The 109,945-nt window shown below is 46.5% G+C and overlaps 1 protein-coding gene across 5 annotated transcripts; it reads right to left on the reverse strand.

The window, feature by feature from the left end:
* Nucleotides 1-330: 330 nt before the first annotated feature.
* On the reverse strand, nt 331-95,861 carry KANK4 (KN motif and ankyrin repeat domains 4). 5 transcript variants are annotated; one of them, XM_072128512.1, is made up of 10 exons: nt 95,784-95,861; nt 51,252-51,327; nt 46,437-48,110; nt 42,733-42,844; nt 42,174-42,371; nt 24,584-24,671; nt 18,636-18,855; nt 11,608-11,750; nt 8,024-8,224; nt 331-4,921 (listed from the first exon to the last, which is right to left on the reverse strand). In XM_072128512.1, the coding sequence occupies exons 2-10, from the start codon at nt 51,265-51,267 to the stop codon at nt 4,793-4,795; spliced, it is 2,781 nt and encodes a 926-aa protein (XP_071984613.1). In that variant the 5' UTR covers nt 51,268-51,327; nt 95,784-95,861; the 3' UTR covers nt 331-4,792. The 5 variants fall into 5 exon arrangements, with proteins under 5 accessions (XP_071984613.1, XP_071984609.1, XP_071984611.1 ...); XM_072128508.1 differs by lacking the exon at nt 95,784-95,861 and adding an exon at nt 83,959-84,148; XM_072128510.1 differs by lacking the exon at nt 95,784-95,861 and adding an exon at nt 83,402-83,632.
* Nucleotides 95,862-109,945: the final 14,084 nt, after the last annotated feature.

Consider the following 109,945-nt stretch of genomic DNA (forward strand, 5'->3'; position numbering starts at 1 on the left):
ATCCTGTATTATACTCCAGAGCTGCACTCACTATTCTGCTGCTGGTGCAGTCACTGTGTACATACATGACATTACTTATCCTGTACTGATCCTGAGTTACATCCTGTATTATATCCCAGAGCTGCACTCACTATTCTGCTGGTGCAGTCACTGTGTACATACATGACATTACTTATCCTGTACTGATCCTGAGTTACATCCTGTATTATACCCCAGAGCTGCACTCACTATTCTGCTACTGGTGCAGTCACTATGTACATACATGACATTACTTATCCTGTATTGATCCTGAGTTACATCCTGTATTATACTCCAGAGCTGCACTCACTATTCTGCTGCTGGTGCAGTCACTGTGTACATACATGACATTACTTATCCTGTACTGATCCTGAGTTACATCCTGTATTATACCCCAGAGCTGCACTCACTATTCTGCTGGTGCAGTCACTGTGTACATACATGACATTACTTATCCTGTACTGATCCTGAGTTACATCCTGTATGATACCCCACAGCTGCACTCACTATTCTGCTGGTGCAGTCACTGTGTACATACGATACAATTCTGTATTATACCCTGCATCCTGTATAGAATAGTGAGTGCAGCTCTGTAGTATAATACAAGATGTAACTCTGGACTAGTACAGGATTATGTATGTAGATTACTGGACATGCCCTCTAAGCAGCGATGCCCTCCAGTACATGGTAGATGTAGCACATTTATTGCTATCCCTTGTACTCCTGGCGGGTGGCGCCACTGCTCTCAGAATCTATTTCCGTCCATCTATAATAAGACTGGAGACGTGTGATGGTGAGTATCTCCCGATGTATCTCCCAGTTGTAATGTGCGATGACCGGAAGGATCCAGCAGAACATCTGCACAGGATAAATTCTGTTATTTCTAAGTTTGTGGAAAATTCTTCATTATTTGCCTCCCCGGGGTGTAAACACATTCTATGGTTACTTAAAGGGATAGTCCAGGATTAGAAAAACATGAATGCTTTCATCCATAAATAGCACCACCCTTGTCTAGAGGCTGGGTTTGGTATTGCATCAGCTGTGATACCACACACATTCTATATGCATGAGGTGCTGTGGAGTCTAAGGGGCGGGCTTAAACCTGACTGAGTCTGTGGGGTGGAGCTTGTAGACTCAGTGACTACCCAAACCACGGGCGGGGTCTGTGGGGGAGACAGATCCCTTTAATAATGTAGTCTGAGGTGGAAAGATACAATTAGAGGGAATTACAATGTATGGAATGTGCCGATAACATTTTGTGCTATAGTAGGACTACAAGTCCCAGCTGTTTAACCCTGTAGAATACAGATCTGGGCTAGACGGACCCGAGACAATCCTGCTACATCTATTCTGTGCGTCTCCTCATCTGTCACATGTATCAGTCCTTATGGTGCAGGTCTCAACACAGAGGGCGGAGCCAGGATTCAGGTGAAGGTCCAAGAGGTGGGACTCCCACCAATCAGACACTTATGGCATATCCCCGGGACTTCCCCTTTAACTATTAGGAAGTAAACCTTTTTTGCCCCTGGTGCTGGGCCTGGTCAGGGAACTTGTGTTATTTTCTGTACAGTTGTGCTTTACAGGAATATAAAAATAGTCATATCCAGCAGTGTATTATATACACATCAACATTACTCCTGCCCTATAGGAGAAGACAGTGATTATAGCCTGCAATTTATAATATTATATATGTGACATCACAAAGTGACATCATGCTGTGCTCTGACATCATCACACAGTCTCTTACAGGTCCCCACGTAACTGCACCCAAGAGGGCACATATAGAAGGACACATTCACCACTTACATCATGCACCATATCCTCTGCCCAAACTTCACATATTGTGCAAAAGTGTATAAATGTTGTGCTATTCATCTATGTAGAACCACTAAAAATCTTTGCTGTAAAAATCCCTGTAAGTAATATGGAGGCATAGTGACTGTATGCGAGGAGCTCCCCCTAGTGGTGGTGTATAATGTGTATGTAGTGATCTCCTCCTAGTGGTGGTGTATAATCTGTATGTAGTGATCTCCCCCTAGTGGTGGTGTATAATCTGTATGTAGTGATCTCCCCCTAGTGGTGGTGTATAATGTGTATGTAGTGAGCTCCCCCAAGTGGTGGTGTATAATGTGTATGTAGTGAGCTCCTCCTAGTGGTGGTGTATAATCTGTATGTAGTGATCTCCCCCTAGTGGTGGTGTATAATGTGTATGTAGTGATCTCCCCCTAGTGGTGGTGTATAGTCTGTATGTAGTGATCTCCTCCTAGTGGTAGTGTATAATCTGTATGTAGTGATCTCCTCCTAGTGGTGGTGTATAATCTGTATGTAGTGATCTCCCCCTAGTGGTGGTGTATAATCTGTATGTAGTGATCTCCCCCTAATGGTGGTGTATAATCTGTATGTAGTGATCTCCCCCTAATGGTGGTGTATAATGTGTATGTAGTGATCTCCTCCTAGTGGTGGTGTATAATGTGTATGTAGTGATCTCCTCCTAGTGGTGATGTATAATGTGTATGTAGTGGTCTCCCCCTAGTGGTGATGTATAATGTGTATGTAGTGATCTCCTCCTAGTGGTGGTGTATAATGTGTATGTAGTGATCTCCTCCCCGTGGTGGTGTATAATCTGTATGTAGTGACCTCCCCCTAGTGGTGGTGTATAATGTGTATGTAGTGATCTCCTCCTAGTGGTGATGTATAATGTGTATGTAGTGATCTCCTCCTAGTGGTGGCTGTATAATCCGTACGCAGTGATCTCCTCCTAGTGGTGGCTGTATAATCCGTACGCAGTGATCTCCCCCTAGTGGTGGCTGTATAATCCGTACGCAGTGATCTCCCCCTAGTGGTGGCTGTATAATCCGTACGCAGTGATCTCCCCCTAGTGGTGGCTGTATAATCCGTACGCAGTGAGCTCCCCCTAGTGGTGGCTGTATAATCCGTACGCAGTGAGCTCCCCCTAGTGGTGGCTGTATAATCCGTACGCAGTGAGCTCCCCCTAGTGGTGGCTGTATAATCCGTAGGCAGTGAGCTCCCCCTAGTGGTGGCTGTATAATCCGTAGGCAGTGAGCTCCCCCTAGTGGTGGCTGTATAATCCGTAGGCAGTGAGCTCCCCCTAGTGGTGGCTGTATAATCCGTAGGCAGTGAGCTCCCCCTAGTGGTGGCTGTATAATCCGTAGGCAGTGAGCTCCCCCTAGTGGTGGCTGTATAATCCGTAGGCAGTGAGCTCCCCCTAGTGGTGGCTGTATAATCCGTAGGCAGTGAGCTCCCCCTAGTGGTGGCTGTATAATCCGTAGGCAGTGAGCTCCCCCTAGTGGTGGCTGTATAATCCGTAGGCAGTGAGCTCCCCCTAGTGGTGGCTGTATAATCCGTAGGCAGTGAGCTCCCCCTAGTGGTGGCTGTATAATCCGTAGGCAGTGAGCTCCCCCTAGTGGTGGCTGTATAATCCGTAGGCAGTGAGCTCCCCCTAGTGGTGGCTGTATAATCCGTACGCAGTGAGCTCCCCCTAGTGGTGGCTGTATAATCCGTACGCAGTGAGCTCCCCCTAGTGGTGGCTGTATAATCCGTACGCAGTGAGCTCCCCCTAGTGGTGGCTGTATAATCCGTACGCAGTGAGCTCCCCCTAGTGGTGGCTGTATAATCCGTACGCAGTGAGCTCCCCCTAGTGGTGGCTGTATAATCCGTACGCAGTGAGCTCCCCCTAGTGGTGGCTGTATAATCCGTACGCAGTGAGCTCCCCCTAGTGGTGGCTGTATAATCCGTACGCAGTGAGCTCCCCCTAGTGGTGGCTGTATAATCCGTACGCAGTGAGCTCCCCCTAGTGGTGGCTGTATAATCCGTACGCAGTGAGCTCCTCCTAGTGGTGGTGTATAATGTGTACGTAGTGATCTCCCCCTAGTGGTGGTGTATAATGTGTACGTAGTGAGCTCCTCCTAGTGGTGGTGTATAATGTGTATGTAGTGATCTCCTCCTAGTGGTGGTGTATAATCTGTATGTAGTGAGCTCCTCCTAGTGGTGGTGTATAATGTGTATGTAGTGAGCTCCTCCTAGTGGTGGTGTATAATCTGTATGTAGTGAGCTCCTCCTAGTGGTGGTGTATAATCTGTATACAGTGAGCTTCCCCTAGTGGTGGTGTATAATCTGCATACAGTGAGCTCCCTCTAGTGGTGGTGTATAATCTGTATACAGTGAGCTCCCCCTAGTGGTGATGTATAATCTGTATACAGTGAGCTCCCTCTAGTGGTGGTGTATAATCTGTATACAGTGAGCTCCCTCTAGTGGTGATGTATAATCTGTATGTAGTGAGCTCCCCCTAGTGGTGGTGTATAATGTGTATGTAGTGATCTCCCCCTAGTGGTGGTGTATAATGTGTATACAGTGAGCTCCCTCTAGTGGTAGTGTATAATCTGTATACAGTGAGCTCCCTCTAGTGGTGGTGTATAATCTGTATGCAGTGAGCTCCCTCTAGTGGTGATGTGCTATCTGGCAATGTCTGTACATGTATTACCAATATGGCGCATGCTCACGGCAGCTCCGGCCCCAATGCAAACGTTAGTAACAAATATATAAAACATGCAAAACCTGGAGAGCAAAATGTACAAAAAAAAAAAATTGATGCCTGTGAAGTTTTCTACAATAATTCCCTCGGTATAAGGATCCGATTCCTGGCAGGAGTCCAGGGCGCGGCGCAGGACGTATAGACATATTTGGAATAGTTGAGTGCAGACAATGCTGTGGATGGAGGATGACATGAATGCGTCCTTTGTCCTCCGTCACTTGTTTACAATGAGCCTCCTTCTCCGGAGTCAGTGTCGGGGCAGGGCTGCCGCTGCGCTGTGTGGGCTTGTAGAAGTTCTGCAATCTCACTGTGGGCGGCTTCCAGCACAATAGACAAAGCAGAGTTACCCGCCTGTACCAAAAAAAACACAAAAATCCGGGTTACGTATAAAGGTAAGTCATAGGAAGGTGAGAACTCGCCTGAACCCGATACACGGAGGAGGTGACCTGCGAGATGTAGCAGAGCTGAGTGCGTACTGAGGTCAGACTGACAGATGTCATAAATCACGTCAATCTCATTTACATAAGGTCAAATTTTGTTGCTACGTGCGGAATATTCATTATGATTCGTTATGTTTCTCCTCAACCCTGAGCAGAAGGCACAAGGACAATCTCTGAGTCATCGATATCCATCATCTGCTTATATTTGTCATCCATGGCCTCCTTCCGTCTAAAATCTACTTTTATAATTATACTAATGAGCTGAATGTCCTGGGTGTTGTTACCAGAGCCCCTCCATGCTGTAGCTTCACAAGCTGTTACACTGCTCTCTGCTTCCGTAGCACTTTTCCCTCACTCTGTTTGCTGTAATCTCACACAATGAGAGGGGAGAAGTGTTCCTGCACAGTGTAACAGCACGGAGGGGCTCTGGTAACGCCACCCATAGCCCTTATAGCTCATTAGCATAAATAACAAATATAAGAAGATCCCACAGTCCCTGGTGCCTGGATCTATGAGTAATGTCCCGGGTTATCAGGATGGATTTTTATGGTGAATTTCCTTTTTCTTACATTGCATTTAAAATGAAACAATGTTGCATTTGCAATTCTCTCTCTATGGTAACAGACTACAAACAAACTGCACGTAGTCTGATCCTCCCTCCCTCCCTTCCATCTGTTCTACTTGTGGTTAGTGAGCAGTCGACGGCAGAGCTACCCTCCAGCTTCATACCAACCCCTGGGGCAGTTGTAACAGCGGCCATATTGGTTGTCACCCAACTAAAATTGACTTAAAGGGAACCTACCACCACGAAACTACCTATAAAAGGTAGATTGGGTGGTAGGTGGATCAATAGGACGTACGGAGAGCTCTTTTAAGGGATAATCCTCATGTGTCCGCAATGTTTTGAAAAGTTTTATTGCCCCAATATTCAAATTTGTATATCAGATGCGGCTTCTCCACGCCCCAGTAGCCGCATAAGGAAATTTGAATATTGGGGCAATAAAACTTTTCAAAACATTGCGGACACATGAGGATTAGCCCTTAAAAGAGCTCTCCGTACGTCCTATTGATCCACCTACCACCCAATCTACCTTTATAGGTAGATTCGTGGTGGTAGGTTCCCTTTAACAAAATCTGAAAGAAGAGAAAAATCCTCAGTGATTTGAGTCGGGCTCCGGGAGGGACTGATCTGTCAGGGACCTTATAATGGGCCCCAACCAATCAGCAGAAGACAAACTTATTTGGAGGGTGAATTAAAGTTACGCTAAATCCTTCTACGATCCCTGAATGTTACTCCAGTGACTGCAGTGGACTCCCCCTTTAAGACGTTCCACACTACGTTGTGTTATCATCATCTATGAGACATGTGGTCACAGCGCGATCTGTAGTCTGATATCACGGAGGTTATTTACCGGCGATGTCTACAAATATCTGGAACATCAGGACATTGTCCCAGGATCAACTGTTCTGCGCTTATCTCTGGCAGCACAACTAGCGGACAGCGCCAGAGCCGGAGGGGAGCGACGGGGGGGATGGATAGATAGGAATATACTGGAGATACATGGAAGGATAGAGATAGATGGAAGGATAGAGATGAGAAAGATGAAAGGATGGATGGATACATGGAAGGGAAGATGGACAGAGGCGGAAGGATAGAGATGGATGGAAGGATGGATATATGGAAGGATAAAGATGGATATAGATTGAGATAGAAGGATAGATATGGATTGATGGATATAATGTAAAGATAGGAGATAGATAGATATATAGGAGATAGATAGATAGATAGGAGATAGATAGATAGATAGATAGGAGATAGATATGAGGTAGATAGATAGATAGGAGATAGATAGATAGGAGATAGATAGATAGATAGATAGGAGATAGATAGATAGATAGATAGGAGATAGATAGATAGATAGATAGATAGGAGATAGATAGATAGATAGGAGATAGATAGATAGATAGATAGGAGATAGATAGATAGATAGATAGGAGATAGATAGATAGATAGATAGGAGATAGATAGATAGATAGATAGGAGATAGATAGATAGATAGATAGATATGAGGTAGATAGATAGATAGATAGATAGGAGATAGGAGATAGATAGATAGATAGGAGATAGATAGATAGGAGATAGATAGATAGATAGGAGATAGATAGATGGGAGATAGATGGGAGATAGATAGATGGGAGATAGATAGATGGGAGATAGATAGATAGATAGATAGATAGATGGGAGATAGATAGATGGGAGATAGATATGAGATAGATAGATAGATAGATAGAGATGGATACATGGAAGGATAGATAGGAGATAGAGATGACATCTTTGATCCCTACTCCCTCAGTAATACACAGTATGATAGTAACAGGAGATTATTTTGGTATTTCGGGGACGATCCATCATCTCCATATTTACTTTGGCCGTGTGGATTGTGCGTTCTGTGCCACGTTCCTGCCAGCTGCCACATACCGGGCATTCCAGGCTTATCTGCCCCAGGATTTATGTGCCAGGTAGGTGACAGAGGGCAGGTGTGGAGATTCAGGGGGATAATATCTGGTTATATGGAGGTGCGGGGGGGGGGAGGGGGGAGTTGGGTCGGGTCGGCCCCCTGCATTAGCCGCACACGATGGGCAGTCACATATGATGAAGTTCACAACCAGGGGAATTGTGTGTGTGCAGGGTGGGGGGCCGCCTGCCCCAGTCTGGTTGGTCTCATACAGTATATATGGAATGTCTGCATGTCCTAGATAATACTGCCATATGCGGCTCATCCCTTACATACATCCTCAGGCTCCGATCACATCACCTGCTGGAGGACGGGGCTAAAAAAAATGAGTCAAAATGTTTGGCAGGACAAGAAAATCTAAGCCACAATAGGGTGGGGAAATGACCAGTCCCAATAAGGGACAGGACTTGGAAATCTGGGCTACAATAAGGAGCAGGACACATGACACGTGATAATATGGATGATGTATCCAGGTCCCCCTATACAGGACATTATACCTTATCCGTCAGCTCCGGGTCACAGTTGGGGTGAGATAGCAGCAGTCTGACCAGCTCCAGGTTTCCCACTTGGCAGGCGATGATCAGAGCGGTTTCTCCATCCTCGGCCGCCAGGTTCACGTCCGCCCCGCAGTCCAGCAGGACCTTCACCATGTCCGAGCGGCCGTGACTGACCCCCAGCATCAGCGCCGTCTGTCCTCCCTGCAACACACACACATCCCATCAAAGAACAATTCTCAGCATCTCTGCTTGCTGTGAAGAGGAGAGATCACATGAAAGGGGCGACAACCTTTCCCTACACAGATGCAGGGCTGTTTCAGTGTATCAGAGCTCTGGCTTGGAGTTTTAAGGCAGAGAATCTGTAATAATACTTGTATTGTGCCCAGCAAGCAGAGATCTTGCATAAGAATGAATGCAATGTATGATGGAAAGTCACGATGGTGCATTCCATGTGGTGACCTCTGGTGACATCAAGAATACATTGACACCAGGCGGTGACGGACACAACGGCTCCAGTGTCCGGACTTTCTGTGCGGCTTCTGTCACTATTCACATCAGGATGGAAACTCCACATCTGTCCCTCTAAATATCCAGCCCTGTCCTGGGATGTCACATGTCACTTACTGACATTAGGTCTGTTACCACATATCTGGAGGAAGGTTACTGGGGACCATATATACAGCTGCCAGAGGGGGAAGGACACTGCTTGCTGTATAGTCCCCAGTACGTTCCCCAGCTGTGTCCTTCTCTCTATGGCAGCTCTTAATATAGATCCATCTAAGCGTCTCAGTCCGTCTCTTCTCCCCGTGTCAGGTGTAAATATGGTCCCCAGTCAGTCTCCTTCCCCTTCTGACAGGTTCATATATAGTCTCCAGTACGTTCCACTTTTTAGTCTCTTTCCCTTTTTGCCACATGAAGACACTATGGGGGAGATTTATCATGCGCCGGCGTATGATAGCTGCCACGTGCCCCCTTCCCCCTCGGGCTGGATACATAAAGAAGCTTAAACCTCTTGATGTATCTGGCGGCAGAGCGGCCGGACTAGGTAGTTGTGCGTAAAAACCAGGCGTGGAGGTGGTGTATTCGTATTGCACAACAATGTGACATTATTCCACGGTTTCAATGCCCAGACAATGGCGTCAAAGCTGTGATAAATCTCCCCCATGGGCTCTTGTCGGTTTCCCAGACGGGCTCCTTCTCCTCTGGCAGCTCTAAATTTAGTCCCCACTTTTATTTGTTTCCATTTCCATCTGAAATCTGTAAATATTATCTCCTATAAGTTCCTCAGAGAAGGAAGGAGACTGACAGGAGGAACTTACTGGGCACTATATTTACAGCTGCAGATTGGGAAGGAGATTGACTGAGAAATGTATATTTGGAGATGCCAGAAGGGGAAGGAGATATGCCAAAAACTTACTGAAGACTATACTGACAGCTGTCAGAGTGGGAAGGAGACTAACAAGGGGACTATATTCACATCAGCCATGAGGGGACAAAATTGACAGCGCCAGAGGGGGAAGGAGACTGATTGGGAATTTACTGAGAAATTTATGGTTTGAGATGCCGGAAGGGGAAGAAGATTTACTGAGAACTTAAAGCGAACCCGTCATCAGAAATTGGCCAAATAAACCACTAGTCATATGTTATTAAGCAGCTGAGCAGCTTCTGGATGATGTGTATTACATGGCCTGGTGCGGGGGCATCATCCAGAAAATCAACTTTTAAGTGTTGTGTAAATTCTTTTTATGAAGTCAACGACGCAAAGAGTTTAACACTGAAGTCCAGCTCTCCCTGCCTCAGAACGCCCCCTTCACTGTAATTGATGGTCCTGTGTCCAGGGACATCATTGACTAGATGTCCTGAAGTCCAGCGCATGATGGAGGCATTTAGAGGTGGGGAGAGCTTGACTTAAGTGTTAAACTCTCCACTTGACTTTATACAACCAGTTAACACCTGACTTCACAGTTGATTTTCTTCATACAGCTGTGGCCTTACTGGGGACTATAGATACAGCTGCCAGAAGAGGAAGGAGACTGACTGCTGATGTGGATAAGGAAGACATAGATGAATGGATATATTTCCTCATGATCAGAGGTTCCACATAAACAGGAATATTTCCCTAGATCTGTGCATAGTGGTCATACACATGATAGCGGGTGGTCTTCTGTATGGGAAGCTCCTCCCCCTCGCCTCAGTGACTAACACATAACAGATTTGGAGCAGAATTTCTAGGACTTTCTTATTCATTAAAAAAAAACGGATTTCCTATCTGTGGAATCTGCTATAGATCTGGCGCCCGGGGAGGTCCTGCTGCAGCGGTAATGATCCCACATGTTTACACGCCGTCATCTGACACTACACGACCGAGAGAAATGTCTTGGCCCAACATCATTTCCCCTGGAGGTTCTGGCGCACAGAAGTCAGACAGATGTTCTATATACATCATATACAGACGCTCTGCGGAGTCCTATATACATCATATACAGACGCTCTGCGGAGTCCTATATACATCATATACAGACGCTCTGCGGAGTCCTATATACATCATATACAGACGCTCTGTAGATTCCTATATACATCATATACAGATGCTCTGCAGAGTCCTATATACATCATATACAGACGCTCTGCGGAGTCCTATATACATCATATACAGACGCTCTGCGGAGTCCTATATACATCATATACAGACGCTCTGCGGAGTCCTATATACATCATATACAGACGCTCTGCGGAGTCCTATATACATCATATACAGACGCTCTGCGGAGTCCTATATACATCATATACAGACGCTCTGCGGAGTCCTATATACATCATATACAGACGCTCTGCGGAGTCCTATATACATCATATACAGACGCTCTGCGGAGTCCTATATACATCATATACAGACGCTCTGCGGAGTCCTATATACATCATATACAGACGCTCTGCGGAGTCCTATATACATCATATACAGACATTCTGTGGAGTCCTATATACATCATATACAGACGCTCTGCGGAGTCCTATATACATCATATACAGACGCTCTGCAGATTCCTATACACATCATATACAGACGCTCTGCGGAGTCCTATACACATCATATACAGACGCTCTGCGGAGTCCTATATACATCATATACAGACATTCTGCGGAGTCCTATATACATCATATACAGACGCTCTGCGGAGTCCTATCTACATCATATACAGACGCTCTGCGGAGTCCAATATACATCATATACAGACGCTCTGCGGAGTCCAATATACATCATATACAGACGCTCTGCAGAGTCCTATATACATCATATACAGACGCTCTGCGGAGTCCAATATACATCATATACAGATTACCCTTTGCCCTTCACCCTATTGTTCAACCCTAACAAATGCAGCAGCATCTGCCTTGTGTTTAATGTGGATCATCATATTTTTAAGACTGGGACACACAGACATTATTTTTCTTCCATAACATTTGAAATGAGACAATGTTGCATTGGTCGCTCCATCTCCATGGTAACAGACTACAAACAAACTCCTTGCAGTCAGATACTCCCTTCCATATAACAATGTGCTGTATGTATTATGTATCGGTACCTGAGATGCGGTGAGATTAACATTCCCGACTGCGAGCAGAGCCTTGACCACGTCCATGTCTTCATCCGTCTCCGCTGAGGCTAGTGGGGTGAGCATCACCGGGGTGTACCCCGCTTTATTCTGATGGTCCACATCGCAGACACCTGATATTAAGCACAGGAAATGCATTATATATGCTGACATATGGAAGGTTTACACTAAATATTTCATGATATTTGGAAGCAGCATATTTCATTTTGAGCTTGGTGGTTGCACGGAGGACACAGTCCGCTTGCTGGTTGCACCATCGTTATGATGGTGCCTGACCTTACAATGGCACAGATTCTGCAATAGCTGATCAGCCCGATGAGGGACCTGATGGTCCTGGCACAGTGCATGGTACCTACCTCCTTGGCTTTCTGATGGCCATCTTAGTCAATCTTCTCCTTAACTTAAAATACCCACAAACAGCCCCCCCCCCCCAAAGACCCTCACACCCCATTCTCTCCAGACACCTTTGGCCCACATGGAGCCTGCTCTGCCTTATCTTATCTGACCAGCGTCATACACCCAACAACTTCTGCTTCTCATGGCACTACTCCAGATCCCTCTCCTAAATATGTGAGGACATTGTAGCCAAACCTCCTGAGCGAGCTCCACTACTGTCAACCCGCATTGCAATAAAGTTAGAACTGTTACATAATATTGTATACTTTAGGACCTGCCAAAAGAATCATGTGACCACAGGTCCTGCAGTCTATAGCTCAAAATCCAATTATTATGCAGGTTATCCACTAGGGGGCAGCGGAATAATAGAAATGTATATGTACAGTATATGTATATGATCAGGTCTGTCCGCAGCAGCTTGCTGATGATTTCCACATAGAAAGCGATTACCGCAGACTCCATCGCAACGTCTCACGGCTGCAGCTGTTCATAACTATACAGGGCGGGCGTCTGCCCGGCGATACAACACGGGTAATTGAATTGGTTTACGTCTGTGTCAAGTTTAAACCTTCATTCACTTGGATCAATGCTTCATTTAGAGACGCGTCTTGTGCCAAATGAGATAAGATCCAGCTGCACAGACATCATGAGGTTTGACAAGGCCGATACACTCACTGTTCTCTCATCAGAACTCGGATAAAATCAGAAAAGGAAAAATCTGCCTGTGGTTCTAATAATTGCGGTTACAGGATTGTGTGTAATACAAGGGTATACTGTGTATAACATCTCCTATACATATAATATACATGTACACTGTACATACATGACATTACTTATCCTGTACTGATCCTGAGTTACATCCTGTATTACACCCCAGAGCTGCACTCACTATTCTGCTGCTGGTGCAGTCACTGTGTACATACATGACATTACTTATCCTGTACTGATCCTGAGTTACATCCTGTATTATACTCCAGAGCTGCACTCACTATTCTGCTGCTGGTGCAGTCACTGTGTACATACATGACATTACTTATCCTGTACTGATCCTGAGTTACATCCTGTATTATACTCCAGAGCTGCACTCACTATTCTGCTGCTGGTGCAGTCACTGTGTACATACATGACATTACTTATCCTGTACTGATCCTGAGTTACATCCTGTATTATACCCCAGAGCTGCACTCACTATTCTGCTGCTGGTGCAGTCACTGTGTACATACATGACATTACTTATCCTGTACTGATCCTGAGTTACATCCTGTATTATACTCCAGAGCTGCACTCACTATTCTGCTGCTGGTGCAGTCACTGTGTACATACATAACATTACTTATCCTGTACTGATCCTGAGTTACATCCTGTATTATACCCCAGAGCTGCACTCACTATTCTGCTGCTGGTGCAGTCACTGTGTACATACATGACATTACTTATCCTGTACTGATCCTGAGTTACATCCTGTATTATACTCCAGAGCTGCACTCACTATTCTGCTGCTGGTGCAGTCACTGTGTACATACATGACATTACTTATCCTGTACTGATCCTGAGTTACATCCTGTATTATACACCAGAGCTGCACTCACTATTCTGCTGCTGGTGCAGTCACTGTGTACATACATGACATTACTTATCCTGTACTGATCCTGAGTTACATCCTGTATTACACCCCAGAGCTGCACTCACTATTCTGCTGCTGGTGCAGTCACTGGGGCACATTTACTTACCCGGCCCATTCGCGATCCAGCGGCGCGTTCTCTGCACAGGATTCGGGTCCGGCTGGGATTTAAGATGGTAGTTCCTCCGCCGTCCACCAGGTGGCGCTGCAGCGCCGAAAATAATCTTAACGCCCCGGAATGCACCATCCCATAGAAGGTGAAGGTGAGCGCTCCCCAAGCGACACATTTTCGGTTTTTAAATGCGGCGGTTTTTCCGAATACGTCGGGTTTTCGTTCGGCCACGCCCCCCGATTTCTGTCGCGCGCATGCCGGCCCCGATGCGCCACAATCCGATCGCGTGCGCCAAAAACCCGGGGCAATTCATGTACAAGCGGCGCAAATCGGAAATATTCGGGTAACACGTCGGGAAAACGCGAATCGGGCCCTTAGTAAATGACCCCCACTGTGTACATACATGGCATTACTTATCCTGTACTGATCCTGAGTTACATCCTGTATTATACCCCAGAGCTGCACTCACTATTCTGCTGCTGGTGGAGTCACTGTGTACATACATGACATTACTTATCCTGTACTGATCCTGAGTTACATCCTGTATTATACCCCAGAGCTGCACTCACTATTCTGCTGCTGGTGCAGTCACGGTGTACATACATGACATTACTTATCCTGTACTGATCCTGAGTTACATCCTGTATTATACTCCAGAGCTGCACTCACTATTCTGCTGCTGGTGCAGTCACTGTGTACATACATGACATTACTTATCCTGTACTGATCCTGAGTTACATCCTGTATTATACCCCAGAGCTGCACTCACTATTCTGCTGCTGGTGCAGTCACTGTGTACATACATGACATTACTTATCCTGTACTGATCCTGAGTTACATCCAGTATTATACCCCAGAGCTGCACTCACTATTCTGCTGCTGGTGCAGTCACTGTGTGCATACATGACATTACTTATCCTGTACTGATCCTGAGTTACATCCTGTATTATACCCCAGAGCTGCACTCACTATTCTGCTGGTGGTGCAGTCACTGTGTACATACATGACATTACTTATCCTGTACTGATCCTGAGTTACATCCTGTATTATACCCCAGAGCTGCACTCACTATTCTGCTGCTGGTGCAGTCACTGTGTACATACATGACATTACTTATCCTGTACTGATCCTGAGTTACATCCTGTATTATACTCTAGAGCTGCACTCACTATTCTGCTACTGGCGATGCAGATAGGACACTATGTACAATAAGACAAGTTCCCTTTCATTCTCTATAGACTCCTATATCTGTGCTGTAGGTTGTTATCTGGGTATAAATGACAGATCGTTGTGTAGTGCGGGTGGGTGATGTTCTCCCGCAGAAGTCGCCGTCTCAGCAGCTGCTGCAGCTATAACATTGTGGAGCGGAGCTGTCAATCACAGTCTGATATCAGACAGATGCATCATGGGAGCAGACATCCGCAGATGACAGATCTTCTCCCTGAGCTCCAGCCTCCAGTCCTGCACTTCTCCCAAGTGATCCGGGATAATGGGTTTTCCAGGCCGCTCCTCGCATACAGCGGACGTGTCACGATTACTAATGGGATGATTTAGGGACACTAAGAAAATCATTAAAAAAGTTTCCAGGACGCTCTATCTTTTCTTTCCGATCAATGACACAAAACAGACGAGAGAGAAGGATCCTGCAAGATTTCACAGTAAACATATTTTCCAGGAATTTTTGATGAACTTTTAAAACTCAATATTAATTCTGGCCAAAAAGTATCAATAACACTGACCCATCATTACATCACTACTGATAATAGATGATGTCACAGCTTATCTCCTCCCCCTCCCTGTACAATGACCTCTATATAGATAACACTGACCCATCATTACATCACTACTGACAATAGATGATGTCACAGCTTATCTCCTCCCCCCTCCCTGTACAATGACCTCTATATAGATAACACTGACCCATCATTACATCACTACTGACATTAGATGATGTCACAGCTTATCTCCTCCCCCTCCCTGTACAATGACCTCTATATAGATAACACTGACCCATCATTACATCACTACTGACAATAGATGATGTCACAGCTTATCTCCTCCCCCTCCCTGTACAATGACCTCTATATAGATAACACTGACCCATCATTACATCACTACTGACAATAGATGATGTCACAGCTTATCTCCTCCCCCTCCCTGTACAATGACCTCTATATAGATAACACTGACCCATCATTACATCACTACTGACAATAGATGATGTCACAGCTTATCTCCTCCCCCTCCCTGTACAATGACCTCTATATAGATAACACTGACCCATCATTACATCACTACTGACAATAGATGATGTCACAGCTTATCTCCTCCCCCTCCCTGTACAATGACCTCTATATAGATAACACTGACCCATCATTACATCACTACTGACAATAGATGATGTCACAGCTTATCTCCTCCCCCTCCCTGTACAATGTCCTCTATATAGATAACACAGACCCATCATTACATCACTACTGACAATAGATGATGTCACAGCTTATCTCCTCCCCCTCCCTGTACAATGACCTCTATATAGATAACACTGACCCATCATTACATCACTACTGACAATATATGATGTCACAGCTTATCCCCTCCCCCTCCCTGTACAATGACCTCTATATAGATAACACTGACCCATCATTACATCACTACTGACAATAGATGATGTCACAGCTTATCTCCTCCCCCTCCCTGTACAATGACCTCTATATAGATAACACTGACCCATCATTACATCACTACTGACAATAGATGATGTAACAGCTTATCCCCTCCCTGTACAATGACCTCTATATAGATAACACTACCCATCATTACATCACTACTGACAATAGATGATGTCACAGCTTATCTCCTCCTCCTCCCTGTACAATGACCTCTATATAGATAACACTGACCCATCATTACATCACTACTGACAATAGATGATGTCACAGCTTATCTCCTCCCCCTCCCTGTACAATGACCTCTATATAGATAACACTGACCTATCATTACATCACTACTGACAATAGATGATGTCACAGCTTATCTCCTCCCCCTCCCTGTACAATGACCTCTATATAGATAACACTGACCCATCATTACATCACTACTGACAATAGATGATGTCACAGCTTATCTCCTCCCCCTCCCTGTACAATGACCTCTATATAGATAACACTGACTCATCATTACATCACTACTGACAATAGATGATGTCACAGCTTATCTCCTCCCCCTCCTGTACAATGACCTCTATATAGATAACACTGACCCATCATTACATCACTACTGACTATAGATGATGTCACAGCTTATCTCCTTCTCCCCTCCCTGTACAATGACCTCTATATAGATAACACTGACCCATCATTACATCACTACTGACAATAGATGATGTCACAGCTTATCCCCCCCCCCCTGTACAATGACCTCTATATAGATAACACTGACCCATCATTACATCACTACTGACAATATATGATGTCACAGCTTATCTCCTCCCCCTCCCTGTACAATGACCTCTATATAGATAACACTGACCCATCATTACATCACTACTGACAATAGATGATGTCACAGCTTATCTCCTCCTCCTCCCTGTACAATGACCTCTATATAGATAACACTGACCCATCATTACATCACTACTGACAATAGATGATGTCACAGCTTATCTCCTCCCCCTCCCTGTACAATGACATCTATATAGATAACACTGACCCATCATTACATCACTACTGACAATAGATGATGTCACAGCTTATCTCCTCCCCCTCCCTGTACAATGACCTCTATATAGATAACACTGACCCATCATTACATCACTACTGACAATAGATGATGTCACAGCTTATCTCCTCCTCCTCCCTGTACAATGACTTCTATATAGATAACACTGACCCATCATTACATCACTACTGACAATAGATGATGTCACAGCTTATCTCCTCCTCCTCCCTGTACAATGACCTCTATATAGATAACACGGTTTCCACATTTGATCCCTGGCTGCAGCTGACATCATGGGCCTCCGCTTCACCATCTGCACTGGGAGTGCCTAGGGGGAATCTTCCATCATATCCATCCTGCAGGGCATGGATGAGGCCATTCACCTGGAAAAAGCCACACATGACCCAACCCTGCCACTAGGCCGTGAGTCAAGCCTGCCCCCACACTCAGACCAGATGGGTGGAAGTTGCAGAGAGCCTCCTCCGGCCATGCATGCTAGGAACCACAATGGGAGGTGAACAACTCGTCTTATCCCTCCAGAACATAACAATTGTAGAGTTGTATTGCAATGTGCCCAATCTTTATCTTTACTGATATCTTCCACGACAGGAAACCCAGGGGAATCCTAACCTTCCCAATCAGGAGCCCCAAACACATGAGATACCCACATCCATTGAACCCATTCATTCTGGCACATGTTGGGGCTCATTTACCAAGGGCCTGAATCGCTCATTTTCGTCGGGTTCCCGAAAATTACCGGTTTGCGCCGTTTTGCCCCAGGGTTTTGGCGCACTTGATCAGATTGTGTTGCTTCGACCCCGAGTTTCCCGCGATGGAAATCGGGGGCGTGGCCATCGGACAACCCAACGGATTTAGAAAAACCGCACACAACAGCAACAAGTACACAAATACACTATTCCCTAAGTGTATACTCGATACACTCGGGGGGTTATTTATCAGGACTTCTATGCCACAAAAGTTCCATCTGATGAATAGAGTCTTAAAGCTACATAAATAAAGATTATTATTATTATTATTATTATTGGCAATATACATGGGAAAAAGTATCAACTCTTCTTCTAGAACCAAAAGTTGCAATCCGGGCGAATCACACAGTGACACAATGTAACGGGATGTTCTGTTCCTCACCTGTGCTCAGGAGGAGCCTAACAATCTTAAAGTTGGAGTGGGAGACGCTGTAGTGCAGGGCCGTGTTCCCGTTCTCATCGGAGATATTGACAACCATCTGCAGGAGCTGGGGGCTGATCGATCGGAATTCCTCCAGATAAACCGCAACAAGATCCGGGGATGACGTCTTCTGGCTGGAGACTCGGAACCACTCCTGGCAGACCGTGTACAGGGTTTGTCTCTATAGAAAGCAAAGACAAATAAAAGTTATGATTAGTTACCGGCTCCAGCCAAATCCTGATCTGTATCTCCAAACAATCCGGAGAAATTACCGCAACGCCGCGTTCTACTAGATTCTAGATAAATCAAAGCTTTATGGGAAATATGGAACATCTCTCCCCGCAGCTAATACACGTGTTTACAACACATTGCAACAAATCCCTGCGAGGATCAGATAAAAGAGCAACGTGATGAGATCACTCCAGATTCTTGGACTGGATTCTAGACTGAGCCTCTAGAAAAAGAACAAGAAGACTCTAATGTAGAAGTCCTAGACCTGGTCACTTGTGTCTATAACTCAGCAATATGTCTTCTACCTTTCTCATGCTGCTCCCCCCTCTTCTCCCGAGCTGCACCCCCCCACACTCTTCTCCCGAGCTGCACCCCCCCACACTCTTCTCCCGAGCTGCACCCCCCCCACTCTTCTCCCGAGCTGCACCCCCCCCCCACTCTTCTCCCGAGCTGCACCCCCCCCACTCTTCTCCCGAGCTGCACCCCCCCACTCTTCTCCCGAGCTGCACCCCCCCACTCTTCTCCCGAGCTGCACCCCCCCCCACTCTTCTCCCGTGCTGCACCCCCCCCCACTCTTCTCCCGAGCTGCACCCCCCCACACTCTTCTCCCGAGCTGCACCCCCCCACTCTTCTCCTGAGCTGCACCCTCCCCCACTCTTCTCCCGAGCTGCACCCCCCCCCCACTCTTCTCCCGAGCTGCACCCCCCCCACTCTTCTCCCGAGCTGCACCCCCCCCACTCTTCTCCCGAGCTGCACCCCCCCCACTCTTCTCCCGAGCTGCACCCCCCCCACTCTTCTCCCGAGCTGCACCCCCCCCACTCTTCTCCCGAGCTGCACCCCCCACTCTTCTCCTGAGCTGCACCCCCCACTCTTCTCCCGAGCTGCACCCCCTCTTCTCCCGAGCTGCTCCCCACTCTTCTCCCGAGCTGCACCCCCCCCTCTTCTCCCGAGCTGCCCCCCCTCTTCTCCCGAGCTGCCCCTCACCCTGTGCATATTCCTAAGGATACATCATAAAAGTCCTGGAATACCCTGTACCCCTCGGACAGCAGATGAGCTATTTATGGATGTTCTGCCTAAATGTTGGAAAATAGTGATACTTGTCTAATATGTAACTGGCTTATTGTATTGAGCCTTTACCTCAACTGACAACAATGCAGAAAAATCACAGAAACTGGAATATTCGGGGCAAAACAGGACAAATTGTGGATTTCACAGCTGATAAACCGCACAGAGACAATGAAAAATAAAAATGATTCAAAAAAACTTCTCTCTACATAGAAAGTATTACCCCCCACCGCATTAATTATCGTATATACTCGAGTATAAGCCGACCCAAGTATAAGCCGAAACCCCTAATTTCAACACAAAAAACTGGGAAAACCTATTGACTCGAGTATAAGCCGAGGGTGGGAAATGCATTGGTTACAGCCTCCCAGTATAATGTCTGCCTGCCCCTGTAGCATACAGCCTGCCCAGCCCCTGTAGTAGGAAAAAAAATAACACTGTACTCATCTTTCCGACGTCCCCCATAGGTCCTCTTCTGTCTCAGACTGTCCCAGACAGAAGAGGACCTACAGGTGATGTCAGAAAGGTGAGTTTTGACTTTATTTTTTTAGTTGACTCGAGTATAAGCCGAGTTAGGGTTTTTGAGCACAAATTTTGTGTTGAAAAACTAGGCTTATACTCGAGTATATAAGTTAAATAGTTTCTCAGGAGAAGACGGATTTCAGTCTTGTTATAAATGTAATGAGGACCGAAAGCACAAAGATTATTTATAGAAGGTCCCACAAAATAATGCAAAATTATTTTAATCCAAAATTTTCTTGTTTCCCTGGAAATAAGACAAACCCCAAAAATAAGACCTAGGTACAATATTATTCAAGAGTAGAAATATAAGGCCTCCCCTGAAACTGGCGAAACTGGGTGTGTCAGGGCCCCATAGCAGACTTCTGAATGCCCCCCCCCATACTCACACATTTATACACAGACATTTACACACTTACACAGACCTGTCCCAGTAGCTGTACACTGCGGAAGATGTGCACTGTTATATATTCACATTATACTGTCAATGTGCAGCATAACATGTATATAGTGGTGCACATCCTCCATTCTTTAGAGTAGTGGTGGCGAACCTATGGCACGGGTGCCAGAAGTGGCACTCGGAGCCATTTCTGTGGGCACTCAGGTTATCACCCAAGGAAAGTGTTCACCAGGAACAAATCCACCAAACCTTCCTGCAGACCCAGGCAACTTAAGAGATGCTGGTCTCAGTGCCGTTTTAAAGCGACACTTTATTGGTTGTTTGGAACTGCAGGAAAAGTGTGAAGGTGTGGACAGGGCTGTATTACCTTTGGAGGTCCTCCTTCTGGACCAACCATTCTTCCTCTACAGAGAGACCCTGGAGAGAAGCTACAATGAGAGTCTGAATTTGCCCTCCTTCTTTCAACTGTATTGATGGCCTTAGGGGGGCCGATACGATTGAAAGATGTGAAAGAACAGGTAGCAATTAGTTACTGCTTAAAATGCCATGTTGGCACTTCATGGTAAATAAGTGGATTTTGGTTGTAGCTTGGGCACTCGGTCTCTAAAAGGTTCGCCATCACTGCTTTAGAGTGTCAGGTCAGATGACGGGGCCCCCTGACACTATGGGCCCCATAGCAGCTGCCATGGCTGCTACCACTGTAGTTCCGCCCCTGCCTAGCTGCAGTCATAGCATGCGGCTCCCCCCTCGCTGTATTAGCAGATCATTCAGATACTGCAAGAGGCTGTGACATGTGAGAACAATCACTGACTGTTACATTGTATATGTGATACAAGCAGCTGCCCGGACGGGGGGGGGGGGTCACTGGAGGAAAGCGCCAAACATGAGGAAATGCAGCATGAAATTCAGAGTTTGTAGAGAAATTGTTGATTTTTTGGGTCAACCATAAATGTGAATTCTTTTTCATGGAGAAATAAGAGCTCGGACGTCTTTATCAGAAGATTAATACCAGACCCCGGGGGTTAGTTACCATTAGGCTCCTCGGGGCAGTTCTATGTCCCTGGAGCTCCGCTGCCCATCACATAACATTGCAGAGGTTTTGGCTCTTTAATAAATGTCCTTATGCTCCACTTGCCCTCTAGGATTTTTTCAAAAAGTCACTTAAAAGGCGCAAAATGCATAAAAAGTCCCAGCACATAGACCAGCAAGGGACTGGGGTAACTATGAAACATTTCTGCAAAAGTCCCAAGTCATGAATCTGGCTCTACACTAGCAGTAGTTCTATCTGTACTCTACATTAATGATGGGGTGGAAATAGTGAGACTTTTTAGCAGTGGAAAGTCCCAAAAAACTGCAATGAGATTTTTTTTGAGACAAAAACCAATGATAAATAACCCATATTATAGTAGTTATATTCCTGTACATAGGGGCAGTATTATAGTAGTTATATTCTTGTACATAGGGGGCAGTATTATAGTAGTTATATTCTTGTACATAGGGGGCAGTATTATAGTAGTTATATTCTTGTACATAGGGGGCAGTATTATAGTAGTTATATTCTTGTACATAGGGGGCAGTATTATAGTAGTTATATTCTTGTACATAGGGGGCAGTATTATAGTAGTTATATTCCTGTACATAGGGGGCAGTATTATAGTAGTTATATTCTTGTACATAGGGGGCAGTATTATAGTAGTTATATTCTTGTACATAGGGGACAGTATTATAGTAGTTATATTCCTGTACATAGAGGGCAGTATTATAGTAGTTATATTCTTGTACATAGGGGGCGGTATTATAGTAGTTATATTCTTGTACATAGGGGGCAGTATTATAGTAGTTATATTCTTGTACATAGGGGACAGTATTATAGTAGTTATATTCCTGTACATAGGGGGCAGTATTATAGTAGTTATATTCCTGTACATAGGGGGCAGTATTATAGTAGTTATATTCTTGTACATAGGGGACAGTATTATAGTAGTTATATTCCTGTACGTAGGGGGCAGTATTATAGTAGTTATATTCCTGTACGTAGGGGGCAGTATTATAGTAGTTATATTCCTGTACGTAGAGGGCAGTATTATAGTAGTTATATTCTTGTACATAGGGGGCAGTATTATAGTAGTTATATTCTTGTACATAGGGGGCAGTATTATAGTAGTTATATTCTTGTACATAGGGGACAGTATTATAGTAGTTATATTCTTGTACATAGGGGGCAGTATTATAGTAGTTATATTCCTGTACATAGGGGGCAGTATTATAGTAGTTATATTCCTGTACATAGGGGGCAGTATTATAGTAGTTATATTCTTGTACATAGGGGGCAGTATTATAGTAGTTATATTCTTGTACATAGGGGGCAGTATTATAGTAGTTATATTCCTGTACATAGGGGGCAGTATTATAGTAGTTATATTCTTGTACATAGGGGGCAGTATTATAGTAGTTATATTCCTGTACATAGGGGGCAGTATTATAGTAGTTATATTCCTGTACATAGGGGGCAGTATTATAGTAGTTATATTCTTGTACATAGGGGGCAGTATTATAGTAGTTATATTCTTGTACATAGGGGGCAGTATTATAGTAGTTATATTCCTGTACATAGGGGGCAGTATTATAGTAGTTATATTCTTGTACATAGGGAGCAGTATTATAGTAGTTATATTCCTGTACATAGGGGGCAGTATTATAGTAGTTATATTCTTGTACATAGGGAGCAGTATTATAGTAGTTATATTCCTGTACATAGGGGACAGTATTATAGTAGTTATATTCTTGTACATAGGGGGCAGTATTATAGTAGTTATATTCCTGTACATAGGGGGCAGTATTATAGTAGTTATATTCCTGTACATAGGGGGCAGTATTATAGTAGTTATATTCTTGTACATAGGGGGCAGTATTATAGTAGTTATATTCTTGTACATAGGGGGCAGTATTATAGTAGTTATATTCCTGTACATAGGGGGCAGTATTATAGTACAGGCGGTCCCCTACTTAAGGACACCCGACTTACAGACAACCCATACTTACAGACGGACCCCTCTCACCTCTGGTGAAGCTTTCTAAGTGCTTTACTATAGTCCCAGCCTGCAATAATCAGCTTTAATGTGTCTGTAATGAAGCTTTATTGATAATCCTTGTTCCCATTACAGCAAAAAATGTTTAAACTCCAATTGTCACTGGGGCCAAAAATTATTTTGTCTGGATCTACAATTATAAAATATACAGTTTCGACTTACATACAAATTCAACTTAAGAACAAACCTCCGGACCCTATCTTGTACGTAACCCGGGGACTGTCTGTAGTTATATTCTTGTACATAGGGGGCAGTATTATAGTAGTTATATTCTTGTACATAGGGGGCAGTATTATAGTATAAAGGGCAGTAACACTTTGAACTTGGCATGAGAGAATCCTGAGAAGATGCCTTTACACTTGTTACAAAGGTCATGTGAACTCTAATCATTTCTGACCTTTCTTCACGCTCAGATGATTCGTCCCATTTAGAGGAAATGTAGCATCTTATGAGATTAATTATACTGTACATTCCATTACCCGGCGCTCGTCTTTAGGCTTATGCGGATAACCCATTGCTTTTTTTAATTAAAAGTCCAATCATTACACACGGCTGGGGGCTATGGGCACAGAGGGGAGAGGCCGGGTGGGGGGAGGGATCGGTACCAGCTTATTATCTGTGGTGGTCCTCAGTTCTGCAAGATGACTGCTCAGTATCCGGCACTCGCTGCGGAAGGTCTCGCCCACTGTACACCTGTGCGGAGAGAATAGTAGAGGCAATTCAGTAGAAATCAAATTATATACAACTATTCAGTGCAATCACTGCAATTAGAAAAACCTGCAACAAATTCTGTAAATGCAGCCGCTTAAGGTGTCAGTCACATGTGGCGTTTAACGCATGCCTGATTTGCCTAATTATATTGCTGTTAACATCTGTGTTTACAAAATGCAACCATTTGTGGAATGTTAGCGCATTTGTTAACATTGTAGTATGAAAATGCATGTGTTAACATGTTGTTAACACATGTGTTAACGTTGAGTTCGCATTAGGTTTTGAAACACCAATGTTAGCCAGCAATGTAATTAGACAAATCTCCTGTAGGGTCCTGCACCTTGTGGCACAGGGGGATCTCAGTGGGAAAGCATAATGAAAATAATGGGTGCACCCACAATTGTGGTCACCCCCCTCCCCCCATACTGCACCCAAAAAAATCAGAACACTGGGAAACAGGAAAGGTCTGGAAAGTTTATAAAGTGTCCTACACTTTGCCGGTGTTACTTGTGCAGTGATCAAAATGCTGGCAGACTCCCATAAGATCTCTGCATTAGCTTATGATGAACCCCCTACCCCCATACCTTTAAGGGGTATTCCTCCCATGAAGACAAGATTCTAAAATATCCTCAGGATAACAAAATAACACATTGTCTAATTCACTGTTATTAACAAAAATCCAGCATTTCACAGATATAATTCCAACCTGTCTCCATCAGTCCTGGTGCACACAATTTTGGTTGCCCCTGGATAAGACTGTAAATCTTCTGACTATGGTCGGACTCTTGTTGTGAATAGCTTCTCCTGTCTGCGCGCTGCAGTGGTCTCTACCTCCTGCCCCTCCCCTCCTGCATTACAAGCCCAGCTCAGACACAGGCATTTCCTGCCGACAAGCAGCAGTGTACAGAGACTTATTCTTAGTTACAGGCAGGATAAGGTCTTTATAGCAGGGGAAGGAAGCATATAGCAGAACTGACTGTGCCATAAGAGAGTAAGCAGAGCTGAGAGTTTCATTGTGTGTTATATGCATCTCATGGATCTCATCATCTCTGATCTGTCTTATCTCTCTTTTTATGTGTCAGATACTAGTGAATGTTCAGAAGTGTAGATAAACCCTGTACCATGATAATCAATGCACATTGTCAGCTCACAACATCTCACAGCACAGAGATCATTAAGTGTCTGCTTAGAGAGTCCCCGCTCACAAATATTACACCGACCATCACTGAGTGATAGGAGCTAAAATAGCAATAAAATGGAGTAACATTGTAAAGTAAGGGGTTAACAATTATCTTTATTGTGTACAAATCACTAGGGGATTCAAATTTGAAAACTTTATTTCATGGACAAAGCCCTATGATGTCTAAAAGTTAAGGTTTTGCTACAATTGTGTTCAGAATGGACCCGAACCTGATACATCTGCAGTGATACAATGTAGCATGCAGGGCAGGAGAAAGCTTTGTGCTGCTGATGATTGCTTTGACTGGATGCAACTGTAACACATTCTCAGAAGTGAGTAGTACAAAGCGAATTTCTTTTTATTTCAGCCTCTTGACATTTTCAATTTCATAGTAGCAAAAAAAGGTCCTAAAAACCCTAAACAAAAAGCACTTTGTGTCGCGGTCTCCGGCGTTTTCTTCCTTGTTGGACCAGAAGTGATGGCGTTGTGTACATTGTGCACATGAGCTCGGAGCCAATCACTGGACTCAGCAGATACATCTGGATGAAGTGACCCTTGAGGCCAGTGATCCCCTGTGTGTCATGGGGTTTATCGCATTGTCATGTATAAGATGCCATTGTTATCACATTGAACGCTACGAGAATCGTCAGAATCCATGATTTGTCCCCATTACACCCGCAGTGAGTGATCGATGCTGGGCACAGCTGGGGGAGCAGCGAGGCGTCTGCTGTATCGCCGAGCGCTTTTCATGTTGCTTAGTCTCGCTACTTTGATGCTGCAGATATGTAGACGAGCCCTCGCAGCAGATAATTACTGGAAGGAGCCCAGGAAGATTTTTGGCAGGAAAAAAAAAAAGAGCTAATCAGTTCATTTAAGAATCTGCTTTATTCCTGCCGACTCACCGGATGCTAATTGCTCTAAAATTGTGATTATTATAATCATCCGCTATTTATAAAGAGCCAGCGCTCACATGATAGAAGCTGCCTTCACCTGGGTCTCTGCAGCACCCGCTCCCTGTATACAGCTCCGATGCAGATCTATATACCAGATCTATATCCCCACTGGTGATGGATTCGTCCTGAAGAGGGAACATTCTGGAGATGCTGGTCACATGGCCACCAGGAGTGGAAAAGAATGAGGCAGATTTACTTACCCGGTCTTGTCACAATCCCATGGTGCGTTGTCCGACGAGGATTCGGGTCTGGCGCGATTCACTGTGGTCGTGAGCCCGAGTTCCTGCATCCGTCGCTTCTGCACTGAGGTCCACCGGAGTTCACCATCTTCTTCCCGGTGCATGTAAGTGCGTGTCTTGCAACACAATTCCAAATGTCAAATCCTGCGCGTTGTCAAAATCCGTCGGGTTGTCCGACGGCCCGCCCCACGATTTCTGTCGCGTGCAAGCCGGTGCCGATGCGCCACAATCTGATCGCATGAACACAACAAAAATGCGTCCGATGGACCCTTAGTAAATGAGCCCCAATGTCTCAGCATTTAAAGGATCCTTGTTAGTGTGCACTTAGTCATGTAAAGGGTACCTGTCAGCAGGTGTGACCATAGAGACTGCAGCCAGCGTTTTGTATTGTCCCTGAAGAGATGTATAATAAAAGTTTTGGGGCACTTCTCCAAGTGCACTGGGGGCGTGTCCTCACACTGCTGTGCTTTGGAATCTCTACATTCAGCTTCTTTACAGCCCCTGCACTGTGTATACGCTGTAGTAAACCTCTGGGTGAATGCAATGGCAGTATCTCAAATCATATAGGAGGAACTATACAGCTGCTCAATGCAGAGAGCACAGAGCACAGCAGTGTGAGGACATGCCCCTAATACAATTGGAGAAGCTACAAACCTGCAATATAAATCCGTATTTCACAGTCCTGCTGCAACTAACATACACAAAGGTTACACAACTCTTCAGGGACTATACCTAACACTGGCTGCAGAGAGCACAGAAGTGTGAGGACATGTCCCCAGTGCACATTGAGAAGCTACAATCCTGGAATATAAATCCATATTTCACAGTCCAGCTGCTACTAGCATACACAACGGTTACACATCTCTTCAGGGACTATACCCAACACTGGCTGCAAAGAACACAGCAGTGTGAGGACACTACTCCAGTGCACATTGAGAAGCTACTATTCTGGAATATAAATCTTTATTTCACAGTCCTGCTGCTACTAACTACATAAAGGACTGATTACACATCTCTCCAGGAACAATACATAACACTGGCTGTAGTTTGTATGGTTACCCCTGCTGATAGGTTTCCTTACTCCAGACTAACACGGATAGAGGAAGCTGAGATACGCGGTATTGTTTGATGGATTTATAACAATGCAGAGCTGGTAACGCGGTCCTGGAGCTGCCTGTTCTGAAGAGGGAACATTGTGGCCACCAGGGATTTCCCTTCCTTGGCTTTGTCAGCTCTTGGAAGGTTCTGATTCTTCTTGTGAAGATCCATCTGGAATCAGAAGATTCCAGCAATTCTCCCCGGAATTCGTTATGCAAATCATCTTTCTGCAGATGGCAGAAAGTGGTTATTCTAGTGCCACTTAGGGGTAATTACTGTAAGTCAATGTGCGTCCCTTTAAGAAGCCTGTGATCATCACTACAGATAAGAACCAACCACAGATGACACTAGAGGAAATTTTCTTCCTTAAGGAGCAAGGATTATTAGTATAATGACTACACTTTTAAACATAACCCTATATTATCTCCAAGCCTGAAAAGTTCCACAGTCTGTCTGTAAAGTTGACTCCCCATCTACGCAAATGGAGCCATGTCCTGTCATCGTAAACACTCTAAGCAGTGTCCAGCACGTTCATGTCCTACCTGCTCAGCCGCATCCAGAATTCCAGAGGGAGAGGTGAGCTGATTTCTCTTCAGCCAATCAGATACAGCCAGTGTCTCTCTCAACCCCCTCATTCACCCCTCCCTAGGGAATTCTCCTCTGCAGTCTTAGAGCCAGCGCATGAATGATCTAGCAGATCATCAAGTGGGAAAATCGACGAAGCTAGAAGAACATGAATATGCGCAGACAGTGGGGCTCATTTACTTACCTGGCCGCTGGAATTCATAGAAAGTGCATTGTCCGATGATAATGCGCGTCCCTGGAGTTCACCTTCTTCTTCCTGGTGCATGTAAGTGTATTGTCCGTGTATAATGTGCTGTGCGGGGAGTTACTAGGATCCTGCGTCCGATATCCTGCATGTGTCACTTCCCCCTCAGGTCCCCGGAGTTCACCTTCTTCCTGGTGCATGTAAGTGCATTGTCTGTGTATAATGCGCTGTGCGGGGAGTCACTAAGATCCTGCGCCCGATATCCTGCATGTGTCACTTCCCCGCTCAGGTCCCCGGGGTTCACCTTCTTCTTCCTGGTGCATGTAAGTGCATTGTCCGTGTATAATGCGCTATGCGGGGAGTCACTAAGATCCTGTGCCCGATATCCTGCATGTGTCACTTCCCCACTCAGGTCCCTGGAGTTCACCTTCTTCTTCCTGGTGCATGTAAGTGCATTGTCCGTGTATAATGCGCTGTGCGGGGAGTCACTAAGATCCTGCACCCAATATCCTGCATGTGTCGCTTCCCCGCTCAGGTCCCCGGAGTTCACCTTCTTCTTCCTGGTGCATGTAAGTGCATTGTCCGTGTATAATGCGCTGTGCAGGGAGTCACTAAGATCCTGCCCCCGATATCCTGCATGTGTCGCTTCCCCGCTCAGGTCCCTGGAGTTCACCTTCTTCTTCCTGGTGCATGTAAGTGCATTGTCCGTGTATAATGCGCTGTGCGGGAGTCACTAAGATCGTGCGTCCGATATCCTGCATGTGTCGCTTCCCCGCTCAGGTCCCCGGAGTTCACCTTCTTCTTACCGGTGCATGTAAGTGCATTGTCTTGTGATACAATTTGATATTTAAATCCCTCACTCAGTCCGAATCAGTCGGATCGTCCGACAGACCACCCCCTAATTTGAAACCTGCGCTGAAGCCTGTTCAATACCTGTCCAAGCTTTGCAAAACCCGAAAAAAGACTAAAAGTCCACCAAAAATGCGATCTTCAACTCTTAGTAAATGAGCCCCCTGTAAGTCAACTTTTCAGGCATGGGGAGGAACAGTATATGGATAGTTGTGTGGCTGTATAATACCGTAGTAGTTTTCAAAGACATGTTTAGTTAGATTTAGTAGATATGGGTCAGTTTAACTGACAGGTTCCCTTTATTAAAGGAATGTGTTTATGTTTAGACAATCCCTTTAAAAACAGGTTCTATTATTTCCTATGGGGCGCTGGGTGGATAAAAATTGCACATTCTTTAGAAAAGTGATTCTTACACAAAAAAATCCAAATGTGTTAGAAAGTTGAGTGAAAATAACAAGTCTCATGTGACTCTCGTGACCCTCGCCTTATAATCATTTATAGAGGCAGTGGCTTTTTAACCCTTTCAGTCTGCCAGGAGTGACATGGGGGGGGGGGGGTTGTTCTGTATATGTCTATATGTGCGTCTTTCTGGAAAAGTGAAAGCTATGAAGCTTTCGGCACTTGCACTCTGCTCATACTCTCATACTGTACGAGCTCCGGCACATGCACTCCGCTCATACTCTCATACTGTACGAGCTCCGGCACATGCACTCCGCTCATACTCTCATACTGTACGAGCTCCAACACATGCACTCCGCTCATACTCTCATACTGTACGAGCTCCGGCACATGCACTCCGCTCATACTCTCATACTGTATGAGCTCCGGCACATGCACTCCGCTCATACTCTCATACTGTACGAGCTCCGGCACATGCACTCTGCTCATACTCTCATACTGTACGAGCTCCGGCACATGCACTCCGCTCATACTCTCATACTGTACGAGCTCCAACACATGCACTCCGCTCATACTCTCATACTGTACGAGCTCCGGCACATGCACTCCGCTCATACTCTCATACTGTATGAGCTCCGGCACATGCACTCCGCTCATACTCTCATACTGTATGAGCTCCGGCACATGCACTCCAGTCATACTCTCATACTGTATGAGCTCCGGCACATGCACTCCGCTCATACTCTCATACTGTACGAGCTCCGGCACATGCACTCCGCTCATACTCTCATACTGTATGAGCTCTGGCACATGCACTCCGCTCATACTCTCATACTGTACGAGCTCCGGCACATGCACTCCGCTCATACTCTCATACTGTACGAGCTCCGGCACATGCACTCCGCTCATACTCTCATACTGTACGAGCTCCGGCACATGCACTCCGCTCATACTCTCATACTGTACGAGCTCCGGCACATGCACTCCGCTCATACTCTCATACTGTACGAGCTCCGGCACATGCACTCCATTCATACTCTCATACTGTATGAGCTCCGGCACATGCACTCCATTCATACTCTCATACTGTACGAGCTCCGGCACATGCACTCCGCTCATACTCTCATACTGTATGAGCTCCGGCACATGCACTCCATTCATACTCTCATACTGTACGAGCTCCGGCACATGCACTCCATTCATACTCTCATACTGTACGAGCTCCGGCACATGCACTCCGCTCATACTCTCATACTGTACGAGCTCCGGCACATGCACTCCGCTCATACTCTCATACTGTACGAGCTCCGGCACATGCACTCCGCTCATACTCTCATACTGTACGAGCTCCGGCACATGCACTCCGCTCATACTCTCATACTGTACGAGCTCCGGCACATGCACTCCATTCATACTCTCATACTGTACGAGCTCCGGCACATGCACTCCATTCATACTCTCATACTGTACGAGCTCCGGCACATGCACTCCATTCATACTCTCATACTGTATGAGCTCCGGCACATGCACTCCGCTCATACTCTCATACTGTATGAGCTCCGGCACATGCACTCCATTCATACTCTCATACTGTATGAGCTCCGGCACATGCACTCCATTCATACTCTCATACTGTACGAGCTCCGGCACATGCACTCCGCTCATACTCTCATACTGTACGAGCTCCGGCACATGCACTCCGCTCATACTCTCATACTGTATGAGCTCCGGCACATGCACTCGAGTCATACTCTCATACTGTACGAGCTCCGGCACATGCACTCCGCTCATACTCTCATACTGTACGAGCTCCGGCACATGCACTCCGCTCATACTCTCATACTGTACGAGCTCCGGCACATGCACTCCGCTCATACTCTCATACTGTACGAGCTCCGGCACATGCACTCCGCTCATACTCTCATACTGTACGAGCTCCGGCACATGCACTCCGCTCATACTCTCATACTGTACGAGCTCCGGCACATGCACTCCGCTCATACTCTCATACTGTACGAGCTCCGGCACATGCACTCCGCTCATACTCTCATACTGTACGAGCTCCGGCACATGCACTCCGCTCATACTCTCATACTGTACGAGCTCCGGCACATGCACTCCATTCATACTCTCATACTGTATGAGCTCCGGCACATGCACTCCATTCATACTCTCATACTGTACGAGCTCCGGCACATGCACTCCGCTCATACTCTCATACTGTACGAGCTCCGGCACATGCACTCCGCTCATACTCTCATACTGTACGAGCTCCGGCACATGCACTCGAGTCATACTCTCATACTGTACGAGCTCCGGCACATGCACTCCGCTCATACTCTCATACTGTACGAGCTCCGGCACATGCACTCCGCTCATACTCTCATACTGTACGAGCTCCGGCACATGCACTCCGCTCATACTCTCATACTGTACGAGCTCCGGCACATGCACTCCGCTCATACTCTCATACTGTACGAGCTCCGGCACATGCACTCCGCTCATACTCTCATACTGTACGAGCTCCGGCACATGCACTCCGCTCATACTCTCATACTGCACGAGCTCCGGCACATGCACTCCGCTCATACTCTCATACTGTACGAGCTCCGGCACATGCACTCCGCTCATACTCTCATACTGTACGAGCTCCGGCACATGCACTCCGCTCATACTCTCATACTGTACGAGCTCCGGCACATGCACTCCGCTCATACTCTCATACTGTATGAGCTCCGGCACATGCACTCCGCTCATACTCTCATACTGTACGAGCTCCGGCACATGCACTCCGCTCATACTCTCATACTGTACGAGCTCCGGCACATGCACTCCATTCATACTCTCATACTGTACGAGCTCCGGCACATGCACTCCGCTCATACTCTCATACTGTACGAGCTCCGGCACATGCACTCCGCTCATACTCTCATACTGTACGAGCTCCGGCACATGCACTCCATTCATACTCTCATACTGTACGAGCTCCGGCACATGCACTCCGCTCATACTCTCATACTGTACAAGCTCCAGCACATTATTGTAGTCTATAACCAAAGAGATACAGAGGTCTCAACAGGAAGTGGATACATATAAAGTTGTAGTCAGACATTAACAATTATAACATAAATGTATAACTTCAAAAGTTTAAAATTGACATTTTTTTTGTAATTTAGAAAGGTGGCAACTTTGTAACAAAGGAATGTTCTTAACAAATGTGCAATAAAATGACCAACCCCTCCCAGTGAATAAGACCCAAGGAATTTCAGATTTATCACTGACCGTCTCCCAATCCCAGGTCATTGAACCATAACCGGCATTTTCCAGAGTCTGCAGCAGCCCGGCCTCCCGCTATAACATGTGCAGATCCTTGTCCCGGCCTCCCGCTATAACATGTGCAGATCCTTGTCCCGGCCTCCCGCTATAACATGTGCAGATCCTTGTCCCGGCCTCCCGCTATAACATGTGCAGATCCTTGTCCCGGCCTCCCGCTATAACATGTGCAGATCCTTGTCCCGGCCTCCCGCTATAACATGTGCAGATCCTTGTCCCGGCCTCCCGCTATAACATGTGCAGATCCTTGTCCCGGCCTCCCGCTATAACATGTGCAGATCCTTGTCCAGGCCTCCCGCTATAACATGTGCAGATCCTTGTCCCGGCCTCCCGCTATAACATGTGCAGATCCTTGTCCCGGCCTCCCGCTATAACATGTGCAGATCCTTGTCCAGGCCTCCCGCTATAACATGTGCAGATCCTTGTCCAGGCCTCCCGCTATAACATGTGCAGATCCTTGTCCAGGCCTCCCGCTATAACATGTGCAGATCCTTGTCCCGGCCTCCCGCTATAACATGTGCAGATCCTTGTCCAGGCCTCCCGCTATAACATGTGCAGATCCTTGTCCAGGCCTCCCGCTATAACATGTGCAGATCCTTATCCAGGCCTCCCGCTATAACATGTGCAGATCCTTGTCCCGGCCTCCCGCTATAACATGTGCAGATCCTTGTCCCGGCCTCCCGCTATAACATGTGCAGATCCTTGTCCCGGCCTCCCGCTATAACATGTGCAGATCCTTGTCCCGGCCTCCCGCTATAACATGTGCAGATCCTTGTCCCGGCCTCCCGCTATAACATGTGCAGATCCTTGTCCCGGCCTCCCGCTATAACATGTGCAGATCCTTGTCCAGGCCTCCCGCTATAACATGTGCAGATCCTTGTCCCGGCCTCCCGCTATAACATGTGCAGATCCTTGTCCCGGCCTCCCGCTATAACATGTGCAGATCCGTGTCCCGGCCTCCCGCTATAACATGTGCAGATCCTTGTCCAGGCCTCCCGCTATAACATGTGCAGATCCGTGTCCCGGCCTCCCGCTATAACATGTGCAGATCCTTGTCCCGGCCTCCCGCTATAACATGTGCAGATCCTTGTCCAGGCCTCCCGCTATAACATGTGCAGATCCTTGTCCCGGCCTCCCGCTATAACATGTGCAGATCCTTGTCCCGGCCTCCCGCTATAACATGTGCAGATCCGTGTCCCGGCCTCCCGCTATAACATGTGCAGATCCGTGTCCCGGCCTCCCGCTATAACATGTGCAGATCCTTATCCAGGCCTCCCGCTATAACATGTGCAGATCCGTGTCCCGGCCTCCCGCTATAACATGTGCAGATCCTTATCCAGGCCTCCCGCTATAACATGTGCAGATCCTTATCCAGGCCTCCCGCTATAACATGAGCAGATCCTTATCCAGGCCTCCCGCTATAACATGTGCAGATCCTTGTCCAGGCCTCCCGCTATAACATGTGCAGATCCTTGTCCCGGCCTCCCGCTATAACATGTGCAGATTGTCGTCCAGGCCTCCCGCTATAACATGTGCAGATCCTTGTCCAGGCCTCCCGCTATAACATGTGAAGATCCGTGTCCAGGCCTCCCGCTATAACATGTGCAGATTGTCGTCCAGGCCTCCCGCTATAACATGTGCAGATTGTCGTCCAGGCCTCCTGCTATAACATGTGCAGATACTTATCCAGGCCTCCCGCTATAACATGTGCAGATCCTTATCCAGGCCTCCCGCTATAACATGTGCAGATCCTTATTCAGGCCTCCCGCTATAACATGTGAAGATCCGTGTCCAGGCCTCCCGCTATAACATGTGCAGATCCGTGTCCCGGCCTCCCGCTATAACATGTGCAGATCCTTGTCCCGGCCTCCCACTATAACATGTGCAGAGCATTGTCCAGGCCTCCCGCTATAACATGTGCAGATCCTTGTCCCGGCCTCCCGCTATAACATGTGCAGATCCTTATCCAGGCCTCCCGCTATAACATGTGCAGATCCTTGTCCAGGCCTCCCGCTATAACATGTGCAGATCCTTGTCCAGGCCTCCCGCTATAACATGTGAAGATCCGTGTCCAGGCCTCCCGCTATAACATGTGCAGATCCTTATCCAGGCCTCCCGCTATAACATGTGAAGATCCGTGTCCAGGCCTCCCGCTATAACATGTGCAGATCCTTATCCAGGCCTCCCACTATAACATGTGCAGATCCTTATCCAGGCCTCCCGCTATAACATGTGCAGATCCGTGTCCCGGCCTCCCGCTATAACATGTGCAGATCCTTATCCAGGCCTCCCGCTATAACATGTGCAGATCTGTGTCCCGGCCTCCCGCTATAACATGTGCAGATCCTTGTCCAGGCCTCCCGCTATAACATGTGAAGATCCGTGTCCAGGCCTCCCGCTATAACATGTGCAGATCCTTATCCAGGCCTCCCGCTATAACATGTGCAGATCCTTATCCAGGCCTCCCGCTATAACATGAGCAGATCCTTATCCAGGCCTCCCGCTATAACATGTGCAGATCCTTGTCCAGGCCTCCAGCTATAACATGTGCAGATCCTTGTCCCGGCCTCCCGCTATAACATGTGCAGATTGTCGTCCAGGCCTCCCGCTATAACATGTGCAGATCCTTGTCCAGGCCTCCCGCTATAACATGTGAAGATCCGTGTCCAGGCCTCCCGCTATAACATGTGCAGATTGTCGTCCAGGCCTCCCGCTATAACATGTGCAGATTGTCGTCCAGGCCTCCTGCTATAACATGTGCAGATCCTTATCCAGGCCTCCCGCTATAACATGTGCAGATCCTTATCCAGGCCTCCCGCTATAACATGTGCAGATCCTTATCCAGGCCTCCCGCTATAACATGTGCAGATCCTTGTCCCGGCCTCCCGCTATAACATGTGCAGATCCTTGTCCCGGCCTCCCGCTATAACATGTGCAGATCCTTATTCAGGCCTCCCGCTATAACATGTGAAGATCCGTGTCCCGGCCTCCCGCTATAACATGTGCAGATCCTTGTCCCGGCCTCCCGCTATAACATGTGCAGAGCATTGTCCAGGCCTCCCGCTATAACATGTGCAGATCCTTGTCCCGGCCTCCCGCTATAACATGTGCAGATCCTTATCCAGGCCTCCCGCTATAACATGTGCAGATCCTTGTCCAGGCCTCCCGCTATAACATGTGCAGATCCTTGTCCAGGCCTCCCGCTATAACATGTGAAGATCCGTGTCCAGGCCTCCCGCTATAACATGTGCAGATCCTTATCCAGGCCTCCCGCTATAACATGTGAAGATCCGTGTCCCGGCCTCCCGCTATAACATGTGCAGATCCTTATCCAGGCCTCCCACTATAACATGTGCAGATCCTTATCCAGGCCTCCCGCTATAACATGTGCAGATCCGTGTCCCGGCCTCCCGCTATAACATGTGCAGATCCTTATCCAGGCCTCCCGCTATAACATGTGCAGATCTGTGTCCCGGCCTCCCGCTATAACATGTGCAGATCCTTGTCCAGGCCTCCCGCTATAACATGTGCAGATCTGTGTCCAGGCCTCCCGCTATAACATGTGCAGATCTTTATCCTTGTAGTCATTCCTCTCATTACCAGTGATAATTGGGCACAGTTACACCTTTGCCCACCCCGGAGTGATGGCGCTAACACCCGATCCCTCCCGTCAGACTGAATGAATACGTCTCCCCGGTCTGTTCCTACTAACCTGTCATTAGGTAGGTGTCTGTCTTTCCCTCTGCGGGGCTGATGTCTGACCCTGCATATTTCTGTAGGTCTTGATGACTGTTTGTGCAGGTGCTGGATAATACGACGCGTCTCTGTGATGCAGACGAGACATCTGCTTCCTATGAAAATAACCTACACCCTGAACAATGACATCACTTTCTCCTGATGTAGAGATTATCCGTGTCTATCCAGATGCTGCAGAACTAGAGCTCCAAAGGCATAGATGAACCAGAGGGGGTGCAGAGGTGGGTGATCGGGGGGGGATGGGTGGGATTAGGGTACAAGAACAGGTTTATCAGAAGGACATAACTAACACAGAATGTATACAGCAATGGGTGATGAAGGTGATTAGGGGTATGGGGGGGGATTATAGTACAAGAACAGGTTTATCAGAAGGACATAACTAACACAGAATGTGTACAATGGTGGGTGATGAAGGTGATTAGGGGTATGGGGGGGGATTATAGTACAAGAACATGCTTATCAGAAGGCAACAATTCCCTTAGAGCGGGTACAGAGGAGGGTGATCAAGGTAATTAAGGGAATGGGGTGATTAGAGTACAAGGACAGGCTCATCAGAAAAAACATAGATGAACTAGTGCGGGTGCAGAAGAGGAAGACGAATATAATCACAGGAGTGGGCAGATTAGAGTACAAGGACAGGATGATTAGAAGGACATAGATGACCTGGAGTGGGCGCAGAGGAATAGGGTCTAATCTGTATGCGGTGACTTGGACCCTCCATGGCAGTTATACAAGGGTTGGCATCAGATTCAGTGACCTAGGACTTTCCTGCCGAATATTATAATTACATGGGAAATAAGCCAATAATAGAAGTATCTGGAGGGGAAGAAGTAGATACTCATGGGTCCTATGTATGTGAGTCTATGTGAGACAATGGGGCTCACTTACTAAGGGTCCGAATCGCGCACTTTCGTCAGGTTTCCCGGCGATTTACAATTTGCGCCAAATTGCCCCAGGAATTTTGGCTCACGCGAACGGATTGTGGCGCATCGGCGCCGGCTTTCACGCAACAGAAATCTGGGGGGCGAGGCCGTCGGACAACCCGGTGGATTCGGAAAAAACTTGGAATTTAAAAAAGAATTTGTGTCGCAAGATCAGCACTTACCTGCACCGGGAAGAAGAAGGTGAACTTCGGCGGACCATCGGCGCAGCAGCGACACCTGGTGGATACTGGGCGCACAAACTTAGTCAATCCCGGCAGACACCAATCCTCATCGGAGATCGGGCCGCAGGATCGCGACTAGACTGGGTAAGTAAATGAGCCCCAATGACTTAGAATGTATGTATAGGATACATGATATCCGTATACTGTATCCTCTCACCCGCCACACGCTGTAATACTTTGGCTGATGCCCAACGCCCTCTCACTATCTCCTGGAGCTGATATCATTTCACATTCATAACTCACTGATTAGCAAGGGAATAAATACCATAAAACTAAAGTCTGCCCAAGACCACAGACCCCAGCAACGTCCAGCCCCGCACCCCAAGATGTAGAGATGTGCAATCAGACCTTTGTGTATGTTGGTAGTAGCAGCAGGACTGTGATATATGGATTTATCATAGGGTCTCCAAGTGCACTGGGAATGTGTCCTCACACTGCTGTGCTCTGTGCTCTCTGCAGCCAACGTTACATATTCTCCTTGATAATTTCACACTCCTGAGGTATGAATCTATACTTCACACTGCTGTGCCCTGTGCTCTCTGGAGACAGTGTTACGTATTGTTCGTGTAAAGATGTGTCACCTGTGTATTTAGTAAGTGGCAGCAGGACTCTGAAATATGGAGTTATATTCTAGGTTTGTAGCTTCTCCAAATGCACTGAGGGCCTGTCCTCACACTGCTGTGTTCTGTGCTCTCTGCAGATAGTGTTATGTATTGACCCTTGAGAGATTTGTGCATGTTGTTACTGGCAACAGGACTGGGAAATATGGATTTATATTTTTAAGGATTGTAGCTTCTCCAAGGACACTGGAGGTCTGTCCTCACACTGCTGTGCTCTGTGCAGTCAGTGTTAGGTATTGCCCCTGGAGAGATGTGTATGGTGTTAGTAGCAGCAGGACTGTGAAATATGGATTTATATTCCACAATTGCAAAAACCCTGTAACTATGGCCATATTACCCTGCCTGGGGTGTGAGTTGAGGTGGTCTGGGTGGTCTGCACAAACTTTTTGCTATGGGGTCATGTGACTGCTAGATTTTTAATATTTATATTTCTAGACAATGTTGCATGACGGCGCTACAATGTAGCGAGCTGTGGTCTATTTCCATGAGTTCAGCAGACCATCACACCCCACAGATGGAGAAGACGTCTGTATATATAATCTCTCCCTGGGGGTCTGCTACACAGACGTGTCTGGGATGGAAGGGGTTACTTGTTGTGTGCCTGTAATAGCGGATATATTATAAGTCATGTAGTCTCAAGGTCCCCCGTCCCGGCTGGGAGTAGAACATCACATCTGGAAATTATAATAGAGAATACAATAATAAGAAAGAAATGCAGCCCTGAGCGGCTGATGGATACAACCACATTCCAGAGAGACGTGATGGTGCGAGGGCGGCCGTCACCCCATGGCCTCATGACAAATGTGACTGTATACAGCAATTATATAACCAGCCCCCCCTCCCCAAAACTGCTCCATTCATATAACCCTGGTGCACATGGCAGGGCCATCTGGATAGAGCCCGGACGTGGTACATGCAGCCCAAAAGATCCGCACTGCATGTCCTGCCATATGGAGCCTCCAAACAGACACACAACGGGGAGAATGTGCTCCACAATATACTGTACATTATCAGAACTACCTATGTATGATAGCCTACAGGTACACAGCATCCTAGCTACTCAACTCAACCTGCAGAATAGTGAGTGCAGCTCTGGAGTATAATACAGGATGTAACTCAGGATCAGTACAGGATAAGTAATGTCATGTATGTACACAGTGACTGCACCAGCAGCAGAATAGTGAGTGCAGCTCTGGGATATAATACAGGATGTAACTCAGGATCAGTACAGGATAAGTAATGTCATGTATGTACACAGTGACTGCACCAGCAGCAGAATAGTGAGTGCAGCTCTGGGGTATAATACAAGATGTAACTCAGGATCAGTACAGGATAAGTAATGTCATGTATGTACACAGTGACTGCACCAGCAGCAGAATAGTGAGTGCAGCTCTGGGGTATAATACAGGATGTAACTCAGGATCAGTACAGGATAAGTAATGTCATGTATGTACACAGTGACTGCACCAGCAGCAGAATAGTGAGTGCAGCTCTGGAGTATAATACAGGATGTAACTCAGGATCAGTACAGGATAAGTAATGTCATGTATGTACACAGTGACTACACCAGCAGCAGAATAGTGAGTGCAGCTCTGGGGTATAATACAGGATGTAACTCAGGATCAGTACAGGATAAGTAATGTCATGTATGTACACAGTGACTGCACCAGCAGCAGAATAGTGAGTGCAGCTCTGAGGTATAATACAGGATGTAACTCAGGATCAGTACAGGATAAGTAATGTCATGTATGTACAGTGACTGTACCAGTAGAATAGTGAGTGCAGCTCTGGGGTATAATACAGGATGTAACTCAGGATCAGTACAGGATAAGTAATGTCATGTATGTACACAGTGACTGCTCCAGCAGCAGAATAGTGAGTGCAGCTCTGAGGTATAATACAGGATGTAACTCAGGATCAGTACAGGATAAGTAATGTCATGTATGTACACAGTGACTGCACCAGCAGCAGAATAGTGAGTGCAGCTCTGGGGTATAATACAGGATGTAACTCAGGATCAGTACAGGATAAGTAATGTCATGTATGTACACAGTGACTGCACCAGCAGCAGAATAGTGAGTGCAGCTCTGGGGTATAATACAGGATGTAACTCAGGATCAGTACAGGATAAGTAATGTCATGTATGTACACAGTGACTGCTCCAGCAGCAGAATAGTGAGTGCAGCTCTGGGGTATAATACAGGATGTAACTCAGGATCAGTACAGGATAAGTAATGTCATGTATGTACACAGTGACTGCACCAGCAGCAGAATAGTGAGTGCAGCTCTGGTGTATAATACAGGATGTAACTCAGGATCAGTACAGGATAAGTAATGTCATGTATGTACACAGTGACTGCACCAGCAGCAGAATAGTGAGTGCAGCTCTGGGGTATAGTACAGGATGTAACTCAGGATCAGTACAGGATAAGTAATGTCATGTATGTACACAGTGACTGCACCAGCAGCAGAATAGTGAGTGCAGCTCTGGGTATAATACAGGATGTAACTCAGGATCAGTACAGGATAAGTAATGTCATGTATGTACACAGTGACTGCACCAGCAGCAGAATAGTGAGTGCAGCTCTGGGGTATAATACAGGATGTAACTCAGGACCAGTACAGGATAAGTAATGTCATGTATGTACACAGTGACTGCACCAGCAGCAGAATAGTGAGTGCAGCTCTGGGGTATAGTACAGGATGTAACTCAGGATCAGTACAGGATAAGTAATGTCATGTATGTACACAGTGGCTGCACCAGCAGCAGAATAGTGAGTGCAGCTCTGGGTATAATACAGGATGTAACTCAGGATCAGTACAGGATAAGTAATGTCATGTATGTACACAGTGACTGCACCAGCAGCAGAATAGTGAGTGCAGCTCTGGGGTATAATACAGGATGTAACTCAGGACCAGTACAGGATAAGTAATGTCATGTATGTACACAGTGACTGCACCAGCAGCAGAATAGTGAGTGCAGCTCTGGGGTATAATACAGGATGTAACTCAGGATCAGTACAGGATCAGTAATGTCATGTATGTACACAGTGACTGCACCAGCAGCAGAATAGTGAGTGCAGCTCTGGAGTATAATACAGGATCAGTGATGTCATTTGTTACCTCTGAACACTTTGTTGAGCCTCTGTCAGTGTAGGGTCTGGAGTCTCCGGTATCTTTTCTTGTGTGGGTTCAGCTTCTGGTGAGTCTGTATTGTCCAGGCCGTCTCCTCCGTCCTCTGTGACTATCTCAGTCTTCTCTGCGTCGCTGTCTTCTTCGTCCTCGGAGGAGCTGGAGTCCTCGCTGGATGTGGTCTCATAACTATGGACACAAGATTAGAGTAAATGCCTGTAAAAGTTTTTAGTACATTTAACTTCTATAAATACAAAACATTGTTACACAGAATAATTCCGGGGGTCGTCCGGGGTCAGACACAAATGTGGCTTTGTATTAGAAATGGCGCTTGTTTTCGGTGTAAAATTTGACACTAATTTGTTACAATTCTTGTGATGTCAATGATAGGAGACTAATAATCTGGAATGTTACAGATACTTCCTCTGCCAAATCGTAGAATATAAGGAATAGGATTAGAACGTGACCCCAACGAGCCCAATGCTAATGACTACAGACTGGATACATGTCCTGACCTATTGGTATGGGGGGCGTCCTCTGTGATGCTTACCCACCATTGACCCCAACAAACTGGAGGTTCTTCTTAGTTCTCGCCTCTCCAGACGAGCGGCCGCTGCTGTTCTTCTTCTTCATGATAGACTTCAGGCTTCTGGGCGACGCATCTGTACAGGAAAACCCAGGAAGAGGTTAATATTGTGTAAGCTGCTGTACTATCTCTTATATTCCGGGATCGTGTGTCCTCACACTGCTGTGCTCTCTGCACTCAGCAGAACCGCAGCCCCTCTCCTCTGAGTATTCTGTAGTACGGTGCTGGTTAAAGGGGTCGTCCACTTTCAGCCAATAATTAATATGATATGTGTAAGTAAAAAATGTTACAATTTTCCAATAAACTGTATCAAGTCCTCACAGCAGGACAGCAAGCAGAGATCTAGAAAACCATTAGGAATTGATAGAGAAAGTATGTTTAATTGTATAACTTTTCATTACACAAACTATATCAATTTGCTAAAAAGTGGACAACCCCTTTAAGTATTACAACTGTCCCTCACGGCGGAGGAAAGAGGCAAGGGCAAGGGCACAGCAGTGTCAGGACATGTCCCCAGATTGTAGGGAAGCTACAATCCTGGAATGTAAATCACAGTCCTGCTGTTACTAACAACATAGGTCTGATTACACATCTCTCCAGGGACAATACTGTTTACAATTTCCATAGGGTACTACATCTGTCACCATATACATCCTGTATGTGCTCTGTGCAGTGCATTTGGATTTATCCAAACTAAATGGATTTACTGCTAAATTACTTTGAGAGAGAACACAAGGCATCATGGGATCTGTGGGCAATAGTGATGGGTCGTTTGCGAACAAGCCGGCACAAAGAGCCGGCTCATTTGCGTGAACAACGTGAACCGGCTCACCTCAATGAGCCGATGGCTCACTAAAGCCCACACCACACCCCCTTTAACCTGATAAAATTGTGTTAAAAGCGGTGTGGTGGGGGGCGATTGCCTGGCCTGCGGCTCCCTATTATATATTTAACAGGGAGCCGTTCAGGAACCAAAAGAGCCGGCTCTTCTTAGTGAGCGGAGCCTAATGAGCCAGCTTGCTAAGAAAAGCCAGACTTCCCATCACTAGTGGGCAAGCTAACTAGCCTCAGCTTGAGGGCATAGACAGACAGACATTAGTCTCCGCCCACTTCACCTCTGGTGAGAAAGATTTTTGTCAAACAGTTTCAGAACAGAAAATGCCAGGACTTTGGAGAGAAAAGGACGAGCAGCACAAAGTAGACATCAGAAAGAGACCAGGGGGAATCACATATAGTAATTTGGTAAAATTACTATAACTTTACAGTTATAGCATTCATAACATTGTAAAGAAAGTTTAGAAATCTTCAATATTCAATGGGACCCATTTGGCTGTGGCAGTGCCCGTCCTATGACAGTAGAAGCCACATGCCAGACCTACAACCCCGGCAGATTATATGGAGAGGAGTATCCGGCATCGGTGGAGAGTTACTGAATCTGTTGTAGTAACACGTTCCCTTGATACACGACACTTTCCTGCTCTCAGCCTTATAAGGAAAACCCTGCCTATAAAATGTTCCTTTTGTACTTGCACAGCAGGGGGTTGGCAGAATACACCGGGCACAGGACGGCGCTACATGGAGTAAGTCCTGGCAGCGCCCACCATGTGCACAACGTGGATTATTAACCATATGAATACTAATCACTGGCAGGGAGATCCAGTGTCAATGATAATGAAATGTCCAAGTAGTCAGGTCCAAACAGTGATTAACGTTATCCTCTGGATGATATTCAGGAAAAACACGTCCTCTCCTGCTCCTACGGCCTCCTCTCCTGCTCCTACGGCCTCCTCTCCTGCTCCTACGCCCTCCTCTGCTGCTCCTACGCCCTCCTCTGCTGCTCCTACGCCCTCCTCTGCTGCTCCTACGCCCTCCTCTGCTGCTCCTACGGCCTCCTCTGCTGCTCCTACGGCCTCCTCTGCTGCTCCTACGGCCTCCTCTCCTGCTCCTACGGCCTCCTCTCCTGCTCCTACGGCCTCCTCTCCTGCTCCTACGGCCTCCTCTCCTGCTCCTACGGCCTCCTCTCCTGCTCCTACGGCCTCCTCTCCTGCTCCTACGGCCTCCTCTCCTGCTCCTACGGCCTCCTCTCCTGCTCCTACGGCCTCCTCTCCTGCTCCTACGGCCTCCTCTCCTGCTCCTACGGCCTCCTCTCCTGCTCCTACGGCCTCCTCCCTCCAGCTGAACATATAAATCCGCATTGCTTGCTTAAACTTAGAAATAAAGATTAGAGGAAGGGGACATCTTTTCCACCCTTTAACCAGTGTTCTTGGTGATATCAGGTTTATCTATCTCCTTTATTTTTACATTTGAATCGTTTGCATGGGATATGTGCACGTAACTTGCAATCAAACAGTATTTTTTTTGTTTTGTTTTAAAACACAATCACATATAGATGGATGGCAAAATAATGCAAAACAAATGAATGACTGCCCATCCTGGACGAGGGGCACAGAACCCGGTGGTAATAACATCTGAGGCTGAGCGTCATTGGCGTAACTTGAAGCTGATGGGCCCCAGTGCAAAGTCTGTGCCAGGCCCCCGACTATAATGTATAATGACCCCACAATGAACAAGGACTAATGTAAAAACATTTAAGTTCCACTGCTCATTACAGGTGTCCCAGGACTTTTACATTATCAGTCTCTTTCTAGGACTGGATCCTGACATTTCTCCCCTTTACTCCATAATCAATCTAAAGCCTACGAATCCTATAAAGACAAGAACCTAGGGAAGATCTGCCGGGGCAAGGAGGGCATATTTATTATGTCATTGCGTCCATCGGTTTAGACTAAGAGGCATATTTAACCCTCCCAAATTTTGCATTCCAACCCACAGTGGGTGGGTCAAATCGACAGAAACCCAATCTGCACAATAAAGGGGCCCTCATTTTTTGCATCAGCACCATCGCTTAGTCATTTGGGTGGCTGTGTCTAGCACATGGACCACATAGTCCAAAGAGGGAAAGCCATAGATGACAAAGAGGGGAGGACATAGAGCAATAAATAACCCATAGGACTCATGGGTCTCCAAACTGTTCCTGGTTCAGGTCATCTGTCCTCACCATTCTGGGGAACTACGGCTTCCCAACTACTAATTCCCCCACTACAAACCCTTCCAAGAGGAAGGCAAATGACCTCTGGGCCATCTGCTAATAGTCGTTTATTAAGGATTGTAACAAGGCAAAATGGAGTTCACTTGAGCAATGCCCGTTCTTATCCTGGGCCCCCTAACCGCTAAAAGGCTTCTTATGGTATATAAATATTTGCTTTCTAATGATATATATGATCTCACAGAGAAGGCTCCGGCGTGCGCTGCTTTTCTCAGCTTGTATTGCTTATTTTAAGCGCACATACTTGGCTTATCTTTGCACGTCCCTGATGAGGCTCCCCAAGACGTCCGTCCTGCAGGGCAGGAAACACTAAATAAACATTCCCCCTCTCACCATGGCCACCGGCCTGTCAGGTAGAAATTATTACAGGGGCGATAAGCACAACTAGATATGCTCAACTTGGGACAAAAAAATCAAAATTTCTGTAACTAGAAACAACCTAAGAAAATCATCCGAGGCCCTTCACATAATTTACGACTCAAACATCAGTAAGATCTTTTTCCTGAATGTTTCCAAAACACTTAACAGCAATTATAAAACTTTTTGGCCGCCTACAACTGACCTGCTTGTTGGATCTCTGGCTTGTTGATCCCCCGCTCGGATGTTGTTTGACTGGAGTAAACTGAGGACAACAGGTTGAGGGAATTGACAAGTTGGTTCTGGATGGAGCTCAGTTTGGAAGCCGGTTGTTTGATGGCACTGGCCAGATCTGGATATCCGTGTTCGAGACACGTCCATTGCTCCTGTAGGAGATCCTGGATCCGTCTTACGTACTGTCCTACAGAAGCGTCGGCGGCAGGTTGATGAACAGCGGGGCAGTGCCTAATATTGGCCGGTTGTTCAGAACTGCAGGGTTTTTTATTGTCACACATTTGTGGCGGTTGGGGTGGTGGAGCTTCCTCTTGCCTTGAAGGAACTTCTTTAGTTTCAGCTTTACGAACGTTCTCTATTTCTCCTCTTCTACATTCAACATTATCATCAACCAGCATACTGTCTAGCGCCGTGGCATCATCCTCCTGGCTGGACGCTGCAGGACTATGCTCAGCATCTGGTGGTGGGTCCAGATCTACTGGGAGGACACCACAGCTTACAGATCGAGTCTCAACGACTATATTAGCATAAGTGTTTTTATCAAGACTTTCCCGTTTCTCCTCTACTTGCTCTTCTTCGGTGTTGACCGCCACATCACTGTAGTGTTTATTTCCCACTTCCCTTCTACTCTCCTCTGCACTTTCCATCATTTTAGTAAAATCTGCAATATACACATCCTTGGCCTTCAATTCATTGCTTTGTTTTTCCACCAACACCCTAAGATTGTAGACTTCCCTCGCCCGGTCGTCCAATCGTTTGGTCAGATCTGTCACATGTTGTTTGATGGTTGAGAACGGCGAGTCGCTGACGGTGTCGTAACTGACCTGACCGTTGACTTCTCCGTTTCCATTGTCCAAGCTCTCAGCTTTGGCCTTGTTTTCCAAAAAGTCTGCGTCCTCCTGATCTTTCATGTTCCCTAAAAACTGAGAAAGGGACTTAAGCTGAGTGTTTAGTTTATTGTTTTTGCCTTCGAGGACATAGATCGTTTTTTGCAGTTCTGGGATTGTATTGATTTGTTCTTCAAGTTCTTTGATCTTTTTGAAAGCAGCCGCCAACTGGTCCTCGGGCTTGACGCGGGACTGACTTATAGGACCTTCTGGGGACCCCACTCGACCGTCACCATAACTGCCAATGTTTTGTGTCATCCTTAAATAGGGGGCTTGGTCGGGAGACATTGTGCTTTGTGGAAGGCTGGCTGGAAGACTAGAAGCTCGAGCAAATTGTGGGCGGTCTCGACAACCGCTGAAATCTTCTGGTGCCAACTCTTGTAACGTGACATCACTCATAACATCTTTCCTCCGATAGTTTAACTCATGGACATACCTCAATCGTAAGGACGAGTCATTTCCTGCAAACACATGAGAATCCTTCGCATCAGCCCTGAAGCTACTCGGGCTCCAGGTTCTGCTCGAGGCCGCTGAGTAGGACTGTGACCCATTTTCCGGCACGCTAAAATTACGAGGGAGCGTGCTAAACTTGGACTGCTTCGCCCGTCTGTGGATGTGGATCCTCTTGATGGTGTTCCCTTTTTCTATATCATGAACATATTTGAGAAAGTCCAGGTCCAGGTGGAACCCATAGGGTGTCTCCACGGAATAGGACACACGGTTTTCCTTCACTTCGTCTTTTAATGCAACATTGTCTCCTTGGGGGAGAAAAAAAAAAAAAAGACATGAGAAACAATTTTAATATTCTTCTATGACAAAGACTCAAACATTCATTAAAATGGTCTTAACCAACGTTCAGCCGGCTCAGCATTTAGTGTCTCATGCATTAGTGATGCCACCAGTCCCCGGGTGAATTCATGGGTAGAATATTGGTCTCATAAAACACAAGCTCAGTGCACAGATACGACATAAAACTGTGTGTTATAGGATAGGAAAAAAATCAATGTTTCTTATTACTGTCTGCCTGCTTCATAAAGGTGGAGAGAAACGAGTTCTGCAGGATATAAGGGAACTGCAGCTACAACAATTACACTTTTTAGGAAACAGTCAGGTTTCTCTAACAGCAGAATAGTGAGTGCAGCTCTGGAGTATAATACAGGATGTAACTCAGGATCAGTACAGGATAAGTAATGTCATGTATGTACACAGTGACTGCACCAGCAGCAGAATAGTGAGTGCAGCTCTGGGGTATAATACTGTATGTAACTCAGGATCAGTACAGGATAAGTAATGTCATGTATGTACACAGTGACTGCACCAGCAGCAGAATAGTGAGTGCAGCTCTGGGGTATAATACAGGATGTAACTCAGGATCAGTACAGGATAAGTAATGTCATGTATGTACACAGTGACTGCACCAGCAGCAGAATAGTGAGTGCAGCTCTGGAGTATAATACAGGATGTAACTCAGGGTCAGTACAGGATAAGTAATGTCATGTATGTACACAGTGACTGCACCAGCAGCAGAATAGTAAGTGCAGCTCTGGGGTATAATACAGGATGTAACTCAGGATCAGTACAGGATAAGTAATGTCATGTATGTACACAGTGACTGCACCAGCAGCAGAATAGTGAGTGCAGCTCTGGGGTATAATACAGGATGTAACTCAGGATCAGTACAGGATAAGTAATGTCATGTATGTACACAGTGACTGCACCAGCTGCAGAATAGTGAGTGCAGCTCTGGGGTATAATACAGGATGTAACTCAGGATCAGTACAGGATAAGTAATGTCATGTATGTACACAGTGACTGCACCAGCAGCAGAATAGTGAGCGCAGCTCTGGAGTATAATACAGGATGTAACTCAGGATCAGTACAGGATAAGTAATGTCATGTATGTACACAGTGATTGCACCAGCAGCAGAATAGTGAGTGCAGCTCTGGAGTATAATACAGGATGTAACTCAGGATCAGTACAGGATCAGTAATGTCATGATAAGATCATATGTTAAGTTACATTCCTTTGGTAATTCCTGTGTTACTTTCTCCACATTAGTACAGAAAACATTGGCTTTGGATGTGATGACCCATTTCACAGCGTCTGATAGGAACGGTTAAGTGAAAATGCAAATTACATCCGGCTTTGTTTAACAAAGGTAATTAATCAAGCAGTGCGGCCGGTAAATGCTCCAGAGAAGCAGAATTAGATTAATAGATTTAATAAGCAGCCACAGAACCAGATACATAATGTGGTCATTTTACATCCTTTCAGGACACCCAGGCTGTGGATCACGGTGTGAATGTCCTTAAAGAGGCCGAATCCATTATATTATATCAGCCAATCATGAGCTGCGAGTACGGCATTAGCACTACTGCCATCGATTGGCTGTGGGAGGTCACGTGTCACTTTTGTAAAAATAATATGATTCAGTTTTTTGAATGAAAAAAATTTCTTAAATAAAACTTATCTATTATATCTAATGGGTGGACAAGGGTGCGCAGCTTCTCATAGCTGCACACCGAAGATATCTGGTAGGAGGGTCAAAGAGGCTACTGGGGCATGGAGTAGCCGCGCCGTGTAGCCTCAGCTCCGCCTACTCCCCGCCCCAGTAGCCTCTTTACAAATTGGCATATTAGGGAAATATTGCGGGGACATGAGGATTAGCCCTTACAATAGAGGCACCTCCCACCCAATCTACCTTAATAGGTAGATCCGTGGTGGTAGGTTTCCTTTAATATGATGGACAGATTCGTTGCGCCTCTTTGCGACTCACTTTTTCCGGACTGTGCCTGTTCTTCAATGTTAAAATGGCTTGCACAGGTATTTAAGTAGTGGGTGCGCTGCGATTGTGTGGCATGCGACACAAGTTATTGGGCATGCCCTCGGACAGTATGACTGATTCGGACTGAGCGTGGGATTTAACGTTCAAATTGTGTCGCAAGCCCTAGCACTTAGATGCACCACTAAAAAGATGGCGAACTCTGGCGGACCTGAGAGGGGAAGCGACACATTCATGATATCGGGCGCATAATACACGGACAATGCACTTTCTGTGAACTCCGGTGACCGGGTCAGTAAATGTGCCCCATAATGTTAACAGACAGAATAAGGATCTTTCTAGCCTAAGAGCCTTACTAGCAATCTTCTTCATTACAAGCACCAACTATTGGCATCTGGAAGTCCTATATATCTACACAGTGGGTAATATATAAGTATGTGGCTCTGAGATACAACATAATATAATCTACACAATGAAGAATGTATCAGATTGTAGCTCCCCACACCAATGCTGCCTCTGATACCAATGCTCCAGAGTTCAGATCCCTGTGTGTCCAATAGAAAAGCATCTCTGGTATAGTCTCCTCCCAGTACTCCCGCACGGCTCCTGACATACCCCTAAATATTACAGGTACTTGTTATAATGGGTCCTGGGTGGGACTTGAACTCAGGACCCTCGGTATCAGAGGCAGCAATGTATCAATGAGGATTATTTAAGCCTAAATGCCTCAATAACGATCTTCTCAATTACAGGCAAAATATATTGGAATATGCCATTATATCTACAGAGAAAGAATTATAGAGACAATACAGATTTATATTTATGTGCCTGTAATGAAGAAGACGATATGACATTTTTAGTAATTCCTGACTGTGATAAGAGATGAGCTTGTGGCTTCCTACTTTGTGTTGCTGTCACTGATACCAAGGGTCCTGAGTTCACATTCCTGCCAGTAACATTCATGGCATCTCCGGAGCCGAGTGAGTGTTGAGAGGAGACTGTTCCCAGGTATATAATTATGCTAATGAGCCACAAAGAAGCTTCTTATCATAAAGAACAGGCTGAAACGTTGTTACTAACATATAATCCTACAACTGTTACATGAATAATACATACCATTTGTTTTCTCCATTGCTAATCCTGGGATTTAACTACCAAACTTCATCCACACAGTAATAAAATGGGTTAAAACCTAGAAAAAAAAATACAGAGAATGTTAGATATGGCACTTCGACTGCACCACCTGGTGCCTCACAAATGCACTCGGAGACTTAGCGCAGGAGACGACCCAGTAAGCTCAATACACAAAATCAATGCAATCTCTTCCATTCAGCTTCGGCGGCCCCCACCTCCTCGGCGCCCGCCTCCGCTAACCTACAAACAGCAAGGCTCCCGCGTTCTCACCAGGTGCTTGTTTATTTCAAAAACACTAAATAGATCAAATATAAAACCGCGCTGACGGAACGGATTGTTCTCGCGGCAGTACATATGTTTATGGAGCTATTTCTAGTCCTCACAAAATAAGTCCCCCCCCCCCCTCCTCTTCCACATGTCACAGCGACTTCTCTGTGAAATACATCTCATCGCGGACAGATACTGCAGGAATCATTTCACAGTCTGATGCCAGTTACACAGACACAAGTGTAGGGTCTCTGAGACCAAGAACCCAAGATACAGCTTGTTTATTGGATATGTCGTCAGGTTCCCCCGACCAATGTGAGGATAGACAGTCATGGCGCGCAGTGCAGGAACCCTGTGTATGAGGGCATAGTAACCAGGAGGAAACATAATGCACAGTACATATACAATACAATATATAAAGCTAATGTGCATGGTGCAGGGGCCCCCTGTATAAAAGTATAGTGCATGGTGCAGGGGCCCCCTGTATAAAAGTATAGTGCATGGTGCAGGGGCCCCCTGTATAAAAGTATAGTGCATGGTGCAGGGGCCCCCTGTATAAAAGTATAGTGCATGGTGCAGGGGCCCCCTGTATAAAAGTATAGTGCATGGTGCAGGAACCCCTGTATAAAAGTATAGTGCAGGGTGCAGGAGCCCCTGTATAAAAGTATAGTGCATGGTGCAGGAGCCCCTGTATAAAAGTATAGTGCAGGGTGCAGGAGCCCCTGTATAAAAGTATAGTGCATGGTGCAGGAACCCCTGTATAAAAGTATAGTGCAGGGTGCAGGAGCCCCTGTATAAAAGTATAGTGCAGGGTGCAGGAGCCCCTGTATAAAAGTATAGTGCATGGTGCAGGGGCCCCCTGTATAAAAGTATAGTGCATGGTGCAGGGGCCCCCTGTATAAAAGTATAGTGCATGGTGCAGGGGCCCCCTGTATAAAAGCATAGTGCATGGTGCAGGGGCCCCCTGTATAAAAGCATAGTGCATGGTGCAGGGGCCCCCTGTATAAAAGTATAGTGCATGGTGCAGGGGCCCCCTGTATAAAAGTATAGCGCATGGTGCAGGGGCCCCCTGTATAAAAGTATAGCGCATGGTGCAGGGGCCCCCTGTATAAAAGTATAGCGCATGGTGCAGGGGCCCCCTGTATAAAAGTATAGCGCATGGTGCAGGGGCCCCCTGTATAAAAGTATAGCGCATGGTGCAGGGGCCCCCTGTATAAAAGTATAGCGCATGGTGCAGGGGCCCCCTGTATAAAAGTATAGTGCATGGTGCAGGGGCCCCCTGTATAAAAGTATAGTGCATGGTGCAGGGGCCCCCTGTATAAAAGTATAGTGCATGGTGCAGGGGCCCCCTGTATAAAAGTATAGTGCATGGTGCAGGAACCCCTTGTATAAAAGTATAATGCATGTGCAGGAACCTCACCCCCTGTATAAATGTATAGTGCATGGTGCAGGAACCCCTTGTATAAAAGTATAGTGCATGGTGCAGGAACCCCCTGTATAAAAGTATAATGCATGGTGCAGGAACCTCACCCCCTGTATAAAAGTATAGTGCATGGTGCAGGAACCCCTTGTATAAAAATATAGCGCATGGTGCAGGAACCCCTTGTATAAAAATATAGCGCATGGTGCAGGAACCCCTTGTATAAAAATATAGCGCATGGTGCAGGAACCCCTTGTAAAAAATTATAGTGCATGGTGCAGGGATCCCTTGTATAAAAGTATAGCGCATGGTGCAGGAACCCCTGTATAAAAATATAGCGCATGGTGCAGGAACCCCTTGTATAAAAGTATAGTGCATGGTGCAGGAACCCCTTGTATAAAAGTATAGTGCATGGTGCAGGAACCCCTTGTATAAAAGTATAGTGCATGGTGCAGGAGTCCCCTGTATAAAAGTATAGCGCATGGTGCAGGAACCCCTTGTATAAAAGTATAGCGCATGGTGCAGGAACCCCTTGTATAAAAGTATAGTGCATGGTGCAGGGATCCCTTGTATAAAAGTATAGTGCATGGTGCAGGGGCCCCCTGTATAAAAGTATAGTGCATGGTGCAGGAACCCCTGTATAAAAGTATAGTGCATGGTGCAGGAGCCCCTTGTATAAAAGTATAGCGCATGGTGCAGGAACCCCTTGTATAAAAGTATAGTGCATGGTGCAGGGATCCCTTGTATAAAAGTATAGTGCATGGTGCAGGGGCCCCCTGTATAAAAGTATAGTGCATGGTGCAGGAACCCCTTGTATAAAAGTATAGTGCATGGTGCAGGGATCCCTTGTATAAAAGTATAGTGCATGGTGCAGGGGCCCCCTGTATAAAAGTATAGTGCATGGTGCAGGAACCCCTTGTATAAAAGTATAGTGCATGGTGCAGGGATCCCTTGTATAAAAGTATAGTGCATGGTGCAGGGGCCCCCTGTATAAAAGTATAGTGCATGGTGCAGGAACCCCTGTATAAAAGTATAGTGCATGGTGCAGGAACCCCTGTATAAAAGTATAGTGCATGGTGCAGGGGCCCCCTGTATAAAAGTATAGTGCATGGTGCAGGGATCCCTTGTATAAAAGTATAGTGCATGGTGCAGGGGCCCCCTGTATAAAAGTATAGTGCATGGTGCAGGAACCCCTGTATAAAAGTATAGTGCATGGTGCAGGAACCCCTGTATAAAAGTATAGTGCATGGTGCAGGGGCCCCCTGTATAAAAGTATAGTGCATGGTGCAGGGGCCCCCTGTATAAAAGCATAGTGCATGGTGCAGGGGCCCCCTGTATAAAAGCATAGTGCATGGTGCAGGGGCCCCCTGTATAAAAGTATAGCGCATGGTGCAGGAACCCCTTGTATAAAAGTATAGTGCATGGTGCAGGAGCCCCTTGTATAAAAGTATAGCGCATGGTGCAGGAACCCCTTGTATAAAAGTATAGTGCATGGTGCAGGGATCACTTGTATAAAAGTATAGTGCATGGTGCAGGAACCTCACCCCCTGTATAAATGACTGCAGGTACAAACTTTACCCTTCCAATTTACTCCCCAATATGTTGCACAATTAAAAACAAAACAAAACCAAGAGACTTCTCGGGGCTGATCATCACCTGCGTTATCTCGCTACATAACTGGATCATTAAAAAATTTGCATATCTTACATAACGTTCACACATAAAAGAGATTTAACAAGCGACAGTAGAAATGAGATGCAATTACTCGCCCGATGCATCAACTAATACATAATCCGGGCTAAAAAAATCAGACGACAGGAGGGAGAGGAAACCTAGAGAAACACATTAAGCATCGCTCGTTAACACCGCGGCCACCACCGAGAGCCAGGGGGGCTGTCATCCTCTTCTGCATTGCAGTTGATTCAGAATCGAAAGGGATAGAAAAAAAACCACACAAAATCCCCAATGGGGAAGGGAGCAATCACATTTTCCGGAATATTCCATTGCCTGGATGTGACATTGAGCTTCTCCTACCTGCATGGCTGGGGAAGGGCCCCACTAGTTCATAAGGGGGGTCTGCTCCCACCGCAGGTCAGTGTTTACAGCAGATGCTGATGTGTGTGTTCTCCCTATTAACGGGCTCCGTCAGGTGACCAACGACCTTCAGAGCAAAGCAAATACAACAAATGTTTTTTGGGAGGAAGAAGCAGGAGACAAAATCCAGTGGTAGCAGCTGCTATTTGCTTTGTATTGGCACAGATCAGTCATATAAGGGGAGGGGAGGCGACATCAAGAGGGGGGGGGGGGAGTTTTGCAACAAAAAAGCAACAAAACATAATGTAAAAATACTCGTCCTATTTAATAATTAAACATTGTATCCATAATAGTAGATTGTACAGACAGGAGACGCAAGGCCCCGGCTGAGAGGGACCTCCAGAAACATTAGTATTCGGGGAAGATTATTCATGTTCTTGGTTAATGCCTTCAAAGTAACAGACTGCAGACCCTGCATCCGCTCCGTGGCTGCGAGCTGTATTTTATCTTCAAAAACTGGATGAAATGTGGAATGGAATTCTAAACCGCGGATACAATGTCACTTAGTAAAAAAAAAAAAAAAAAAAAAGGAGCATGAAGAATGAAGAGGGGTAAGAGATGAGGCTGCAGGGGGGAGGGGAGTGCGGATGCATCATGTCTGGGGGCGCCGGAGGAATGGATCATACGGAGGAAAAAAGTGATCTCCTTATTGAGTTCAAAGATTTCAATAGGTAGAATGCGACCAGTCAGATGGTGGAGCAGCGACGTTTGTGTTTTAGAGAAAATCTTGCAACCAAATTTTTATTTTTTTTTGCCACAGGGTCCCTTGTATACTGGGATAGGTCATCGCTTCATGATAAGATGGGATCTGACTTCTGGGACCGCTGCTGATCATGAGAACAAAGCGTTGCCTCATTCAGTTTCCAGTGCACAGCAGTGTTCATAAGGGAGTTTCCAGTGCACAGCAGTGTTCATAACGGAGTTTCCAGTGCACAGCAGTGTTCATAAGGGAGTTTCCAGTGCACAGCAGTGTTCATAACGGAGTTTGCAGTGCACAGCAGTGTTCATAACAGAGTTTCCAGTGCACAGCAGTGTTCATAACAGAGTTTCCAGTGCACAGCAGTGTTCATAACAGAGTTTCCAGTGCACAGCAGTGTTCATAACAGAGTTTCCAGTGCACAGCAGTGTTCATAACAGAGTTTCCAGTGCACAGCAGTGTTCATAACGGAGTTTCCAGTGCACAGCAGTGTTCATAACGGAGTTTCCAGTGCACAGCAGTGTTCATAGCGGAGTTTCCAGTGCACAGCAGTGTTCATAGCGGAGTTTCCAGTGCACAGCAGTGTTGCCACCCCAGTCCCCCCCCCCCCCCAGTGCACAGCAGCGTTGCCATCCCAGTTTCCAGTGCACAGCAGTGTTTATAACGGAGTTACCAGTGCACAGCAGTGTTGCCTCATCCATTTTCCAGTGCACAGCAGTGTTCAAAACAGAGTTTCCAGTGCACAGCAGTGTTGCCATTCAAGTTTCCAGTGCACAGCAGTGTTCATAACAGAGTTTCCAGTGCACAGCAGTGTTGCCATTCAAGTTTCCAGTGCACAGCAGTGTTGCCATTCAAGTTTCCAGTGCACAGCAGTGTTCATAACGGAGTTTCCAGTGCACAGCAGTGTTGCCATCCCAGTTTCCAGTGCACAGCAGTGTTCATAACGGAGTTTCCAGTGCACAGCAGTGTTGCCATTCAAGTTTCCAGTGCACAGCAGTGTTCATAACGGAGTTTCCAGTGCACAGCAGTGTTGCCATCCAAGTTTCCAGTGTACAGCAGTGTTCCAGCCAACTGGCTGCACAGTTTATTTGAAAGGAAATCTTCCATCACAATCCATCCTGATAAACCGGGGACATTACTCCTAGATCCAGGCACCGGGACTGTGGTATCTTCTTATATTTGTTATCCATGGCCTCCTTCCTTCTAAAATCTACTTTAACTTAACTTAAAATTATGTTAAAGGGCTATGGGTGTGTTAAAGAAGCCCTCTGTACTCTGGCTTCACAGTCTGTTGTTACACTGTGCAGCAGCACATCGTCGTCTCACCCTCCCTCCTGCAATCTCACCAGCAGTGAGTACACAGTGGGGGGATGGGTTCTCCTTCAGCAGGTTAGTTATTGGCGGTTAGGCTCTTTTTAGTTAACTGGATTTATAGATTTATAGGCTCTGCTCACTAAAAAGATCTGACTCTTCTATCTCCTGAATGGCTCCCTATTAACTGTATAATTGGGAACTTCAGTCCAGTCAGTCACCCCTCTCCAGACCAATTTTAATCTGATTTTATCGGGTTAGCGTGGTTAAGAGAGCCATCGGCTCACTGCAGGGGGCCGAATTCCATCATTCACATGAAAGAGTTGCCAACTCGTTCATATACGACACAACACTGCCGCATGTAACACACTGTGAATCGTCAGCGCAGAGGGGCTCTGGAGCCTTTCAGGATCATTAGCATAATTATAAACATTGATTTCAGAAGGAAAGAGGCCATGGATAACAAATATAAGAAGATTCCCACAGTCCCGGTGCCTGGATCTATGAGTAATGTCCCTGGTTATCAGGATGGAGTCCGATGGTGGATTTCCTTTAATAATTATTGGTAGGCTGAATTCAGCCATGAATGCCAAAAAAACCCCATCCACAGTTATTAATGGGTTACAATCCTGGGTTCAGCCACATTTATGGCTCCTGATATCTTACAGATGTGGACAGGGTAGAGTGAAGCTGTATATACAGTCTCTCTAGGACGGGGCCCGGATTATTTTGGTGTATATACAGTCTCTCTAGGACTGGGCCCGGATTATTTTGGTATATATACAGTCTCTCTAGGACAGGGCTCGGATTATTTTGGTGTATATACAGTCTCTAGGACAGGGTCCGGATTATTTTGGTGTATATACAGTCTCTCTAGGACAGGGCCCGGATTATTTTGGTGTATATACAGTCTCTCTAGGACAGGGTCCGGATTATTTTGGTGTATATACAGTCTCTCTAGGACAGGGTCCGGATTATTTTGGTGTATATACAGTCTCTCTAGGACTGGGCCCGGATTATTTTGGTGTATATACAGTCTCTCTAGGACAGGGCTCGGATTATTTTGGTGTATATACAGTCTCTAGGACAGGGTCCGGATTATTTTGGTGTATATACAGTCTCTCTAGGACAGGGCCCGGATTATTTTGGTGTATATACAGTCTCTCTAGGACAGGGTCCGGATTATTTTGGTGTATATACAGTCTATAGGACAGGGCTCGGATTATTTTGGTGTATATACAGTCTCTCTAGGACAGGGCTCGGATTATTTTGGTGTATATACAGTCTATAGGACAGGGCTCGGATTATTTTGGTGTATATACAGTCTATAGGACAGGGCTCGGATTATTTTGGTGTATATACAGTCTATAGGACAGGGCTCGGATTATTTTGGTGTATATACAGTCTCTCTAGGACAGGGCTCGGATTATTTTGGTGTATATACAGTCTCTCTAGGACTGGGCCCGGATTATTTTGGTATATATACAGTCTCTCTAGGACAGGGCCCGGATTATTTTGGTATATATACAGTCTCTCTAGGACAGGGTCCGGATTATTTTGGTATATATACAGTCTCTCTAGGACAGGGTCCGGATTATTTTGGTGTATATACAGTCTCTCTAGGACAGGGCTCGGATTATTTTGGTATATATACAGTCTCTCTAGGACAGGGTCCGGATTATTTTGGTGTATATACAGTCTATAGGACAGGGTCCGGATTATTTTGGTGTATATACAGTCTCTAGGATAGGGTCCGGATTATTCTGGTGTATATACAGTCTCTCTAGGACGGGGCCCGGATTATTTTGGTGTATATACAGTCTCTCTAGGACGGGGCCCGGATTATTTTGGTGTATATACAGTCTCTCTAGGTCAGGGTCCAGATTATTTTGGTGTATATACAGTTTGGTTACTTCTGGGTGAAGCTGCACCAATCACCACCAATACGCGAGATGTGGAGCCAGAGCTGCAGATATACAGAACATTGCCCATAGGTTCCGGTCTAAACACGACTGCAGGATCCCCCCGCTGTGTACTTATAAAGGGGTCTTTATTCCACAGGCAGGAATCCTGTACATGTCTGTTGTTTTAGTTACATGTTTGCGCAGAAATGTCCATCTTTAGAGGCACCGACATGAAAAGCCTCGTGGTAGCTCCGAGCCGCCGATTGATGCAATTCAAATATTTACAAACTTTCAGCAACTTTGCATAAATAAGAAGTCCAAACAAAACTGTGCAATATCTTTCTAAGGCTACATTCACACGACCATATGTGGGACGTATATGTGACCGACGTATATACGGCCGATATACGTCCCCCATAGACGGCAATGGGCGCACGGCACCCTACGGGAGATGTACGGTGCCGCACGGCACGTGTCCTATCTTTTCCCATAATATGGCGCTGTGCGCCATGTATCCCTATGGAGAGGGGCGGGGGTGACTGCGCTCACGGTACGGCGGGCAACGGCAGTGTGAATGCAGCCTAAGGGTGAAGATACACGTGGCGTTTTTAGGCCATTTTTGGGCCGTTTTTAGTTAGTACATTTTCAGATCGTTAAAAACGCATGCGTTTTTGACCAGTTTGAATTAAGATAATTGGTCAAACCTGTCAAAAACGCATGCGTTTTCCAAAAACGCATGCGTTTTTTACGATCTGAAAATCTAAAACGGCCCAAAAACAGCCTAAAAACGCCACGTGTGTCCTCACCCTAAGGCAGTGGTCACACGTACCGCTAGACGTCCGTTCATAACATGACGCTAGCGCACAGGGGGAGGTCCAGAGAAACAATCGCTTGCGTTTCCCTGGAAACGCATGTGTGCGTTCGGGCCGAGGACCTCCCCCTGTGCACAAGCGTCGCGTTATGACGGACGCTTAGTGCTACGTGTGACCGCGGCCTTAGGCCGGGGTCACATGGGGAGGGGAGAGGCAGGGTTTGGAATGGGCCTTGACCCGATCTCATTTGCATTTCTAGGGAAATTCATGTGATCGGTAACCAGCCTGGTGTATGGGGGCGTGCCTCCATAAGCTCTAATTTGCATTTTCATTGAAACGCATGCTGTTGCTTTGCGATTGCCTGGGGGGGTTCCTGTCCCATACCTGCGCACTACCTATTCAGGTGCAGATTAGGGCGCAATTCTACACCAGGTCAGCCCTTGCTTAGAAGACCCTCGGCTGTGCAGAGCATCGCACCTCCCCACCGCTGTGGCCTCCTGATAGATCCAGTGCATCTCGGGGGCACCATTATATGATAAATGTGCGTAAAACACACAAAAATACGGGCATTTATAGGCACGTTATCAAAGTGCGATGGATTGCGGCGGGCTTCCAAAAAACCGATACCGTTGTGCCGGATAAAGCTATGGCGTAAAACACAAAAAAATATGGGTATTTAGAGGCGCGCTATCCACGTGATACTTAAGACAAATACTTGTATGGTTCTGGCTTTATTTCGTATATAAAATGGACGCCGCGTTTCGGGGGTGGACCTCCCCATTTATCAGGTCTGAGTTAGTACACTATAAAAAGTTAACACAAATCTGCTCTTTGATGAATAGAGCCTATTATAGTGCACTAACCCCTCATGTACACACCACGTACTACTCATTGTGACTGGAGAGATGGTGGATTGTGAGAAGCTCCTGATCTATTGGCGCAGACATTGCCCGCACGTCTCGTGACCAACATTCACCATCTCCGCGCTGGGACTGCAGATCTCATTAGCTCCAGATGATCACGTCCAGGCAGGATTTACACGTTACAGTGGCTTATAATCTTTGGTATTATGACTCTTTACCACTTTTTCTGGCCAGGACCTGAGCTGGCACATCACTCCTACCTTTACCTTTTGGGTAACCATCACATCCTGACCCCTGCACTGGTGACCCCTGCACTGGTGACCCCTGCACTGGTGACTTCATTATTGCTCCATCAGTACTTCCCGTTCCCTTGATCCTGTGGGTTCGTTTTGGGCGAAAGGGCGAAACCCCTTTAAGCAATGGTGATGCCACACATGGCGTTTTTGAACCCATTTTTGGTCCGTTTTTAAGCAGTACGTTAAAAAACGCATTCGTTTTTTGAAAATGCATCCGTTTTTGACAGGTTTTACCAATTATCTTAATTAAAAATGGTCAAAAACGGATGCATTTTTTAACGGATTGCTTAAAAACGGACCAAAAGTGGGTTCAAAATGCCATGGGGGTCATTTACTAAGGGCCCGATTAGCGTTTTCCCGACGTGTTACCCGAATATTTCCGATTTGCGACGATTTTCCCTGCATTGCCCCGACGGAAATCGGGGGCGTGGCCGAACGGAAACCCGAAGGATTCGGAAAAACCGCCGCATTTAAAAAAAAAAAAAATGTCGCACGGCACGCGCTTACCTTCACCCAGGATGGCTCGGTGAACTCCAGTGCGTTCCGATTCTCTTCAGCGCAGCAGCGACACCTGGTGGACGCTGGAGGAACTGCCTTAGTGAATCGCCGGAAGACTCGAATCCACCGCAGAGAACGCGCCACTGGATCGCGAATGGACCGGGCAAGTAAATCTGCCCCCATGTGTGGCATCACCCTTAAATTTCAGCCCCGGGTGCCAGCACTGACCTCCTCCCGGCTTCTCTCCTCCCAAATGGATAATTAAATCAGAAAACTTTCCTACTAAAGTTTAAATAAGTTTTAAAGGGAAAGGGACAGCTGCAAAACCTCATAAATTCAGGATTTATGGTGGAGATTTCTCCGTGTACATAGACAAAGGAGGTGAGAACAAGCTCCGAGCAGGAGAAGTTTTTGTTACAATTCCACAAATATCTGCGGCCTCTCTGGGAATATTTGTTCCTTCTGAACTCTTTCCCTTCCACACAGGAAATTGATGTAATGAGTTTCCAGCACGGGGAACGCGCGGCCCCGACCGTCCCTTTATGCTGCGCGACTTCTTATCAGCCGAACCCTGGGCTTGGCCTAAACAATTAATTAACTGTGTTTACAAAAACTTTTTCTAAAAACTCTTTAAAACTTTTTTTTAGTGGTTGTGACATTTAAATTGCACATATGTCCCTATAGGCGAAGTGTTCTGCATCATAAGAATGTACAGAAAATCTGTGAGCTGGATGCTGAGAAATGAGAGTTCTATTCTAATTTATGCAAATGAGCGTTACAGTGCATCATGGGCGGGCAGCAAGGTTCAGTGCATACTCTTTAGCAACAGATTTACCTAATAAACTTGCGGTTAACATTTGCGTTATGTTAGAGCAATGTTAACAGCATGTTTATGAATGCGTGTTAACCAATGCACAATGTTAACATCGGTGTTTATACCACATTAACGGTTACGTTTGTAAACACAAATGTTAACTGCAATGTAATTAGTTACAGGCCACATTCATGCCAATGCAACATTTGTTAACTAATTGTAAATGCTGTGCGTTTATATTTACAATTTACAGAGCGCTAACATCACGACACTGTGTTTACAACATATCGATAATTTGTTTATTTAAGGGCACATTCACATGGCCGTCTGCGGCGAATTTGCGGCCGCATGTACGTCCCCATAGACGGCAATAGCGGCGCGGCGCAGATACGGTGCCACACATCCGGGCCGCACACCGCAAAAAGATAGAGCATGCTGTGCAGGGACATTTCTGGCACCGAGACCATTTTCTGTCCCTGGGACCAAAATCTGTCCCGAGCACCAGAAATGTGCCCAACAGTCCCTGCTAGACCAGTTTTCTATTGGTCTACTTTCCGCTAGTTTACAGCGCCCAAAAAGGGCTGCGACACATATTAATTGGGGGACATTTACTATGGTGTTTCCGCCAGTTTTGGGGCACTTTCACCGCATCTTCTGCTCTCCTACCTATTTATTAGCTGTCGGGGACAGAAAAAATGACTTTTTCCGACTCTTCTCCGAAAAGGGGCGTGGCTTTGGCGGAGTGGAAACTCAGACACAATTAATATGTGTCGCAGCCATTTTTGGACGCTGTAAACTGGCGTAAAGTAGACCAAAAGAAATTTGGTCTAGCAGGGACACAAAACAGTGCTATTGCACTGTTGCCTGTTCTCTGACTGTTGGACACATTTCTGGTTCTCGGGACAGATTTTGGTCCCAGTAACAGAATATAGTCTCGGCGCCAGAATGTATCTGCACAGCTACACAATATTAAATGTGTATCTTCTTACCGAGAGCAGGTCTGTAACAAAGCCAATGCAGACACCGACACTTTATGTAAATGTCCCCCATTGTGTCTGAGTTTCAACTCCGCCAAAGCCACGCCCCTTTTCGGAGAAGAGTCGGAGCAGACGGAAAAAGTCATTTTTTTCTGGCGCCGCGCCAGCTAATAAATAGGTCTGAGAGCAGAACATGTGGTGAGAGCGCCACAAAACTGGCGGAAACGCCATAGTAAATGTCCCCCATACGCTTTGAAAATCCCAATGAAAATGCACCTAGATAATTACCATATAAATAACAAAGCAAATCTGCACCTAATATACAATTTATATCGGATGATGCAGTTTATTGCAGACACAAGTGCAGCCCCCCCCCCATCAATGCTATTAACCCCTGCATTCCTGCTGTGGATGCTGCATTGTTGGGGAAGCGCAGCCTGTACATCATTATGTAGGATCCATTCAATGTTTCTGTAAGAAATCCGTCCTCTGATAACAGAAGAGACAATCTCCTCGCAGCCGACAACCTGCACTTTACTGTCAGCTGCAAAATAGCTGCTGCTAAGGGTCAAAAAGCTTCAAAAGGAAGTCGTCTAATTAGCGGCCACCCCGTGGCCCCACAATTCATTACCCGTGACCCTGAAAATGGAGCAATCTGTGCAGATGGAGACATTTATCTTACAGGAAGGTTTGTCCCTCGGCTCAGCAGGAAGATGCATGGACCCTCTAATCCTAGTGCCGCTTATATACAGGAACAACAAGCGCCCCCTCATGTATGGGGACACATGACAGGTCCCATCAACATTGCTGAATTATTCATTCTGCTCACGTAGAACAGAGACATCACTCCCATCATCTGCCATGCCAAGCAAAGCTGTCAAATCCAAATGTGTCAAGAGAACACACGATGGAAAAACTTTTGTGCAAATTTTGCAAAGCAGAATACATGGTTGCCCTCTAGGAGAGCTCTGAATTAATAGCCGGGGGATACAGGGGCTCTGACTTAATAGCTGGGGGTTTGTATGTATTAAATAAAGCAGAGAATAGCTACAAAGCGTGTTTCTGTCTCTGGAGGACCTACATATGTAATACTCAATTTCCCCTGCGGGGGAGCTGTGAAAAGATTGAACGCTGTTAGCTAGACTGCAGCACAAGTGATAAAAATGATTGCTGTAGTCAGGGGACTCTATTACCTGTAAAATATTAACTTAAAGGGATCATCCTGAGGATTATTCTCAGAAAAGGGGATAACGTGGCGATCAGTGGATGTCTGGTCATTGGAACCCCCATCGATAGCAAGAATTGGGGTCTCAGTAACTCTATTAAATGGAGTGGTAAATTGAGCATGCGTGCAGTCGCTACATGCAGATGATAGCTGGACTATAGATTCTTGGTGGGGGTCCCAATGGTTGGACCTCAGCCAATAAGATCATATTTTTAATTTTAGGAAAATCCTTGTTGCCTTGGCCAATCTCCAGTTGTTAGAAATGACAACCTTAATCCGATTGCAAATTGTCTTCTCCTGGGATCAGCTGGCAGCAAGTGCAGAGTCTCCCAGCAGCGCCCCCCAAAGGAGGAATGAAGAATTACACAATGTCCACTAAATTTAGTGTGTGTAATACAGGAAAGTAGAGGTCCCCGAGGACAGGAGAAGCTCCATGTAACCACACAGGGTGGAGACAGGGAGCGATCATCCCAAAATACCTGGTGATGATACGTCTGTGTTAGTCACAGTGTATTAGGAGACGTGATACTGACAGCTGAAGGACTGGACCTTGGTAAATCAGGTGTCACGTCATCTTCAAAGAGATCCCGCAAATGCGGAGAGATGAAAAGGCGCCAGGATACGTCTAATAATATCCTCTGATCCTGTTTATCTGGACCTTATTCCTCGCTGCATCCTCAGTATCCAGCGTCTTATTTACATCGGCAGCCCGGGGTCTTCCTCCTCGTTGGGACTTGTATTCTTCCAGAACCCCTGAAATAAATCCAGACTGCGGAACACAACAGCATCACCAGAGATGCAACGCAACGTCCGGGAGCTTTCTGCAGGACGTCTCTCTGAATCGCCTGGAGCTCAGAACGTCGGATACATCAGACACCGGAGAAAAAACACATTTCACCATTTTATTTTGCAATTTAGTTGCAGCTATAATTTAGGAGGTAAAAGGATACAGTGGGAGCGCACTACTAGTCTCCTTATGGGGTTGTCCCAAAATTTATAGGAGATCTATCTACCATGAAAATCCATCCTGATAAACCAGGGACATTACTCATTGGGGCACATTTACTTACGGTCCAGCAAGTTCCCCGAAAGTGCGTTGTCCGACAATCATGCATTGTTCCGCGATTCACCAAGATCCTGCGCCCGATATCCTGCATGTGTCACTTACCCGCTCAGGTCCCTGGAGTTCACCTTCTTCTTCCTGGTGCATGTAAGTGCATTGTCCGTGTATAATGCGCTGTGCGGGGAGTCACTAAGATCGTGCGCCCGATATCCTGCATGTGTCGCTTCCCCGCTCAGGTCCCGGAGTTCACCTTCTTCTTCCTGGTGCATGTAAGTGCATTGTCCGTGTATAATGCGCTGTGCGGGGAGTCACTAAGATCGTGCGCCCGATATCCTGCATGTGTCGCTTCCCCGCTCAGGTCCCCGGAGTTCACCTTCTTCTTCCTGGTGCATGTAAGTGCATTGTCCATGTATAATGTGCTGTGCGGGGAGTCACTAAGATCGTGCGCCCGATATCCTGCATGTGTCGCTTCCCCGCTCAGGTCCCCGGAGTTCACCTTCTTCTTCCTGGTGCATGTAAGTGCATTGTTCGTGTATAATGCGCTGTGCGGGGAGTCACTAAGATCCTGCACCCGATATCCTGCATGTGTAGCTTCCCCGCTCAGGGCCCCGGAGTTCACCTACTTCTTCCTGGTGCATGTAAGTGCATTGTCTGTGTATAATGTGCTGTGCGGGGAGTCACTAAGATCCTGCCCCGATATCCTGCATGTGTCGCTTCCCCGCTCAGGTCCCCAGAGTTCACCTTCTTCTTCCTGGTGCATGTAAGTGCATTGTCCGTGTATAATGCGCTGTGCGGGGAGTCACTAAGATCCTGTGCCCGATATCCTGCATGTGTCGCTTCCACGCTCAGGTCCCGGAGTTCACCTTCTTCTTCCTGGTGCATGTAAGTGCATTGTCCGTGTATAATGCGCTGTGCGGGGAGTCACTAAGATCGTGCGCCCGATATCCTGCATGTGTCACTTCCCCGCTCAGGTCCCCGGAGTTCACCTTCTTCTTCCTGGTGCATGTAAGTGCATTGTCCGTGTATAATGCGCTGTGCGGGGAGTCACTAAGATCGTGCGCCCGATATCCTGCATGTGTCGCTTCCCCGCTCAGGTCCCCGGAGTTCACCTTCTTCTTCCTGGTGCATGTAAGTGCATTGTCCGTGTATAATGCGCTGTGCGGGGAGTCACTAAGATCCTGCGCCCGATATCCTGCATGTGCCGCTTCCCCGCTCAGGTCCCTGAAGTTCACCTTCTTCTTCCTGGTGCATGTAAGTGCTTGGCTTGCGACACAATTTGAAAGTTAAATCCTGCGTTTAGTCCGAATCAGCCGAATCGTCACATGGAAGCCAGCACAGCTGCGCCAATATTGATTGTGTGTGACACAATCCCAGCGCAGACACCAGTTAAATACCTGTCAATGCCATGCAAATACCGAAAACGGTGCACAGTCCAACGAAAGTGCGATCCGTGACCCTTAGTAAATAAGCCCCATAGATCCAGGCACCGGGACTGTGGTATCTTCTTAAATTTGTTATCCATGGTCTCCTTCCTTCTAAAATCAACTTTTATAATTATGCCAATGAGCCAGAAGGGTTCAATGGGGCGTTACCAGAACTCCTCTGTGCTGCTTCGCAGGCTATCCACACCCTCCCCTCTGCTCCCTAAGCACTCCTCCTCTCTCTCCTCCCGCTTTAATCTCAGGGCAGCAACATGGAGGGGCTCTGGTAACACCCCCAGAGCCCTTCTGGTTCATTTGCATAATTTTAAATGTTGATTTTAGAAGAAGGGAGGCCGTGGATAACAAATATTAGAAGATATCACAGTCCCGGTGCCTGGATCTATCAGTAATGTTCCTGGTTTATCAGGATGGATTTTCATGCTAGATTTCCTAGGATTTTCTCAACTAAAGTATTTATGACTGCTCCCCTAAATGAATGCCCCTTGTCTCTGTGGCGTTTTTGGATATAGCTGACGGCGATCCTCACCTACCTGGAGGGGCAGTATGCCTTTAATTCCATATAATTTCTTTAATGAGACTGTACCCAAATCCCCGTAATAGGCAAAAAATGTAGAATATAACCTGCTGATTGCCTGCAGCCACCACTAGGGGGCTACCTGGAGTATATTGCATACTGTTCCATCATCCGCATACTATACGTATACCACTAGTATGCGGATAACTCCATGAACTGTGTCATGTAATACAAAGCCCTGAGCACACGTGTGACTCCGGAGACTGCGCTTCTACACGTGACGCGCACAAGTCTTATGAGTCATTGCAGGAAGAAACATTTCAAGGACTTAATGCTGTTTCCTTGTATCCTCATCATCCTAGATGTGATCGAGGTGTTAATTAGTCTTTAACAAGTCTAATTTTACCAAATGCAACTGATTTGCCCAGAAATATGTGTATTTATATCTCTACCCGCTTATGATTGGAGCTTTCACATATGGACATTAGACCCCTGACCCCAGCGAGGCAACAAATCCAGGGACCAGGATGGCGCCTAAGCAGGACCGGCCGTCACCCCTCACAATTCTCACATGAAGGACCCCCTACACAATGTATTCTGCCTCTGCACAGTATAAGGCACCCTGTAGTAACCCCATGCAGTGAATTACCCCACTAAGAGACCCCCATAAAGCTCTCATTATCCCCCCAGACACAGTATAATGCCCCCTTAGTGCCCACAACAAAATAAATTGCCCCTCTAGTGCCCCCACAAGATATATGTTAGTGGTTCTCACAGGATATACTGCCTCTTGTGGCTCTTACCATGTATAATGCTTCCCTGTGGCCCTGCACTATATGGTCTCTGCACAATATAATCCCCCCCTAAGTGACCTCCCCAAATCCTCATCTGCCAGTAAACTGATGATATATGTATATATTAAACCACAACATGTAACCTCACCCCCTTTGTGTCAACACACACTATACCCCCTCCCCCCACAGTGACCCCCTCACATCATAATACCTGCACAGTGACCCCCTCACATCATAATACCTGCACAGTGACCCTCACACACTATAATACCCCCACAGTGACCCCAACACACTATAATACCCCCACAATGACCCCCACACATCATAATACCCCCACAGTGACCCCCTCACACTATAATACCCCCACAGTGACCACCACACAACGATACCCCCACAGTGACCCCCTCACATCATAATACCCCCATAGTGACCCTCACACAGTATAATACCCCAATAACGATACACACACGCTATAATCACCCAACAGTGACCCACACACACACTATTATACCCCACTAGTGACCTCCATACAATGATACCCCCACACAGTATAATATCCCTATAGTGACCCCGCAAAAAAATTATACCCTAATAGTGACCCCCACACACTATAATACTCCAATAGTGACCCTCAAACCATGATACCCCAAAGTGACCCCCACACACCATAATACCCCCATAGTGACCCCCACGCACTACAATACCCCCATAGCAAACCCCACACAGTGTAATACCCCCATAGTGACCCACACACAGTATAATACCCCCATAGCAAACCCCACACAGTGTAAAACCCCTAGTGACCCCCAACCAGTAATAATGGCCCCATAATGTACCCTGCATTGTATAATGCTCTTATACTGCCCCCTAAACAGAATAAAACCTCCCTAAGTGCCCCCACAATGTATAATAGAATGTGCCCTAAATCCTTTAAATTTGAAGTTTCATTAAAACGCTTTAAAACATTCGACATGTTTAATGAAAAGGTTGGGTCAGAGTGCGGCCTCTTTCCAGGGACAATGCACTGATGATGACGCGGCTTCTGATGAGAATAAACAAAGTAACAACATACAAATACTGTAACAATGAACAATACAAAGCGCTACAATGTATATTGTGCACAGGTCCAGCGCCCCCCGGCTGCTTCCACTGCACGCGGTATTACAGCACAATCCTTCACATGTCAGGAATGCTCCTGGGGAGTATCTGGGCCGGGCAGGACCGACCCGCTATCAGGACCGGCCCTGCAGCTGCCTAAATATTTTCAGGACAGGAGAAGTTTTCATAAACAACAAAAATAATTGGTCATCAAAGGCAGGAGGCTTCCTGTATCCCCCCTCCCCAGGCATTACTATCACTTATACAAGATGGGGAGAGGCCCTGACCTATCAGGGAAAGGAAGTCACAGCTTATCTACTGACTCTGTGTAACCCGGCCGCTTAAAGGGAACCTGTCACCAGAAATTGTCTATATAAACCACTAGCAGTATATTGTTAAGCAGCTGAGCCGCTTCTAGATGATGTGTCTTTCATGGCCTGGTGTGATGGCATCCTCCAGAAAATCAACTCTGAAGTTAGATGTAAAATGGTTTTATGAAGTCAAGGAGGCGGAGACTTTAACACTGAAGTCAAGCTCTCCTTGCCTTAGAACGCCCCCTTCACTGTATTTGATAGTCCTGAATCCAGAGACATCATTGATCAGGAGTCTGGAGTCTGGCGCATGATGTCAATCACATGGTAGGAGGTTTTCAGAGGCAGGGAGAGCTTGACTTCAGTGATATACTCTCCGCCTCCCTGACTTTATACATCTAACTTCAAAGTAGATTTTCTGGATGATGCCATCACCCTGGGTCATGAAAGAAACATGATCTAGAAACTGTTCAGTTGCTTGATAAACATACTGCTAGTGGTTTATTAGGCTAATTTCTGATGACAGGTTCCCTTTAAAGGGATTTCCCACAGCATACAGGATGAGTGTCTGATCGCTGGCAATTGGCCCGCACCCCTGTTTTTAGGGGATGAGTAAAGGGAGTAAACCCTTCTATCTTGTTTGATCCAAACTTAAAGAGATCCTGTCACCAGGTGTGACCATGTCAGACACTGGTCCTAGAGAGACATTGAATCAGACCTGTGTGTGTGTGTGTTATTAGTAGCAGCAGGACTGTGATATATGGATTTATATTCCTGGATTGTAGCTTCTCCAAGTGCACTGGGGCTGTGTACTCACACTGCTGTGCTCTGTGCTCTCTGCAGCCAGTGTTATGTATTGTCCCTGGAGAGATGTGTAATCAGACCTCACACTGCTTTGCTCAGTGCTCTCTGCAGCCAGTGTTATGTATTGCCCCTGGAGAGATGTATAATCAGACCTCACACTGCTGTGCTCTGTGCTCTCTGCTGCCAGTGTTATGTAATGTCCCTGGAGAGATGTGTAATCAGACCTCACACTGCTGTGCTCTGTGCTCTCTGCAGCCAGTGTTATGTATTGCCCCTGGAGAGATGTGTAATCAGACCTTAGTGTATGTTGTTAGTAGCAGCAGGACTGTGATATATGGATTTATATTCCAGGATTGTAGCTTCTCCAAGTGCACTAAGGGGTGTACTCACACTGCCTTGGTCTGTGCTCTTTTCAGCCATTTGTTATGTATAGTCCCTGGAGATATGTGTAATCAGACCTTAGTGTATGTTGTTTGTAGCAGCAGGACTGTGATGTAACTGTTTGCACTGAAATGTTTTACAACTGGTTTCCCTCTAAATGAGTGATGTAACATTCGACCACAAGCCTGCTACAGCTGTTAGCTGTGATGAGGAGATAGGGACAGCAGTGTGAGGACATAAGCACTCACAAAAGCTACAATCCTGGAATATAAATCCATATATCACAGTCCTGCTGCTACTAACAACTGACACAAAGCTTTGACTACACATCTCTATAGGACCATACATAACACTGGCTGCAGTCTACATGGTTGTAACCTCATGGGAATAAGGAGCCAATGTATGAAAAAGACGAAGACCGAGAACTGAAATAGCAAAAGCTTCTGGCAACAATTTGGCCGCCTGGGAAGGAGCTACATTTGGTGTAAATCACAGGGATGTAATCCCCTCTATAATCCCTGGTTGTGGCTGTAGCCGTCTGCATGGACCTTTTGGAGAAGATTCCAAAGAATCCAATAGAACCTGCGCCAGACACAGGAGACGCATTGGGCCACAGTTATTAAGCGTTTGCGCCAGTTTTCTGTCTGAGTTTGTACTGAAAAGAACATGGAAACTGTTGCAGCTTTATTTATAAAGTGTCTGCGTAGAAAGGCGTCCGGCGCAGCGTTGTACCGTGCGCCACATTTATTACAGCCACTCAACAGAATTGTGTCGCACACTCTGGGGGGGATTTATTAATTCTGTCGCAACCTTGAGAGTCGGCATCTGAGATCCGACTACAGAAAGCACGAGTAGCGCACGGCTGTAAGTAATTAAAGCGCAGACGGAACTAATAAGTCGGGCGCCATAAAAATGCCGACACAAATGAGATGTGCGCCAAAATATTACATGGGCTGCGCCTATTTTTCTTTTGATTTCAGGCCATTGTTTCCAGGTCAGCCAAAAAATGCGCCCAAAAAAGACGAGAAAATCAACATAAATGTGGCGGATGGTGAGGTGAATATAGGCCGCGCCCACTTGCGCCCGCAAAAGACGGACGAGTCGGGATAGTCGGAAACATCTGTTCTTTCTGGCGCAAACGCATTATAAATGTTCCGCAACACTTTTGCGCCAAAAAAGGGAGTTTCCAAAACTTTTTTGGCGCAGATGTGATAATACATCTGCCCCTCTCTGTTAAAGGGGGTAAAAAAATACTGATGGCCTGTACTTACCTGGTCCGGCGCTGCTGATGTCCCGCGCCGCTGTTCGTCTCTTCCGTTTGTATACTGGGGCGCACAGGGAGCTTCCGGCCGTCCGGAAGCTCCCATCCGACACCATCTCCCAGCGCTTACAACGCTGAGAGATAAGGACGGATGGGAGGAGCCGGCCACAGAGCGGACCGGAAGTTCCCTGTGCGCAGCTTCCGTGCCCCTGTAAACAAACAGGGGCATGGATCGAAGGGACCGCTGTGCGGGGCAGTAATTTTTAACAGAGGGATAACCCCTTTAAAGGTGAGCCAAAAAAAAGTTGGTGCATTCTGCCAGAGCATCGCAGGGGGCGCCAGATTCATGAAGAATGTGCGCCAACTTTGATTAAACGATAGGCTGCACTAGTCCTGATAAATGTGGCCCAATGTATCTTCCAGCTAATGAGCAATATTGTTACATTGACATAGGATTGTGGTAACACTGACACAGGGGACCCCCCTTGATGGGGGACACGAGGGGGCGCTGAATACTTTCATAGACACTGGAGCTTCTCCTATCATTACCCTCATCAGAATTTGACAAACCAGCCCAAACTATTTGTAATATGATGTAATAATTTCCGTTTTTGCTCCTTCCAGTATTTTCCTGTCTCTGTAACATGACAAGGATTTGCAGTCGCTGTCAGGAAGCGGCGGGGGCCGCGAGTGTTTGGTTCGCTCCGGTCCCATGCTATTCAGTATGGTATTGGCGCTTCCTCGCTGCAGCTCTCGCAGCAATCAGTGACATCTCTCTCCTTGCAGCTTGTGTACACGACTGACTTCCCCTGACCGCTTCCTGCCCTTTCATTACTTTGGCTGTGACCATCATGATTTGCGTGTGACTCCTAACCTCAGATCCCTTCTAGATTTTAGGTGATTGAAAAGGTCACAAAACCTAAGGATGGATTCGGATTCTATTTTCTAGGGGCAGAAATTTCTGACATGTGACAAGTGACACAAGGATTGGGGTCACTCGGGTGTAAAGGCAGCGGCTTGGACTGGTAACCCGCAGCTTGTCAATTAATGCTGCCGGATTTTCTGGAAATTGACACGTAAAATCCTATCCTCCTGCTTGTTACTGTGTTCTGTTGTGCGTTTCTTCTGCAAGCCAAATCCATAGCAGATCAGAACCATTTGGACTTTTCTTATAGGAAATCCACCATCAGAATCCATGATAATAAACCAGGGACACTTACTCACACATCCAAGTCCCTGGACTGTGGTAATCTTATTTTTGTCATCCACTGGCTCCTTTTTTCCAAAATCAACTTTTAAAATTATGCTAATGAGCCAGAAGGGCGTTACCAGGGCCCCTTTGTGCTGTAGCTTCATAGGCCATTGCACTGTGCAGGATCACTTTCCCCTCTCTGAGTAAGAATGCAGCAGGCAGAGGGAGGGGGAGTTCTGTGGGAGACAGTGTAACATCCTGTGAAGCCACAGCAGGGAGGAGCTTTTTATATAGGACAGTATTTTAGGAGGCTGGGAGGGGGACAGGAGTGACGTATTTACATGGGACTATGTTGGAAGGATTCAGGGAGCGCCTTATATAAAGCACCTAATGCGTGGCAGGCGATTTAAAAGAAATCTACAATCAAAATCATCAAAAAGCATGGCTAAACCAGGCACAGCTTCACAGGCTGTTACAATGCCTTCCCCTCCGCTCTCTCAACACTTCCCCTTCCCTCACACAATGCGAGGGAGGGAAGTGCTCCTGCGCCGTGTAACAGCATGTGACTCTGCAGCAGGGAGGGGCTCTGGTAACATTTACACCTCCATATTTGAGGAGGTGGTGACGTCACCAAGGTCAGTGATTGGCTGCAACGGTCTTGAGAAAACTCCAGAAGCAGAGGGAATGGGGTTATAGCCTCAGGGGTAGGTAGGCACGCTATGCTTCCATTGTACACCTCCCCTGGCCAGTAATAATTTAACCCTTCAATACATGGTTCTAGTGAGGTTCCAGCAGCACAGAGTATTTCAGGTGATTCCTGATTGGGCGGCAGTGAGGGCTAGAAATTAACAAAACACAGATAATAGTCCTCAATTTCGTGGCGCAGATTAGCGGAAGCTTCTCGGAGGAACCTAATTTTTAATCCATTGAAGGATTTTCTTCCCTAAAATGAACAGGAAAAGATAAAATCTCCCTTCGTCAATCACTGTTGTCTTTCCCAGGAATGTTGGCCCTGATTATACGCGGGCCGGTCCCGCCCCCTCATAAATTCGGTATTTTTGGAGCGTATTCTTTTAGTTAAAAGCAGCTTTTCTTCTCATTCAGCATCGCTGCTGCTTAGGAAGCCGCCCAGATGACCCATTGTTGACAATGGGACAGAAGTGATGAAAATGACTGCGCAGAACAATGCCGCAACGCCAAACACGGTGAAATCTTTATAGGGTAATTAGTCTTAAAGGGAAACTTCACCCAGAATCTGGAATTTCCTATTGTTTCCATTTATTATCAGGATTCTCTGCTCCCTGATACTTAGATCCCTTAAAGGGAACCTGTCACCAGGGACCTCATTTTCACTAAAGAAGCCCATGACACCTGCAGTGCACATATCCCTCTCTGCCTTTTATAAGCATTTGCATTACAATATAATTGTGTGCTATAACTTTGCACCCTGACAGAATCCTCTGTGTAGTCCCAGGGGTTGGGCTTTGGTTTGGCTGCATTTAAAAAAAAACACATGTGACTTGTCTGTGCTACAGACTCCTCAGCTCTCACCCCCCACACTTGTGCTCCTGTACAGCTCCTCCCTCCTGCTCCTTCACAGAGGTCGCAGCCTGGTGAGCTGACATCAGTGGGAGGGAGGGGCTGTATGGGAGCACAAAGGTGGGGGCTGAGAGCTGAGGAGTCTGCAGCACAGACAAATCCCATGTTGTTTTTTGAAATGCATCCAAACCAAAGCCCAACCCCTGGGACTACAGAGAGGATTCTGTCAGCATGCAAGGTAAACTATAACAATAATATAATAATACAATAATTATATTGTACTACAAATGCTTATAAAAGGCAGAGAGGCATCTGTGCACTGCAGGTGTGATGGGCTTCTGCAACCTGTCTTTAGTGAAAATTAGGTCCCTAGTGACAGGTTCCCTTTAACAGTTAGGGCAAAAACGTGTCAGGGAGTGTTTTATTTCCCTGCAGTGCCCCCAGAGGATGTAGGAAGTATTACACAACACCCATTCACATCAATGGGTTATCTTGTAATGCAAAGAAGGATAGGTCCTCCAGAGTGAGAAACATTAGGATGAAGATCCTGAAATACGTGCGCCCATTTACTCCCTTATGCCACCTGAACGCCAAGTGGGAGTAATGGGGGTGTGGCCAATGGTGGACTGTGCACAAGCTATAGCGCAATTCTATACCAGGCCGGACAATAGCGCAGATGAGCCGTCCGGTGGATTCATCAAGAGGCCGGAGATAAACCTGGTGGGTACCAGGGACAACATCATATATGATCAGCGTATGATAAATCTTCCCCAGCTACCATGTACCATTAAAGGGGTTGTCCGAGAGTTCTGAAAAAAATAAATAAAGGTGGCCGGGAGGGCGCTGCTTAAAAAAAAAAAAAGTCCTACTTACCTTCCGGTGCCCTTCGGTATCCAGCGCTGCTGTTGCTCTGGTCCGGGCGCCATGTAAACAAACATGGCCACCGGAGCAGCGCTGGATTCAGCTTCCGGCCGGCCGTGGCCAGCCACGCCTACCCGTCCCTATTCACAGCACTGTGCATGTGGGCCGGATGGTTGTCGGGTCCGGCCGGAAGCTGAGTCCAGAGCTGCTCCGGCGGCCATGTTTGTTTACATGGCGCCCGGACCGGAGCGACAGCAGAGCTGGATACCGGAGGGCACCGGAAGGTAAGTAGGACTTTATTTTTTTAAGCAGCGCCCTCCCGGCATCCCTTAGTTTTTTTTTCAGAACTCAGACAACCCCTTTAATAACACTGATGTTATTGCAGTGACCACTAGGTGTTCTTAAGTGGAATTTGTATGTAAGTCGAAACTGTGTATTTTATAATTGTAGATCCAGACAAAAAGAATTTTGGCCCCAGTGACAATTGGAGTTTCAACATTTTTTGCTGTAATGGGACCAAGGATTATCCATAAAACCTCATTACAGACACCTTACAGCTGATCATTGCAGTCTAGGACTATAGTAACATCCAGAGAGGTCACCAGAGGTCAGAGGGGTCTGTCTGTAACTATGGGTTGTCTGTAAGTCGGGTGTCCTTAAGTAGGGGACCCCTTGTATATTCAAAAGTAAAGCTGTATACTGTAAGCTTGTGAGCTCCTCCTAGTGGTGGCTGCTGGTAGACAGGGGAGTAATAATTCAAAGGACATGTCCATTTTGTTCTGTGCCAACAAGCACCCAACAAAAAAATTAATAAACACAAGGGTCTTGATGTTATGTTTATGCTGCAGACATATGCGTCTCTATAGTAACAGACAACCACAGCATCAGTGTAGTCAGGTTGTTCAATCTGTCCCGCCGTGTCCTATTGACAAACAACTAGAGGGCACATTTGACTGCCTAATCTACAATTATACTACTATCAGACTACACAATCTTTGCCTGTTCCCCATTACCCAATTTTCAGATATGACAGATGTGATTGGAAAATAGAGATATTATAATTTACAACAAGTCTCACCCATGACCTCCGGGACTATGATACAAGATACAGCAGCGCAGAGTGTTTCAGGAAGATAACGCTCTGATCTTGTGAGAGGCGGTGACCTGCCTGCACATGTGATGACACCGCTGAGGACACGGACCCATGTGATCACGTCACAAGATGTAGGAGAGCCGAGATTAGTTCATACACTTTTTTTTTTTTTTACCGTTTTCACAAAAATTTCGCTTATTTCTCCCCCCTGATGAGGAATGATAAACCATTAGTGCTGGTGTTTTACTAGAGCGCATGTTGTACTATGGTGCATCACATGGACGTTGCTTCACGCTGGTTATTTATAGCGTAGAGATAAGACGTGGGATGAAAATAACCATTCACAATGACTTTACATAGATGATCAGTGGGGGGGTTCCAGGTGTTAGACCCCCAACAATCTAATACTGATCACCTATACAAGTAAATGGGCAGCACGGTGGCTTTGTGGTTAGCACTACAGCCTTGCAGTGCTGGGGACCTGTGTTCAAGTCCCAGGGTCAACATCTACAAAGAGTTTGTATGTTCTTTCCGTGTTTGCGTGGATTTCCTCCGGATTTTCTGGTTTCCTCCCACACTCCAAAACATACAGGTAGATTGTGAGCCCCATTGGGGAAAGGGACCGATTTGGCAAATTCGGGGCAGCTGTGGAATCTGTCTGCGTTATATAAATAAAGATTTATTACCATATTTTACAGACTATAAGGCGCACCGGATTATAAAGCGCACCTGATTATAAGGATGAATGGCCAGCAGGTGGCAGACCTGTGCACAGTACAAGGCAGCTGTTGTCTGTAAATGTGGTTCATATATAAGGCGCACCGGATTAGCGCACCTGATTATAAGGATGAATGGCCAGCAGGTGGCAGACCTGTGCACAGTACAAGACAGCTGTTGTCTGTAAATGTGGTTCATATATAAGGCGCACCGGATTAGCGCACCTGATTATAAGGATGAATGGCCAGCAGGTGGCAGACCTGTGCACAGTACAAGGCAGCTGTTGTCTGTAAGTACGGTTCATATATAAGGCGCACCTGATTATAAGGATGAATGACCAGCAGGTGGCAGACCTGTGCACAGTACAAGGCAGCTGTTGTCTGTAAATGTGGTTCATATATAAGGCGCACTGGACTGTAAGGCGCAACTTTGATTTCTGAAAAAATAAAAGGATTTTTTGTGCACCTTGTAGTCCGAAAAATACGGTATTATTATTATTATTAATGATCCTCAAATAAAAACTGGAACATCCCTTTAAGTGCTGACAGGTTCTTTAGGTCAAGCTTTGGCTATAGCGTTTACTTTCTTGCTGCAATCGCTGAATAATGAAATCAAACGCCGGCACAGACTCGGAGATCGACATCCCTTTAAATCTTCTCAAGTGAGAGTCATTAGAGAAGTGCTGACACGTACAATACGCACCGCAACAAACAATCCATCAGAGGGTCCGCCAATATATATCGCTCCTGTTCACAGCAGAGGAGATGCAACCTTCAATTTATGGGTCAATTTACTCCGTAGTGACCATAAACAAACCCCCCCCCCCCCCCAAAAAAAGTTACAAAATATAAAGTAACAAATATAAAAGTGTAATATTCTGTATGCATGGCCTGTTTGTCTCCATGGTAACAGACTACAAACATAGTGAGTAGTCAGAAGTAGCAAAAAGAGGAGGTGGAGGCCTATATTTTTCCTATTATTCCTATATCAGGCCTGCTCCTCCTCATATATTGGGCTCATTCATCGGTGCTAAACCCAGCGGTACAGTCCCGGATTACAGGCTCCGTCCCTGGCAGCACCCGGCCTGGCTTGGTGAACTTCAGTGCACTCCGACGGACTTCAGCGCAGCAGCGACACCTGGTGGACATCGGGGGAACTACCTTAGTGAAGACACGAATCAGCGTCAGAGAACCCGCCGCTGGATCGCGAATGGTCCGGGTAAGAGAATCTGCCCCAATGTGCATTGAGATTTTTAGTTGTAGATACACTGAAGCGATAGATATGATTGCCAAAGTGGAACCAGACATCTCCTGGGGTGACAGCTTTTACTTACCTTAGGGTAACAATTGTCAGTGTATGGAGGAGATTTAATGATCCCTACAAATCCCAGGGGTTCGGGGAGCGGTACCATGATTCATACTGGTCGCTGTTGGCAGTATACTCTCCCCTGATGCTCCGTATGGTAGCGGCGCTGTGTGCGGGTGACATTGCAATCAGCAGGAAATCAATTATTCCTCGATATCAGATGTGGATGTTGTCATTAGAAAAGACTAAAACAGGAGGCGGACAAACCCCACGGTCTCGGGGCCGCAACAACATCTCATCTTATCTCTACAGCCCTTGTTTATCTCCTGGACCAAGATGAATGTCAGATTGAATCAGATAAGAAACGGTATAAAAATACGGAAACGTTCTATTTATATTCAGGAGGAAATGGGATGAGCCAGAAAACACATTATCTTCTAATCCTAAAAAAGAATCCCGCGCCTGTGTCCTTATGAAAACATGGAGGAGTTTATCGTTCTGCTATTAAAGGAAACCTCATGGGATGTTCAATGAATGTCAGAATACAAGTTCAGTGTCATTATCCTCACACTGCTTTGCTCTCTGCATTGAGATGCTCCTCTGCTCTGAGTAAAAGCTGTAGCAGCATTCTAGTTGAAAGCTGCAACAGTCATAGTGCAGTGCTCAAAGTTCAGAGCACAGCAGTGTGAGGACACGTCCCCACTGCACTTGGATAAATTACAATCCTGGAATAAAAATGCATATTTCACAGTCCTGCTGCTACTCACAAGATACACAAAGGTAAGATTACATATCTCTACCGCAACAATACTTAACACTGGCTGCAGAGAGCACGGAGCACAGCAGTGTGAGGACACGCCCCAGTGTACTAGAGAAGCTACAATCCTGGACTATATATATATTTCACAGTCCTTTTAACACATTTCTCCAGGGACAGTACATAACACTGGCTGCAGAGAGCACAGAGCACAGCAGTGTGAGGTCTGATTACACATCTCTCCAGGGACAATACATAACACTGTCTGCAGAGAGCACAGAGCACAGCAGTGTGAGGTGTGATTACACATCTCTCCAGGGACAATATATAGCACTGGCTGCAGAGAGCACAGAGCACAGCAGTGTGAGGTCTGATTACACATCTCTCCAGGGACAATACATAACACTGTCTGCAGAGAGCACAGAGCACAGCAGTGTGAGGTCTGATTACACATCTCTCCAGGGACAATGCCTAACACTGGCTGCAGAGAGCACAGAGCACAGCAGTGTGAGGTCTGATTACACATCTCTCCAGGGACAATACATAACACTGGCTGCAGAGAGCACAGCAGTGTGAGGTCTGATTACACATCTCTCCAGGGACAATCCCTAACACTGGCTGCAGAGAGCACAGAGCACAGCAGTGTAAGGAATAACTCAGTTTGTGCTTGGAGTTGCTACAATCCTGGAATATAAATTTATTATTTCACATTATTTGCTACTACTAATAACATGCACCAGGGACATAACTGGGAGAGACAGGGCCCCATAGCAGACTTCTAAATGGGGCCCTGCTTTCTGCTGGAAAATATACATATTACACTCATATATACACACACATTTATATACCTATATACATAAACATACAGTTCTTCACTCATACGCACACACATTGACACATTATTATTTTATATATACAGACCTACAGGATATAAACACGCAGTATATACACAGGGGCGTAACTACAGCGGTAGCAGCCATAGCAGCCGCTATGGGGCCCGCAGTGTCATGGGGCCCCGTCATCCGACCTGACACAATAAAGAATGGAGGATGTGCACCATTATATCTATATTGTACTGCACATTGTCCAGCATAATATGTTTATAACATATACTGTGATGTATATATGCAGTATCTGTGATGTGTATATGGTGCCTGTATACACTGTATGTGTGTGTTGTATGTTGCATATGGCACTGTATGTATGTGTATATGCACATGACTATTTATATGTGATTGTAACTCGTATGTGTGATTATACTAATATGTATATTTTTTAAGTGGGAAGGGGGGCCCCGTCCAGTATCCTTCTAAGGGGCCCTGTCTCTCCTAGTTACGCCACTGCAGATACACATCACAGATACATCACATATATGCTATATTATGCTGTACAATTCTCCATTCTCAGATGCCGGGGCCCCCTGACACTGCGGGCCCCACTGCTACCACTGTAGTTCCAAACCTCTTCAGGCCACCTTGTCCTTAGTTTCCATTGCTCAGAACAAATAGTTCTAAAGTCTTGGGGAAATCTTATTTCATCAGTAACAGATCTGCCGGACTGATAGCAACAGATCACAACCAGAGAAAGACTGTACAGAGCCCGTTACTCTCTCCGGCTCCCACCCTTTGTTACAATGTATAAGTGCAGGGATTTTTAGCTTACAGAGGATTCTCTACACTGATACATTGTAGCAAAATGACAATTCTCAATCAATCATTCTTTCCCTGACATCTGCAGGCCCTCCAATATATTTTAGATAATCAGAAATGTTTTGGGGAGGCTTAAAGGGGTTGTCCAGGCATGTCACATGTAGTTACACAATGTATGGCTTTCTGTATACAGACTACATACAAAACCTGTGACGTGTAACCTTGGTTCTTCTGTCTTTTCCTCAAATATCTATAAATTATCAGATATAAGAGTGGGAAATCATTGCCTCTTTTTACTACCTCGTAAGGCAGCTCCCTTATCATCAAGCATGACTTTCAAGAAGCCTAATGACATGATGTGGGTTTAAAACCAAACCAGAATATCCTTTCCAGAAGGAACGAATTCCCAATATAAGAGGGAGTAACACCCAACCCATCAGTTGTCCCTATTGAATGGAGGGACAGGTAAGCATGTGCAATGACACTATATGCACTATGGGACTGCACTGAACTCCACAGACTATGGCCCACATTTACTATGAACAGTGGAGTGTGTACTATGTGCAGTGTGTACTATGTGCAGGGGGTGTGTACTATGTGCAGAGTGTGTGTACTATGTGCGGGGTGTGCTACGTGCAGTGTGTACTATGTGCAGGGGGTGTGTACTATGTGCGGGGTGTGCTACGTGCAGTGTGTACTATGTGCAGGGGGTGTGTACTATGTGCGGGGTGTGTACTATGTGCAGGGGGTGTGTACTATGTGCAGGGTGTGCTACGTGCAGTGTGTACTATGTGCAGGGGGTGTGTACTATGTGCAGGGGGTGTGTACTATGTGCGGGGTGTGTACTATGTGCAGGGGGTGTGTACTATGTGCAGTGTGTACTATGTGCAGTTAGTACTATGTGCAGTGTGTACTATGTGCAGTATGTTCTATGTGCAGTATGTTCTATGTGCAATGTCCTGTGTACTATGTGCAGTGTGTACTATGTGCAGTGTGTACTATGTGCTATGTTTTGTGTATAATGAAGTGCGTACTATGTGCAGTGTAGTCCTGTGTACTATGTGCAGTGTGTACTATGTGCAGTGTCCTGTGTACTATGTGCAGTGTGTACTATGTGCAATGTTTTGTGTATAATGCAGTGTGTACTATGTGCAGTGTAGTCCTGTGTAGTGTGCAGGGGGCGCCAGATTCTGGATTTTTCTTCATGAATCTGGCGCCCCCTGCACTGCCCGGACATAGTGCACCACTTTTTTTTTGGTGCACCTTTAACATGTGGCGTATGACACACTTCTGTCAGACCCTCCGACTGAGCACCGGAACGCCCTTTTCAGTGACGAAATTTGTGTCGGGTGAAGAATATCGCAGCTGCTACACAGGAGCGTCACCTGTGACACTCCTTAAATACACGTGCAAACAGTCTGCACTAAAAAGAATGTGCAAAGCCTTGATCGCTGCATTTTTCAGGACTCAGACGATCCCCCAACGATCTGCACAGTGGATAACGATTCCTCTCAGGACGACCCCTTTAAGTGAACCAATCTGTTTGCTCGCGCTGTGCGGTCCAAGCACATAAAGTGTAATGTCCCTTTAAATGGAAGCAGAACTCCTGACAACTTGCATTTGTTCTCTATTTGCAGTGTCACCAAAAATGCAATAATCTGCACGACACAAAACCCATGCGCGGGTGGAAAATATTAAAACTGATCATTCTTTATAAATTTACCACCAGATTACAATCCACATCCTCCAAAACGACCCCGGCAAACGTTAACCTCTTCCCTCCAGGGGGAGAAACTGAGAACAAATCTTAAAGTGATAATTGCCTTCCATGTGAGATGTAACATTGTAACGCTGCGACTATTAACCCTGTCCTGCACACACGCCCGGGTTATAAACTTTTCCTCTGTGCAAAAGAGCACAACATTATAATACAAAAAAAACACATTGTAACGAAAACCCAGCTCCTGATCGCTATCAGAATGAAAATCTGGGAAATCTTAGTTAGTCCTGCAACGTCAGCTAAGATTTGGAAACTGGAAACAATGAAACCACTCAAGACGTTGTATCCCAAAAGTTCTCTCTTCTTTGTCAGGAACACAACGGCGCACACCCACCTCCCCTGTACAAGCGTCGCCCCATTCCTAGACGTTACTAAAAAAAAATAAGCCATTACCTTGTGAAGGAATCTGCCTGGAATCCCTGAGAGGATCAATGAAATATTAGGCGAGCCCCTCTAATTATAACCACGGAGTAGGGGGGCGGATTAACTCTTCGGTGCATTGCTTTCTTCTCTTTCCCCTCTCCAGGTCTGGTCACCGCTCAGGACCCTCGTACAATCAGATGTTTCCTATTAGGGGCCCCATATGGGGGTCTTTATATGGAGCCCTGTTCATTGACTCACCTTACTTTCTCCTGATACAGAATAAATGATTCTATGGAGGAAGAGGGAGGGAGAGGGTTTGGGGGGCGGGGGGGGGGGGGGGGACTATATTTTTTGGATATGATGTGAAGTTATTTTGCCAATATAAAGAATTCCCAATAAAATCCCATTGTTTTCAGTGAGTGGGAAAGCGATATAGGACTAGGGGGACTTGATAGCATGGAACGGTTTATCTGCAAGGAAACAGCTGCAGATATTCCATAGGATGCATAATCCGGGAGCGCTCTCACGCCTCCTCCGATAATAAGGGGGAGAAATGAAGCGAGATGTGAGGCTCAGGATGGTCTTACCTTGGAGACGTGTGGCTGCCTGGCTCCTGCAGGTTTGCAGACTGTACATGGAGCTGTGTGTGTGTGTGGAAGCGCCTGCCCGTGGGATGGTCCTACATTCTTACTCCATCAGCCAGATGCTGACACTGTCTTTCTTAAGGAGTATGAGAGATCTGCCTCCTAGAAAACTTACTCCAGTCTCTTCTCTCTGCGCTGTCCTTCCTTAAGAGAGGGAGAGAGAATACGGACAATAGTTCTCCTAAAATAGTAGATTAACTCCTCCCCCTTCCTTATCATCGCAAAATATTAATATGCAGATTGAGGAGACGTGTAACGCAGTCAGAAGAAAAGAGCAAACAGACTATGGGGGAGCGTTATATAGCGGCATCTATAAGGAAACACAATGTAGCCGGAAACAATCTGAGACTCATTTACAATGTATCGGATCTGTGTTACATGTTGCTCTCCCCATTCTGGCGCAGTCTTCTTTCTTTTCTAGCCCCGTGTTCCTTAGCAATTTTGGATCTCTCTCTATTAGATTGTCTGTACCACCCCTATGTTGATCCGATGGATAGTCCTGGCAGTAGTGGATTATAATGTAGCTGGTTTTGGCGGTAGACTGTTGCCCATGGCCACCCAAACCACCCACCAAATGTTATACTGATGGCACATGTTTTTAAGCAGACCGTTTTCCACCAGTTTGAATAAAGATAATTGGTCAAACCGGTCAAAAACGCATGCTTTTTTAACAGACTGCTTAAAAACGACCTAAAAACGTGTTCAAAACGGCACGTGTGCCATCACCCTAAAAACGCATCCGTTTTTGACAAGTTTGACCAATTATCTTAATTCAAACTGGTCAAAAAAGCATGAGTTTTTTGACAAATTGCTTAAAAATTGCCCAAAATCATGTTCAAAACGCCACGTGTGCCATCACCCTAAGAAGGACCTTCACCCATGAAATCTTCAGCTGTTCCTGCTGACAATACACAAACTGGTGCCCATAAACACAAAATTTGTCATAATTATATTTTCCTTTTGCTACCACTTAGCTGATCTGTATACAGATATGCATATAGTTTGCCCTCTAGTGGCAGAAACCGATGATAGAGTTTTTCACTTTCATATTAGAATCTTTTTGGATCATTTATACTGCTGGTTTCAAGACATAAAGAATTGGCAAAAAACAGGCTCAGGATCAGGGTCCAGAGTATAGAATCAAGGTACAGGGTCCAGAATGGGGTTCAAGCAGGATACAAGGTTTGTGGTTCCAGATCAAACTGGGGTTCCAAGTTTCCAGATCAGATACAAAAGTTTGGGGTTCTGGATCAGGTTGGGATTCCAAATCAGGATACAGGCTCAGATACAGGTTACAGTTCAGGTTGGGGTTAAGGGTACCGCCTCCAGCTGGATACAGGCTCAGGTTTTCAGGCCCAGCAAAACACAAATAGACAGAAGTCACAGGAGAAAGAATAACCAGAACTGAGTAAACTGAAGATTAGTTATATATACAGTAGCTGACTGGACCATACATCACTCAACCCACAGCAGAGACACTAAGGGTGCGTTCACACGTTCCGCTAGCATCGCGTTCATAGCGCTATGCTAGCGCCTCGGCCATATCGCATATACATTTACAGAGAAATGCATGCAAATCGGTTATTGCCCCTGCCCCCTGTGCGGGTTAACGCCCCCTGTGTGCTAGCGTTGCGTTATTAACGCAACGCTAGGGGAACATGTGAACGTGGCCTAAGGGTGCTGGCATACGCAGCGTTTTGAACCCATTTTTAGGTCGTTTTTAACCAGTCCGCTAAAAACGCATGCATTTTTGAAAACGCATCTGTTTTTGACCGTTTTTCCCAATTATCTCAATTAAGATAATTGGAAAACAGACAAAAATGGTCAAAAAACAGATGCATTTTAAAACGCATAGGTTTTTTAACGGACTGCTTAAAAAAAACAGTTCAAACGCCATGTATGCCACCACCCTAAGGCCCCTTGCGCACGGCCATGTGCAGGAAGGTAGGGTAGGGCTCCTTCTCCCCTCTCCGGGAAAAGCTGGATGACCATATTGCTCATTGAAGTGAATGTGGTCGTGCGCTACTCGTGGCCGTGTTATAACGATACGGTACAGGTAGCAGACGGCCATAAAAAAATGCTTGTAAACAAGGGGCTTTACCCTTAGCTCAAGAATGAAGCACCCAGCTTTCCAGGCATCAGATAGTGCAAGGCCGCCCTGGGTGTGACTCACAAGCTCAGAAGCTGCAACCACAACCCATTCAGCGAGCTTCCACAGCTGTTTTCTTATATTCAGCTCCAGGATTAGGGCGTCCGTCCCTCCATCACCCCGTTACACTACTCATCCACTGAAGAAGCAGCCGGCAGTCATTTCTGTCCAGGCTCTTGTTTTCCTGTTATATCATTTATATTTTTGGGTTTTCTGTCCCTTTAAGCCATGACAGTGACTCCCCTGACCTTTGCAGCCATCTGTACAGTGACAAGCCTCTGACAAGTCCCCTTCCGAATAACTGCACTTGATGTCGAGAGCCGCTGAAGGGGATGTGAGACTTACACGTGTGGTGCAGCTGAAGACACATGACCTCGGATCAGACAAGGAATCGCAGCGAAAGGGGAAGCTCGGCTCCAAAAATAAATCCAAAATTACTTCTGCAACCATTTTCTGCGTGTAAATATCCAACAATTTACTACAGTAACATTGTATCTGTTGTGTATCTCAGTTCCAGACTGTGTCCTAAGAAGTGTGAACAGAGCCTATTACACTGCACACCAAACACAGCGCCATACATTGTATAGTGGCTGCACTTAGTATTGCAGCTCAGCTCAGAAACTGAGCTACACACAGGTCACGTGATGGATGGATCAGACATCACAGGTTGATGATGAAGAAGAAAAGCTCTCAGGCAGATGATCAGTAGAGGAGGAGAGTGCTGGACACTCACCAATCTGATATTGATCACCTATGCAAAGGATAACTGATCAATATTATCTCATAATACACATATACTATGAATTTGCTGCAAAAAGCCACCACCAGAGGGAGCTATTTGCTAAATGCAGCCGAAGCTGTGAAAACCTTGCAGTTGGCGACCCCTAGTGGCTGCTGCAAAGCATTGTGAAAATGGCTATGTTACATTTTACCCCAATTTGCTTTTATTTCTGCAGTTGCTGTTAGGGGCAGATTCCCGCATGGCGTTTTTAAATGCATCCAAAATGCAAGAGGGAGGGGGTTTGACCAAAAATCATGTGCGTTTCCCATAAGGGTCTGTGCATAAGGGGCTGCCTCTCGCTTTAATACAAATCCCTGCAAGTTACAATTTATGGGGTGATGGGTTGCAAAGTAACCTGCAGAAACCTACAAAGTAACTTGCAGAAGTTTGCATCAAAGTGGTAGTAATAGGTGTAATATGAATGTTCCTTGGGTGGGGCTCAAATTTGGGAAGCGATCATCTAACGACAAGGTGATCCAACCACCGCCCTATACAATGTAAGATACAATCACCAGAGGAAGCGGCAGCTCATCTACAAATCTACAGTGCGAGCTCCGCGTCTTCCAGCTCATTAGAATATCCCATATGGCAAATCAAATCTTTTTACATTCATACATGAAACCAAGCGCATCAATCTGGATATCACATATTTGTTATGGATTATAGATGTAGCCGCCCGTGTCTGCTCAAACCCGAAAAACTGGTGCATCCTGAAGACTCAGTCATGGGGAGGGTATTATTAGAGATACAGATCTGTGCTAGCATGAACAAAAAAATAACAGCATCGAAAGGGTTAAGAATATCATATAAAGTTCATAACTTGAGCTGTAACATGAATCAGTCTGTCTGTGTTGTAGAGGTATAACCATAGATGCCACTAGGGGGCGCTCACATTATAATAATTTCCATTTTGTTTATAGGGAACCTGTCAGCAGGTATGAATGTGCTGTGCTCTCTGCAGTCAGTGTTAGGCATTGACCCTGGAGAGATGTGCAATCAGACCTTTGTGTATGTGGTTAGTAGCAGCAGGACTGTGAAATATGGATTTATATGCCAGGATTGTAGCTATACCAGGTGCACTGGTCCTCACACTGCTGTGCTCTGTAGTCTTGGAGAAGACACAATCACAGGCTGCATGGTCAAATCTGCTGATAGATTCCCTTTAAAACTATTCCTGTAAATCCAAATGCAGGAGGCTCCCTCTAGTGGTTTCAGAAGGTAAATTATCACCAATTTAAGGAAATCTACCAATTGTTTTTATGCTTTATGAACCAAACATACCTTAAGAATGCTGTAGATACAATGATGCGGAAACATATCTTGTTTAATTCCTGAACTGAGTGTTTTTGTCTAAAAACAATGATAAAATTCAGGACCTTTGGGAAAGCTGTGTGGCTGCCATACATAAACACACTACTTCCACATACACAGGAGCTGCCTGAACTAACCAGACAGGACTAATCAACCTGAGCTGGATGACTCATACACAGCAGGACGGATTGATTACTTCTGCCTGTCAGGGACAACACAGTGATGGCGTATAATTAGGGAGAAGCGCCGGGGCAGCCACAGGAGCAACAGAGCCTTATAATCATAATTTTATAATAGTTTTTTCAGCAAAACCACTCCGTTCAGGGATTAAACAAGATATGTTTCTGCATCAGTGTAGCTACAGCATTCTGAAGGTATGTTTGTTCGAAAATGCATCATATAAAATGGTAGATTTCCTTTAAAAGAAATCTACTATCAAAATTCATCCTGATAAACAAGGGACACTTGCTCATAGATACAGACATAGATCTGTGACTAATCTTCTTATATTTGTTATCCATGGCCATGGCCTCCTTCCTGCTAAGGGCGCGGTCACACGTTACGTTTTCAGTGCGTTTTTAAACGCATTACAACAGCTGAGGAGAGGTTATTTGCCTAATTACATTACTGGTAACATTTGCATTTACAAAATGCAGGTTAAACGTGATGTTAAAGCATGCTATAACAATGAGTTAACAAAATGCAAATGTTAACACATGTGTTAACAGCATTTATGTTAACAGTAATGTAATTAGGCAAATCCCCTCTCCTCAGCTGTTGTAATGTGTTTCACAATGCAATCAAAACGCAACATGTGACCACGGCTTAAATCAACTTTGAAAATTATTCTAATCATTTACAAAGTTGATTTTAGAAGGATAGAGGCCATTGATAATAATATAAGAAGATACCACAGTCCCGGTGCCTGGATCTAGGAGTAATGTCCCTGGTTTATCAGGATTTTGATGGGTAGATTTCGTTTAAACAAAAATATCTACAAAATAGAGAGTCCTCTGTATAGAAACAACATAACAATCCATTACACAGGAAATTGCCTTCCCAGTAGGAGATCACACTCCCTGAAAATCTTCCATTGAAATGAATACTTTCCAGGAGTAGGAAAACGCTGCCGGTTATTTTTCTAATCCTGGTCACCCCCTTTAAATGTATATGCAGAAAGCGCCCCCTAGTGTCAGCTGCAGGAACTGGAGACAACTGTGATGCTTCAGACATTGATAAAGAGATACAATGTGGCACAAGTGTCATCGTTTTTCAGTTGCCACTCAAGTCTCCTGAAGTTGGCTACTTAAACATTCCAATGTATCGTAAGTTTTTCCCCTTTGTGATACATGTGATGAGTCGCTGTTTAGTCTCACTCTTGCAACTTTTTTGGTGTGCGACATTTTAATCCCAAATAGTAGCTCCTAAAAGTAAGTCTGGGTCCAGCGCGCTCTGTCTTGAGACTTATTAGGTGCAAGAATGGGACAATTTCATGGGCCAAAAGTTGCACAAGCTGAACAAACATCTGGGCTACAAAGATAAATCCGGCCACTGCAATAAGTCCTGGAGGCAGATAACACTGGTGTGCTGCTGGAATCTTCACCTAAAAAGTCTCAAACTGCAAAAAGTTGCACTCATAGGCGGCTCATAGGGTGCATCTATCCCATGCTGGACAACAAGCAATATATTACAATAGGAGCCTGTTATAGTGTTTGTATTGCAGCCAGACAAACGTTCCACCTCTATGTATTATGTACTGTGGCTATAGCCTCCATTGCCCTGGTCCCCTGTATATACTGCACTGTGGCTATAGCCTCCATTGCTCTGGTCCCCTGTATATACTGCACTGTGGCTATAGCCTCCATTGCTCTGGTCCTCTGTATATACTGCACTGTGGCTATAGCCTCCATTGCTCTGGTCCCCTGTATATACTGCACTGTGGCTATAGCCTCCATTGCTCTGGTCCTCTGTATATACTGCACTGTGGCTATAGCCTCCATTGCTCTGGTCCTCTGTATATACTGCACTGTGGCTATAGCCTCCATTGCTCTGGTCCTCTGTATATACTGCACTGTGGCTATAGCCTCCATTGCTCTGGTCCTCTGTATATACTGCACTGTGGCTATAGCCTCCATTGCTCTGGTCCTCTGTATATACTGCACTGTGGCTATAGCCTCCATTGCTCTGGTCCTCTGTATATACTGCACTGTGGCTATAGCCTCCATTGCTCTGGTCCTCTGTATATACTGCACTGTGGCTATAGCCTCCATTGCTCTGGTCCTCTGTATATACTGCACTGTGGCTATAGCCTCCATTGCTCTGGTCCCCTGTATATACTGCACTGTGGCTATAGCCTCCATTGCTCTGGTCCCCTGTATATACTGCACTGTGGCTATAGCCTCCATTGCTCTGGTCCTCTGTATATACTGCACTGTGGCTATAGCCTCCATTGCTCTGGTCCTCTGTATATACTGCACTGTGGCTATAGCCTCCATTGCTCTGGTCCTCTGTATATACTGCACTGTGGCTATAGCCTCCATTGCTCTGGTCCTCTGTATATACTGCACTGTGGCTATAGCCTCCATTGCTCTGGTCCTCTGTATATACTGCACTGTGGCTATAGCCTCCATTGCTCTGGTCCCCTGTATATACTGCACTGTGGCTATAGCCTCCATTGCTCTGGTCCCCTGTATATACTGCACTGTGGCTATAGCCTCCATTGCTCTGGTCCTCTGTATATACTGCACTGTGGCTATAGCCTCCATTGCTCTGGTCCTCTGTATATACTGCACTGTGGCTATAGCCTCCATTGCTCTGGTCCCCTGTATATATTGCACTGTGGCTATAGCCTCCATTGCTCTGGTCCTCTGTATATACTGCACTGTGGCTATAGCCTCCATTGCTCTGGTCCTCTGTATATACTGCACTGTGGCTATAGCCTCCATTGCTCTGGTCCCCTGTATATACTGCACTGTGGCTATAGCCTCCATTGCCCTGGTCCTCTGTATATAATGCACAGTGGCTATAGCCTCCATTGCTCTGGTCCTCTGTATATACTGCACTGTGGCTATAGCCTCCATTGCTCTGGTCCTCTGTATATACTGCACAGTGGCTATAGCCTCCATTGCTCTGGTCCCCTGTATATACTGCACTGTGGCTATAGCCTCCATTGCTCTGGTCCCCTGTATATACTGCACTGTGGCTATAGCCTCCATTGCTCTGGTCCCCTGTATATACTGCACTGTGGCTATAGCCTCCATTGCTCTGGTCCTCTGTATATACTGCACTGTGGCTATAGCCTCCATTGCTCTGGTCATCTGTATATACTGCACTGTGGCTATAGCCTCCATTGCTCTGGTCCTCTGTATATACTGCACTGTGGCTATAGCCTCCATTGCTCTGGTCCTCTGTATATAGTGCACTGTGGCTATAGCCTCCATTGCTCTGGTCCCCTGTATATACTGCACTGTGGCTATAGCCTTCATTGCCCTGGTCCCCTGTATATAATGCACTGTGGCTATAGCCTCCATTGCTCTGGTCCTCTGTATATACTGCACTGTGGCTATAGCCTCCATTGCTCTGGTCCTCTGTATATACTGCACTGTGGCTATAGCCTCCATTGCTCTGGTCCCCTGTATATACTGCACTGTGGCTATAGCCTCCATTGCTCTGGTCCCCTGTATATACTGCACTGTGGCTATAGCCTCCATTGCTCTGGTCCCCTGTATATACTGCACTGTGGCTATAGCCTCCATTGCTCTGGTCCCCTGTATATACTGCACTGTGGCTATAGCCTCCATTGCTCTGGTCCCCTGTATATACTGCACTGTGGCTATAGCCTCCATTGCTCTGGTCCCCTGTATATACTGCACTGTGGCTATAGCCTCCATTGCTCTGGTCCCCTGTATATACTGCACTGTGGCTATAGCCTCCATTGCCCTGGTCCCCTGTATATACTGCACTGTGGCTATAGCCTCCATTGCCCTGGTCCTCTGTATATACTGCACTGTGGCTATAGCCTCCATTGCTCTGGTCCCCTGTATATACTGCACTGTGGCTATAGCCTCCATTGCTCTGGTCCCCTGTATATACTGCACTGTGGCTATAGCCTCCATTGCTCTGGTCCCCTGTATATACTGCACTGTGGCTATAGCCTCCATTGCCCTGGTCCCCTGTATATAATGCACTGAGGCTATAGCCTCCATTGCTCTGGTCCCCTGTATATACTGCACTGTGGCTATAGCCTCCATTGCTCTGGTCCCCTGTATATACTGCACTGTGGCTATAGCCTCCATTGCTCTGGTCCCCTGTATATACTGCACTGTGGCTATAGCCTCCATTGCTCTGGTCCTCTGTATATACTGCACTGTGGCTATAGCCTCCATTGCCCTGGTCCTCTGTATATAATGTACTGTGGCTATAGCCTCCATTGCTCTGGTCCTCTGTATATAATGTACTGTGGCTATAGCCTCCATTGCTCTGGTCCCCTGTATATACTGCACTGTGGCTATAGCCTCCATTGCCCTGGTCCTCTGTATATAATGCACAGTGGCTATAGCCTCCATTGCTCTGGTCCCCTGTATATAATGCACAGTGGCTATAGCCTCCATTGCTCTGGTCCCCTGTATATAATGCACAGTGGCTATAGCCTCCATTGCTCTGGTCCCCTGTATATACTGCACTGTGGCTATAGCCTCCATTGCTCTGGTCCCCTGTATATAATGCACTGTGGCTATAGCCTCCATTGCCCTGGTCCTCTGTATATAATGCACAGTGGCTATAGCCTCCATTGCTCTGGTCCCCTGTATATACTGCACTGTGGCTATAGCCTCCATTGCTCTGGTCCTCTGTATATACTGCGCTGTGGCTATAGCCTCCATTGCTCTGGTCCTCTGTATATAATGTACTGTGGCTATAGCCTCCATTGCTCTGGTCCTCTATATATAATACACAGTAGCTATAGCCTCCATTGCCCTGGTCCCCTGTATATAATGCACAGTGGCTATAGCCTCCATTGCTCTGGTCCTCTGTATATACTGCACTGTGGCTATAGCCTCCATTGCTCTGGTCCTCTGTATATAATGTACTGTGGCTATAGCCTCCATTGCTCTGGTCCCCTGTATATACTGCACTGTGGCTATAGCCTCCATTGCCCTGGTCCTCTGTATATAATGCACAGTGGCTATAGCCTCCATTGCTCTGGTCCCCTGTATATAATGCACTGTGGCTATAGCCTCCATTGCTCTGGTCCCCTGTATATAATGCACAGTGGCTATAGCCTCCATTGCTCTGGTCCCCTGTATATACTGCACTGTGGCTATAGCCTCCATTGCTCTGGTCCCCTGTATATAATGCACTGTGGCTATAGCCTCCATTGCCCTGGTCCTCTGTATATAATGCACAGTGGCTATAGCCTCCATTGCTCTGGTCCCCTGTATATACTGCACTGTGGCTATAGCCTCCATTGCTCTGGTCCTCTGTATATACTGCGCTGTGGCTATAGCCTCCATTGCTCTGGTCCTCTGTATATAATGTACTGTGGCTATAGCCTCCATTGCTCTGGTCCTCTATATATAATACACAGTAGCTATAGCCTCCATTGCCCTGGTCCCCTGTATATAATGCACAGTGGCTATAGCCTCCATTGCTCTGGTCCTCTGTATATACTGCACTGTGGCTATAGCCTCCATTGCCCTGGTCCTCTGTATATACTGCACTGTGGCTATAGCCTCCATTGCCCTGGTCCTCTATATATAATGCACAGTAGCTATGGTTTCCATTGCCCTGTATGAAGCCTCCCTGAGATATCCCCTAGTAAGGAGAGCAATGTACAGGATGATTGTGTTGATGATTACAGGCACAGGTAATGAGGACCAGGCAGACTCTGCTTCTTCTTGCAATAATCCAGATCACTGATTGGGATAAATGATTCTGTCAGCAGCGTCTCCTCTGTGATCCCGCTGCGCTGTGCTCCAAAATGCTGAGGCGCACATATTATTAGTGATGAACAAACAGAAAGGCTCCATCTACAGGGGAGTGGTGCAGACCAGTGCGCTAGATGGGAATACATGGGCAGTGCTGGGATAAGACAAGGGAGAGGGCAGGCATGCCCCAGCATAGTCTTTAGTAGCACAGAGTGTGTGATGGTGCTGTGTACTGCAGTGGCGCTATGGAGTTGGTAAATAAAAAATTGTGCTACTGAGCACGTGCGACCATCAGCACTGGACACCTCAGGTGGACGATGCAGATGGGAATAATATATATATATATATTAGAGGGCTCTATGACAACTACGGTATGTAACAAGTATATAACAGCAGGAAACATTCCAAGAAGTATATAACAGCAGGTAACATTAGAAGCATATATCAGCAGGTAATATTATAAGAAGTTTATAACAGCAGGAAATATAAGAAGTATATAACAGCAGTGAACATTTTAAGATGTATATAAAAGCAGTGAACACTATAATAAGTATATAACAGGAGGGAACAATATAAGAAGTATATAACAGGAGGGAACAATATAAGAAGTATATAACAGCAGGGAACAATATAAGAAGTATATAACAACATGGAACATTATAAGAAGTATTGACAGCAGGGGACATTTTAAGAAGTATATAAGAACACTATAATAAGCATAAATATATAACAGCAGGGAACATTATATGAAGTATATAACAGCAGGAAACATTATAAGATGTATATAACAGTAGGGAACATTATAAGAAGTATATAACTGCAGGTAATATTATAAGATGTATAAATATATAACAGCAGGGAACATTATATGAAGTATATAACAGCAGGAAACATTATAAGATGTATATAACAGTAGGGAACATTATAAGAAGTATATAACTGCAGGTAATATTATAAGATGTATAAATATATAACAGCAGAGAACATTATAAGAAAGATATAACAGCAGGGAACAGTATAAGATGTATTTAACAGAAGGGAACACTATAACAAGTATGTAACAGCATAGTATAGAACAGAAGGCTACGACATCATAAGTATGTTAACATGTATGTAACAGCAGGGAAACCCATAATAAGGAACAGCAGGGGACACAAGTAGAGTAGCATGACAAGTAGGAAACATTAAAGGATACTATAACTGCAAGAGAAAGAATATTTTACGTATTTAATGGCTAGGGGGTCCTATGACATATGAAACATTACAGAGGTGCATGACTAAAAGGTAACAATAACAAGTATGTAACAGCAAGAGTCAAGATAAAATGTATGTAAAGGCAGAGGCTACATTACAAATACAAGTATAAAACAGCATGGGGACAATAGGTATACCCAGCGGTCCAATTTTATTGGAAGATGATGTTTTTTCCGGATGATGTCATATGAGCTAATGACTTCCTATTGTTTCATCACTAGAATTCCTGACTAGATATCAGTGTAACTTAATGTAAACTTTATGTAACAATATTCTTTGGCTCTACGCCTGCTCTCTGATACCCGGCACCGGACTGTATAATCTCATTACTTTCCTCTCCGTCACTCACCCTCTGAGCTGCACCAGATTGAGCTCATTATTACTATTACTCTGAATAACAGCAAGTTTCTTCTGTGAAAACCTTCAGGCATCTTATCATCCTAAAAGATAAAAGATGTAACAAGATGTGAATGTGAAGAATAATAGTTGTAATAAATGTCTCATTTTCATTCGAGCTCCTTTCAAAAAGTTGAGTCTTTTTCCCGTCTCTATTTTGGTCGGTTTAAGTTTTAGGAGAAATTCTGCGATGAGTAATGAGATATAATAGTAAAGCGCTTGTGGTTTATTATGGAACGTTGTCAGACTTGCCACATATTACAGGATCAAACCCCTGATTACAGGACTGCCCGCAGCATAATCCACGGAAAATCAGAAATTGCCACATAAGGGCTTGTTTCATTTATTCCAAAGAATGTAAAAGTAAATGTATCCCATACACAGAATCCTGTTCTGTTACTGGACTAATACATCCGGGCCTGGAGGAGTTAGGCCCGTTCCACACTTGCGAGTGTGATGCGATGAACTCGCATCACACTCGCAACACATGGTGACATGCTGAGTTCACTCCCGCAGTGCAGCGTTCGGGCCGTGCATTCCCGGCAGCATGCGTTGCGAGTGTGGAACGGGCCTTACCAGAAACTCTGTCCTAATTGAAAAGAAAATTAAAAATATGGATTGTAGCTTCACCAAGTGCACTGGGGGCGTGTCCTTACACTGCTGTGCTCCGTGTAGCCACTGTTTTTGCTGGAGAGATGTATAATCAGACTTTTGTGCATGTTGTTAGTAGCAGCAGGACTGTGATATAAAGATTTATATTCCAGGATTGTAGCTTCTCCAAGTGCACCGGGGGTGTGTCCTCACACTGCCGTGCTCTCTGCAGATATTGTTAGGTATTATCCCTAAAGGGATGTGTAATCACACCATTGTGTATGTTATTAGTAGCAGCAGAGCTGTGATATATGGATTTATATTCCAGGACTGTAGTTTATCCAAGCGCACTGGGGAGGGGGGGGGGGGGGGGGTTGTTCCTCACACTGCTGTGCTCAACAACCTACTGCCACCCTGTGCACTAAGTAAAAGCTACAGCAGGCTTATGGTCAAATACTACAGCAGTAAGAAAAAAAGCAGAGGGAAAGGCAGTGTGGGGACGCTGTAGCCATCTCTAGGGGGAGCTCACTGCACATAGATTGTTACGTTTTAGGCAGTCGGGATTGGAACATTATGATGAACTTCTGTTAGATTTACTTTAATCATCACTAACTTTGTAACAGTCCTTACATAAATGAATAGGACAAGGAAGTATAAGACATTGGGGGTCATTTACTAAGGGCCCGATTCGCGTTTTCCCGACGTGTTACCCGAATATTTCCGATTTGCGCCGATTGTACCTGAATTGCCCCGGGATTTTGGCGCACGCGATCGGATTGTGGCGCATCGGCGCTGGCATGCGCGCGACGGAAATCGGGGAGCGTGGCCGAACGAAAACCCGACGGATTCGGAAAAACCGCTGCATTTAAGAAAAAAAAATGTGTCGCGACAATTACACTTACCTTCACCAGGTATAGGCCGGTGAATTTCAGGGCATTCCAGCGTGCCTCCGGGGAACTTCAGCGCAGTAGCGCCACCTGGTGGACGGCGGAGGAACTACCTTAGTGAATCCCGGCCGGACCCGAATCCACGGCAGAGAAAGCGCCGCTGGATCGCGAACGGACCGGGGAAGTAAATCTGCCCCATTGTGTATATATAATAACAGAACAGAGGACAAACAAGCCGAGGTGTCAGATAATATAATAGTCTGCAGGGAGGGGAGGGGGAGGACACAGGGTCCGCTCATAGAGGAAAGAAAACTAGAGATAACGAATGTAGTGATAAGAGCTGCTGGAAACGGAAGATCTCATCTCATTGTGGCTCCTCATGTACACACAGTGATCTAATGATTGCTGGAAATGTGATGAATTACTAGTATCTCTCTCCTTAGGTTCTGTTCAGGATCCACTATTTCCCATGAGGTCAATCATCTATATGACGGCTGCACTTCCCCTTTAATAGCCTCATAGATGTCTGAACTTTGCTGACTATTTCCAAACTCCGTCCTGATGAAATAGGAGTAAAGAGCGTCCCGGCTGCTGGCAGTAATAACTCTCTGCACAGACGGCATCAGACCAGAGGCCGCCCCTGTATTTAGCTGGGTCCACAATGACCTGTGGTTAGTAGTCGCTCATGACTAATCAGGGTGTCGCCCCAGCCCAGACCGCGGGTGTCAGGGATACACAGCACAACCTCAGCTCCATCTATGGCTACCATCAGCAAATAGCTTTCTATAGGACATTATGTAGAGGTTTCCCTCTACAATCCTTGTCTGGGAATCCATAGACCGCTCTGTGCTGGAGGATGGAGACCTAGCTCCCCCTCCCCTCTCCATAGAGGTCTACGCAGCCTGCACTGATATGTTTCTGTCTGTCTTACTAGCAAGATGGAATTCAGAGATTAAAAAAAAAGCAGACTAGAAATAATAAAATAGAAGCTTCTAAGAGCAGGACCAGGATTTCCTATAATCCATCCCACGCTCACTGTGGTGGGATGCAGGTCCATCCAACCAAATGTTTAAAAAAAAAACAAAAAAAACATTAAAACCAAACATGATAAACAAGGGACACTTACTTACCTTGTTATCCAAGGTCTCCTTCCTTCTAAAACCAACTTTTATAATTCTGCTAATGAGCCAGAAGGGCTCTGGAAGGCATTACAAGAGCCCATCTGTAGCTTCACAGGCTGCTACACTGTCTCCCGTCCTCTAACATTTATATCATGCTAATGGGTTGGGAGACAGTGTAACAGTCCGAGAAGCTAGAACACAGCTCTGATAAGGCCACCCAGAGCCTTTCTGGCTCATAAGGAAAAAGATGATTTCAGAAGGGAGGAGGTCATGGATAACAGATATAAGAAGATACCACAGTCCCGGTGCCTGGATCTAGGAGTAATGTCCCCGGTTTATCAGGATGGATTTTGACCTCTCCATCTTGCACTCATTAAACTACAATCTATTCTTAATGCAGCAGCCAGGATCGTCTTTCAGACTAAACGCTACACGGAGGCCTCTGGTCTGTGCCAATCACTGCACTGGCTGCCAGTCTCCTTCCGTATTCACTTTAAAACCCTCATCCACAAAGCTCTGCACAATGCTGCACCTCCCTATCTCTCTTCTCTCATCTCAGTCTATCGCCCTTCCCGTGCTCTTCGATCTGCCACTGACATTAGATTAATCTCTTCCTTAATTCAAACCTCCCATGCACGTCTCCAGGACTTCTCCCGAGTTGCACCAATTCTCTGGAATGCCCTTCCCTGGGCTCTCAGACTAATATCCACCCTCCAAAGCTTCAAACGTGCTCTTAAAACCCATCTCTTTAGGCAAGCCTATCACACTCGCTAACTGTTTGAAATGTCAACTCTCCCTTTACTAATCCATCCTATGTCCTATCTCCCGTCTGTTATCTGGCAGATATATACCAACCTCCAGGCTGCTCTGCAGTCACTTTCACCTCGGACCTTGTATATAAGATGCGGCTGATCGCTGGTTCAAGCAGCAGAATTTTTATTTCTTAAATTATTTTATATTGTTCCCTTATAAGGAATGGCTGGACCATTATACAAGCTCTTATAACTCTTGTGTCACCCCCTCATCCTCATAGACTGTAAGCTCTTGTGTCACCCCCTCATCCTCATAGACTGTAAGCTCTTGTGTCATCCTCCTCATCCTCATAGAATGTAAGCTCTTGTGTCATCCCTCATCTTCATAGAATGTAAGCTCTTGTGTCACCCCCTCATCCTCATAGACTGTAACTGTAGAGACCTGGATTGGCAGGGTCATAGGTACAGACGGTGCTGTAAATTAAACTATGGTGACAATCACTTCTGCATGACAAATGTCCATAAATTACTCGGAGTTATCCCGGAGTGTGAATAGTAACACAAGACTGGAGAGACAGAGGGAAAGTCATATGGTGTCATCCGATTGTCTAGGTGCAGCATCGCCACCTAGTGTCAGCACAGCAGACCAGCACGCCCCATCCTAGCGCCCATAAATATTTAGTGTGTTTCTATTGAGACCCGATTAATTATTCATTAAACAAACCAGGGAGCTTGTAAACAAGTTTACCCGGATCATGTACCGACCTGACGCTGCCAGAGGCGTCCGCAAGAAAATACGGGAAACGATCTAGGAAAATAAACAAAGTAAACTGCTCATGTAGTCAGAATAACAACCCCGAGCCAGAGGAACAAATCCGAGCTTCTCGATGCCATGGGGTCAGGAGGCAACAGTGAACACAGACACAGCGCTGGAGATGCTATGGAAATCTACCATCAGAATCCATCCTGATCCAGACTGTGGGATCTTCTTATACTTGTTATCCATGGCCTCCGTCCTTCTTAAATCAACTTTTATAATTTTGCTAATGAGCCAGAAGGGCTTTGGGGGCATTACAAGACCCCCGCTGTGCAGGATGGATTCTGATGGCAGATTTATCCATCTATCCCGTGTAGTGCAATCGCCGTGAGCTACAAATCTTCAGCATTTTATGGTACCCCCTGTAGCCACCCCTAGGGGGAGCTCACTGCACATAGATTTATACGTTCTGCATCTTCAGAAGCTTATAAAACCAAAAAAGAATCAAGAGTACAGGCAGTCCCTGGGTTACATACAAGATAGGGTCTGGAGGTTTGTTCTTAAGTTGAATTTGTATGTAAGTCGAAACTGTATACTTTATAATTGTAGATCCAGACAAAAAAAATTTTGGCCCCAGTGACAATTGGAGATTAAACATTTTTTGCTGTAATGGGACCAAGGATTATCAATAAAGCTTCATTACAGACACCTTACAGCTGATCATTGCAGTCTGGGACTATAGTAAAGCATTCAGAGAGCTTCACCAGAGGTCAGAGGGGTCTGTCTTTAACTATGGGTTGTCTGTAAGTCGGGTGTACTTAAGTAGGGGACCGCCTATATTCAGGTCCAATTAATCAATACTTTATTAAGAAAAAAAAAAGACATAAAAATAAATATGAATGACACACATATAAGAACATCAGTGATGGTTGCTCCAAAATAGACTATATTACCATTGGGGAGATATTGACGACAGCCCAGGACCCAGGAGTCTTTCTTGAATGGGTAACTAATCTCTATGGGGGTCATTTACTAAGGGCCTGATTCGCGTTTTTGCGACGGGTTAACCGAATTTTTCCGTTTTGCACAGATTTTCCCTGTATTGCCCTGGGATATTGGCACATGCGATTGGATTTTGGCGCATCGGCGCTGGCATGCACGCAACGGAAATTAGGGGGCGTGGCCGTACGAAAACACGACAGATTCGGAGAAACCGCTGCATTTAAAAAAAAAAAAAAAAAACTGTCGCTGGACACGCGCTTACCTGCACCCGGCAATGGATCGTGAACTCCGGCGGACCTCTGCGGACTTCAGCGCAGCAGCGACACCTGGTGGACGTCGGAGGAACTGCCTTAGTGAATCGCTGGAAGACCCGAATCCACTGCAGAGAAAGCGCCGCTGGATCGCGAATGGACCGGGTAAGTAAATCTGCCCCTATATGTTGATGTATACTGAGCACGATTTCAACATGGCCATGGTGCCGTAATGATTTTTATGTTGAAAGAGTAATAATTACCCATTAGTATTTATAGATTTTGCACTTGCACTTTTTTCTGCAATATATTTCCTGGGTTTCAATCGGGCTAGATGGCAATATAGTCTATTTTGGAGAACCATCACTGATGTTCTTATATGTGTGTTATTCATATCTATTTTAATGTCTTTTTTCTTACTTAAGTATTGATGTAATTGGACCTGAATACTCTTGATTCTTTTTTGGTTTTATATTTCTATGCAAAGAGTTGGTCATACGGATTTATAGAAGGGACACATGTGTGTCAGCCCATCTATATATAACATGTGCCTGTAATAATCTTCAGAAGCTTCCCCCTAGTGGTGGCTGCAGGCACCTTACCTACCATCCCACCATGGCGCTGCCATATACGGTAAATTAATATACCAGCATGTACTGCAAAAAAAATAAATAAATAAAACCTGTATAACTTTGGGTCTCTACAATCATTGAGATACCAAAGAATAAGGAGGAGGTGTTACACTTCTGTAAGAGGTTCTGTGATGGGAAAGATAAAAGTACTGAACACAACTAGGATGAAAACTTTAGATACACCAACCTCCCAGGCCGTATCGCGTATGATGGATTAGATACCCATCTGTACAGTGTGTGGCAGCATTAGATACAGTATTGCACCTGGTGGCAATTGGTTTTTGGTGCGACTGCGCTGTTTGACACGTGACACAAATTGTCCCTGGAGTTCACCTTCTTCTTCCTGGTGCATGTAAGTGCATTGTCCATGTATAATGCGCTGGGCGGGGAGTCACTAAGATCGTGCACCCGATATCCTGTATGTGTCACTTCCCCGCTCAGGTCCCTGGAGTTCACCTTCTTCTTCCTGGTGCATGTAAGTGCATTGTCCGTGTATAATGCGCTGTGCGGGGAGTCACTAAGATCGTGCGCCCAATATCCTGCTTGTGTTGCTTTCCCGCTCAGGTCCCCGGAGTTCACCTTCTTCTTCCTGGTGCATGTAAGTGCATTGTCCGTGTATAATGCGCTGTGCGGGGAGTCACTAAGATCGTGCACCCGATATCCTGCATGTGTCGCTTCCCTGCTCAGGTCCCCGGAGTTCACCTTCTTTTTCCTGGTGCATGTAAGTGCATTGTCCGTGTGTAATGCTCTGTGCGGGGAGTCACTAAGATCGTGCCTCCGATATCCTGCATGTGTCGCTTCCCCCCTCAGGTCCCCGGAGTTCACCTTCTTCTTCCTGGTGCATGTAAGTGCATTGTCCGTGTATAATGCGCTGTGCGGGGAGTCACTAAGATCCTACGCCCGATATCCTGCATGTGTCGCTTCCCCGCTCAGGTCCCCAGAGTTCACCTTCTTCTTCCTGGTGCATGTAAGTGCATTGTCCGTGTATAATGCGCTGTGCGGGGAGTCACTATGATCGTGCGTCCGATATCCTGCATGTGTCGCTTCCCCGCTCAAGTCCCCGGAGTTCACCTTCTTCTTCCTGGTGCATGTAAGTGCATTGTCCATGTATAATGCGCTGTGCGGGGAGTCACTAAGATCCTGCACCCGATATCCTGCATGTGGCGCTTCCCCGCTCAGGTCCCCGGAGTTCACCTTCTTCTTCCTGGTGCATGTAAGTGCATTGTACGTGTATAATGCGCTGTGCGGGGAGTCACTAAGATCCTGCACCCGATATCCTGCATGTGGCGCTTCCCCGCTCAGGTCCCTGGAGTTCACCTTCTTCTTCCTGGTGCATGTAAGTGCATTGTCCGTGTATAATGCGCTGTGCGGGGAGTCACTAAGATCCTGCACCCGATATCCTGCATGTGTCGCTTCCCCGCTCAGGTCCCCGGAGTTCACCTTCTTCTTCCTGGTGCATGTAAGTGCATTGTCCGTGTATAATGCGCTGTGCGGGGAGTCACTAAGATCGTGCGCCCAATATCCTGCTTGTGTCGCTTTCCCGCTCAGGTCCCCGGAGTTCACCTTCTTCTTCCTGGTGCATGTAAGTGCATTGTCCGTGTATAATGCGCTGTGCGGGGAGTCACTAAGATCCTGCACCCGATATCCTGCATGTGTCGCTTCCCCGCTCAGGTCCCCGGAGTTCACCTTCTTCTTCCTGGTGCATGTAAGTGCATTGTCCGTGTATAATGCGCTGTGCGGGGAGTCACTAAGATCGTGCGCCCAATATCCTGCTTGTGTCGCTTTCCCGCTCAGGTCCCCGGAGTTCACCTTCTTCTTCCTGGTGCATGTAAGTGCATTTTCCGTGTATAATGCGCTGTGCGGGGAGTCACTAAGATCCTGCATGTGGCGCTTCCCCACTCAGGTCCCTGGAGTTCACCTTCTTCTTCCTGGTGCATGTAAGTGCATTGTCCGTGTATAATGCGCTGTGCGGGGAGTCACTAAGATCCTGCACCCGATATTCTGCATGTGTCGCTTCCCCGCTCAGGTCCCCGGAGTTCACCTTCTTCTTCCTGGTGCATGTAAGTGCATTGTCCGTGTATAATGCGCTGTGCGGGGAGTCACTAAGATCGTGCGCCCAATATCCTGCTTGTGTCGCTTTCCCGCTCAGGTCCCCGGAGTTCACCTTCTTCTTCCTGGTGCATGTAAGTGCATTGTCCGTGTATAATGCGCTGTGCGGGGAGTCACTAAGATCGTGCACCCGATATCCTGCATGTGTCGCTTCCCTGCTCAGGTCCCCGGAGTTCACCTTCTTCTTCCTGGTGCATGTAAGTGCATTGTCCGTGTATAATGCACTGTGCGGGGAGTCACTAAGATCGTGCCCCCGATATCCTACATGTGTCGCTTCCCCACTCAGGTCCCTGGAGTTCACCTTCTTCTTCCTGGTGCATGTAAGTGCATTGTCCGTGTATAATGCGCTGTGCGGGGAGTCACTAAGATCGTGCGCCCCATATCCTGCTTGTGTCGCTTACCCGCTCAGGTCCCCGGAGTTCACCTTCTTCTTCCTGGTGCATGTAAGTGCATTGTCCGTGTATAATACGCTGTGCGGGGAGTCACTAAGATCGTGCACCCGATATCCTGCATGTGTCGCTTCCCCGCTCAGGTCCCCGGAGTTCACCTTCTTCTTCCTGGTGCATGTAAGTGCATTGTCCATGTATAATGCGCTGTGTAGGGAGTCACTAAGATCCTGCGCCCGATATCCTGCATGTGTCGCTTCCCCGCTCAGGTCCCCGGAGTTCACCTTCTTCTTCCTGGTGCATGTAAGTGCATTGTCCGTGTATAATGTGCTGTGCGGGGAGTCACTAAGATCGTGCACCTGATATCCTGCATGTGTCGCTTCCCCGCTCAGGTCCCCGGAGTTCACCTTCTTCTTCCTGGTGCATGTAAGTGCATTGTCCGTGTATAATGCGCTGTGCGGGGAGTCACTAAGATCGTGCGCCCAATATCCTGCTTGTGTCGCTTTCCCGCTCAGGTCCCCGGAGTTCACCTTCTTCTTCCTGGTGCATGTAAGTGCATTGTCCGTGTATAATGCGCTGTGCGGGGAGTCACTAAGATCCTGCACCCGATATCCTGCATGTGGCGCTTCCCCGCTCAGGTCCCTGGAGTTCACCTTCTTCTTCCTGGTGCATGTAAGTGCATTGTCCGTGTATAATGCGCTGTGCGGGGAGTCACTAAGATCCTGCACCCGATATCCTGCATGTGTCGCTTCCCCGCTCAGGTCCCCGGAGTTCACCTTCTTCTTCCTGGTGCATGTAAGTGCATTGTCCGTGTATAATGCGCTGTGCGGGGAGTCACTAAGATCCTGCGCCCGATATCCTGCATGTGTCGCTTCCCCGCTCAGGTCCCCGGAGTTCACCTTCTTCTTCCTGGTGCATGTAAGTGCATTGTCCGTGTATAATGCGCTGTGCGGGGAGTCACTAAGATCGTGCGCCCAATATCCTGCATGTGTCGCTTCCCCGCTCAGGTCCCCGGAGTTCACCTTCTTCTTCCTGGTGCATGTAAGTGCATTGTCCGTGTATAATGTGCTGTGCGGGGAGTCACTAAGATCCTGCATCCGATATCCTGCATGTGTCACTTCCCCGCTCAGGTCCCCGGAGTTCACCTTCTTCTTCCTGGTGCATGTAAGTGCATTGTCCGTGTATAATGCGCTGTGCGGGGAGTCACTAAGATCGTGTGCCTGATATCCTGCATGTGTCGCTTCCCCGCTCAGGTCCCCGGAGTTCACCTTCTTCTTCCTGGTGCATGTAAGTGCATTGTCCGTGTATAATGCGCTGTGCGGGGAGTCACTAAGATCGTGTGCCTGATATCCTGCATGTGTCGCTTCCCCGCTCAGGTCCCCGGAGTTCACCTTCTTCTTCCCGGTGCATGTAAGTGCATTGTCCGTGTATAATGCGCTGTGTGGGGAGTCACTAAGATCCTGCGCCTGATATCCTGCATGTGTCACTTCCCCGCTCAGGTCCCTGGAGTTCACCTTCTTCTTCCTGGTGCATGTAAGTGCATTGTCCGTGTATAATGCGCTGTGCGGGGAGTCACTAAGATCCTGCGCCCGATATCCTGCATGTGTCGCTTCCCCGCTCAGGTCCCCGGAGTTCACCTTCTTCTTCCTGGTGCATGTAAGTGCATTGTCCGTGTATAATGCGCTGTGCGGGGAGTCACTAAGATCCTGCCCCGATATTCTGCATGTGTCGCTTCCCCGCTCAGGTCCCCGGAGTTCACCTTCTTCTTCCTGGTGCATGTAAGTGCATTGTCCGTGTATAATGTGCTGTGCGGGGAGTCACTAAGATCGTGCACCCGATATCCTGCATGTGTCGCTTCCTCGCTCAGGTCCCCGGAGTTCACCTTCTTCTTCCTGGTGCATGTAAGTGCATTGTCCGTGTATAATGCGCTGTGCGGGGAGTCACTAAGATCGTGCGCCCGATATCCTGCATGTGTCGCTTCCCCGCTCAGGTCCCTGGAGTTCCCCTTCTTCTTCCTGGTACATGTAAGTGCATTGTCCGTGTATAATGCGCTGTGCAGGGAGTCACTAAGATCGTGCACCCGATATCCTGCATGTGTCGCTTCCCCGCTCAGGTCCCTGGAGTTCACCTTCTTCTTCCTGGTGCATGTAAGTGCATTGTCCGTGTATAATGCACTGTGCGGGGAGTCACTAAGATCCTGCACCCGATATCCTGCATGTGTCGCTTCCCCGCTCAGGTCACTGGAGTTCCCCTTCTTCTTCCTGGTACATGTAAGTGCATTGTCCGTGTATAATGCGCTGTGCAGGGAGTCACTAAGATCGTGCACCCGATATCCTGCATGTGTCGCTTCCCCGCTCAGGTCCCTGGAGTTCACCTTCTTCTTCCTGGTGCATGTAAGTGCATTGTCCGTGTATAATGCACTGTGCGGGGAGTCACTAAGATTGTGCACCCGATATCCTGCATGTGTCGCTTCCCCGCTCAGGTCCCTGGAGTTCACCTTCTTTTTCCTGGTGCATGTAAGTGGATTGTCCGTGTATAATGCGCTGTGCGGGGAGTCACTAAGATCGTGCGCCCCGCACAGCACATTATACACGGACAATGCACTTACATGTACCAGGAAGAAGAAGGTGAACTCCGGGGACCTGAGCGGGGAAGTGACACATGCAGGATATCGGGCGCAGGATCTTAGTGACTCCCCGCACAGCGCATTATACACGGACAATGCACTTACATGCACCAGGAAGAAGAAGGTGAACTCCGGGGACCTGAGCGGGGAAGTGACACATGCAGGATATCGGGCGCAGGATCTTAGTGACTCCCTGCACAGCACATTATACACGGACAATGCACTTTCTGTGAACTCCTCCGGAGGGGTAAGTAAATGTGCCCCAATGTGTGTATATGATAACAGAACAGAGGACTTCTTCTATTATCCCTCCTCCTTCTCTGCTCTGAAATCTCTGCTGAATTTCATCTTGCACACCAGACAAACAAGCCGAGGTGTCAGATAATATAATAATCTGCAGGGAGGGGAGGGGGAGGACACAGGATCTGCTCATAGAAGAAAAAAACTAATATAACGAATGTAAAGATAAGAGCTGCTAGAAAAGGAATATCTCATCTCTAATAAACCGTTCACACAGTGATTTAACCCCTTCCCGCAGAGGGCCATTTTCATTTTTTTGTTATTTTTCACTCCCCACCTTCACAAATCTATAACTTTTTAATTTTTCCATGTACAGACCTATGTAATGGCTTGTTTTCTGTGTAACAATTTGCAATTCCAATTGCAGTGAAATTTGTGAAAAAACTTATTTGCACCATTTTCTTGTGGGCTTGGATTTTACGGCTTTCACTGTGCAGCGCAAATGACAGGTCTACTTTATTCTTTGGGTTGGTGCGAGCACGGGGATACCATATTTGTATAGGATTTATAATTTTTCATACATTTAGAATAATTAAAACCTCCTATACATACATTTTTTTTTTATTTTGCCACCTGGCGCCAATAACTTTTTCATACTTTGGTGCACGGAGCTGTGGGTGGTGTCGTTTTTTTGACATTTTCATTGCTTCTATTTTTAGAACTGTATGACCTTTTGATCACTTTTTATTGAATTTTTAATATTTTTCAGTGCTTCATCTTGCACCAGGGCTGGAGGCGTGCCCCCGTCTCTCGCACCCGGGCTGGAGGCGCGCCCCCGTCTCTCGCACCCGGGCTGGAGGCGTGCCCCCGTCTCTCTCACCCGGGCTGGAGGCGTGCCCCGTCTCTCTCACCCGGGCTGGAGGCGTGCCCCCGTCTCTCGCACCCGGGCTGGAGGCGTGCCCCCGTCTCTCGCACCCGGGCTGGAGGCGTGCCCCCGTCTCTCGCACCCGGGCTGGAGGCGTGCCCCCGTCTCTCACACCCGGGCTGGAGGCGTGCCCCGTCTCTCACACCCGGGCTGGAGGCGTGCCCAGTCTCTCACACCCGGGCTGGAGGCGTGCCCCGTCTCTCACACCCGGGCTGGAGGCGTGCCCCGTCTCTCTCACCCGGGCTGGAGGCGTGCCCAGTCTCTCACACCCAGGCTGGAGGCGTGCCCAGTCTCTCACACCCAGGCTGGAGGCGTGCCCCGTCTCTCTCACCCGGGCTGGAGGCGTGCCCCCGTCTCTCACACCCGGGCTGGAGGCGTGCCCCGTCTCTCACACCCGGGCTGGAGGCGTGCCCCGTCTCTCACACCCGGGCTGGAGGCGTGCCCAGTCTCTCACACCCGGGCTGGAGGCGTGCCCCGTCTCTCTCACCCGGGCTGGAGGCGTGCCCAGTCTCTCACACCCGGGCTGGAGGCGTGCCCCGTCTCTCACACCCGGGCTGGAGGCGTGCCCAGTCTCTCACACCCGGGCTGGAGGCGTGCCCCCGTCTCTCACACCCGGGCTGGAGGCGTGCCCCGTCTCTCACACCCGGGCTGGAGGCGTGCCCCCGTCTCGCATGTGGCCTCGCAAGATGCCAACAGGGTCCTAGATACAACATTACACGTTTCAATCTTTTGTGGACTACTGCGGGACTTGTCCTGTCGGCCTCAGGACAATCCCAGGACAGGATCAATCCATTCTTGGCTCCAGCATGGTCTGACATAATCCTTCAGCTCCGCCCGGATTTCCAGTATCTCATTTGCGCAGTCGGATGAGGATGCTGCAATATCCTGGGATGAGGGTCCGGACCCCTCCTATTATGGCGCATTGTGCGTTACTCTCCGCAGCCGCCCCCAGCGAAACCTCCATCGATTTACCAAACTTCAAATCCATAATCTGGGATGCGAGGTCATAGAGGGGTGAAGGGTCATCACCCCCTGTATAATCCAGGAGCAACCGGAATCATCTCCAGGCACAAATAGACTTGGGGTTGTTTTTGTATACCGTGAGTTAGTATACAGACATCTGGGGCACAAGGACCTCTGGGAGGTCCCTTTACTATCCCAAATATCTATGACAGGTTCCTTTTAACCCCTTAGGGTGCGTTCACATGTTCCGCTAGCGTCGCGTTCATAACGCGACGCTAGCGCACAGGGGGGGCGGAGTTTGGGGCGATCACATATGCGTTTCCAAAGAAACGCATGCGATCGGGTTATTAATCGCATGCGTTTCCCGGGAAACGCATATGCGACCGCCCCAAACTCCGCCCCCTGTGCGCTAGCATCGCGTTATGAACGCGACGATAGCGGAACGTGTGAACGCGCCCTTAGGGTGCAGTCTTGGGCCTGACATCTTAGTTAGGCAGGTAAGTCGTGGTTGGTTTTTTGAGACTTTTTTTTTTTTTTAAGTTGCACAAAAGTCTCAAAAGTTTAAGCCTTCTTAAGCCTTAAGTTTAAACTTATGACCAATGAGGCGCGCCACTGAAAAACCCAACATGACCAACTTTGTAAAACAGCAACAAAAGGCGCAAAAACGCTAAAAAATTGCAAAAAATAAAGGGAAAAAAAAACTAAACAAATTTGATAAATCCCTCAGAATGTGATCAAGGGGGCGTTATGTCAAAACGCACTGTGTGAACACGCCTCACAGGTAGCGGGGAGATGAGGGGACCCGATGTTGTTGCCATCAGTCTGGTAATATCTCCAGGTCGCACGGGTCCTGTCATCTCTGCTCAAGAAGAA

The sequence above is a fragment of the Engystomops pustulosus genome, chromosome 10 (genome assembly GCF_040894005.1).
Source record: "Engystomops pustulosus chromosome 10, aEngPut4.maternal, whole genome shotgun sequence".
Taxonomy (NCBI): domain Eukaryota; kingdom Metazoa; phylum Chordata; class Amphibia; order Anura; family Leptodactylidae; genus Engystomops; species Engystomops pustulosus.

Coding starts and splice junctions, on each gene's coding strand:
- KANK4 (XM_072128512.1), bottom strand. Junction 18,856..24,583: donor CCACCACAGATAATAAGCTG/GTACCGATCCCT, acceptor TGCTTTCTATAG/AGACAAACCCTGTACACGGT. Junction 4,922..8,023: donor ACCCGGAGCTGACGGATAAG/GTATAATGTCCT, acceptor TTTTTGGTACAG/GCGGGTAACTCTGCTTTGTC.